At 42.0% G+C, this 144,179-nt stretch overlaps 4 protein-coding genes across 4 annotated transcripts in view; 3 read left to right on the top strand and 1 right to left on the bottom strand.

Annotated features, from left to right (window-relative positions):
• LOC139459877 (protein unc-80 homolog) overlaps window positions 1-11,438 on the bottom strand; it is a 112,246-nt gene extending 100,808 nt beyond the window's left edge. The window contains exons 1-2 of the mRNA XM_071241591.1: window positions 11,176-11,438; window positions 9,350-9,398 (exon numbers count right to left, since the gene is read on the bottom strand). Coding sequence (XP_071097692.1) covers window positions 9,350-9,398; window positions 11,176-11,267 — 141 coding nt within the window. The 5' untranslated portion in view covers window positions 11,268-11,438. The remainder of the gene's footprint in view (window positions 1-9,349; window positions 9,399-11,175) is intronic.
• A 45,859-nt stretch (window positions 11,439-57,297) lies between these two features.
• On the top strand, window positions 57,298-93,692 carry LOC139459876 (uncharacterized). The gene is made up of 8 exons (XM_071241589.1): window positions 57,298-57,380; window positions 59,548-61,928; window positions 79,111-79,279; window positions 82,517-82,650; window positions 84,447-84,621; window positions 85,862-85,907; window positions 86,624-86,743; window positions 89,534-93,692. The coding sequence occupies exons 2-8, from the start codon at window positions 59,645-59,647 to the stop codon at window positions 89,870-89,872; spliced, it is 3,267 nt and encodes a 1,088-aa protein (XP_071097690.1). The 5' UTR covers window positions 57,298-57,380; window positions 59,548-59,644; the 3' UTR covers window positions 89,873-93,692.
• A 5,141-nt stretch (window positions 93,693-98,833) lies between these two features.
• On the top strand, window positions 98,834-100,576 carry LOC139459210 (kelch-like protein 24). Its single transcript, XM_071240664.1, has one exon. The coding sequence runs from the start codon at window positions 98,834-98,836 to the stop codon at window positions 100,574-100,576; it is 1,743 nt and encodes a 580-aa protein (XP_071096765.1).
• A 13,480-nt stretch (window positions 100,577-114,056) lies between these two features.
• Window positions 114,057-126,091, top strand: LOC139459209 (uncharacterized). Its single transcript, XM_071240662.1, has 8 exons — window positions 114,057-114,155; window positions 115,126-115,217; window positions 117,432-117,503; window positions 118,348-118,480; window positions 120,841-120,938; window positions 121,853-121,924; window positions 125,311-125,437; window positions 125,905-126,091. Exons 1-8 carry the CDS (start codon window positions 114,113-114,115, stop codon window positions 125,931-125,933), a joined length of 666 nt encoding a protein of 221 aa, XP_071096763.1. The 5' UTR covers window positions 114,057-114,112; the 3' UTR covers window positions 125,934-126,091.
• Window positions 126,092-144,179: the final 18,088 nt, after the last annotated feature.

The following is a 144,179-nucleotide window of genomic DNA, read 5'->3' as shown; positions in this document are numbered from 1 at the left end:
ATAATCATGATAATGACACGGTTTGGATAAACATTCCTTAAATTATTTTAGATGGGACAGATTCTAATTTTTAAGAAGCAAATCACCAAGAACACATTTGTATTTCATGTAGTCACACCTTTGACATGTCTTTACGTTTACTTTATGAACCGTTACAAAAACGTGTGAGGATCCGGGTTACAAGTGGTCTTCAGCAAACCATGCTTATCTATAAGGCCGACTTTTGGGATCGGGTGGTCAGGCTCACTGACTTGGTTGAAGCAAGTTATCGTATCCCAATTGCGTAGACTGATGCTCATGATGTCAGTCACTGGATTGTCTGGTCCAGACTCTATCATTTACAGACCACTGACATATAGCCATGATAGCTGGAATATTGCTGACACTGGTACAACATGTACAAAATTGATAAACGAGACTTTTCATCGTGATGAGGATGAAGGTGCTGTCAGTGATCTGGTTGGGAAAATTAGGAAATAATGCACTTTTTTATTTAATTAATACATGTTGATGAGGTTCATGATCGTGATGACTATTTTTGTTGTTTTTTAAAATAGATTAGTTTTGAGATAAACATGCTGTTTTTAATGTACAGCTTGGTTACCTGTAAAAATATCCACACTAAATTGGAACTGAAAACAAGCATGCAGTTGTTTCCATTTATTTGTAGATATACTTTGGATTCAAATTTTCCGTATCTACTGATACCATGAAATTTCACCAGGTATTTATATTTTCTTAGATATATTGCACTTTATCTGTGTCATTTGTTTGCAAACAAACACTGTTGTGATGAAAACAATGCCCAGGGCAAGGCAAATTATCTATTCATTGAATCGCAAAATTGAAGAAATTGTCCAGTTAGACTATTCTATCTCAGTATTTTTTTAGTAAATAATAAATAATAAAAAAAACAACAACAAAAAACAACTTTAATGTATTTGACTATACTCTCAGTACAAACACTTCGGAAACATTACCATGGCAACAGGCAATGAACATGTTGAAGTCTTGTGTCAGACTTTTGATGATTTTTAAGCTTACTGCACATAATACTTAATTTTATTATTGGTTTCATGAGTGCAAGGTAATAGTGAAAACATAAATATTTTCATTTGTTGTGCCATACTTGACACTGCCACCTGAAAATCGTCAGTGTGCCAGGTATTTGGCCATCCTGTCTATGAAAAAGATGGCTTACGCACTACAGATACGAGCACATGCATGATACATATCGGATCATGAGTAAGGTATCGTGATACGTATCAGATAGTCGGTGTATCATCCCAGCCCTAACATGAAGTCAACAAAATGTTAACAAACGTGTTGATCCCATATCAAACTAAACAAATACCATATTTGATGACATTATGAACAAATATGGCCGACTATCGGCCATAATAAATATCTAACTCAATATGGCATCTAGTGGCCATATTTCAGAATCAGATTGATCCTCTTGAACAAATTCAGCTTTCATCTTTGGTGGAAACAATGTTGTGAAGTATCAGCCTCATTGGTAAAGTGGTTGCTGAGATAATCATGATACTGTTTACAATGCAAGGAAAAGGAGGACGAGGCTTTCAGCGATAGAAACTAACACGTTTAGTCCACTAGTCCTTGTAAAAATTGGCAAATTTCTACTGGTCCTGATGGGGCAGTTTGGCAGTTTGGCAAGGTGAGGATTATAGGACAAGTGACAATTTCAACCATTTGGCTTTAACAGCGAGAGAAACTAACCTTTTTAGCCAACTAGTCCTTATAATGGTAGTCCTTAGGATACCTTAACTATTGGGCAGTTTGGCAAGGACTATAGGACTAATGCCAATTTCTAACCCTGTTTAATGCTTACTTTAGATTATTGCATTAATTCAATTCTTCAAATAACATAAACAAAAACTACCTATTACAATAAGACTTCTAAAAATCAATATTGAACCTAATAAAAAACATTTGCCTTCAAGACAACTAGTTTGGAATCTTAGACAAATCCCTGATATGCATACAAATTTAGAATTGACTCCAATAATGAAGTGAAATGTATCGCATGTCGTTAGCCTTCGACCCCATATCCACGTCTTGGCTGGAACCCGTGATGATCCAGGGTAGAATAGGTAAAAGGCGACTATGCTTGTTGTAAGATTAAGAGGGATCAGGTGGTCAGGCTGTCTGACTGGGTTGATGCATGTCATCGTATCCCAATTGTGTGGATCGATGCTCATGATGTCAATCACTGGATTGTCTGTTCCAGACTCGAATATTTACAGACCGCCTTCGTATAGCTGGAACATTGCTGAGTGCGGCATCAAACAACAAACAAACAAACAAACAAACGTCTTGGCTGGACCCCCCAGTTATTAATTTGAGTCCCCTGACAAATATTGACGCCCCAGGTAAATCCCTGATTATTGGATAACATTTCAAGGTCACAGGTGAAACGATCCTTCAGTGACCAGAACCATAAATATTATCTGCAGCACGGTGGGAGTGAATACAGGGTGAATCAGGAATCTAATTCCAATATTGCCATTTCTTGGCTCCATAAAGCTCCGACAATGACATATTACAATCGTCCATGGTCTACTCCAGTTCTAGTGACTAGCATCTCTTATCTAATCCACCAGCTAAATAATACTTCCTCTAACACTGGCGTTACTCCGACCGTTACGGCATCCCACCATATTACTGATAGTCTATGAGTCTGTCAGTGTGTAATACTATATGTCCTTGTTTGAGACAGGCCATTCTCCAACATCTAGAAAATCAATAGCAATCCAGTCACGTAGCTGGCGGTTCGCTACCTCGAGTACTGCTCTGTGAATTTACTACTGGACGACAAATAATCGTTTCTGTGGCAACAACTTCTTGGACATGTGCCAATATGCTTTCTTCTTGCAGTAAATCAGCAGTGAAAAGGAATAGATTTTTGCTAATATTGGAATTCTGATTGAATTAGCTAGAGGCACATAAAACAAGCTACATTCCCGGAATAGCCTGCATATATCATTACATTGATATTCTTTAATAAACTTTCTTGAGGCCACCATTTGGGGAGTACCTGGTTTTGTCAAGTTTCTGGTATTGAATGTTTGTAATTTCAAGCAGGGATCCGACACTGGTCTGTGCGCTGGATGTGTCCAATTTTAACTTCAAAATGTCCGATTTGGAATAGTGCAGACCGGATATCTTAAAATTTGCCAACATGACATTTTCAAAAAAGTATAAGCAGGACATTACAACTTGAGACCTGACATCATAACAAAGGATACAAAATAACCAAAATAATAAAACCTACATCCTGATAGGTTGAAATAGTATATATTAGATCTATGTGTTGTTGAATTGTTAATTAATTGTATATATATCATGTTATGACAGTGACACTTGAGTTTATTCTTTTATTGTATATATATTATGTATATATGTTATGACAGTGACGCTTGAGTTTATTCTTTTATTGTATATATATTATATGTATATATGTTATGAGAGTGACACTTTTTTTTTTTTCGTGATTTTGATTGGACTATGCATAGACTCGTTAGTCCAGCCAAAATATAACTCCATAAGTGCCGCCTAGTTCTGCAAGGGTGGAAACTGGACTTTTACAGTGAACTCCCTTGCCTCAAGAAGATGATATACCATATATATCATGGTAATATTCGCTGATGATGAACTGTTATCCAAGTACAACCTCTTTGTTACGGCCAGAGCTCCAAACAACTTTTTGAGCAATTGAGTTTTTACTTGAAGGTTTAACTGTTTAATTCTTCATTGGGTAACCAATATTTTTTCACTCATATATTCATCACTGTATTGGGTTTTTCCCAAAATTAGTGAACATTTTATGATTTAAAAAATATGAAATAATGTTTCAGATGTATATTATGGTCCTAAATATGGGCCTGACTCGGAAAGTAAATTAGCTCCTAATTGTGTTTTGGAAATTAGCTCTGTTGTACGCATGCTGAAAAAGCTTCATTGGGTAATTATGCTTGCCGCTTTCATACATTTCAGTTTTTCATTTAATGCATGCGTTTCTGTACTCAAGACAATTGAAAGTAATCGGGTTTTGAATATTTTGGGGGATATTTTACACAAATACTCTGCTTATCGGTAGCTCTGATTCACTTGCAAATAGATACATTTTACAATGTGATGTTATAGTATAGGACAAAAAGGTTAGTCTGTGGCAGTTTTCATATTATACCCCATATCAACCAGACATATAATTATCTCTAAGTAAACATTGCTGATAAGATGGAGACAGCAATATAGTTAAGGATCTACATGCATTATCCAATACTGTAAACAAGAGTCATCAGAAGACGACAAATCCCCCGGCCCCCACGAATGTGAAAGAACAAATCATCTTACTGTTACTTTAAGTGTCACTTGATGAGAGCATTTCTATCCACCGGTAATCTGTCTGTCCGTATATAAGAGTAGTTTTTGAGCTATCAACACAATAACAGGGAATTAGGATCGGGAATTTTGTATTTCTAGGTCAGGTACACACCACAATGAACAGAGTCAAAGGCAAACTTGTTGCTGTGGAAACAGAAAAAACAAGAGTCATCAGGAGAAGACATATCCCCCCGGTCTGGTGTAATGGGGTTTGGCTACTTATTCCCCACTTTTGGTTCACTGCCATAGGATTCCTTCAGTTCTGTGAAGAAAACAATAATGCTGTTCAGTACTTTTCAAAATCCAAAATCATCCAAAGACACCAGTTCACCACAAGGCTGATCTGTAAAGCAAGCTTCATCCAGAAATATTCGACAGCATTTGTGCTCTGCTTTGGAAATGAACACTACCCTCATTTTCAGTCAAATCCAACTTGTCGTCATGAAAACATAATATCTGTTTGAAGCAAATACAAGTGATACGAGAGGCGGAATCTGATTGGTCTATAAGAGAGGCTTAGAAGGGACATAACTCATAACAGCCACTGGTGGCGCTACGATAGAGCCCAGGAATTCCAGCCTAGTTCGGCAAAGGTGTAAACTGGACTTTTAAAGTCAGTTAACTCTCTTGCCTCGGGAAGATGGTTAGAGATATGATCCGAACTCACACATACCAGTATGAACAGAGTCAAAGTCAAACTTGTTGCCATGGAAATGGAAAAATTATAACTAGCAAAAATCCATAAATAGCAAAAAAGCACCACTCCAGCCCCTGGTTAATACATGTACCAAGCTTGGATGAGAAATCTTTAACGGTTTTCAAGTTATGCTCCTAAAACGAAATACAGACAGACAGACAGACAGACAGACAGACAGACAGACCAGATGACATTCATATCCCCCCTCATCATATGCCCGGCAACATGAACATGTTGAATGCAACGAAGAAACTATGCGGACGGACTGCTACTTATGAAATACTATCTTGTTTCTACTGAACTATATATTTTGAATATACTTCATATTCATGTGGAAACAAATAAAACATTATGAAAAACTAGAGCCACCTGAAACATAAAGAAATAAGGGTGGTCATGTTTAGTTAGATCAGAATTCTGTACACAATCTAAGCATGTTTAGAGGTTGGTTGGTTGGTTGGTTTGTTGTTTAACGCCGCACTCAGCAATATTCCAGCTATATGACGGCGGTCTGTAAATAATTGAGTCTGGACCAGACAATCCAGTGATTGACATCATGAGCATCGATCCACGCAATTGGGATCGATGACATGCATCAATCCAAGTCAGCGAGTCTGACCACCCGATCCCGTTAGTCACCTTTTACGACAAGCATAGTCACTTTTTACGGCAAGCATGGGTTGCTGAAGACCTGTTCTACCCCAGAATCTTCACGGGTCCTGTTTGGAGGCAGCATAGCTGGGACCAATGAAGGCATGTATCTGTACTACATATTATTCTGCATACCCCAACCTTGCTGCATATCAAATTTCTATATCATACTGTATGCAGGAATGAGTAGTGGTAAAAAATGAAATCGATGTTTCAAGTTGGTTCAGAATTCTTTGAGTAGTCCTTAGAGACACTACAGATGGGATTATTTATAGAAAGTTTTAGTTTCACAGGCCTTGTCACGGAAATGTCACAAATGCAAAATTTCAATATGGCCACCAGGAATATTTCAAGTTCGTCAAAACAGTTTCCTACCAACTTAACATTTAAGGGAAATCAAAAATAATACTTTGAATTATAATTTTTATTTTTCCAACACACCCATTTTCATGCTAAAAATCTGTAACCCACCTCCAAAAAGTCTGGTCTGAGCTAGAGAAACACTTGTAATTTACAAATTTGAGGTATTTTCCAGTACTTGATACCGACTAAAATTTGTCAGTGGTCCAACCGACAAGCACCAAAAAAAATATTTTGGTTCTGTTGGATCTCTACCAGACACAATGTGCTTAGAGGGTAGACTTGATCTATCGCTGATTTCAAACATCATACAAACTTTATTCATCCCCATTAACACCACCAGACCAATATAGACTATGAAAATATACTAGACTCTGACCAGTGGACCAGTGTTAGCGTCGAGGATTTTTTTTCTCAAGTATACCATGTATACATACAGAACGTCATTCATTCATTCAAAGTACATCACTGGCTCTATATAATACACAGTCTCACAAGGTATGATGGTATCCTTGTTTGTTGTTTAACGCCATACTCAGCAATATTCCCGCTTTATGACGGCGGTCTGTAAATAATCGACTATGGGCCAGACAATCCAGTGATTGACATCATCAGCATCAATCCACGCAATTGGAACGATGACATGCATCAACCAAGTCAGCAAACCTTACCACCCCATTCAATTAGTCGCCTTTTATGACAAGCATAGTCACCTTTTATGACAAGCATGGGTTGCTGAAGACCTTTTCTCTACCCAGATCTTCACGGGTCCACAAGGTTGAAGTAAATGTGATAGCCAAGCGTTACCCGTAGGCACCAGGAATTTATGTTAACCGTTCCAATTCTAACCACATCTTTGTCGCTCTAGTCAAGTACAAGGCATTTAGAACCCTGGTCATGTCAGCTGCTGTAATCAGATGTCCTGTAATCATTATAACAGGCCTTGAAGCAAGTGTTAAGTTGAAGCAGCAAATGAGATCCTACACTCATATTTTGTTACCATGGTTACATGTGTTTAAACGTAAGGATGACAAACGGATTAAAACAAACATGTTTTGTTTCTTAACAGTTATTATGTTTAAACAGTTAAAAGAACTTAAACAATTTCAAACTATTTGGTTTTGGAATTTATTATATGTATTTGTACACAAACAACTCACACTTAATGGGGAATTTTGATATGATGTGAGTATTTTATGCAAATAAACAGCTGATTTGGAGCTCTGAAGCTCAATGGAATCCACCAAGTCCCTCTGTCAGGGTACAATATCACACAAAGAATCAAGTCACCAAGCCTGACCACTAGGGCTGTTACGATTCATTCGTGTATTCGGTGAATCGAACCGTATTCATTCATGAATTGAATTTGTTATTCGTGGCCACAAGAATCGAATATTTATGAATATGCAAGCATGTGCATTTACATAGAAATACCAATAAGAACATATTATATGCATAAAGACAACACTCTTATACTATTTACTTTGACAGTATTGTGGTAATTGGTCAGTGTCGCATTTAAGCAGATACTAATACCTTGATAAGTGCATTATGTATATGTATAATATATTAATAATTAACAAAATTAATTGTCAAATAATTTATGTTGTTATTGCTTCACCGAACATGCTGAATATAACAAATAATACATCAACTGCTGACTTGTTATTGTATTCGTGAATTAATATTCGTATTCATTACTCTATATTCATGATACAAATCATATTCGCCTCATAGTGTATTCAATGCAGCCCTACTGACCACCCATCCATTCAGTCGCCTTGGTTGCTGGGGACCCTAACAGGAATGTATGGTATCTGATGTGCCCTCTGTGCATACAAAGTTTCATCAATAAATATTGAATTTGAACCAAAGTATAACTCATTATTGCTTTAAAAAAAAATTAAAAACTCCCCAAAAGCAAAAGGCACCAGTTCAGCATTGCCTTATGAGCATAGACAACCAAATATCGTGCCATTAATGAGTTACGCTACAAAGCGAACCCTGTCTTCTACTTCCTGCCTTGAAAGTGGATATTCCTGATTAACAAAACACACAAGTTCTATGCGTGCCTGATGAAGAGCTCCAGAAAAACTTTTTGAGCAATTGAGTTTTTACTCTAGGCTTTCTATTTTAATTGGGTCATTACATTCTTCATTGAGTAAACAATATTTTTTAACTCATCTATTCATCACTCTATCATGTCTATTGGGTTTTTCCCTAATTGAGTGAACATTTTACGATTTTAAAAAAATGAAGTAATGTTTTAGATGTACGTAACTTTTCTAGATATATAGGCTTGACTCAGGAAGTAAATAAGCTTGTAATTGTGTTTCAGAAATTAGCTCTTTCGATGAAAAGGCTTCATTGGGTATTTACGTGTGCCGGTTTTATACATTTGAGTTTTTCATTTAATGCATGCGTTTCTGTACTCAAGTTACTTGATTAATTTGAGTAATTGGGTTTTGACTATTTTAGGGGGGTATTTTACGCAAATACGCAGCTTATCTGTAGCTCTGTTGATGTATATAAAAGTTTCATGAAGATTTTAATGAACGGTTTATGAATACGCTCCAGATACGAGCCCTTCCCTCATTTGAACTGAGAACCAACTTCTTGTTCTAGAAACTCAAAAAATACAACTTCCAAAACTTTCGGAATATCAAAAGGCACCAGTTCAATGTGTGCCTGATGTGTATACATAGTGTGAAGAAGAAATTTTAAATGGTTTATGAGGTATACTCCGTAAACAAAATGTGACAGACGCAGGCCGTTTGTTTATTGCCTGCAAATTTTCTCTGAGGTTTGGGATAGGGCTTGGACGAAACACCAACCCTGTGATCCGATACGTATCATGATACCTTGCTCACTATTCGATACATATCACAATACTTGTATGTGCTCTTATCTGTGGTGCGTGAACCATCTTTTTCATAGACAATAGACAAATCCCAGGCACACTAATGAGTAACAGTTGGCAGTGTCAGGTATGGCGCGATGGATGAAGATGTTTAAGTTTTCACTACTAATTTACACGTGTAACATTTATTAAAGAATAATACATAAAAAGGTAAGAATCGATACTTTTTACTTTGTATGTGACTGTGATCAAAACTTGTATCGAGAAGTAAAAAATCGCGATACCTCGATGCATCGGTGTATCGTACCACTACAAGTAAGGGATCATAATACAGGTAAACTCAATACAGGTAAACTCAATACAGGTAAACTCACCACACAGGCTGCATCGCACATCTTTCCCTGTTTTGGCCGGATGAAGGGGCTGAAAGAACACAACACAGGCTTAATTAGCACACAACAGCCACCATGTCGAAGTACAAATACACATTCTATAGTATGCTTGATTATTGTTGCTATGTTATGTATATACAGCAAAATGTGTCACTCAAAAAAGTTAAGGAATCCTGATTCTGAGGTGAGGGGTTTGACGTCAGGTTCAAGATTATTGCACTCACATAGCGACGTGCAAGCACCTGTGTGTGCGTGGCTGCTTGTACTAGTCCAGACAGATGCTGATTTATAGTGCTAGCCTTCTGAGATACAATGCTGCAGTTTAACATAAAATTCCCACTAAAACACAGCATACAGACTCTGAGAAGACCAGTCTTTGCTTTAGCCCTTTAATACCGAGCACCAGGCAGGGTAACAACAAGTACCATCTTTTATGTCTTTTGGTATGACGGATATATCCACAACAAACATAATGCTGAAGCTTCCTATTTCTGTATTCAGAACTCCTTGATCATATTAGCTTTCAAGAAATAGAAACTAGAATGCTTCACTCACTCATACTGAGAATTTAAAAAGCTGACTTATGAAAGTTCACCTGGCAGGACCTCCTGTTATGATCTTCATGCAGAGAGTGAGTGAGTGAGTTAGATTTAACACATCTTTGAACAGTATTCCAGTTATATCACGACATGTAAGCTTAAAGTGGGAGGCAAGCCTGAAGTGATGCAGGTCATCTTGAACAGGATGTCTTATGCCACCACTTTGGTGAAACCAACGAGCAGGGATATGGTGCTGACAAATCTAGAAACATAATTTGGGTGAACCAGGATTCAAAACCACAATGACAGGTTTCTGACATGCCCAGGGGACACAACTCTGCACATCAAATGGCTGCATGATGACGATTCAGACACCTGTGTCCCAATCACAAAGAGAGGTATGGTATCAGAGTAAATGAGATTGAGTGTTGTTGATAAATTTCAAAATTTCAAAGTAATAATATTTGGGGTACCATCCATGAAAGTGGGAGCTTCAGGTTGAACACTGTGTCTACAGGCTGGCCACAATCAGATCCAGAGGGGGTTACAGGGGATCCATATGTAGGCAGTTAAAGTATCTGAGAGGGGGTTTTGATATTTTACAAATGCTGCCATCTAGTAAGCACTGCCAGGAAAAGCCCTGCCCAAAAAAGTCTTTCTTCACAGGATTAATAGTTCTTGTACACACCATAAGATCATCTGTGTCAGATTCTCAGGGGATCCAAGCCATAGTCACCATGCATGGCATTAAGTCTTCAGGATTTGATCCACCAAAAGATAGGTGACGCATGATACAATATACCTTATCAAGTTTTCTTTTGATAGATTTATAACCAACTAAAAACCTAAAATAATAAAATCTGACTTCATTACCCATTGAGTTTTGACAACAAGTAATGAAAAACTAGAACATATTTTCTACCTGGTCCAAAAGCTAACTGTAATTCTCACTGAAACTAATAGATTTCTATAACAATTGTCTTTAATCTTTCTATAGTAATTATCACCAATTCACTCCATCAGTATGCTGGCGCACCCATAGCGCATAATTCAAACGTCGGTGGAGCATAAAGTACAACCCATTACAATTGGAGGTTATTTCTGTCCAGCACTGTATTGCATACAGACACTTGATGATACGCGAACGAACCCCGCTGTCAAGCCTAATGCTCATCGCTAACATCATCCATATACAAAGCGAGCATATTGACGGCTAACGCTACAGCATACCTAGGTGTTATAATGCATCTAATACTTTCAAATATCTACCTGATCTGACGCCAAAAGAAGGTTTGGATGGGTAAAGGCACCGATTGATCACCATCCAAATCATCACCGCCGACAGTCTTTCGCTTCGTCATTTTGATTCCCCTTAGAACGCAGACGGTAAAATGGACGGACCTGCGACAAAACGCAGATAATCACAGACTGTAGCGCTATTTGTGTTCATGCCGACTGTTCGCTTAATGTTTTCCATCGACAGGTCAGTCGTTGTTTATGTCTCGACATTTTCTGAGATTTTATCCTGCGCATCAATGGCTCTTGGGGCTCATTTGCATAATGGTAATATTACTCCGGGAACGACTACCAACAACATGTTGTGACTGTAGGCTTCTCATAACAGCTGAGAAGCAAAATCGATTATATTAAATACCCTTTTATGCAGCGTTAAGGCCGACAAACATTTACTGCAATCTGATTTTATTTATTACATTTGAAAAATGCAATGCTACACGGTGTAGGAATATGCGGGGATGATATGTTCTGAGGAAAATAGTACATAATTAAAGCCCCTGACCTGGCACCTGTTTACCGGTACTAACATCTATCAATGCTTGCATTATGTAGCGATCTCGTTCGCAAAAAAAATGAGCATGTTCACATATTTGTACGATTTCAGAGTCACGAGAAAGGGATTCGTGTATGTTTAGAATTAGATTGTTTGTTCGGTTTTATTAAAAGAGATTAACGGTGATACATTTAGACCTGGGCAATAGGAGAACGTGTGGCGTGCGTGTATTTTATCATGTAGATATGTCTTGCCAATGCATGCGTCATTTGGCAAGGGAACGAATGTTGTATCAGTAGGCACATACCGCTCATGTCGATATTTTCTAACTAAATTGTTAATCTCCATGAGGGGTTCATGAATATCTGTACTGTCGACCGCAAGTAAAATTTCTCTATATGTATCAAGTCTATAAGTGTTAGGAATGAATTGCAATCGACATTCGTTATTAAGTATGAGAATGTATTATATCATTTATTTGATATCAAATATACATTTATATGATAAATATATGATAAATTCCTCGATTGCAAACACATTTTCGCAAGCTTTACAATTATACAGGCTCGTGGAATCGTACTATTTTAATTTTATTTTTATTATTTTTATAGATAATAATCAATACACAGTCCCTATAAAGTTTGCATCGTAACGATAAGAACCCGGCACATTATGACTGGAACCAAACACGCTAGATCACGTAGATGGTGCCGGGATCCTATCACTGCGATGCAGACTTTATTGGGATTTTGGCTTGTTTGGTATTTGTATGGCTATTTCTATTTAAAGTGTGTACATATTCCATAGTTTGATAGCTCTCTGACGTTTCAGTTTGGTAGGCCTGAACTACTGGATACAACTCTGACCCTCATCGTGGTCTGGTGGATTGATCGTCTGGCCAGAGCGGAAGGTGTGTTGTGAGTTCGATCAACGCGTCATAACATGGCCAGAAGATGTTAAGAGGTGGTAAACTCGGCACTACGGGTTAACAAACACTAGTCAGCTCGAAGTGTATACCATTGTATACTCTCTCTCTCTCTCTCTCTCTCTCTCTCTCTCTCTCTCTCTCTCTCTCTCTCTCTCTCTCTCTCTCTCTCTCTCTCTCTCTCTCTGTGCGAGTGAGTGAGTGGGACATCCATGTGCATACACGTCAATATCCAAGTGAAATAATCTTGACCGCGACGTTAATTAAACCACATTAATTAATGAACTCTCCTCGACACTGGGTGGTTATATTGATCGAAATGGTGTCTTTGGATGAAGGCGACGTTTTAGTTCAAGGTATTCGCGGAAAGGAGAATCGCAGTGCACTTCGAAGTTTCTTGTTATTTTTCTTGATTTCTGAACTTCGTTCACCTAACATAAACCATGAACTTATGTATAGTTCTTATTTGCTGAACTTATGTGCATCACATTCATGATAGCAAACTTGATCTCAAATTTCTGTGTGTGTGTGTGTGTGTGTGTGTGTGTGTGTGTGTGTGTGTGTGTGTGTGTGTGTGTGTGTGTGTATTGATGGTTTCATGTCTAGAAATGACCAGAGAAAAGAAGTTGTTAATTGGAGATGCAGTACTTACAGATGAAGCGCAAGAACCGTCAACGACATCCTAACCTTTTTGAAATGATAACATTTCTGTGTGCTGGACAGAGAGTGAAGGATATACACCCCGTCCAGCACACTGCTGAACAGAGAGCGAAGGATATACTACCCGTCCAGCACACTGCTGAACAGAGAGCGAAGGATATACTACCCGTCCAGCACACTGCTGAACAGAGAGTGAAGGATATACTACCCGTCCAGAACACTGCTGAACAGAGAGTGAAGGATATACACCCCGTCCAGCACACTGCTGAACAGAGAGCGAAGAAGGATATACTACCCGTCCAGCACACTGCTGAACAGAGAGTGAAGGATCTACACCCCGTCCAGCACACTGCTGAACAGAGAGTAAAGGATATACACCCCGTCCAGCACACTGCTGAACAGAGAGAGAAGGATATACACCCCGTCCAGTACACTGCTGAACAGAGAGTGAAGGATATACACCCCGTCCAGCACACTGCTGAACAGATAGCGAAGGATATACACCCCGTCCAGCACACTGCTGAACAGAGAGCGAAGGATATACACCCCGTCCAGCACACTGCTGAACAGAGAGCGAAGGATATACACCCCGTCCAGCACACTGCTGAACAGAGAGCGAAGGATATACACCCCACCCTGCACACTGCTGATATGCGAGGATAGGAAAGACGCGACGATTTGAACAGAAAACATCATGACAACACAAATAGTGTGATGGGATTTGCCTACGGTGCGTTACATTTATTTCGAAATTAGCTAAATGTATCTGCGATAATTACGTGAATATTGGTTTTAAATTGTTTATTTTAATTTTCATATTCATAAAACATATATGTGTAAAAAAATATTTCCATCGAGAGTAGTATATCTTCATTATAACATATCTTGTAAGGAATGAATAAAACAATGCGAAGAAAATATAACCTGGGAAAAATATTTAAAACATAAAACACGTCATTTCGTGACCACTCGTGTCATTCCGGTGCAAGCCCGCTTCGGAAAAGGATGACGAGTGCACCATTCGTCATCACTCGCATGTTTCCGAACACGTATGTAACGGGCTTGTCCCGGAATGGCACGAGTCACGGTGAAGGTGCACATGTATCACAAGGGAGATAACCAGTGAGTGACTATTATCAGCAGCACAATCGATAGTGACACGCCTTCCTTGATGGTATTAATTCGCGAGGACTGGAATAGGTTGGCGCTTAACGTCCAGAAAGGTTACTGTTTCATAAAGATCTAGGAGAATTTGTTTCTGCAGTGATGCTTGAGACTGTAATTCCGTCTACGATACATACAAGGTAAGTGGCTTTGAGTGTCACACATTCTAAAGGGTCAATAAAAACGTTTCTCTGAAGTATTCGTATGGTAATCACATCGACAAGTGTTCGCATTCTCCACTTCTTTAATAGAAGGTTGACACGCGCCCAATAGAAAAAAAATACTGCTTAGTCTACAGATCCAAATTTCTCAAACGTTTGATTAGATTTTAAAAAAATAGAACTTTTTTTCTCATCAATGAAGCCGAGAAAACATTACAGAAACAACAAGCCTTCAGTGTAAGAAAATACTAGTAAATCGTTTACTTGTCAATCGGTGAAAACATGCAAGAAGTGCATATTCATTATATATTTTTTAGATGTAACCTACCGACATTACTTATCAGAGTAATGTTTTTATACTGAGAAAGTTGTTTCAATATTCTATTGCGGTCGCGGCACAACCACCGCCTTTGAAGTATTGATACAAGCGCACATAAAATAACCTACTGTTATCTTAAATTTCTGATCATTGTCTCATAAGGTTTTCTCAGTCGACTTAGATCACGAGCTGAGTATCTTTGTTTGTTTGTTGTTTAACGCCGTACTCAGCAATATTCCAGCTAAATGACCGCGGTCTGTAAATAATCGAGTCTGGACCAGACAACCCAATGGTTGATATCATGAGCATCGATCCACACAATTGGAATACGATGACATGCATCAACCAAGTCAGCGAGCCTGACCACCCGATCCCGTTAATCGCCTCTTAAGACAAACGGGTTGCTAGGGATGAATTTTAACTCGAAATTCCCATGTGTCATACAGTGAACCTCGTTAATCCGAATCTACATATAACTAAGTGAACACTATCCGTACGTATGATTTCACCTTGAAAGCTACTGTCTGGATTAAAGAAGTTCAACTGAATATATACGTAGCTACAATAATATCGGTCGGCGACATTCGTTGAGAAACGGGCCTTAGATGTATTATTTCTTAGTGTGCATGGCGTTATCTATTTACCATTTTATATGTACAGTGAACCCTGGTAGTCTGGTCTGTCGCATTCTCAGTGATATCCTATCCTATGTACAATCTCATTAAAATCAGACCTATATTCTCGCTGCCGCTAAACATAGATCTGAGAACATCCCATTACGGGTCACGTCAGAACGACCTTTTATCCTACCAATCAAAGCGTCGCCTACCACATCATGAAAGTGACAGTCGGAATGTGTTTTCTGATCATGCAACCTCGAAAACGGGGTATTCCGAACTACAGTTACGGCCCGTACGACTGGTTCCGTCAAAATTATCGTCTATCTCTCGCTTCCGTGCAATTATCATTTGAACGGAGGAGGCATTGCACAGTACGTGGGAAGCCTTGCTATACAATCTCAACCATATATTAGACATTCCGGAATGTTCGTTTGTTCTGTTTTCAAAATTGTAATCGAGAACTGTGTCAACTTATTTTTCAAGCGTAGTCTGAATTGGAAGTCGCCAGTTTGAAACGAGTGCCGTAAAGCTCAAGAAAGCTGCTTTTTTAATTGTCTGATGTCGACCTCTTGTTACTCATTTCAGTGGTCGGTCAAAGTTCGCGAAAGGTCGTTCTGACGTGACCCGTAATGGGATGTTCTCAGATCTTTGTTTAGCGGCAGCGAGAACTTAGGTCTGATTTTAATGAGATTGATCCTGTGCACGGTGTACGACCCCTGTGTGTTCATGTAGAATTCCCGAGCAATCGTCCGGATTAACAAGGTTCACGAGAAGTGGATCCTGCGTACAGTGTACGATCCCTGTGTGTTCATGTAGAATCCCCGAGCAATTGTCCGGATTAACAAGGTTCACGAGTAGTGGATCCTGCGTACGGCGTACGATCCCTGTGTTTATGTAGAATCCCCGAGCAATCGTCCGGATTAACAAGGTTCACGAGAAGTGGATCCTGCGTACGGTGTACGACCCCTGTGTGTTCATGTAGAATCCCCGAGCAATTGTCCGGATTAACAAGGTTCACGAGTAGTGGATCCTGCGTACGGCGTACGATCCCTGTGTTTATGTAGAATCCCCGAGCAATCGTCCGGATTAACAAGGTTCACGAGAAGTGGATCCTGCGTACGGTGTACGACCCCTGTGTGTTCATGTAGAATCCCCGAGCAATTGTCCGGATTAACAAGGTTCACGAGTAGTGGATCCTTTGTACGATCCCTGTGTCTTCATGTAGAATCCCCGGGTCCTGAGTAACGTGATTTCATTGGAATATACACAATTGTCTATCTAAAAGTTATAGTCTTGTATCACAGTCCCTAATTCATATTAATTTCCATTCACCCTGCCCATACTGTAATGGTATAGCCCTAAATGAAGCAAGTCTATATTTTGCCCAGGTTCTCAATCCGACTGGGGCTCTTTTCCAATTTAAATGGAGTTGTATATTCCTATAGACATTATATATGCCAACGTCTGATCAAACAAGCCTTGCGGTAGGTTTTTACAGGTCTTAACACGGGATATGCACCACAAATCTCATTTAAATCAGATTCTTTATTCCGATACGATACCTCTCTGGTTGAGGATCTGACGAAACCTCCTAATAAGGTAGTATTAGGTCAGAACGACCTTTCATCCGACCAATCAGAGCTTACGAGATCGCGAAAGTGAAAGTCAGAATGTGCTTTTTCTAATCATGTTACTTCGAAAAGAGCACTCCGAACGACAGTAATGTGCTGTGCGACTGAGTCAACGGGATAAACATTTGAAGCGGAAGAAACTTTCAATAGCCTGTGGGAATAAATGCCATACAATCTCGTCCATGTATTTGACATTCTAGAATTGTATTTTGTTCAGTTTTCAAATTTTGAATCGAGAACTTTGTCAAAATATTTATAGTCTGGATTGGAAGTCGTCATTTGGAAACCAGTGAGGCAAGACTCGCCAAAGCTCATTCGTGACCAACTCCTGTTACTCCAGGTAACGGGGGGCGGTCGGGTAGCCTGGTGGTGAAAGCGTTCACTCGTCACGCCGAAGACCCGGGTTCGATTCCCTTCATGGGTACAACGTGTGAAGCCCATTTCTGGTGTCCCCCTCTGGAATATTGCTAAAAGCCGCGTAAAACCATATTTTTTCCCTCACTACTTACTCCAGGTAACGGAAAGGGGCGAGTGGTGACGAATGGTCAAAGCTGTTTTCTGATTGGCTCATGTCGACTTCCTGTTAGTCATTTCATTGGTCGGTCCAACTTCGCGACAGGTTCTGTTTTGTGGCCTGTAGGGTGATGCCTCCAGGTCTTCGTCTGGCGGGAGCGAGCACTAAGCACTAATTTTAATGAGATTGTACAACGACAAAGATGGTGAAAATGGTGGATAAATGTTAGGATTCGAAATCGGGTCATCTGCGGGACAATTACACGCGCAGACTACTGTGCTTTCAATGTTGCCCACATTCGTTAACATCGGCTACCGAAGCTTTTATGTCTACACCTCAAAGTACAAGCTTCCTGACAGCCAAAACGATGGTTTAGGCGGGTGGGAGTACATTGTATACGTGACACGGGGGCGTGGAGGTGGGCGTGGAGGCGTCGTTCATGACGCAGCTGGCCCGGGGTCGATTTCTTCCTGAAGCAGTTCTGTGTCGCCTCCCGCACTGATTTAGCCGCTAATTGGCATAGATCACACCACTCACTCACTCTCTCTAGAGGTTGATTTTTTCGATCACGACGACCGTAGCGAAGCACTGCAACAACCGTTTTCCTTCTTATTGACCCAATACTTATATTGTTTGGAATACTATGGATTGACCTCAATGGGCTGATGTGGTTGGCCAGGCACTTGTGCTTCTTCAATGGGTGATTCATGGCATCGGCGTGGGCTGGAATTTTATTTTAATAAATTGTTCCCGAAATTTCTTGAAAAAAAATAGTTATGCTACAGACTGTTGACAAACATGGAATATGCCTGCCACAAAAATGACATTGTTGCAAGATGATTTCCTTAAAGAAACATTCAGGCTCATAGTTTTAGATGATTTTTTTTTGTATTTGTAGCTGAAAAATATCGAGTCTCGATACAACACACTGACTTCGAGAACATGAAACTTATTAATGAATCCGAATGAGTGCGTGAGTGAGTGAGGTACTAGTGTGACCTGATGCGGAGTGAGTGAGGTATGACCTGGGGAGAATGACGAAGTGAGTTTGTGAGATGGGTTTAACGCAGTATTTTATGATTTGGACAGGCCGCAGCCTCATCGTCCTCGACTATCCATACTTTACTACCAACCACAAAAATAAAGGAACTAATGATTTGAATGTAGCTATCGTTGAGGTAGCTAAGCCTAATCGTCCTCGACTATCCATACTGTACTACCAACCACAAAAATAAAGGAACTAATGATTTGAATGTAGCTATCGTTGAGGTAGCTAAGCCTAATCGTCCTCAACTATCCATACTTTACTACCAACAACAAAATAAAGGAACTAATGATTTGAATGTAGCTATCGTTGAGGTAGCTAAGCCTAATCGTCCTCAACTATCCATACTCTACTACCATCCACAAAAATAAAGGAACTAATTATTTGAATGTAGCTATCGTTGAGGTAGCTAAGCCTAATCGCCCTCGACTATCCATACTCTACTACCATTCACAAAAATAAAGGAACTAATTATTTGAATGTAGCTATCGTTGAGGTAGCTAAGCCTAATCGTCCTCAACTATCCATACTCTACTACCATCCACAAAAATAAAGGAACTAATTATTTGAATGTAGCTATCGTTGAGGTAGCTAAGCCTAATCGTCCTCGACTATCCATACTCTACTACCATTCACAAAAATAAAGGAACTAATTATTTGAATGTAGCTATCGTTGAGGTAGCTAAGCCTAATCGCCCTCGACTATCCATACTCTACTACCATCCACAAAAATAAAGGAACTAATTATTTGAATGTAGCTATCGTTGAGATGTACATTTATAATACCATGGCGTTGCATCTGAACGCAACATCTAATCACAATGAATTTTCACATCATGCATAACAGCACGTGATGCACGTGCACCCAGAAGCCAAAGCGTGTACGCCTCTAGAGAAACACGCTAGCATTAATGCAACTGACGTAAATACACGCATAAAATGTCAAAATGGCGATGTGGGGGTACGAAAGAGGTGTTAAAGCTACACAAATAACACAATGTGATAATAAAGAATACATTCTAATCAGATAAATAACAAAGTATACAACAGCTAATGCCCCGTCGTTCCGTCCAGCCTCTGTGATGCATCATGCAGTAGGAGGCTGGAGGCGTGACGCGAGAACCTCCGTCTGTGACCAGATGGTGTCGGACAAAAATAACTCCCTCTTACATCCGGGCTGTGACCACAGAAGTACTGGACAATCTAGACAAACGCTTTGTCTCTGTAATATAAGAAACAAACAACTCCATATCAACTGAAAAGGAGCCCCGGTGAGATGGGCGATCAGAACCTGTGGAAAATCTACACTTGTTTCATTTAGGGCCACAGCATTACAGAAAGGGGTGGACGGAAGGGAAAATAATATGGTTCAGGGACTGCGACAGACTATGGACACTCTAATTACAGCCCCACACATGCAGTGCTACGCGAGGTGTACGTATAGGGGGCGTCTGATGTTTAACAACTACGATGTTTCGGTTGATTCCATAAACCTTGTGTAGTATTCACGAACATCCTTATCTTGACCACACAACTTGTTCTGACTTAGAATAGTAGAACCCCAAGAAATTGTTTACATATATAACTTTACTGGTGTCAGTTCATTTAATCAAATGACAAACGCAGAAAAGAAAGAAAATCATGGACATGGGTGCGTTACTTTCAATTCTGCCCGTCAGTCATCTGATTGCCAATAAAAGATTTTTTTCCCATTTTCTCGCGTCAAATGGGGCACACGCTGCTATCCATAAAATAAACTGCTTGGCAACTGACATTGTATTAAAGAGCCGAGTTCAATGTGTGCCCAGTTGTGTTTGTTGGGATTCTTGGTTGGAAAAAGAACGGTCCTCCCGCATCACATGTGTTTTCAATAAAAAAATCCAAAAAAAAATCCCTAGCGTCCTCTTCACTTTCGAGAAAAGTGTGCCCGATAAACATTCTTACACTACCCTGTGCGGAAATCCTGCATGTTAAATATACGGGCTACCCAAAAAACAGTACTATATATATGTCTCAAAACATCTGAAATAATGACACAACGCAAGACCTGCCATTAACCAGTCTTTATCATTGCAGCGCCTCACACATGACACATTTTTTAACAATCTCGTCGCGTGCAGTGACGGGCTTCTGGGAATGAAGGTGTGTGTGTTTAAGATTTAAATTAAACATCCTTGGGGGTCGGACATCCATCATCCTAAGTGTTCATCTTCATGTTACATTGAAAGTATTAGCCATGGGTGTATTCGTATCATAAATATCATTTACTATAATACTTGTATTGTGTGAGGCATAGGCTCTTTTGTAAATATTATATACAAAGCGTTTTATGCGAGCCTTTGGCCATCGTATGCAAATATATTTATTCCTAACATATATTACCATGTCAAAATACACGGGGGTAATATTACCTTGTTATGTCATTCTTAAATTACTCCAATTTAAGACATGGTTTCATTTGCGAAATCAACTTTAAAAAATGCGTAGGAATACATAGTCTGAGTGAACCGCCCTATTTATGATATAGTGCCAGATGATTTGAGGCCATGTTTGTTTCCAGCATTCAAACACCGGGAAACCTCTATCTTAACGTTAGGGGACGTTATACGATAGCTGTGAGGAGGCGGGCATACATGGATGTATAGAGTGTACCGACAGCAGTCTCTGTTGGCATGGCTTGGTGACCTCATTTGCATATTTATCGGATTGTGATACCAAATTCCAATATCGGATTGATTTGCGGCGTCGATATACATCGCACCAATTTAGTATATATTTGTATAAATAGTCTGGACATATTCAAAACCACTTGTACAAACGTCGTTTCGATAGCGTCGTCACTATATCTTTCTCTCTTATCATTAACCTTTCACAAGTTTCCTTCGTCTAATTTGATTAAGCAGATATCTTTTAAGAAACGAAACGAAGCTATGGTCTAAGGTATTTATGAAAGTAGAAATATTGGTATTATTACTCTCGATAATCGATGATTTACAATTTAAATATCGGGTAAGGAATTGTGTAGACAAAATTATATTATACAAAAAATACATGTGCCAAAACGAAAAAAAGAAAATCCAATCTTGATCCATATGAATATGAATTAATGCTATTCATAAGTAAACACAGTCATGCATGAAATATACAATAATTTCGAAATATCAATTACAGATATATAATAGTCGCTGGTTAGACTGTCACTTATGTTTGAAAAATGATACATTCCATGTTTCAAATATATTTTTATCGCCACTGTAATAGCTGCGCTGAAGGGGAAAAAATAGGTATCGTCTTAAAACATATCTTTTGATGTTATCCTGTAATAATTGGACACGTGAAAGACACTATTTTTCTCAATTTTCTAAGAGGTTCATTTTTTCCCTGTACTATGTAATTGTCTCTGTTGGCTACACTTTCTACAGCGTGATTATCCTACTTGGTTGTTCGGGAAATAAATATACCATTTCGCTTGTTCTAATTAGCCCCCTTGGTCGTTCATGTTGGAAAAGATTCTAGCAAATGGGGCAAAATTGTCCCGGGTAAGAACAAAGGATGTTGGGAACTACCACGCATCGCAATCGTAAATATCTCTCAGATAACATTTAGCATTTATCTAAATGCGCCTGTTGCAAAATCGCTAAGCCTATTTCATTAGCGGGCAGCCGATCTCAGACAGAATGGCACGTGCGCCGCACGAGCCCGCTTCGGTGGCGCCGTCTAGTGGAATTTTAACGACTGGTTATGTCACTCGATTTACGTCTGTTAGTGATGAACGACTCTGCGCATGCTCAATGGGAGAAAATAGCGTCGAGGGCAACTGTCAAAAGAAACATGGCGACATTGATGATAAGACATCTCCTGTCTCATTAAAGCTTTTGTAAACCAAAGACACGATGTGAAACATTTATGTGCAAAAAAACTCTCTTGATATTTTTAGTGTAGTTTGGGATTTGTTTGAAGATTGATTATTTTCGGTGACACTTTGATTTTAGGAGTTTGACCAAACTAACAGCCCTTGACTGATTTCAACAATATTAATTTCTAAAGTTGGTAAGATGAAGGATATCAAGGAAGTGGAGATGTCCGAGTAGACACACTTGTCAATCCCGGTGCTACATATAATCGTATTTACCATCTTGGTGACTTAACATTCAATGTTGCCATGGAAGAAAGACTTGTATCATTGCTCGGCATGTGTCATCGGTGTATGTTAAAACGTGCCATGTTCACTCCCATGAATCCTTTTGATGACTAATAAAACCACTATTTCTTTACAGTGAAGCAACGTTTATTCGTTAATTACTCTTACGGAAGGTATTACTTCTCGTATAAATAATCATATACGTATTATATACGTAAATGTATTTCTACAACTTATATTTATCATATTTTTCATTTACTACTTAAAGACACAATAATATAGATACAATACACAATTCGTTTCTGTCCTTTAATTTTATTTTTCCTGAAGTGGAATAGACCTGGCTAGACTTGAATTTTAATATATATGGTTTGTTTTCATAAGCATACATATTCCACAGCAATGGCGCAGGACCATAATAACGCGTACAACTACATTTGCTTTTCCAGAAAACTTTCAAAGAGGAATATCTTCGCTTCGAGAAACAATAAATGGGTTTATACTGATCTGAATGCTGAACTACTGCCTTTATCTGAAACAATCGATATTTGTACAAAATAAAACAACAATAATATGCCGGTACTACTTTCCGTCAACATTCTTTGATGTTTTTCTATTTCTCTTTAAACCAATATCGGTATGGTAATACAAAAAAAACATTTTGCTTTTGATGTCTGTCCACCCGCGAAAATGTCAGATTTTTCGAGTCAATGCGATAAGCATGTTACAGGACCGGATTTGCGAAATGTCAAGAACGATGAGTGTTGAAACACATGTATGATGAAGAACAGGCGCACAATGACAATTCTGGTTGTTTTGTGAGTGGGCGGGCGAGTCTAGAGTAACAGCGATACCCTGCCTATATCAGAGCCATTCGTGACCAACTCGTGTAATTCCGGGACAAGCCGAATAGCGACTCGTGCCCCTCTCATGGCCATTTTTGCGACCGGGTTCCGTCTTAGCGCAAACGGGCATACCTAAAACATGCCGGAACCCGGTCGCAAAAATGGCCATGAGAGGGGCACGAGTCGCTATTCGGCTTGTCCCGGGATAACACGAGTTGGTCACGAATGCCGACCAATAAGGTGTGCAGTTGAAGCGTTGAAAGTTTCTCACGCAATGTCGATATAGATGTAGATAGCCCGCGAGTAGGGAATTCAGAACGCCAAACTGATTTAAGGATTGACTGTATCTGGTTCAGCGAGGTGTCCATACGTGTAGCCATACAGTTTGCACATCGGCGTAACCTCACTGGACCTCAATGAACCGGACAAAATACCCAATCAATTCAATTCACAACGAAACATGTTACAATGGTTTGGGTTTTTTTAAATACAGAAATCAAAGCAGACAAATATGACGATATTGATAAACATTACAGGCGTAGGTATATATGCTGTGGTGACATGATTCGGGTGATTGTTATTTTATGCAGATACTTTGATACGCCCACAAAGTCAGTAGCCAATCAACGGAGAGTAACATCAACCGACGTACATTGGACCTGTCAATCAAGAGATGTGATGCTAGTCTAATGGGGGCCGCCTATGATTACATATTGCTGAGTGCGGCGTTAAACATCAAACAAAACACCAATAGGATACGAAACGTTTGGATATTTGAAGCTGAATAGGTTATCTGCCGAGTTCACCTTAAACCATAAAATTCGGAGTGCTATTTCTTCATCCAGTAGCTAGCTTGAGAAACTTGAAGTGTACACATTCATTCACGTCACATTTCTCGTAACCACATATTTCATACCCGTATTGGTAAAACTAATCTATCGAATGCTGAGAGCAGAAGATCTCCCGGTAGTTTTCAGTTCCTTGCACGGTTTAGTAGTGTAATTAAAGCTTTCAAAGCAAGTTCAGCAATGTGCACAACAATATATAGACGCCCATTTCTATGTTATATGGTTCCTAAGTATGTATGCGTGTCTTCGACCCCTATTTCTGCTTAATGAAATGTATTATTTTCTTATAAGTCGTTGCAGAGTTTGATCAATGTTCACATTAAATTTCCATGTTCGTAATAATTGGCAAAATTATCAATCGTACGTTGTACATTTGCATGAGTTTATGGTAGAAGAACAGCAGCGTCCGTGTACAAGAGAACTCGAAGTTTCTGTTACAATGTTAGGTTATCAGTAATAGTGGGGACATATAGTCACCTCGCCTAACCCCAGACACACATTTGAAGAAGTCTTATTTATCAGTTTTTACCATAACACAGGATTTTATAGCTTTGTAATATTTTGTATCAACGTGAGTATTTTCCCTTTAACACCAGAATTTCTCAATTTCATCCAAAGACCAGCACTCCATACCTTGTCAAATGCTTTCGAGAACTCTATAAAAACACACAAAAAATAAGATTTTGTAGAAAAGACCTTCCTGAAACCAGATTGAATACACCAGTAAACAATTTCCCAAAACAGCTCAATATGGAAATTGGTCGATATGAAGCGGGATCCGTAGGTTAACCTTTTTTTCCTAAAATGGGTTTAATAATACCAGTTAGCCACGATTCGGCTAATATTCCAGTTTCAAATACAGCCTTAAGTAGTCGACGTTAAAATGATATCAATATTGACGAAGAAATACATAAATGTTCATTCAGTACAAGGTCTGGTCTTGGCGTTTTATTTCGTTTTAGTGTCTGTAACGCTACCATGACATCGTTTGGGGTAATGTCAGCATTGAGTATAATGTCTTCGTATTCTAGAATATCTGGGTCAAAATCTGGCTCTGCGTTTTATCCTCAATACTAGTTCGTTGATGTGCTTAAAATCATCATGAAATGCGTAGAGTGGTACAGGGTTGTTAAAGGCGAATCGTTGATGTTTTAGCAATTTCCAATATGCTTTGACGGTACTTTATGAGATTCTGGTAGTTAATATCTAATGTGCTTAGTTTCCTTCCTGATGTATTTATTCATTGTCTTCTTATAATCTTTGCTAGCTTTACGTAAAAGACATTTATTGGCTTCGGTCTTGTTTCTTTGGTAAATGTCTTTTTGTTTTATAGAAGTATTTACGTTTGTTCTTTGATTCATGGCCAAACCAAGGTTTGTGAGTGAGTGAGTGTTTAACGCCGCTTTTAACAGGTCAAATGTTAAGTGAGTTTTACACTACTTTTAGCAACATTCCAGCAATATCAATGCGGGGGACACCAGAAATGGGCTTCACATATTGTGTCCATGTGGGGAACCGAACCCGGGTCTTCGGCGTGACGAAGGAACGCTTGAAGCACTAGGTTACCACATGTAATCTTTACCTTATTCGGAACAGTCCCAAATGTTTCCCGTGAAGATTCAATCAGAACGTGCGTGATCGCCTGGGCCACTTCATTTACAGCAGGGCGGTGGGGAAGCCTAGTGGTTAAAGCGTTCGCTCGTCACGCCGAAGACCCGGGTTCGATTTCCCACATGGGTGCAATGGGTAAAGCCCATTTCTGGTGCCCCTAACCGTGATATTGCTGGAATATTGCGAAAAGTGGCGTAAAACGGCTTCAAAACTCAACTCACTCACCTTGTGCATTGTAAAATATTGTGATACACTTTAAACATGCAATACCCATCCCTAATGATTACTCTTGGACTGGAAATACATGTATATGGCCATTTGCTAATGCTGGAAACTCGATAACGTCTCAATTCGATATTCATGAAAATAAAAGCGACAAAAGAATTTCCATGAAATAACAAATGTTTGACAATGACATAATTTCTTTAAAATCAGATTGCTTACTCCGATAAGAAACGCAGAGAAGTGTCGTATCGGAGTACCAATCTGATTTTAAAGAGATTGACAATGAAACAAATGGCCAAAATAAACCCCGGAACATTGTCTCCAAAATAGTTAAAGTCAACTAGTTGGAAGCCAAGACTGCCTCAAGCCTCGACCCAGAGCTGTGACAATAAAGTGAGTGAGTGAGTGAGTGAGTGAGTGAGGTTTTACGCCGCTTTTAGCAATATTCCAGCAATATCACGGCGGGGGACACCAGAAATGGGCTTCACACATTGTACCAATGTCGGGAATCGAACCCGGGTCTTCAGCGTGACGAGCGAACGCTTTAACCACTAGGCTATCCGACCGACCCTGTGACAATAGAGGTTCAATGGGGAGGAATGAGGATATTGTACAAAAGTCAATTTGTTGATGTTTAAAGCCACATTCACCAATATTCCGGCTATATTATGGTTGATTGTATCGACTTTGGGCCAGACAAACCAGTGATTGTCAGTGACGTCACACGTCATTGTTCTAACCCAGATGCCCACGTATTCATTTCAGCCAGTTTTACTATTCCAAGATGATCCTTTAAATTTTCTTTGGCAAACGTCGTTTCTCATGAATGTTTTATTTATACAGGAGAAAGAAACGTGACGAAGGATTAAGTACAGGGGGTCGCTGCACGACCTTCTGTTTCCCCGGTGATTGGCGTGCAGTTGGCGTGGATATATTGGGACCGACCATGTCATCCACTAGAGGGCTTAGATTTTCATTGATTTTGTGGGTATTCGTTTCTAGTTGTTTCGCCACAGGAGGGGCAGTTTTTCAGAACAGAAAGGGATTGTTCACAATATAGCTTGTATTCATCCAATTGACCTCTGGCAAGGGAACCGGATGTCCCAGTTGTTTAGGTCCGCAGTTGTGTATGCAGAGTTGCGTACCCTAGGCCTGCCAGAACCCTATGATCTTGCATTGAAATCCAACATTCGCCCTGATTCATTCGTCACCACTCGCCCCTTTCCGTAACCTGCAAGAAGACTCGTCCCCCTATCGATGAATGTTATTTGCGAAAATACGACAAACCAATCAGAATGCGTGTATGATTTCAAATTCTTCGTCAAAGAATCCCTCAGAAATAATTTTTGATGTCCTGCATCTAAAAATATACCCAAGACACAGTTAAATCTGCTCTATCATACTGTTTAATTCCGCATGTCCAGATGTGCTTTAAATTGCATCTGAAATATATATAATATATGGGGAAATATATGTGAACCATAACGTAACGAGTTGACGATTGTTTTAGGTATGCCCGTTTGCGCTAAGACGGAACCCGGTCGCAAAAATGGCTAAGAGAAGGGCACGAGTCGCTATTCGGCTTGTCCCGGAATAACACGAGTTGGTCACGAATGGCCCTGATTATGTTTCTAGGTTTGTCAGTTCCACACATTCTGAATGTTAACGTCTGAGCCCTGTATCACTTCGGGCTTTCCTCTCACTTTAAACTGAGAATTCATCATATACCTGAAATACTGTTCAAATCTGCGATAAACCAATTTCACCCACTAACTACTCGTTGAAGTGTAATAGCAGTTAGGCTGACTTTAGACATCTGATTGTTTTTGTAAAATACAACTTTTTCAACCTTCTATGTAATATGTAATCACTTAATATGGAAATCAAATGGCAGATGCTATCTATCATGACTTTGACCTACATGTTTTCTACCGCGAACTTGACCTTGAACTATCAGATTTCCATAAAAATGTCCTTCATCATTGACAAAAACAATGAATATTCCCACGAGACGAAATAATAAGCCATGTAGTGAGTCAGTGCCTTAATATATGCTTATAAAAAACACTACACAATGATTGATTCGATATGACAACAATTCTGTGACGTTCTCCCTTCTTCAGGGTGACCCTTAACCTTCAAATTGACATGGGTCTGCAAAATACATATTTACTCCAAAAATATTCCATTAAATTTAGCATTACCTACACAATGAGAAACATATGACGACAATTTCTGTCGTCCGATTTGAATATCAGCATTCGGAATAAGATCAAGGAGACCTGGTGCCGAGTTAACCTCTCGAGAGTAATTATGTAAATATTCTTAGTTCTACGCAATTTGTTGTGGGACTCTCTCGCATCTCTTCACCTACCTGAGCCACAAAGAAAACTTTAATTTACCAGGAAGGTTCCGATGGCAGGGACCAACGACCTAACCAGCGATCTGGCCAGGCTATCAGTTCCTTCAAGGCGACATCTAGACGAGCGGCGACGATGACTTACAGATATTGGCTATTCAACGACAAAATATTGAAATCAAATTTGACATCTACGCAGACATTCTTACAGGCGACTCAAAGAGCAGGAGTTTTTGAACTGCACCTTGGTCGCAATTCAAAGCGATTAACCGCCACTGCGATCGATCCGGGCGGTGATTCCCGCCGCCGTGACGCCATTTCTCATTACGCTCCGACGTGGTCGGGTCGCTGCACGTAGCCACTCGGAGCAGGTCGGGAGAAAACAGGCAACAGGAGACGGGGAAGCGCCTCGGAGCCTGCTGCAACAGACGGACATTATACCACTGTCGGGGCTTGTCGCCCGGCGTCCAGGACTCGTGTTAATAGCACGGGATGTTACACTGAGGATGCGTGATCTACCGCGACACACAGCTACTTGCGTTGTACCGTTATCGATGAAACTATTGCATTATTATGTCATGGTGTATTGCGCATGGAGGGTGCTTGTCCGACGAGTGGTGGTGGCTAGCTCTTAAACTGCCCGCTATTGAAATGAACATGTTAACTGTTGAGATACGTCTACGGCCATTGATTTGATTGGAAGGAAATGTGATGGAAGAAATGCCATTTGGTATCTACTAAAGCGACTTGTACGAATGTTCATTCCCGGAAAAAGACATTTTTTATATTTACGTGTTTTACATCGCCAAATTGACCATATTTTTATTGCTTATTGGAAATACTAAAACGTCCTTACTTTGCAGGCACTACCCGATTTCTGATGATAATGCTGATTATAAAAATATTTTTCTTCGGACTACTCCCCCCCCCCCCCCCCCCCCCCCCCCTTCCCCCTTCCCCCATTTCAATGCATAAAAAATATTATGTTGTGATGTGTCCGGAACATTTAAGTCGGCGTTCACCTTCATATGTTTGTTGTTTGTTTGTTTAACGCCGCACTCAACAATAGTCCAGCTATATGACGGCGGTCTGTTAATATTCGAATCTGGACCAGATAATCCAGTGATTGATATCATGAGCATCGATCTATGCAACTGGGATACAATGACATGCATCAACCAAGACAGCGAGCCTGACCACCCGATCCCGTTAGTCGCCTCTTACAGCAAGCATTGGTTGCTGAAGACCTATTCTACCCCGGATCTTCACGGGTCGCCTCTTACGGCAAGCATGGGTTGCTGAAGACCTATTGTAATCCGGATCTTCACGGATAAATATCAACTATGTTAATATTGACAGGTGACATATTAAAATATGCTAGTTTTGATTTTAAAGCTTGAATGATATTTTTTTGTTCTTTTGAGTAAACATTTTTTATATATTTTAGTCCTACTTTCAAAAACAACAGGAATGTGATAGTGTGTATTACGGAGGTCGATTAGAGGGATGGGCAAATATACAATGCAGTTGAAAAACATGTTCCCCAATGAACATACAGAAACAAGCCACACGGCAATATTCATATCACTTTTTCTTACTTTATCCTGTGTGAATACAATTTCTGTGTCCCCCGCAAGTTCAACAATCTCACACGCTGAAGACCCGGGTTCGATTCCCCACATGGGTACGATGTGTGAAGCACATTTCTTGTGTCCCCTTGCTGGAATAGTGCTAAAATCGGCGTAAAACCATACTCACCCACTGAACAATCTCTAAAGCGGAACAAAACCATGTTCAATGAATTTATACATTTTCAGTTTCAGTGTTTTGGAAATGAAGAAAGTCTCTTGGCTCCTTTAATTATATTTTGTTGAGATATTTTTAGAATGTGTTTTTGCTGAATAATACTTCAGAGCCTAGCTGATCGTCTAATATTCCTCACAAGCGAGACCGCCACCGTGGTCTAGTGGTAGATCGTCCGCCCGGAGAGCGGAAGGGCCGGGGTTCGATCCCAGGACGCGTGATATCAAAAGACGTTAAAAGATGGTACTTGTTGTTACCCTGTCTGGCGCTAGGCATTAAGGGGCTAAAACAAGGACTGGTCGGCTCGGAGTCAGTATACTGTGTCTGAGTGGGGTATTCATGTCAAACTGCGGCATTGTATCTCAGTGAGCTAGCACTATAAATCGGCATCCGGCTGGACTAGTACAAGCAACCACACACACACGTGCATGCACGTCGCTATACAAGTGCAATAATTTTGGACTCGATTTCACCTCATCTCACCTGTTACGCGAGGTGTAGCGTTGTTGACTGAGACAGAGCGGGGCAACCACAAACCATGCATTCTCACGATACAGCACGCTCTGTTTAATTTAATTCTCAATTGTGGTCACCCACATCGTGGACATAACGCGAGAGTTAATGGAGCGAGGCCGACAGACAGGCACGTGCGACATGTGTCAGCGTAAGTGACAACTCTGACACGTAGCGGCGTGATTGACAGGTCCGCTGGGCTCACATCTGTGACCTGATCGAACAATGCTTCTTGGGACTTGAGATTACCTGATGTTACGACGGTGTAAGACATAGTACAATGGGGAACTCGATGAGGAACATTAGGCCAGTTTGCCAAACACCTCCCAGTGTAGTGAGTGCACGGACCATGAAAAAGAAACACTCAAAAAGCCGCATTCAAGTTTGTAGTTTGTAGTTTGGCAAGTCTATAATTTATTGAAAATGAATTTCTCTGAGGAAGAGAATTGTTTGATGTCAACTTCTTTATTATTAGGAACACAACGTTTCGGAGTATATGCTTACTCCTTCATCACGCGAATGAATGCCAGGGGTAAGCATCAGGTGAATGATTGAAGGAGTAAGCATATACTCCGAAACGTTGTGTTCCTCGTAATAAAGAAGTTGACATCAAACAATTCTCTTCCTTATGTGTATCACTTCTAAATGCATTTCAAAGACCTGAGATTCTCTGGACTCCTGGGTGTTCTATTGTAAAAGACACTCTAAGAAATATTTTCATTTCAGAGATTAAATTTTAGTCTAGAGAGTAGTTTGTGCGAAATGTTATCCAATCAAGAGCTAACCGTGGTCAATGTGAAAGGTAAATATTGCTTGAACATTGTTATTTCCAGGAAAACTAATTTCACCTCCAAATTCTAATTTGTTTGTTTGTTGTTTGACGCCGCACGCAGCAATATCGCAGCTATATGACGTCTGTCTGTAAATAATCGAGTCTTGACCAGATAATCCAGTTATTGATATCATGAGCATCGATCTACGTAAATGGGATACGATGACATGCATCAACCAAGTCAGCGAGCCTGACAACCCGATCCCGATCTCTTACGACAAGCATGGGTTGCTGAAGACCAATTCTCGCCCGGATCTTCACGGGGTATTTAGTAGCAGCAGCAGCAGCAGCAGTAGTAGTAGTCGTAGTAGTAGTAGTTGCATGCATCATGATATGGCAGGTCTTATTTTTAATTTAAATGTTTCCTCAAATCGACTTGAATACCTCTCTGTAACGATCGCACTTGTATACCTGGATAGGCCATGGGCCACCCGTGTTCCCAAACAAAGGAAGCGTATGTCTAACTTGCAATGGCCTTGAAGGCGAATATCATTTCGTGTTTATCTGTCCTGAATATTATGATATTAGAAGTACGCACCTCAGTGGTATTTATCACATATTTGCACTCAGTAATCTGTGCCATTAGTGTCAAACTAGGATGATATATTACAAGGAAAAGAGGCCTTGAGCTGTGGAGTTGTTGCTGCGTAGTGAGCTAATGTTTTGATGTACGTAACGTGATCTAACATCCGCCCCCGCCCTCCCGCCTAGTGTAATGGGCGTTAGTTAGCCTTGGGGTTAAAGCGTTCGCTCGTCATGGCGAAGTCCTGTATTCGATTTCCTCACATGGGTTCAATGTGTGAAGTCCGTTTCTGGTGTCCCTCGGCGTGATATTGCGTAGAACAGCACTCACTCACTCACTCACTCACTCACTCACTCACTCACTCACTCACTCACTCACTCACTCACTCACTCACTCACTCACTCACTCACTCACTCACTCTCTCACTCACTCACTCACACACTCACTCACGTCGTACAAGGGGACCTATAGTATTCGTACAATAAAATATTTAATCATTGACTATTCATTGAATTCAATAAGATGACATCACGTTGGATTAATGAAGTTAATTGGTTGGATTAATAAACAAGTACCATGTCACATTTAGTCACTGACATGTGTTCGTTGACCTTGCTCTAAGATTGGCTATCGAACACCACCGACCTCTACATACGATAGTTCTATGACCACAACCTACCGGGTACCCCGTTCCCATCTTACGACCAAAGAAATTCCTGTTTGGTACCCGTTACTAACCGTGACTACTTCATAGTTTGTATCCGTTACTAACCGTGACTACTTCATACTTTGTATCCGCTACTAACCGTGACTACTTCCTACTGGGTACCCGTTACTAACCGTGATTACTTCTACTTTGTACCCGTTATTTCCGTGATTACTTCCTACTGGGTACCCGTTACTTACCGTAATCACTTCCAACTTGGTACCCGTTACTTACCGTGATTACTTCCTACTTGGTACGCGTTACTTACCGTGATCACTTCCAACTTGGTACGCGTTACTTACCGTGATTACTTCCTACTTGGTACCCGTTACTTACCGTGATTACTTCCTACTTGGTACCCGTTACTAACCGTGATCACTTCCAACTTGGTACGCGTTACTTACCGTGATTACTTCCTACTTGGTACCCGTTACTTACCGTGATTACTTCCTACTTGGTACCCGTTACTAACCGTGATCACTTCCAACTTGGTACGCGTTACTTACCGTGATTACTTCATACTTGGTACGCGTTACTTACCGTGATCACTTCCAACTTGGTACGCGTTACTTACCGTGATAACTTCCTACTTGGTACCCGTTACTAACTGTGATCACTTCCAACTTGGTACGCGTTACTTACCGTGATTACTTCCTACTTGGTACCCGTTACTATTCGCAATCACTTCCAGCTGGTAACCGATTGCGATACTAATTGAACCTCCCACGGGGTACCCGTTTTACTGCTTAGCAGCCAACTTCTATCGGGTACCCTTTTATTGGTTTATTATCTCAACAATGAACCACAGTCTATACAACATGCCAGTGTAAGTTTATATGAGCAGTATACACTCTAAGCAGGGTACCCTGTCTCATTAAACACACTGTAAAAATCTGTCGTTTCAACCTAGTGATTTATTAGTGTTTATTTGTTGTTTAACACCTCATTCAGCAATATCACAGTATATGACGACGGTCTGTAAATAATTGAATCTGTACCAGACAATCCAGTGATTGACGTCATGAGCATCGATCCATGCATTTGGGATATGATGCCATGCATCATCCAAGTAAAGCGAGGCTGGCCCCTCGATCCCGTTGGTAGCCTTTAAGGACAAGCATGTGTTGCTGAAAACCAATTCTAACCCGGATCTTCACGGTACTCCACATAGTGAAAAGGAACATAGCCTTGGTTCAAAGACATACATACTATATTTTTAATAACAGCCTTTCATCGCTTTGTTTGCTGGCTGTTAGATGTTACAACCGGTTTTATTGTTATTTAAATACTCGCACATAAGCGTTGCAGATTAATTCCATCTATAGTTTCCAAACGAACTCAAATGAACTGATTTGTGTAATGAGCATCACGGAGTCATTCAGAACAGTCGTCCTTTCATTTGAGTTCATTGAAAATATATTGGTTTTGAGTACTAACGATAACAGTGATGATTACCATTGACAGACCGTTCAAAGACATATTATTAATACATGTGCACGGACACACAGTTCAGGCATCAGTTAACATTCGTTACACTCGTTACACATCAATGTGCACTTTCCCAAAACAATCAAAGATATGTCCAATAGCTATGTATGACATTATCACGCAATCAATGTAATTAAACAAGCCATTTGCAGAGTGAAAGACAAAATCACATTACCCATCGACTATTTATGTAACGCACAATTAACTACGCAATGCGTGGCGCCATGTCGGACGCCCATTTTCTTCAAAGTTGACGGACCCGCGCGTTAGGGGTAAACACAGGCCGTGTTTACATAATAAACACGGCGTGTTTACATGAGCGTAGCTAAATAAACTCATCTGGACATATCACTTGTATTGATAAACAAACACAAAGGACGACAAAGTAGACACAATTTATAGTTTACAACTTCTATATTTACTGTAAAGGCGACGTTTCGGTATAAATCCTTATACCGTTGTCAAACAAGTATCTAAATTTATACCGAAACAGTAAACAGCCGTTACAGTAAATAAAGAAGTTGTTATCCATACATTGTGCCTACTTTGTAAACTGCCAACTTCTATGTAATGCCTATCAAACTAAACACATAGCGCGTTGGCGCCGATGGTTCGGGTTCGATTCCCACATGGGTACAGTGTGTGAAACCCATTTCTGGTGTCCCCCCCCCCGATATTGCAGGAATATTGCTAATAGCAGCTTAAATAATTATCGACCCGTGAAGATCCGTGTAGAGAAGAGGTCTTCAGCAACCCATACTTGTAGTAATAGGCGACTAACGGGATCGGGTGGTCAGGGTGGCTGACTTGGTTGATGTATGTCATTGTATCCCAATTGCATAGATCGATGCTCATGATCAATCACTGGATTGCCTGGTCCAGACTCGATTATGTACAGACCGCCGTCATATAGCTGGAACATTACTGAGTGTGGCGTAAAACAACAATCAAAGAAAGAAACATAGGACGTCGGGTCTCACGCGCGTTATAGTCCTTACCGCTAGTTTGGTGCTGTTAATATTGTTGTTTTTGTTGTTCTTGTTGCTTCCAACTGTACGTAAACAAATCGGTTGAGTGTAAGATGTTGTCCCTCACCGAACAGTGTGTAAATATATTCTTTTAACACATTTTCAAATAGTTCAACATTTAATTGAAGTATTCGCAGTTACTGTTGACAACCTCGTGGGACTGGGTGCCAAGGTCGCTGAAGGCGCCATAATTCGTTTTACAAGGTCGCGCCCTTTAGCTGGGTTCGAATCCCGGTTCGCCCTGATTCTGATCCTAGGGTTGTCACCATAATATACCCATGCTAGTTGGCTTCATGAACGTTTTAAAATTCAAATGTGGACTTTGCTCCAACAATGAGTGAGTCAGTATGGTTTTACGCCGCTTTTAGCAATATTACAGCAATATCACGACGGGGACACCAGAAATGGGCTTCACACATTGTACCCATGTCGGGAATCGAACCCAGGTCTTCGACGTGACGGGCGAACGCTTTAACCACAAGGCTACCCGACCTCACCGTTCCAACAATCAACAATGAGCAAACACATTGAGAGATATCTCAAATCTCAATGTGTATAGTCTGGAAGGTACCTTAAGGTACCGACGTTTACTACAATATCTGAAAAACTATTGGACCTACTCCAGTCAAAGTTGGTATGAGATTATTAAACAGTCATACATAACTGGATATTACATTTAAAGACAATCGGTGCATGAATACAAAATCTGTCTATTTAGCTATCACTATATTTCATTTGGACGAAGTTGTTGTACCACTTTAAAGAGGGAATATTACTATCTGGATGGCGTTGTTGTACCACCTTAAAGGAGTGAATATTACTATCTGGATGGCGTTGTTGTACCACCTTAAAGAAGAGAATGTTACTATCCAGATGGTGTTGTTGTACCACCTTAAAGAAGGGAATATAACTATCTTGATGGTGTTGATGTACCACCTTAAAGAAGGGAATATTACTATCTTGATGGTGTTGGTGTACCACCTTCAAGAAGAGAACATTACTATCTTGATGGAGTTGTTGTACCACCTTAAAAAGGGAATGTTACTATCCAGATGGTGTTGTTGTACCACCTTTAAGAAGGGAATATTACTATCTTGATAGAGTTGTTGTACCACCTTAAAGAAGGGAATATAACTATCTTGATGGTGTTGTTGTACCACCTTAAAAAGGGAATATAACTATCTTGATGGAACTGTTGTACCACCTTAAAGAAGGGAATATTACTATCCAGATGAAGTTGTTGTACCCCCGCAAAGAAGGGAATATTACTTTCTAGATGGAGTTGCTGTACCACCAAAAAGAAGGGGATATTACTATCTAGATGAAGTTGTACCACTTTAAAGATGGGAATATTACTATCTTGATAGAGTTGTTGTACCACCTTAAAGAAGTGAATATTACTATCTTGATAGAGTTGTTGTACCACTTAAAGAAGTGAATATTACTATCCAGATGAAGTTGTTGTACCACCTTAAAGAAGAGAAAATTATTATCTTGATGGTGTTGTTTTACCACCTTAAAGAAGGGAATGTTACTATCCAGATGTTGTTGTTGTACCACCTTAAAGAAGGGAATATAACTTTCTTGATGGTGTTGATGTACCACCTTAAAGAAGGAAATGTTACTATCCAGATAAAGTTGTTGTACCACCTTAAAGAAGGGAATATTACTATCTGGATGAAGTTGTACCACTTTAAAGAAGGGAATATTACCATCTTGATAGAGTTGTTGTACCACCTTAAAAAAGGGAATATTACTATCTTGATGGTGTTGTTGTACCACCTTCAAGAAGAGAAGATTAGTTTCTTGATGGAGTTGTTGTACCACCTTAAAGAGGGAATGTTACTATCCAGATGGTGTTGTTGTACCACCTTTAAGAAGGGAATATAACTATCTTGATGGTGTTGTTGTACCACCTTAAAGAAGGGAATATTACTATCCAGATGAAGCTGTTGCACCGCCGCAAAGAAGGGAATATTACTTTCTAGATGAAGTTGTTGAACCACCTTAAAGAAGGGGATATTACTATCTAGATGAAGTTGTTGTACCGTCAAAAAGAAGGGGATATTACTATCTAGATGAAGTTGTACCACTTTAAAGAAGGGAATATTACTATCTTGATGGAGTTGTTGTACCACCTTAAAGAAGGGAATATTACTATCCAGATGAAGTTGTTGCACCACCGCAAAGAAGGGAATATTACTCTCTTGATGAAGTTGTTGTGCCACCTTAAAGCAGGGAATATTACTATCTTGATAGAGTTGTTGTACTACCTTAAAGAAGGGAATATTACTATCTTGATGGAGTTGTACCATCTTAAAGAAGGGAATATTACTATCCAAATGAAGCTGTTGCACCGCCGTATATTACTACCGAGATGGTGTTGTTGTACAGCCTTAGAGAGGGAATATTACTATCCAGATGAAGTTGTTGTACCACCGCAAAGAAGGGAATATTACTTTCTAGATGAAGTTGTTGAACCACCTTAAAGAAGGGGATATTACTATCTAGATGAAGTTGTTGTACCGTCAAAAAGAAGGGGATATTACTATCTAGATGAAGTTGTACCACTTTAAAGAAGGGAATATTACTATCTTGATGGAGTTGTACCATCTTAAAGAAGGGAATATTACTATCCAGATGAAGCTGTTGCACCGCCGCAAAGAAGGGAATATTACTTTCTAGATGAAATTGTTGTACCACCTTAAAGAAGGGGATATTACTATCTAGATGAAGTTGTACCACTTTAAAGAAGGGAATATTACTATCTTGATGGAGTTGTTGTACCACCTTAAAGAAGGGAATATTACTATCCAGATGAAGTTGTTGCACCACCGCAAAGAAGGGAATATTACTCTCTTGATGAAGTTGTTGTGCCACCTTAAAGCAGGGAATATTACTATCTTGATAGAGTTGTTGTACTACCTTAAAGAAGGGAATATTACTATCTTGATGGAGTTGTTGTACCACCTTAAAGAATATCCAGACACCGATTTAATCACCAACTATCATTTGACCGAACGACAGCAAGCAGACATCGATGAAGCTACTGGCATTTAGCCAAACAACATCAAGCAGACATCGATCAATCTACAGGCATGTGACCAAACGAACGCAAGAAGACATCGATGAAGATACTGTCATTTAGCCAAACAACAGCAAGCAGACATCGATCAAGCTACGGGCATTTAGCCAAACAGCAGCAATTAGACACCGATCAAGTTACAGTCATTTAGCCAAACAACAGCAAGTAGACACCAATCAATCTACAGGCATTTGACAAAACGACAGCAAGCAGACATCGATCAAGCTACTGACATTTAGCCAACAACAGCAATTAGACACCGATCAAGTTACAGTCATTTAGCCAAACAACAGCAAGTAGACACCGATCAATCTACAGGCATTTGACAAAACGACAGCAAGCAGACATCGATCAAGCTACTGACATTTAGCCAAACAACAGCAAGCAGACATCGATCAAGTTACTGACATTTTAGCCAAACAACAGCAAGTAGACATCGATCAATTTACCATCATTTGACCAAACAACAGCAAGCAGACATCGATCAATCTACCATCATTTGACCAAACGACAGCAAGCAGACATCGATCAATCTACCATCATTTGACCAAACGACAGCAAGCAGACATCGATCAATCTACCATCATTTGACCAAACGACAGCAAGCAGACATCGATCAATCTACCATCATTTGACCAAACGACAGCAAGCAGACATCGATCAATCTACCATCATTTGACCAAACGACAGCAAGCAGACATCGATGGAGATACCATCTTTTGGTCAAACAACAGCAATCATGCTCCTGTCATTTGACCAAATAATAACAATCAGACATCGATCAAGCGAATATCATTTGGTGTCTAGGACTGGTGTCAGGGACGTCAATGTTATGCGTGTAGTTCCTGGGAGTTGTATATGTAATATATATATCACTAAACTAACAGCTAAATTAAGTGAGAATCTTGTTCGCTGAAGACTCTCTTCCATCCTAACTTATAATTACCGTAAAAATGTTCATCTTATACATTTCCCAATACTTCAACATACACTCTGAACTATTTATCTATATGCGCAGCTTATCATCACTCACTATGACGTTCTATAGCCAAGTCAATCAGGAAACAATGTAATCACGTACGTATGTTTTTGACACAGCGGAGTCGGGTTGATTAATTCCGCTGTCGCCACAAGTCTGGGCTCTTCTTGCAAATGATTTTGGTATTTTTTGTTAATTGCTTTGATTGGAAAGATGAACTGAATTGATTGTGTGTGTGTGTGGGGGGGGGGGGGGGGGGGGGGGGGGGGTGTTGTATGAGCACAACTTTGTGGAGAGCCTCGCGGGAAGGCGCGAACACATTAACACTTAAAAAAGCAAAGGCTGTTCCGAATGAAAGTCCGCGGGTGGGTGGTAATTCTCTCCTTGAAATAGGCAAGTCTAGACATGTGGACAGTGCAGGGACACCAGTCTCTTACAGGGACAACTTTTTCTTATTGTTTAATCTAGAAATAATGATTAGTAACTAATAAGTATTACCTTAGAGACTTATGCAAGTCTAACCCGAAGCATCTGAGCACTGCCAGGTGGAACCGATGCCGTTATCCACATGGAGCGATTCCTCTTTTGTGGTGTGTGAAGCATGCACAACATCACGTTTTGACTCATGACATTTTCATGGTCCCAAGCAGTCCAGTCAACCCTGTTCAACCGGATGGTACTTCTGGATTAACGGGTCGTGGTCACTTGGTAAAGTCCTTGGTATATATGTTTTCATTGTTTGTTGTTTAACGCCGCAATCAGTAATATTCCAGCTATATGGCAGCGATGTGGAAATAATTGAGTCTGGACCAGACAATCCAGAGATTGATGTCACGAGCATCGATCTACACAATTGGGACATGACGTCATGCATCAGCGAGTCTCAACACCTGATTCCGTTAGTCGCCTCTTTCGACAAGCATGAGTTCGTTAAGACCAATTCTAACGTGATGAGACAATATATGAAATGGAAAACACGGGCCTGATCCAGCCACATCATGACCGACCCTCGGTGTCGTGCGACAGTTCTGGTCCACGCAGGTACACCGTACCTGACTCTGGTGGTTACACTGCCTGATGTCACCTGGCTGATTGTTTGTTGGTCACACTATAGATCACTGGGTGTCGTTGTACAAAGCGTTAGCAATAAGGTGATCATAACTCCCATACCTTAACATAGAGTGAGTAAGTGAGTGAGTGAGTGAGTGAGTGAGTGAGTGAGTGAGTGAGTGAGTGAGTGAGTGAGTGAGTGAGTATGGTTTTACGCCGCTTTGAGCAATATTCCAGCAATATCACGGGACACCTGAAATGTTCTTCACACATTGTACCCATGTCGGGAATCGACCCCGGGTCTTCGGCGTGACGAGCGAACACTTTAACCACTAGGCTACCCGATCGCCCCCCCTTAACATAGACTTACGACAGTCGTGCTAAGGTTCTTTGTATAACGACGCCTTGCTCTGTTTTGACATAAAGGGAACATTTGCGTAAATCAACATTCATTCACTCACCCAAATCGTCGCAACCTCTCACTCTCTCAGGTATCGCTATTGCAACTAAACGCGTTATCACACCTCACTCAGCCAAGTGTTCTGCAGTGCTGCTTAAAAACATCGTACTTCACTCAAATGTTGTTGTAGTGTCATTTAAATCCTCGTCCTACCTCACTCAAGTGTTGCTGCAGTGCTGCTTAAAACGTCGTCACACCTCACTCACTCAAGTGTTGCTGCAGCGCTGCTTAAAACGACATAACACCTCACTCACTCGAGTGTTGCTGCAGCGCTGCTTAAAACGACATCACACCTCACTCACTCAAGTGTTGCTGCAGCGCTGCTTAAAACGTCGTCACACCTCACTCACTCAATTGTTCCTGCAGCGCTGCTTAAAACGACATAACACCTCACTCACTCAAGTGTTGCTGCAGCGCTGCTTAAAACGTCGTCACACCTCACTCACTCAAGTGTTGCTGCAGCGCTGCTTAAAACGTCGTCACACCTCACTTCACTCACTCAGGTGTTGCTGCAGCGCTGCTTAAAACGTCGTCACACCTCACTCACTCAAGTGTTGCTGCAGCGCTGCTTAAAACGTCGTCACACCTCACTTACTCAAGTGTTCCTGCAGTGCTGCTTAAAACGTCGTCACATCTCACTCACTCAAGTGTTGCTGCAGCGCTGCTTAAAACGTCATAACACCTCACTCACTCAAGTGTTCCTGCAGTGCTGCTAAAAACGACGTCGCACCTCACTCAAGTGTTGCTGGAGCGCTGCTTAAAACAACATAACACTTCACTCACTCAAGTGTTGTTGCAGCGCTGCTTAAAACGACATAACACCTCACTCACTCAAGTGTTGTTGCAGCGCTGCTTAAAACGACATAACACCTCACTCACTCAAGTGTTGTTGCAGCGCTGCTTAAAACGACATAACACCTCACTCACTCAAGTGTTGCTGCAGCGCTGCTTAAAACGACATAACACCTCACTCACTCAAGTGTTGTTGCAGCGCTGCTTAAAACGACATAACACCTCACTCACTCAAGTGTTGTTGCAGCGCTGCTTAAAACGACATAACACCTCACTCACTCAAGTGTTGTTGCAGCGCTGCTTAAAACGACATCACACCTCACTCACTCAAGTGTTGCTGCAGTGCTGCTTAAAACGACATCACACCTCACTCACTCAAGTGTTGCTGCAGTGCTGCTTAAAACGTCGTCACACCTCACTCACTCAAGTGTTGCTGCAGCGCTGCTTAAAACGACATAACACCTCACTCACTCAAGTGTTGCTGCAGCGCTGCTTAAAACGTCGTCACACCTCACTCACTCAATTGTTCCTGCAGCGCTGCTTAAAACGACATAACACCTCACTCACTCAAGTGTTGCTGCAGCGCTGCTTAAAACGTCGTCACACCTCACTCACTCAAGTGTTGCTGCAGCGCTGCTTAAAACGTCGTCACACCTCACTCACTCAAGTGTTGCTGCAGCGCTGCTTAAAACGTCGTCACACCTCACTCACTCAAGTGTTGCTGCAGCGCTGCTTAAAACGTCGTCACACCTCACTTACTCAAGTGTTCTTGCAGTGCTGCTTAAAACGTCGTCACATCTCACTCACTCAAGTGTTGCTGCAGCGCTGCTTAAAACGTCATAACACCTCACTCACTCAAGTGTTCCTGCAGTGCTGCTGAAACGACGTCGCACCTCACTCACTCAAGTGTTGCTGCAGCGCTGCTTAAAACGACATAACACCTCACTCACTCAAGTGTTGTTGCAGCGCTGCTTAAAACGACATAACACCTCACTCACTCAAGTGTTCCTGCAGTGCTGCTAAAAACGACGTCGCACCTCACTCACTCAAGTGCTGCTGCAGCGCTGCTTAAAACGACGTCAAACCTCACTCACTCAAGTGTTGTTGCAGCGCTGCTTAAAACGACGTCGCACCTCACTCAATTGTTACTGCAGCGCTGCTTAAAACGACGTCAAACCTCACTCACTCAATTGTTCCTGCAGCGCTGCTTAAAACGACGTCAAACCTCACTCACTCAAGTGTTGCTGCAGCGCTGCTTAAAACGACGTCACACCTCACTCACTCAAGTGTTGCTGCAGCGCTGCTTAAAACGACATAACACCTCACTCACTCAATTGTTACTGCAGCGCTGCTTAAAACGTCGTCTCACCTCACTCACTCAAGTGTTACTGCAGCGCTGCTTAAAACGTCGTCACACCTCACTCACTCAAGTGTTCCTGCAGCGCTGCTAAAAACGTCGTCTCACCTCACTTACTCAAGTGTTGCTGCAGCGCTGCTAAAAACGTCGTCACACCTCACTCAAGTGTTCCTGCAGCACTGCTTAAAACGTCGTAACATCTCACTCACTCAAGTGTTGCTGCAGCACTGCTTAAAACGACATAACACCTCACTCACTCAAGTGTTCCTGCAGCGCTCCTTAAAACGACGTAACATCTCACTCACTCAAGTGTTCCTGCAGCGCTGCTTAAAACGTCGTCACACCTCACTCACTCAAGTGTTACTGCAGCGCTGCTTAAAACGTCGTCACACCTCACTCACTCAAGTGTTCCTGCAGCGCTGCTAAAAACGTCGTCTCACCTCACTTACTCAAGTGTTGCTGCAGCGCTGCTAAAAACGTCATCACACCTCACTCAAGTGTTCCTGCAGCACTGCTTAAAACGTCGTAACATCTCACTCACTCAAGTGTTCCTGCAGCACTGCTTAAAACGACATAACACCTCACTCACTCAAGTGTTCCTGCAGCGCTCCTTAAAACGACGTAACATCTCACTCACTCAAGTGTTCCTGCAGCGCTGCTAAAAACGACATCACACCTCACTTACTCAAGTGTTGCTGCAGCGCTGCTTAAAACGACATCACACCTCACTTACTCAAGTGTTGCTGCAGCGCTGCTTAAAACGACGTCTCACCTCACTCACTCAATTGTTCCTGCAGTGCTGCTTAAAACGACGTCACACCTCACTCACTCAAGTGTTGCTGCAGCGCTGCTTAAAACGACGTGACACTTCACTCACTCAAGTGTTGCTGCAGCGCTGCTTAAAACGACGTCTCACCTCACTCACTCAATTGTTCCTGCAGCGCTGCTTAAAACGACGTCACACCTCACTCACTCAAGTGTTGCTGCAGCGCTGCTAAAAACGACGTCACACCTCAATCACTCAATTGTTCCTGCAGTGCTGCTTAAAACGACGTCACACCTCACTCACTCAAGTGTTGCTGCAGCGCTGCTAAAAACGACGTCGCACCTCACTCAATTGTTCCTGCAGCGCTGCTTAAAACAACGTCACACCTCACTCACTCAAGTGTTGCTGCAGCGCTGCTAAAAACGTCGTCACACCTCACTCACTTACTCACTCACTCACGTCGGCACCATGTATCAAAATGATGTTGCGTATCATGTACGTTGTTCGGCGTATCACAGTGAAATTTTTACGAAGACTTTGAACCAAGTTTCATTACTGCATGTTCATCGCGTACACTCAGAAGATGTGTGTGTTCCATATACTGGACCCGAACATCAGTCACATCAAGACGTTCACACAAACACACTTCAGCTGCGTTTCGCGGCCATCATTTTGCTTCTGGCACTTCGTCCTTGATTCGTTTCCACCTCACACTTGCTGGCACTCGACAAGCATTAACCAAGATGAACTTACGCTTTTTCTGACTTTTTCCGAACGCCGAGGAAACGTTTGTGACATCAAATCTCAAGTGACAAATATTAAGTTTTTGTGAGCGTCAACTCCGTCTAGTCCAGTTTGATCTGGGGCTGAGGCAGAACACAGCTGAGTGATGTGAGATCCAAGGTTTGTAGGTAGGTCGTGCCTGATTTTTCCACCTACAAGTTGTGTCCACCACGGCAGATAGGCTTTGTTTCAATTTTAAGTGGGCAGGCGGTGATTTATTGTGATGTGCGGTGGGGTGTATGGGTGGAGTTGGGGTTGAGTGCGGTGTGTGTGTAGTGGGATGTGGTGGGGTGAGGTGGGTGGGGGGGGGGGGGGGGAGATTGATGAGGGTGTGTACAGGCCCTCCAATCCCATCAAACACCACCCCTTTTAATTCATACGTCGCTGCAATTTATCAGTAAATTAGGACATTTTTTCAGTTTTAGTTTTATTAACGTGTCATGCTTTGTATGCAAAAAAATGCTTCGTAGCTCGGGTAGATGTGTACAGTGCCCGGCAGTATGACCTATGAGACACTAAAGTCACTAAAATGCGTAAAACATTTATAGATTAAAAGAAAACACTACAAGTGAGTAAAAAATGAAACAAAAATCCCGTCGGTTTGTGAACAATCGATTCCTGGTCAGGAAAACGAGTGATCGACAGCATGGACAACGAACAATGAGGACAACACTCTAACACTCCGATCCTCGTCGATCAGCTCTTCCGCCTCTGGAAATTGAGGTCCTATCCTGCAAAGACTACCCACTGAAGAATATTTTTATCAAAAGGGATTCTTTGGTGGTGAGTCGGTTGGGTAGCCTACTGGTTAAAGCGTTCGCTCGTCATGCCGCAGACCCGGGTTCGATTCCCAACATGGGTACAATGTGTGAAGCCCATTTCTGATATCCCCCGCCGTGTTATTGTTGGAATATTGCTAAAAGAGGCGTAAAACCATACTCACTCACTCACCTATCCTGCAACGACATCCCCACAGAAGATGTTTATTTTTATCAAAAGGGGGATTCTTGGAGGTGAGTCGGTGGGGTAGCCTAGTGGTTAAAGCGTTCGCTCGTCACGCCGAAGACCCGGGTTCGATTTCCATCATGAGTGCATATTAGTCGTCATGTTTTATAGAAACACAAGTGCAGCATATAGCCCTCTATATCAGTCACAGATGTTGACTAAATCTTTACACACGTTTCCGTCGTCATGTTTTATAGGAAAAACAAGTGCGGAATATAACCCTCTATATCAGTCACAGCGATTACAGTCAGGCGGGCTGCACGAGAACTAACTATATTCAGTCCGTCCAATCACCGGCTTCCTATTGAAACTGTCAGGTGGTACAATGTTGTGAAGGGACAAACCAAGTGTACATATATACTAAATTTACAACAAGCACAACAAACGTCCTAACTTTAACAACCTGCACCAATGCTATGACAACGCTACATATTCACTACATCGTCAAATTGCGGGGGGAACCGCCAACATGTGACTACACGGACTGAGAAAAAGAGATGGGATAACAGGCTTTAATCCAAAGGATTATGATCTTGGCGAATCTGGAATTCGAACTTATGACCAACCGTTCCTGCACAGCTGAAGAACGCAGCTCTCACTGCGAGTGTTTCTGACTTTGGCATCTCCATTGATGCTATAACATTTGAAATTAAATAATCTAAATTAAGTATCTCTCAGACAACTGGTTTGGCGCATCAGTGACCAAAGTTATGTCCGATGCTATTCCCTATTTAACTTGTACTACATGTTCCCTTTGTTTTTTAGACGAAAACTTGACTTGTCTACGCGTGTGTTTGTGACAGGTGCCGCCGGTGGGCAGGATACGCTGACCATTTCGATAACACTGGTATCATCACTGTTTTATACTGATTCATAAACACATCTCATGATGTAGTCAGAATCGTACAATAGACTCTACTTTCAGAGAGATTTCTTCTCATTATGGAAATGTGTCGCTTTTAGTCACCTACACGTGTTACACACCTTGCAATAGTTAACACTTCCTAGTTACTGCAAAATGCAAACACGTCTATTCTGTTACGACTATTGAAGACCAGCTGCTGCATCAGGAATCAAGAACCATATATAACCGTAAACGTGTCAAATATATATTATACATGTCTCCCGTCAGTATATAACCTGGTATATGTTACATCAAGGATACAACATCCAATTTCTCATTTTTCACATATTTTCGGCGAAAGATGTCCACAAAAAGGTGAAACGCGGATCAGATGGTCAACATGGCATTCTGGTATGAAAATCACTTGTGAACATTACATGAAAGGCACCCGGTAGGTTTAAACAGCGTGGCGTCATTCTCGAGGCTTGGGTCGAATCTCCTACTGATGGTGTCTCCCATCCAAACAAGTCTCACGCAGGTGTCATTTAGTAGATTTATTGACTGAATATGGCGTCCAAATATATAATCCTAGATAAGTACGGATTATTTTGTTTAATCCACCCTCTTACAACTGACCGACTGGCATGACACTTGAGATGGCGCGCACCGAAAAGTGGCCCCTTCACTAAGCGCTTCAGGCGACAAGACACGCCCTAAGAGGACAAGGGTCTCAGTTGAGCTCTTCCAGTCAATGGCGCAGATGTGTGCATTTAGAAAGAACTTTTAGGTTTATAAAAGTCTGCGAGAACAATCAGACTAACTATGTGTGTAACATATTCGTCTCACCAGTAAACTAAGAAACACAGAGTCAAGGGAAACTAACATGGCGCTGACCAGTACGTGGAATGAACATGTCGCCATTTTGAAGTTTCTTTTGCTTTCTCAGTGTGCGAGATCTTGCGAGATTCTGCGTTGTTTCGCTTTCTGGTCTAAAAAGTGCTTGTAACGAATGGCTGTCTCTACATTTCTTGATAATATATGTTTCGTGGGAATAAAATAAAGTAACAGACGAGAAAAGAGGTTTACCTCCTCAGTCAATAACAGATGTTTGAAATGTATTGAGTGAAATGTTGCACTTTGGGGAACAACGGACGGACACAACAACGTGTCAAATATACTTCCTTTACTGTATGTTCCCTTTTTTCTTTCCCTCAGTATTTACTACTCAAACGAATTTTTAAAAAACAACTATAGATAATCTATCATGACGAGACAGATTTGCTTAAGTCATATGAAAACATCAGGATTTCTTCAACTTGTTTTGAGTAATATATATATATGAGCATATTCTAGTAGTATGACCATGCAACACAAGGACTTACTTAACACAACTTGAGAAACATTCCACAGAACTTAACAGTCGGTAGTACACAAAGCTTACTTAACTTAACACAACTTGAGAAACATCCCACAGAACTTAACAGTCGGTAGTACACAAAGACATACTTAACACAACTTGAGAAACATCCCACAAAACTTAACAGTCGGTAGTTCACAAAGACATACTTAACACAACTTGAGAAACATCCCACAGAACTTAACAGTCGGTAGTACACAAAGACATACTTAACACAACTTGAGAAACATCCCACAGAACTTAACAGTCGGTAGTACAGAAAGACATACTTAACACAACTTGAGAAACATCCCACAAAACTTAACAGTCGGTAGTACACAAAGACATACTTAACACAACTTGAGAAACATCCCACAGAACTTAACAGTCGGTAGTACACAAAGCTTACTTAACTTAACACAACTTGAGAAACATCCCACAGAACTTAATAGTCGGTAGTAAACAAAGCTTACTTAACTTAACACAACTTGAGAAACATCCCACAGAACTTAATAGTCGGTAGTACACAAAGACATACTTAACACAACTTGAGAAACATCCCACAGAACTTAACAGACGGTATTACACAAAGCTTGCTTAACTTAACACAACTTGAGAAACATCCCACAGAACTTAACAGACGGTAGTTCACAAGGACTTACTTAACTTAACACAACTTGAGAAACATCCCACAGAACTTAACAGTCGGTATTACACAAGGACATACTTAACACAACTTGAGAAACATCCCACAGAACTTAACAGTCGGTAGTTCACAAGGACATACTTAACACAACTTGAGAAACATCCCACAGAACTTAACTGTCGGTATTACACAAGGACATACTAAACACAACTTGAGAAACGTCCCACAGAACTTAACTGTCGGTATTACACAAGGACTTACTTAACACAACTTGAGAAACATCAAATCAAAACAACCAAAAATCCCCCAAACAGTCGGTTGAAGGTCAAACCCTATTGTATGAAGGGGATCGAGACAGATTAGCGCGGTGTCATCAAACACCTGTCCACTTGACCCGAGGCGACTTATGGCCGTCAAATTGTTGGCGACACGCGTCCTCAGGTGTTCCAGCTGGCGACGCGGAGACATTTGGCGGTCTGCACCCTCAGATAAATACATAGATAATTGCAATCATTGTCATCTGTTATGCGGGCTTAACACATGTTGCGTTTGAAACTGGGCCGCTCATTGATTAACTACCGACGCTGTTGAATTTCGTAATTTCCACGCCGTACAGCTAACAGGCGGTGGATGAAACAAGTCTGTTTCATCAGCATAGAAACGGACAAGGCATCTTTTGTAAAGTAATGCCGACTTACATTTGTATTTCTTGAGATATCTAATTCGTGGGCGTTGCGATCACATGCTTTCCTTGCTATTTCATCAACTTTAGAATTTTCATATATAATCAAAAGAAAAATATATACGAAAATTCAGACAAATAATATATAGCGTCTACACCAGAGGATAATCAGTGTGGATTATCTGCCGAGGCGGATTTCATTGGGCGTAAAAGGCAAAGTAAGAGTGAACATTATATGAATGGATCACAGTGATGACGCCAGGTGTTCGCGAAAAGGGGTACATTAAGTCAAGGGAAATATGAAGGCGGGCCATGCCATATCGTTCATGTGAGGCTTCATGTCTGCAATGTAGCCAGAATGAATGAGGTCTTTGTGTCGGATATTGGCGTGGAGGTTTCGAGTGATATACTTTACCGTCGTTCAACATGTCCATGGTAAAAAGATGGCAATAAAAAGTAGACTTGCACGCGTATTTAAGGCAATAATTATTAGTTTAAATCATAATTTCTAGATTATATAAATAATTGTATATGTCCAAATAAAAGGCTGACGTCCTTGTACTTTATCTAGACTAGAATAAGGAAGGAGTGAGTGAGTGAGTTTGGTTTTACGCCGCTTTTAGTAATATTCCAGCAACATCACGGCGGGGGACACCAGAAATGGGTTCACACAGTGTACCCATGTCGGGAATCGAACCCGGGTCTTCGGCGTGACGAGCGAACGCTTTAACCACTAGGCTACCCGACCGTCCCTTATAAGGATGAAATTAAATCTTTCAGTTCAGTCTTGGGACAAGGGTAAATAAAAGTTTGTAGACGTTTCAAGATTGTGAGGGGTCGACGTGTGGGTGGAGTTAAAAGATGAGGCATTAGGTTGGGGGATGTATGTTAGGGGTGGGGGTGTCAGATAGGGCCGAGGTCAGATCTGGTGCAGGGGCGATTGGAGTGAGTTGGGTTTAACGCCGCTTTTAACAGTATTCCAGTTATATCGCGGCGTGTCAGCTTAATGTGGGGGGAAAGCCCGAAGTGATGCAGGTCTCAGACGTTTACCTCTTCTTTGAAACCCACTAGCACGGGTATGGTGCTGACAAACTTAGAAACATAATTGGGGCGCACGGGGATTCGAAGGGGCGATTGGAAGAAAAGTTACAAGAAAAAAGTTGCAGAAAATAATCAGAGATATGGGTAGGAAAATAAGTTACAGGAAAATAAGTTACAGGAAAAAGGTTACAAACTCAAATTATTTAAGGTATTGATACACATTGTTTTATTTACATACCACCGTAGAGCCTTCCAAGCAAAGTTTGGCACCGGCCCTGTTGGTAGTAAGGATCGCCGTGATTACTATGACTTCCATTTTTACTGAAAACATATATAGAAAAGCGGATTCATTGCAGAAACTACCCAAATATATGAATTAGGTGAGAGGGTTGTCTCCGGCGACCATACTGTCCCTTAAAGTCACAGATCCCCTGAATTGATTAGTTGAGTAAACGACTTTCTTATCATGTAATCATAAACTATCAAAATACATTAACTGGGTGCGAGGCTTCCCTTGTTATTTATTTCATACATTTATCAATACAATTATTATTTTCTATTACCTTTTTTCCTGTGTCGGCGCAGGCGTCAGATGGGACGAATGCGTTGGTGAGTTCGTTGGGTCAGGTGAAGATGAAGATGTTTGTTGTTTAACGCCGCACTCAGCAATACTCCAGCTATATGACGGCGTTCTGTAAATAGATCACACAACCCAGTGATTAATATCATGAACATCGGTCTACACAATTGGGATACGGTGATATGCATCAACCAAGTCAGCGAGCCTGACCACCCGATCCCGTTTAGTCGCCTCTTCCGACATGCATAGTTGCCTTTTACGGTAAGTATGGTTTGCTGAAGACCTGTTCTACCCCGGATATTCACGGGTCAAAACCGGCAGTAGTTCGGTCTGGTAGACAAGACCACGCCCCAGCCGGGGTTCGGTTTAAACAAGAATTGCAGTTAGATTCGCTATCTATCGTAGATCGCCTAAAGCCAAGAGATGCAATAGTGAAGGCCAAACCTACTCTATTTCTGAGCGATGGACAGATACTCGAACGTATATAAACAGAGCAGCCAAAATATAATATGAAATCATATCAATATATAAAAACAGAAATTTTATCAAAGCTCACAATAAGACAGAAGGCGACCTATTAAACTCTTAAACTGTAAAGCAACAACACGACTGGTACAAGCAGCCACACACGCGCACACACGTGCATGCACGTCGCTTTATAAGTGCAAAAAACCTGAACGCGACGTTAAACCCCATTTCTCCTCAGCTCACAAAAGAACATTATGGAATTTAGAAATTTAAATGGTGCCATTCGTTCAAAACTATATCAGTGAAAACAAGAGACACTTCAGTAAATAATGGAATTTATTTTCTCGCCCAGACTATTTACATGCAAAGCTGAACCGATGTTCAGTATCCTCAAATTGCAAACGCCAGTGCACTTAGACCACGCGAGATCTCGATGTCCTTAAGGTGTAATAATCTACCCATAATGTTGGCGTGTGTATATTAACACCGTTACCGTACAGCCTTGCGTACACAATATACAAGCCACAACGCTCTCATCTCAAGGCGCCAGGGTTATACACGTCGGTTTGTCGGGGCATAAATCTAGCACTAACCCCCCGACAGCTAGGCGAGTAATCTTATAATTTATAGGCTCTTGGTTAAAGTTAAAAACTTTAAAAAGGGTAAAATAATATTCAAAATCCGCAAGGCGCCAGCTAATCCTAGTTTTCGACTGTTGATGGCTTTCTGGGATCTTCAAAACGAGAACTCTAATTAACAGCGAAAAGAATAAATCGGTATAGAGGAGACGGATTAAGACCTATTGTTTTTGGTTAATTATTTTCATTGCTAATTAACCTCCTGTCTCGAGCATAGGTCAAACAGAACCTGAAGAGACGAGCATGGAAACTTGTCTGCTGCGTGGAGACTTTTGTCTGGAACGTTTATTTAGCTAACATTTGTGGAGTCGGAAACCGATCGCTGTTAATCATGAAAGTAATAATTTTCTGCGCAATGGATTATTAAAAAAATGGAAGGAAGTATCATTTCAAATCATTCGGAAAACACACATTGGAATTACAGACCGCCTATTAATTTGGGAGATATAAATTACTAGCATGGAGCTAGAATATGGAGAGTATCAATAACAGAAACAATAGCATCAATACAGGTTGACATGTTAGCAACTCGCCGGTTTTTGAGTTACATTAGGATGCATGGTACTGACAAAGCTAGAAACATTATCAGGGGAAATCGGTATTCGAACCCATGATCACAGGATTCCCCTCACGTAGAAGCGGTAGACGTGGTTGTACTGGCACTTGTAGTTGTCCATTTAGAAGTCGTGTTTGTTGGGTTTTTGTTTAAAGCCGCCAGCTATATTCGAGTTATGACCAGAAAATCCGGTGATCGATATTGTGAGCATCGATCCACGTAGGGGTAGGATGCATAGGTTGCAGGAAAACTATTACATGAGGGATCCCCACGTGTAATTCGTACGATGGTTACATAGACCTAGCAAGGCAATAATCTGGTTTAGATAATGGTCAATTCGATCTTGATACAGTAAGTAGGGGATTGTCATGGGATCTACACCACTTTTAGAGTTCAAGAAGAAGAAGAAGACGATGATGATGATGATGATGATGATGATGATGATGATGATGATGATGATGATGACGACGACGACGACGACGAGGATTGGCGTAGGCCATACTCTTGATTACTGTATATTAATCTTTTGGGGATGTTATTTTTGCCCTGGCAGATATATGTATTTTGGGCCAAAGTCTTTTTACTGAGTGAATTGTCTGTCTGTCAATACGACATAAAAAGAACTGATGGAATAACATTACAAAACTTATGCTAACAATGTGAGAAAGCGGATTGACCAGCAGTCCCGGCCTTTATGAATACCTCTTCACGTGTTAAGATGTTACTTTAACAAAATAATTCTTTACCTTTCGTTACACGTGTGGAAAAGAGTTAATTAAGGCCATAATCAATATTCCAACTATATGCAATGGCCTGTAAGTAATCGTGTCTGACCAGACAAACCAGTGACTGACAGCATGAACAACGATCAACGCCCTCGGTATACACTGACAGATCCGAGCAAGGGCCACGCCCTTCTGTCCCCAATAGAGCACACACACACACACACACACACACACACACACACACACACACACACACACACACACACACACACGCACACACACACACACACACACACACACGACAAGCATGAGATACTGGGGACCACTTCTGACCCGAATTTTATATTGAGATTAGATATTGTTCAGCTACAGCTACAAAACCACATGTTTTATTTAAAACTAAGAGCCTGAATTTTTCAAAGATTAACACCAGCAATGAAATTTTTATGGCATGCATTTTTTCTTCAACAGTCCGAACCGTTATTATTTTGGGGAACAATTTATTTTATACATGAAAAAGTGCAACTTAGGAATGGAAATAACACTTAAAGTGCGGGAAAAGACCAAAATTTAGCATGCCAAACTATAAACAAATTCGACAGAGACATGTCCTTATTCATAAGAAATCTCTGCCAAATTGTGTTTATGATGTAACATATACCAGGTTATATACTGACGGGAGACATGTATAATATATATTTGACACGTTTACGGTTATATATGGTTCTTGATTCCTGATACAGCAGCTGGTCTTCAATAGTCGTAACAGAATAGACGTGTTTGCATTTTGCAGTAACTAGGAAGTGTTAACTATTGCAAGGTGTGTAACACGTGTAGGTGACTAAAAGCGACACAACCATTTCCATAATGTGAAGAAATCTCTCTGAAAGTAGAGTCTATTGTACGATTCTGACTACATCATGAGATGTGTTTATGAATCACTATAAAACAGTGATGATACCAGTGTTATCGAAATGGTGAGCGTATCCCGTCCATCGGCGGCACCAGTCACAAACACACGCGTAGACAGGTCAATTATTCACCTGAAAACACAGGAATATATAGTATAAGTCAAAATAGGGAATTGACATAATTTTGGTCACTGTTGGGTCATATTTGGAAATGTCCTCTACGTGTCTACTATAAAAAACCCTTTGAAGCTTTACTGAGGCCTTGAATGTTGTAACCTTGATCTGCTTGTCGTAAGAGGCGACTAACGGGATCGGGTGGTCAGGCTCGCTGACTTGGTCATCGTAACCCAGTTGCGTGGATCAGTGCTAATGATATCACTCACTGGATTGTCTGTTCCAGACTTGATTATGTACAGACCGCCGTCATATAGCTGGAATATTGCTGACTGCGGCGTTAAACAACAAACACACGATATAATCTTAATCAAACATCTTTTGAGCAAGAGTTGTATGTCGCTCTTGCAAATATTGATACAGAGAGCATGCTCGTCTGCACCTCAAACGTAGACACCGAGACTGGAGGTGCAGGAATATTGCTCGACGTGAAGGGAAAGTTGGCAATTGGAAGTCATCCCTCCTGTCATAGAGTCTTGTGGAGAGTGTTATGTCACTCTGAATCTTTATTCATACATCCAAACATGAAACAGATGAAACAGCCTCACGTGTCTCCTTCACTAGCCAATGTTGTGCAATTCAACCCTTATAATCGGCATCTTCCTTCACACTCGTTACGATCAACTGAGGGGAACTATACAATTTATCAACCTTTACATAACTTAATTCAGTTAACTCATAATAGTTATTCTTCCTTAAGCATATGAAGGCTTCGTACGTCATTTTCTATGTCAATATATTTTAACGTATGTTTTGCTAAAGGGCGCTGCAATTGTTTACATATCTACACGAATGCAGCCACAACAGTATGGTTATATTCAATAAATATACGAATAATGCAATAGAGTAAATTAGTAAAATCGAAGTTGAAGTATTTCCTTGAGTTATCAGATGATAACAGATGGCTATAAGTTCCAAGCGCACGAATTAAAAAAAATGTTCATCGCAATCGTTCATTATAACTCGTTTGAAACACAATTTATTTTCTTTAAAGTATCTGTTTTTAAATGTAAACACATTTAGAAAGAAAACTACGCGTCTTGTTATAATGGCGCCGTCTTGACCTGGGATCACGTCGTAAAAAGTTAGACAAAACATTAGCTCTCCTTTAAACAGCAGGTACGCAAACAAGCAAGCACCGTCCTCCCAGCACCTAAGTAGGTTAATGAACACAACAACACGATAAAGGTAATTGATAAACACACTAATTAAAAAGTCGATCAAGTGATCTTTCGTCAGTGAAACTTTCTGTCTATACTGTCTCGCTCACTGAGATCACAACAGCTTTGTCTAGCCATGCGTTTAAGTAATAATTAGTATACTGTGAAGGATCATTTAACAATTAACCCGAAGGAATGAACTCGAGGGGGCCTCACTGTTACGGCGACTTGTGCAAGCTTGAAAGAGAACAAACAATCAGATTAACAGTAAAAACAACGAATGATAGCAACACATTTGACAAACATTAAAAGAACCCACTAACGTAAATTTCCCCTTCGTAATCAAATAAAATAATAAAACGAAGTTTTAACTAATTTTTTTTTTTCTAATTTAATTATGAAAACCGCCATTATCAATTAAGACGGAATAGAAAAATATGATGATATCATCGTATATTACGCGATAGCAACTGCGACATTTATTCACCCTTTTTTCACCGGTGGTGTCACATGAGCAATACAATTAATTCACAATTATTTATCAAACATATGACACTGCAAGATGACAAATCTATGAACACTATGGATCTATCTTCAACAAAAATGAGTATTCAGGAATACGATGAACGATAGTGTCTCGATGACGGATATATGTTTGGTGTTCAATAGTTTTGTAAACTTAAACAATGTTTGTCCAATTGCAAGTTTTAAAAAAATTGCTCGTTTTATTGGATATAATGTTATTACATGTCAAACATTTATGTAAAGTCAAACAGTCAGAGAAAGACGCTGAAATCATAATGTTCTGCTATAGAGCAAAATTGCGTGAAGGCAAAACTCATTATTCGTATGTTCCGCTAATGAAAACAGGGACAGTTGAAAGTGACACCAGAATGGCGATCACTTCAGACAAAAAGTCACCTATTGATCACCTAACCGTTAATCAAGTTCTATCATCTACACGCGGTACTATTATCTTTTCAAGCCTGCCTTTCTGGTCCTATCTCGGACACAATGGAACAAAGGCAAGCCATGGCCGATATGCATCTACCAACATCACCGCAACCACTAACATTACATGTGTTCCTAGAGAAGGATAACTTCGCTTATCTAAACATCTTTTTTTAATAAAACCGGTCTGGGATTTAACCGTCGTCTGTATGTCGCTTGAAGTCATTCATTTCCCTCTCACAATAACAGGCGCGAGACACAGGCCGCATCTGACAGCTCGTTTGAGTGTCTGGCTCGCTGATTGTCAGACAACTTGGCGCCGAATCGGCCGTCTGGCTGTCTGGCGCGCCGGCGACCACGAGCAGCGCTCGCCTATTTATCTAACCCGAATGGCGCCGCATGCAGAGTCGAGCCCAACTCACTTCGATTTTCGGCTTGAAGCATATCAGATAAACGCTTCGAGGTCGGCAATAGTTGACAAGGGTCTGGAGAAAGGAATAAAATTTCATTCAGACGGGACTTGGATCACATCTAAACAAGTTGCCAGCGACAGTGTGCTGTGCAGCGATCTATATATATTCAGTGTCGCTACCAAGTCCATATCGCTCCAGTCACTACAGGAGATACTCTAGGATATACACTTGTGTCACTTCACCAGAGGATATTCATATACTGGTAAGTACAGCCACGAAGAAAATCTCCAATCTTTCGCTTCATCTTATCTCAATCACCAGGTTGCTGTCTGTTCAGCAAGACAACGTTCTCTTATGTCTTGCATTGATATATGACATCTTTATTGAATTCCTTTCAAACATGTATTGATATATGTTGAAATAGGTTAATAGTGAAAGAATAACTCAGATATATATTGTGTACTTACATTTATTCTTAATTCACGTCAATCGGGATGGTGTATTCACTTGACGATTGATATATCGGACTCATAAAGTGAGCGTTACCGTATATTCCTGAGATAATATTTGAGCTGACTTGTTGCATTCAAACAATCTGGCCTCGTGTTGCATCACTGTTGCAAATTGATCGATGCAACGAGCGCCAACATTTTATCGGTTTTACCACGCTTGTTCGCTTCCTACTTTTTTACCACTTTAACTGAAAAAGCAACTGGAATTTATTTATATTCATCAGTTTTCCCGGATTGAATTTCATTTACTTGATCGACAAGCGTGCTGTCGAAGCGAATTGTATGTTTGTATGCGGAAAGAGTTCAGATAATATTCACGATTTGTCAGTTTCGTGAGTATATTGTGGAAGCATGTTATCAGCTTGAAGAAAACAAAATCATCTACGGAAACATCGTGGTGTTGGAAATATATCGCTCTGTATTGTAATGAAAGACGAAATATATTTTTACTATCAAGTAACCACGTTAATTCACCCCGGATATTTAACAGTTTGATTCCGGTTGATAGGTTGGGTATATTTCGTTTATGAAAAATGAAAAATATTTCAACATGTCATAAATTGGACACAAATGTACATCCGATAGATCTAGTTCAATGCAATTAGACTGCTTCTTAAATTAAATATGGGATGACATATATCAATATAGGTAGGTATACATGTCTTGGTCGCATGGAGCATCGCATCAGACATACAGTTCTAATTTGTTCTCAGCAGCTCTTCTCACAAAAGCTCAAGGCCCGTCTATCAAATGTCTATTTCTACTCGGAGTTACTTCCGCACGCTCGAGACACCTGCTTCGGATAACAAAGAAAACCCCTAGGGACAATCGCCAGCAGGGTAGCGGGTCAACAAATGGGGGTACGGGACAGACGCTTATAGCGGGGGATAATACACACCCACAGCGTGGGGGCATATCAAAGGAGAGGACAGCGGTCTGAGAAAATTGGATCTGTGATTTATTTTTATGTTCACCGAATTCATTCAATAGTTATATTTGGTATCGTAAATAGGTGTTCCGTGTATCTAACTCAATATTCGTTGATATAAGTTGTAATATAAGTTTCGTGTATCTAACCCAATATTCGTTGATATAAGTTATAATATAAGTTTCGTGTATCTAACCCAATATTCGTTGATGTAAGTTATAATATATAAGTTTCGTGTATCTAACCCAATATTCGTTGATATAAGTTATAATATAAGTTTCGTGTATGTAACCCAATATTCTTTGATATAAGTTATAATATAAGTTTCGTGTATCTAACCCAATATTCGTTGATATAAGTTATAATATATAAGTTTCGTGTATCTGACCCAATATTCGTTGATATGAGTTATAATATAAGTTTCGTGTATCAAACCCAATACTGGTTGATAAGTTTCATGTTTTTCATCCAATACTGGTTGATACGTTTCAAGCGTTCAACCAAACACTAGTTGATCTGATTGACAGTTTTATATATTTGCTAATATATCTGTAAACAAAGCGAGTGTCCCATGGTTACGCTTATGGTATTGATCGAAACAGGTGCCTCGGGTCAGTGTAGCCTCTTCTGCTCATACTGCAGGTGCCATTAAATGTATGTAAAAGAGGACACACCAACAAAGGGACTTAACCCATTCCTTTGCTTTCCACCAGTGCCCTGTTTCAGCTGATCTCCATACAATGAATGTGTATGAATGTAACTCACATTGACCCCACTGCTCGCTGCTTATAACGTCGACGTAAAGAATAATAACTACATTACTCCTCCGATATTACCAAGACGCAACGAAACACATAGATTCGTCTTTGCAGGATATGTTTTATATAACCTCATTTATACCGCACAACATGATATTTTTGTTATGAAAACAATGAATACACTTGTATAACTACATCAGCTCTTAATATTATTTTTCTTTCAATTCGCAGACTGACTGTCACCAGGCGAGACTAAACCGTTGCCTGAAATCTATTAAAGGTGTTCGGTGCTATGTGGGATATTTAGTGGAATCTTCACATTATTGAGATGATGTCAGACGCGATGGCCGGCATGTGCCAGACAGTCTGCAACTCCAGCCCGACGGACGTGGCTTACCCTGGCGCCAATACTCAAGCGAACCACGAACAGCGCTCCCCGAGCTCTAGCCAGGAACTATCGTGGAAGACGACGCCCATGAGGTCCGGGGCTGAGGAATCTGATAGTAGCGGTGAATCAAAAACATCAGATCTGTTTCCTGACGAGAGTATACTCGGAAACGACTTTAGGAGTTGTGAGGAAAATCTCATGCGGTTTGCCGAGATTCTGTACAAGTGTGCCCTGTGTACTAGCTTGCCTTCAATATTGACTTCAAAAGGCAGTTTCCTCGCTCATGTCACCAGTCAACATCTGACGAAACAGGCAAGCTTTCAAGATTGTAGCCAGTGTGACTTGAAATTCGGTACTGATGAAGATCTACGGTCTCACATTGATTGCGCTCACGCTAAGCTCTGTGGGGAGAGGGTAGAGGCAGACAAACTCTCCGACACGGAGTCTGTGGACGAGGCTGCAACGCCGTCTTCAGGCATGGAGGAGCGTCTGTCAACCCCCAAGCCGCCGTTGTATGTTGCAAACTCCGGCAACAAACCCAGACTGGAGTCCCCGAACCAAAGCAAGAAAGACTTTCCTTGCAACAAGTATCAGCTTGTGAAACAGACAGCTCCCGTGGTTAAGGTGAATGACCTTCCAAAAAGTGAAAACATTTCCAAAATCCAGAAACTCACAGACCAGATCGTTCAAGCTCAAACGCCGGGAAGTCAAGCCAATTTGTTGCAATCTTGGTCTTCGATGTCCAGTTTTACTCCCGAGTTTGGACGATATACAAAGCTTGTGAGAGAAGGTGGGAACATTGTGTATTTCTGTCAGGTTTGTAATTGGAAATGTCAAGTCAAAGCTGCATTCCAAGCTCACTGCAATGGTCCCCATCACAACAACAAGGTCCGAATAGCGGATCAGAATAATCCACATCGCAAGAGAGGGGGTTCATCTAATGTGCCCGCGTCTACCTCCCCTGGTCTAGCTGGTGGATCACCAAGTAATTGTAGATCTCCCACAGGGCTGCTGACATTCGTCAACAAGCCAGAGGTCGAAGCGTTTAGAACAGACACTCCTTGTGATAGCCAGAATGGCGGTACTATGGACATGAAAAGGTCAGATGGCGTGCCAATGCCAGGCAATGGAGTACACATGGGGCAAGGCATGTCTGACATGCCATTCCTACAGGGCCTCTTGTCGAGTCACAGAACTGACGAGAAGAGGGAGTCCGGCTCTAACTTTGTGTTCCAGAAGCGATGGGAGAATGATTCCACTCATGAAAACAATCATCAAGATTCGCAGTTTGAGAGGACAACCAGAACTGGTTCACCTAGTTTTATGAACCCCGGCAGCGGAGAACATTCCCCAGCAGAGAAAGACCCCAATTCCACACCAAGAAACAAGAGGAAGAGACCAGCTCCCGTGTGTCTCCGTAATCAGATTGGATCTGGGAACAGCTGGTCTGATTCCGATTCCGATGAATGTGCAGACAGGGAGAAGAATTGTGAATCTAGTTCCGATTCTGACCAACCAGACGCAAAGAAGCAAAAGCATGCCGAGTCCTCACCGGTCCTTAGGGATGACTTTCACAGCCGGCTGATGAAGAAAGCTTTGTCTGGCCATGCAAACGTAGAAAAAACATTGGTTAACTCTCACCCTCTTGGTCCAGCAGAACATACGACGCCGTATTTTCAAAATTCTTTCAGGAATAGATTATTCGCGAGTGCTTTTGGTGCTAGCTTTGGACCGATGTATGGGTGGTTTGGACAACCCAATCCTTTGTTTCAGTCCCCAGTGTGTTCAAATGATGAAAACGTTTCGAGGGAGAAAGGACCCATTGACCCTTATGACAATCTCGTTCACTACGGATCCAAATTATTCCAAAACTGTTTCACCCCGTTCAACTACACTGGCAAACATCGTCAGGTGAGCGAGGCTCTTGCTTCTCGAAATGACACTCGCCCTCAAAGTGACACTTCCGATAAGGGGGACAACTCCCCAAAATCGGACGACGCATCTTGTGACAACAGGACGGTGTTTAAGCAGGAACCGATTGATGGAGATGAGGCAGTGTTTCGTTGTTCAATGTGCGAGTTCACGTGTCAAGACATTGTTGACTATCGCCATCATTTCATGGCGGAACATGGTGTAGACGGGGCAGACAGTCTACTAGGAGAGAGTCAGTTTAGTACTATGAATGAGGGCTGGAAGATGTCCAAGATCAGGGACACTTTGCCAGGTGAGCTTTCCATCCAAATCCCCGGTAGCAACACATTTCACTACCGAGCGTACCAGTGCTTCTAACATTAAAACATCCAGGTGGGTTTACCCATGGACAATAGACATTACTAGTCGAAAATATTCCCAAAATGTAGTACATTACAAGTATTAATGGTTTCTCAGAGGGATATTTTGACCGGGTGCTACTTCGACATAGAAAGGTCGAGTAAACGATATTTTTTTTATATTTTCGTGTCTTTCACGATTTCCCGGTTGTAAATAATGTCCTGGAAGCTCTGGTATTTCGGAGTTCTTAGAATGAAATGTGATATATGTGTGTGTACATGCTTAATGTGTTGTCTACGCTTAGAAACTATCATCCCAACAACGTTTGAACTCTGTCTCCCGCGATCTCATGTATAATTGTTTTGTATATAGAGCTATGGATACGTCCATGTGAGTCCGCATGTATTGTGCTGTGTTTACTCAAAACATTGTCCAAGATTATTATTTATTTCTTGTAACCAAAGCGACCATTATTACCGAGTGCTTGTCACCTCAATGTATGTTATGAAATATTCGTATCTCAGACGTTACCAATATGCATATGTTCTACACACAACCCATAATAATTTCCTATCAGTTTGTATTATTTTATTGCTATTTATTTTTATCATTTGTCATTTTGCCATTTATGATACTCACGAATAAACTATTTAAATCTAACATTCTTTTATAATTTGTATAAAATTTATTCGTAAATGAGAATTCTTCTTGTCTTTTTGTTCTGAGTTTCGGCCTGGGACATGAACAATAACAGACAGGGCATATGGTTAGACTTTGTCGATGGGGAGGGGGTGGTAGGGGATGGGGGAAGGTGTGCATTCAATAAAGGGTTAGTTTGTGTGGAATAGTCGTAACTATACTGGTCGTATTATAGAGTATCCGATTTCTCAGTCATTTTAAATTGGAACATATTCTGGCTGAGAATAGAGAGAGAATGCATTGTTCGACGACACAGTTATATCTGATAACGTTATACTATGTGACCCTCGATGAAACAGTATATTCACCATGTCGAACTGAATGATGTGACAAAAGGTCATCCATTATTTGTTCTAACTGAATTCTGATTAAAAAAAGTGTTCATAATGTTCATAATTTAGACATAACCAGATGGTATGAATCACCAACTTCTATATTGCAATTGTAGAAACGTTTCGGTGTAGATTGTAATGGCCTGGTCACACTACAACGTATAGCAGTAACGTATGGCGACGTATGAGACTTTTGCCAAAACGCCGACAACGCTGAAATACGCAATGGATAAGTTAGGTGTAAGTTGTATACGTTAAAAGCACGCTGGTATACGTTGTAGTACGCCGGGGCTTAAAAACATGTTTGTGCATGCACAACATTTTCGGAGTATGGGAACGTAAGAACTATTTACATATCTAGACTGCTCTCGCTTTTGGTGGTAATTTGATGAATGGGTGTACACTACCAGTTACTCGTATACTACCACAGGGCCCGTGTTGGCACCTTTCCCCTACGCTGAGCGCGCTAGTCATATGTATAAGTCAGTGATACGCTTCTAATACTTTAGACATGCGTTACATATACGATGAACTCGTTATCTATATGCTATGAATACACCCAAATCATGTTTTTTTTCGATGAAAGCTCGACGTATGACAGCATACTAACTGTCTTTCACACGCTAGGTGCAAGTTACTCTAAAACGTGGTGTGACAGGGCCATAACGCCGTTATCAACCAAGCGCTGCTATACATGTAGTGTACATACGCCTCAATCGTGTCATGGGTTCTGTATCCATCCTGTCAGTGCCACTAAACGATCTGGGACCATTATTTTAGCCAATTTAATATTGTCGACAGGAATATCCGCGTGTCATGTGATCAATATCTGCCAACTCCACCAGTGTTTTCCGAAATCATTCAAATCATGATAATAATGTGCGACAGGAAATCAACGGACTATGATCACGAGTATTACGCGAAGGTGCTTGTAGTTTAGCTTTACATGTGCATGGGTGCTGACGTGGGGAGTTGGCAATTAACAACTGTTGCGAGTCATTTAGTCGCGGGCGTTAAGTGGGTGTCGTATGTGCCCGCGCGTGCGTGCGTGCGTGCGGGTGTTTGTGTGAGAGAGAGAGAGGAAACCTGGTATATCACACTGTAACACGGCCTCACACACCTCCACACACTAGTGTACTCAACGCCACATACTTGTGCACACACTGATGCACGCACTGCAACACACTATTGCACATACAGCCACAAACTATTGCACACACTGGCACACACTATTGCGCCCACTGCCACACACTATTGCACACACTGCCACACACTATTGCACACACTGCCACACACTATTGCACGTACTGCCACGCACTATTGCACGCACTGCAACACACTATTGCACCCACTGCCACACACTATTGCACCCACTGCCACACACTATTGCACGCACTGCCACACACTATTGCACACACTGCCACACACTATTGCACACACTGGCACACACTATTGTACACACAGCCACACACTATTGCAAGCACTGCCACACACTTTTGCCCACACTATTGTACGCACTGTCACACACTATTGCACACACTGCAGCACACTATTCCACACACTGCAACACACTATTCCACGCACTGCAACACACTATTGCACACACTGGCCACACACTATTGCACGCACTGCCACACACTATTGCACGCACTGCCACACACTATTGCACACACTGCCACACACTATTGCACGCACTGCCACACACAATTGCACACACTGGCACACACTATTGTACACACAGCCACACATTATTGAACGCACTGCCACACATTATTGCACACACTAGCACACCCTATTGCACTCACTGGCACTAACTATTGCACGCCCTGCCATACACTATAGCACGCACTGCCATACACTATAGCACGCACTGCCATACACTATAGCACGCACTGCCATACACTATAGCACGCACTGCCATGCACTTGTGTTAATTGTATCACGCACCCCAAAGCAGTGGGGTATTGGGGTAGCCTTGTGGTTACAGTGTTCGCTTGTCGTTCGGAAGGCCAGGGTTCGCTTCCCCACATAAGAATATGTGAAGCCCATGATGGTGTCAAGCGTCGTGTTATTGCTGGAAGACACTCCAATGAAAGACCCAGTGTCAGTCATTATGACGTACACCGCACACGATGACGTACACCATACACAGTGATGTACACCACATAAGATGACGTACACCTCACACAATGACGTACACCATAGCCAATGACGTACACCACACATGATGACATACACCATTCACAATGACGCAAACCACATACGATGACGTACACCACACACAATGACGTACATCATACACAATGACGTACACCACACACAATGACGTACACCATACACAATGACGTACGTCACACATGATGACGTACACCACACACGACGATGTACACCACACACAATAACCTATACAACCTGACCAAACCAAACACAACGACCTACACCACATACATCAATCTATAGCAACAAACGATGATGTATACAAACAACCACTTACCTGGTCCTTATCTATCTGTGCAACACAATGATGGTGGGTGAGTATGATTTTAGGTCGCTTTTAGCAATATTCCACCAGAAATGGGCTTCACACATTGTACCCATGTCGGGAATCGAACCCGGGTCTTCGGCGTCACAAGCGAACGCTTTAACCACTAGGCTACCCGACCGCCCCTAACACAATGAAGTATTCCAACACACAATGACGAATTCCAACACACAATGACGTATTCCAACACTCAATGACGTATTCCAACACACAATGACGTATTCCAACACACAATGACGTATTCCGACACACAATGACGTATTCCAACACACAACGTATTCCAACACACAATGACGTATTCCGATACACAATGACGTATTCCGACACACAGTGACGTATTCCAACACACAATGACGTATTCCGACACACAATGACGTATTCCAACATACAATGACGTATTCCAACACACAATGGCGCATTCCAACACACAATTACGTATTCCAACACACAATGACGTATTCCGACACACAATGACGTATTCCAACACACAATGACGTATTCCAACACACAATGGCGTATTCCAACACACAATTACGTATTCCAACACACAATGACGTATTCCGACACACAGTGACGTATTCCAGCACACAATGACGTATTCCAACACACAATGGCGTATGCTAACACACAATGACGTATTCCGACACACAGTGACGTATTCCAACACACAGTGACGTATTCCGACACACAATGACGTATTCCAATACACAATGGCGTATTCCAACACACAATGGCGTATGCTAACACACACTTATTCCATCACACAATAAACTATTCCAACACACAATGATGTATCCCAACACACAATGCCCTTTAAGAAGACACAACGCAATGAGATACTATCGCAAACACTGATCTATGACTTACATATTTATTTGCGCTCACTGACCTATATCAGAATATACAGCATGACCTGTACTGAAAATGAGGAAGACCTGAATACATGCACACAAATACCTTTAATGGCGCACCCAGTGGCATACATACACCTTTACAGTAACCCACATTAACACATCATACAATGTCACGTGTAATACACAATGTCAAACGCCACCACACACAATGCCATACACTTTCAGAGAATTACACAATGTAATACAACGTCACAAACACTGCCATACGCCATCACACACAATGCAATACACTTTCAGAGAATAACACAATGTAATACAATGTCACAAACACTGCCATACGCCACCACACACAATGCCATACACTTTCACGGAATAACACAATGTAATACAATGTCACAAACACTGTCAAACGCCATCACACACAATGCCATGCACTTTCACGGAATTACACAATGTAACACAATGTAACAAACACTGCCATGCGCCACCACACACAATGCCATGCACTTTCACGGAATTACACAATGTAACACAATGTCACAAACACTGCCATGCGCCACCACACACAATGCCATGCACTTTCACGGAATTACACAATGTAACACAATGTCACAAACACTGCCATGCGCCACCACACACAATGCCATGCACTTTCACGGAATTACACAATGTAACACAATGTCACAAACACTGCCATACGCTATCACACAACGGTATTATGTAGTGTCTTGGTGTGCACAATGTCAAACACTATAACCAAACATACACAAACATACACAGCTACACTCATTCACTGTCACACAGTCATTCACTGTCACACAATGCCATACACTGTCACATAGTCATTCACTGTCACACAGTTATTCTCTGTCACACAAAGCCATACACTGTCACAATGCCACCCACTGTCACACAGTCATTCACTGTCACACAGTCATTCAATGTCACACAGTCATTCGCTGTCACACAATGCAATCCATTGTCACACAAAGTCATACACTGTCACACAGTCATTCACTGTCACACAGTCATTCTCTGTCACACAGCCATCCGCCGTCACACAGTCATTCACTGTCACAAATGCCATCCACTGTCACACAATCATTCACTTTCACACAGTCATTCACTGTCACACAATGCCATCCACTGTCACACAGTCATTCACTGTCACACAACCATCCACTGTCACACAATTATTCACTGTCACACAGCCATTCACTGTCACACAGTCATTCACTGTCACACAACCATCCACTGTCACACAATCATTCACTGTCACACAGCCATTCACTGTCACACAGTCATTCACTGTCACAATGCTATCCACTGTCACACAGTCATTCACTGTCACACAAAGCCATCCACTGTCACACAGTCATTCTCTGTCACACAATGCCATCCACTGTCACACAAAGGCATACACTGTCACATAGTCATTCGCTGTCACACAGCCATTCACTGTCACACAAAGCCATCCATTGTCGCACAGTCATTCACTGTCACACAGCCATTCACTGTCACACAGTCATTCACTGTCACACAAAGGCATCCACTGTCACACAGTCATTCACTGTCACACAATGCCATCCACTGTCACACAAAGGCATACACTGTCACATAGTCATTCGCCTTGACACAGCCATTCACTGTCACACAGCCATTCACTGTCACACAGTCATTCACTGTCACACAATGCCATCCACTGTTACACAAAGGCATACACTGTCACATAGTCATTCGCTGTCACACAGCCATTCACCGTCACACAGTCATTCACTGTCACACAGCCATCCACTGTCACACAGTCTTTCACTGTCACATAGTCATTCACTGTCACATAGTCATTCACTGTGACACAATGCCATACACTGTCACACAGTCACTACTGTCACACAGCCATCCACTGTCACACAATCATTCACTGTCACACAGCCATTCACTGTCACACAGTCATTCACTGTCACACAGTCATTCACTGTCACACAACGCCATCCACTGTCACACAGTCATTCACTGTCACACAGTCATTCACTGTCAGACAGCCATTCACAGTCAAACAGTCATTCACTGTCACACAGCCATCCACTGTCACACAATCATTCACTGTCACACAGCCATTCACTGTCACACAGTCATTCACTGTCACAATGCCATCCACTGTCACACAGTCATTCACTGTCACACAAAGCCATCCACTGTCACACAGTCATTCTCTGTCACACAATGCCATCCACTGTCACACAAAGGCATACACTGTCACATAGTCATTCGCTGTCACACAGCCATTCACTGTCACACAAAGACATTCATTGTCACACAGTCATTCACTGTCACACAGCCATCCACTGTCACACAGTCATTCACTGTCACACAAAGGCATCCACTGTCACACAGTCATTCACTGTCACACAATGCCATCCACTGTCACACAAAGGCATACACTGTCACATAGTCATTCGCTGTCACACAGCCATTCACTGTCACACAGTTATTCACTGTCACACAGTCATTCACTGTCACACAAAGGCATCCACTGCCACACAGTCATTCACTGTCACACAATGCAATCCACTGTCACACAAAGGCATACACTGTCACATAGTCATTCGCTGTCACACAGTCATTCACTGTCACAGAATGCCATCCACTGTTACACAAAGGCATACACTGTCACATAGTCATTCGCTGTCACACAGCCATTCACTGTCACACAGCCATCCACTGTCACACAGCCATCCACTGTCACACAGTCTTTCACTGTCACATAGTCATTCACTGTCACATAGTCATTCACTGTGACACAATGCCATACACTGTCACACAGTCACTACTGTCACACAGCCATCCACTGTCACACAATCATTCACTGTCACACAGCCATTCACTGTCACACAGTCATTCACTGTCACACAGTTATTCTTTGTCACACAATGCCATCCACCGTCACACAACCATCCACTGTCACATAGTCATTCACTGTCACACAGTCATTCTCTGTCACACAATGCCATACACTGTCACACAGTCACTACTGTCACACAATCATTCACTGTCACACAATGTCATCCACTGTCACACAGTCGTTCACTGTCACACAGTCATTCACTGTCTCACAGCCATTCACTGTCACACAGTCATTCACTGTCACACAGTTATTCTCTGTCACACAATGCCATACACTGTCACACAGTCACTACTGTCACACAGTTATTCTCTGTCACACAATGCCATCCACTGTCACACAGTCATTCACTGTCACACAGCCATTCACTGTCACAATGCCACTCACTGTCACACAGTCATTCACAGTCACATAATGCCATTCACTGTCACACAAAGCCATACACTGTCGCACAAAGCCATACACTGTCACACAAAGCCATACAATCAATCACTGACTCACAACTACTCAATGCAAAGCAGTGTCACATAAATTCCCTATACCATCACACACAATGTCACACAAGGCCACTCACTGCCACGCATAATACAATATTACACAATATTTCCCACAAGGGTAGAGAGGTCAGCGTAATTGCCTTCCGATATTTGCACATGCCTTCTAGCGATTTTAGCTGATGTGTTTCATTGTTGAGACCAATACGATATGACTTCATCAATTTTACGCGACGACACAAATTAATGATACTACGCCCCTCAAACAATTGAAGATGCTCTGCAGCGTTGTAATGTCGTACAGTTTGGTTCATCGTCTTCCTTACATTGGTATACACGTATTGATGTAGATTACTTCAATATAAGTATTCTCACTACTGTCAACAACAAAATAATGTTGTATATCTCTCCAGTATTTATGTTTCTGGCGATGGTTTCCGGGTGATGGTGTGTACACTTTTTTAACCTTTTTAACAAATCAGAAAGAAGAAAAGAATGGTATTTAGAACACAGCGTCGCGAAGCTGAAGAATGTACGCACTCCCTGAGTTGCAGTCCAATGCTCTGCTTACATAGGCAGCACATATATACATACCATTGAAGCTCAACGCTCTGCTTACATAGGCAGCACATATATACATACCATTAAAGCTCAACGCTCTGCTTCCATAGGCAGCACATATATACATACCATTGAAGGTCAACGCTCTGCTTACATAGGGAGCAGATATATACATACCATTGAAGCTCAACGCTCTGCTTCCATAGGCAGCACATATATACATACCATTGAAGGTCAACGCTCTTCTTACATAGGGAGCAGATATATACATACCATTGAAGCTCAACGCTCTGCTTACATAGGCAGCAGATATATACATAGCATTGAATCTCAACGCTCTGCTTCCATAGGCAGCATATATATACATACCATTGAAGCTCAACGCTCTGCTTACATACGCAGCAGATATATACATACCATTGAAGCTCATCGCTCTGCTTCCAGAGGCAGAACATAAATACATACCATTGAAGCTCATCGCTCTGCTTACATACGCAGCAGATATATACATACCACTGAAACTCAACGCTCTGCTTACACAGGCAGCACTTATATACATACCATTGAAGCTCGACGCTCTGCTTCCATAGGCAGCACATATATACATACCATTGAAGCTCATCGCTCTGCTTACAAAGGCAGCAGATATATACATACCATTGTAGCTCAACGCTCTTCTTACATAGGCAGCACATATATACATATCAATGAAGCTCAACGCTCTGCTTACATAGGCAGCAGATATATACATACCATTGAAGCACACTCAACGCCCTGCTTACAAAGGCAGCAGATATATACATACCACTGAAGCTCAACGCTCTTCTTACATAGACAGCAGATATATACATACCATTGAAGCTCAACGCTCTGCTTACATAGGCAGCGCATATGTACATAGCATTGAAGCTCAATGCTCTGCTTACATAGGCAGCAGATATATACATACCATTGAAGCACACTCAACGCCCTGCTTACATAGGCAGCACATATATACATAGCATTGAAGCTCAACGCTCTGCTTACATATGCAGCACATATGTACATAGCATTGAAGCTCAAAGCTCTGCTTACATAGGCAGCACATACTGTAAGGAATGGCATATCAGCTCAACGTTCTGTTTACATAGGCAGCACATGCAATGAGGAATGACAAGGCAGCTCAACGCTCTGTTTACATAGGTAGCACATACTATAAGGAATGACATAGCAGCACAACGCCCTGCACATGCTATAAGGAATGACACAGCAGCCCAACGCTCTGCACATGCTATAAGGAATGACATAGCAGCTCAACGCTCTGTTTACCTAGGTAGCAAATACTATAAGGAATGACATAGCAGCACAACGCTGTTTACATAGGTAGCACATACTATAAGGAATGACATAGCAACTCAACGCTCTGCACATGCTATAAGGAATGACATAGCAGCTCAACGCTCTGTTTACATAGGTAGCACATACTATAAGGAATGACACAGCAGCTCAACGCTCCGCTAACGTAGGAGGCACATACTATAAGGAATGACACAGCAACTCAACGCTCTGTTTACATAGGTAGCACATACTATAAAGAAGGACATAGCAGAATGAGCGAGTATGGTTTTACGCCTCTTTTAGCAAAGAGATTGGCTTAACTCTTTGTACCCATGAGGGGGTCGAACCCGGGTCTTCGGCGTAACATGAGAACGCTTTAATCACTTGGCTACTCTATGGCCCATATATGACAAGAAGTAACATGGCCCACGCCGCTCTGCTTACAACGCCAGAGAATAATTTGTCTACATTATCCGCCGATTATCCATTCGGCATAAAAGGCAGAATCGCACTGAAACTGTTATGAATGGAACACTAAAATTAGTGAGGTGAGGTGAGGTGAAATGGGCTGAACGTCGCGTCCAAGATTATTGCACTTTTGTAGTGAAGTGCATGCACGTGTGCGTTTGGCTGCTTGTACTAGTCCAGACTAATGCCGATTTTATAGTGCTAGCACACTGATATACCATGCCGCATTTTAACATGAATATCCCACTCAGACACAGTACACTGACCCCGAGCCGACCATTCCTTGTTTAAGTCCCTTAATGCCGAGCGCCAGGCAGGGTAACAACAAGTTCCATATTTTAACGTCTTTTGGTATGACCATTCTCCGGGCGGACGCTCTACCATTAGACCACGAAGGCGGTGAAAATAAATGATAACACCAGGTGTTGCAAGGGAAAGCATGTCCTGCCCTACCGGTAGCACCCGCCACTCACATAATTTGCATAAAAAACGAGTGTTTGTTGCCTGACCCCGCACAACAACACTTCTCAATTTATTGAGCCAGCGCCACCATAGCGCATTTACTGAAATTGTTGAAACTAAACACGAGATTGTTTTGAACATTCGGTGAGAATGAACCCTCTTTACATAAGGGAGAGTCTCGTCCAATATACACCCGCATGACTGTGACATCCATTTATGTAATCTGAAACCTGTGTGAAATGTCAGGCACTTTTTAAAGTATTTGATGTGCGGTTCCGCCGATCCAAATTTTCACAAATGTTGAATTAAATTAAAATTGTGAGCATTTTTGTTCTCTTCATGGCAAATCTGTTAACTAATTTCCTGAAAATAAAAGCGACAAATCTCTTTCGACATTCATGAAAAAAAACAAACTTTTAAAGGTCATGCAGGTAAAAAGGGAAGCGAAAGTAACAATTTGATTTGTCATTGTTTTCCATTATTTTTCCTTTTATTTTTATTTTATTTATTTTTTCATTTCGCCTGATCGACAATTATTATCTTGTTTTGAAAAACATTTTAAAGTATATTATATTTTTCCAACGACCATCGACATTTCGGTTTAAAAGATTTTCCATTAACACGAGAACAAAGACCTGTGATGACAATGTACACATGTGCAGACAGCCAGCCTGAGAGCTATCTAGTTGGACTTGCTGACCACAGCATCACCAAGTGCACATTGCAGCATCCCACTTGGAACGTTATGTCTGTGGTGGATGGTATTGTGCACTAATTGTAGTCAGAGAATCTGCAATGAAGCAGGTGATTGAAGTATTTTGAAGTTCCACTCATTGTAAGAGTTAGATGTGATGGATACATGTGTGTTACATTCCATTCTAATCCAACTTTTGACCTCACGCTCGGTTCACAGTCCTTCAAACGTGTACGTACATCATTGATTGTACATAATGTGATACTCACTCACTCACTCACTAACTCACTCACTCACTCACTCACAGAACCCACCCACCCACCCACTCACTCACTCACTCACTCACTCACTCACAGAACCCACCCACCCACCCACCCACTCACTCACTCACTCACCCACTCACTCACTCACTCACTCACTCACTCACTCACTCACTCACTCACACACCCACTCACTCACTCACTCACTCACGACAAAGGGGTTCTCGCTGTCAGTACTGGGAAGACAAGGGGACATTGAGGATCAGTGCCCACATAGGGACGCTACACAACGAGGATGTCATCGTATCCCAATTGCTAGGATCGATGCTCATGATATCAATCACTGGATCCCCTGTCCTATCCTATTTACAGACGCCGTCACATAGCTGCAATATTGCTGAGTGCGGCATCAAACAAACAACTAAGCGGATAAAACAAAAAGTAAGGACACGAACTACCCAGACACCTGTCTTGGGGGGGGAGGGGGGGGGGGACTCTTGGAGATAATGGCCATTTGTACCGGGAGAGATGGCAGACACATGTGACCGGGGAGGCAGCGGTGTAGATGCTGATGCACACCATCTTGTTAGACGGATCACCACGGGTAACTTGAGTTGTACCTGCGGGTCGAAATCGCTCCAACTCTTGTCAGTGATTACCAAGAATTTGCACGTTGAATTCAGGTCTAGACACTGTCTAGACGGCGTGCGGCGCGGAACAGACACAATTCTCCCGACACAAATGAAGTGAGTTCGCGATCAGTTCAATGTCGACCGTAAACCAAACTCTATCACGTATATCCCCTGGTCCTTGCACATTCTACAGAATATTGTTAACTGCATTTGAAACGGCGTCAGCTAAACGGTGAGTCGCCCACTCCTGCATTTATGACATGACCTGCGCAGAGCGAGAGTGTCAGCCATTGTGTGGAATTGTCCCTTGGGATACACGACTTGCCGTAGAAACCAGACTGGCGTCATTTAAGATATACATTGTGCTGAAGTAAATTGTATTCGTGTGGGTATTACTCGTGCAAATCGTCACTCTACAATCTCACATTCACCCACGCGGAGCGGTTGTCGTTATTCGGAAACACACGGAAATATCTCCGCATTACATAACAAAGCTAATCTTTCCATGTTAAATCTGTTGTGCTGTCGCCGCGCCACGTCACGTGACTGATCGTAGCTAAGGAGACATGTGTTCTTGTGACGTCATAGAGGAAGTGCAGCGGCGTGTGCCGAAAAAATCACTCTTCGCTTTTGTGTCGGAGAATAACATTGTTCGGATTTGGATTTGTATGTTAAACTGTTGAACATTGTCATGAATGAGCAGACCACACTTTTGTTTCTGTGGCTGCCACTGCCACAACTACAGATAATAATAATAATAATAATAATAATAATAATAATTATAATAATTATAATAATAATAATAATAATGTTGCTGCTGCTACCACAACTACAGTTTATAATTATAATAATAGTATTGCTGCTACTACAACTACAGCTTATAATAAAAAAGTATTTCTGCTACTACCACTACTACAGCTTATAATAATAATAGTATTATTGCTACTACCAGCTATCGGACATACGAACTACTTTTATAACTACCATGTCAATACACTGTGTCACAAACGCCCAGCTATCGGACGTAAGAACTACTTTTATAACTACCATGACAATACACTGTGTCACGAACACCCAACTATCGGACTTAAGAACTACTTTTCGTCCTTCTTACCCCATGTCAAAACACTGTGTCACGAACACCCAACTATCGGACGTAAGAACTACTTTTCGTCCTTCTTACCCCATGTCAAAACACTGTGTCACAAACACCCAACTATCGGACGTAAGAACTACTTTTCGTCCTTCTTACCCCATGTCAAAACACTGTGTCACGAACACCCAACTATCGGACGTAAGAACTACTTTTCGTCCTTCTTACCCCATGTCAAAACACTGTGTCACAAACACCCAACTATCGGACTTAAGAACTACTTTTCGTCCTTCTTACCCCATGTCAAAACACTGTGTCACAAACACCCAACTATCGGACGTAAGAACTACTTTTCGTCCTTCTTACCCCATGTCAAAACACTGTGTCACAAACACCCAACTATCGGACGTAAGAACTACTTTTCGTCCTTCTTACCCCATGTCAAAACACTGTGTCACAAACACCCAACTATCGGACGTAAGAACTACTTTTCGTCCTTCTTACCCCATGTCAAAACACTGTGTCACAAACACCCAACTATCGGACGTAAGAACTACTTTTCGTCCTAACCCCTAGTTAAGTACAAGGAAGCACAAACACCTAACTTTCGGACATAAGAACTATTTTTTGTCCTATTAACCTCATATCAGAACAGTGTGGCAAACACCCAACTATCGGACATTGGAACTGCTTTTCGTCCTCCACTAACCTCCAAACGTCCTACGAAGCACCACTTCACAGCTACCAGTGTGCACGAGCGACAAAGACACGTGACCGTTCATCCTCACATGACTTTCCTCAATAACCTTTCTTCATCGGTTTTAAAAGATTAAAGAGCTCGTGACCGAACAAAATGAATCGTGGTACCTACAAATATTTGATTTGTCGTGATCTTAATGTTTTCAACGAGATTAAGTTCCTGTAATCGGGACGCTTGTCATGATGTATTGGCTCTGCTTGGCGGTGAATTCCAGCAATTAAAACTGTATTTGACATGACAAGATGCACCGTGGTTTAAACCAATAGGCCATGTCGATTAGTTCAACGGGCAGATGAACTACCGTTCCTATCTTCACGTACGAGATCATATTGCATACTTTAGTTCTTATCTACACAATATTAATCACAATATTAATGTGAAAAAACAGGGAGAGGGAAGAAATGAGATATGATATAATGATGCAAAATTTGGAAAAACACAATGCAACCATTTAAAAAAACAGAAACTGTCTCTTTCCTGTCTGGTATTTTCAGCCCCCGACTTCGTTTTGTCTATAATAAAGCTTATCTGAATTATATGCTCAGTCAATGAATTGTCTGTCGTCCTCCGTTGTCTGATTTGCCACAATGGTACTTTGTTGTATCCTGGTTAGCCTTTGCAAGGAGGACGGGCGGGGAGGGGGGGGGGGGATGTGGTAGGGGAGGGGACGTGGGACGGGGAGGAGGGAAGGCCCCTTGATAACGACCAACGGACAGACTCGCAATTTCCGACAGTTTGTGAAGATAATGATGGTTCAAGAGACGAGATTATATATATTCTCTTTCATCCGCATGCCAATGTCAGACTGACATAGATCGAACTATCATGAGAATGCGGAGTTTAGGTTTTATTGAAGAGCTGTAGGACGTATTGCGTGGATAAAACAGCAGTATTGGATAAGATATGCAAGATACCAGTTTAATGGCTTAACTGCAATTGTATGGAAATTCAGCGGTTGCTATTTACTTTACGTGCGCGTTTTGTTTTCATTTAAGCGCTTCCAGAATGGATTTATAACACTAAGCAGATAAGATATTCTATTAATCAGTTGGAACAGCCTGGGTTCTCAACCAGACCGACAAATAAAAACATTTACGAGAAGGACAGATGAGGAGAATGGTTAAATGTACACACGAAAGCAAATTCTTGTCCAGGGGCTTCATGTGTGGTTCACCATATAGACATCACAGTTTGAAACACATCATGGGCGCATCCAGAGGGGGGTCCAGTGGGGTCGGGGCCCCTTTTGAAAACCAAATGTAGCATGTTGTAGGCAGTAAAATTAGATGAGAGAGGATTTTGATATTCTTTACCCTCCCTTTTCAAAATTCTGGATCCTCCCTTGCACATTATGTGATCCATATGACATACAATGTACTTCCTTAAACTGGAAACTCGTTAATACGGACTGTTTCTTAGAAAACAGAACATTCTTCATCAAAGTGATTTTCAACCGATGGGGGTGACTGAGTACCCTGTTTGTGTTGCTACCCAACGTGGGTACAATGCGTGAAGCCCGTTCTTGGTGGCCTCGCACTTTTATGGCTGAATACTCGTAATCGTGGCGCGTACCATTTTAATTAAATCCAGCATCAATGTCAGGCCATCAGGCAACGAACCATCGTCGGCTATCCAGGATAAACTCCATTCTCTCACTGACATTAGGTAATCGAGAATGTCCGTGGTCTAAATGGACAAAGAGATAATGACATTCCGTTTGACCGGAACCCGTTAGTCCTCAAAGGAGGAGGCAAATAACGGTTCTTTTTGCCTCACTGGAAAGGTCAAATAACAAGTTGCAAAAAACTATTGGTATGAAAAATATCATGTTCATGACTGACAACTAGCCTTTGTTCTTTCCTACACGGGGCGGTCTGGTAGACAAGTGGTTAAAGCGTTGGCTCGTCACGCCGAAGACCCGGGTTCGATTCCCGACATGGGTACAATGTGTGAAGCCCATTTCTGATGTCCCCCGCCGTGATATAGCTGGAATATTGCTAAAAGCGGCGTAAAATCAAACTCACTCACTCACTCTTTCTTACACGGTCAAATGAGTAAAAATCAGCGATAAACGTCTAAGTATGAACATGATCGTGACCCAAGATGTTTTATTGTGTTTTATGTTTATATTTTTTTATCTACAATGCCCAAGGAAATCAGCAAGAGTGGCATATTTCTTCCTTAGCTATTCATATAGTGCTGTCTTAGATCCCAAACATTCATTTGTTGAAATCATCTATCCCAATTGCGCGGATCAATGCTCATGATGTCAATCACTGGATTGTCTGGTCCCGACTCGATTATTTACAGACCACCGTCATATAGCTGGAATAATGCTGAGTGCGGCGTTAAACAACAAACATTTGTTGAAATGAAAAAAAGGCTCGTTCTCATTCATATGAACATATCTGATGACTTTCATAACAACGTCTAATAGTTTTGCTCAATTCTTAAACTATGCTTATTTTGTGTTTAAAAATGGTCTTTATCCTACTTTGTTCTTTCGTCTCGAACGGGATGAAATATTCTTGGGAATAAGGAAATTAGTTTTTCTTTTAGCGTACATGGAGCATGGCTTAAGAAGCTTGGATACCTTCGATACATCATCGGCTTACACACTTTGCGAACATGGTCAAAACACAAGGCAGGCCGCACGCATAGATATGTAGACCTTCACGACAGAAGTCCTGCCACACATACTGACTGGGAAACTGGTTGATGATGTGCACGTGTTGCACATGCGTCACATGTATCACGTGTGCATAATGTTGAATGTGTAATGTTCATTGGGCGACGTGTTTGTCACCCGGATGTCCGATTTGGGAGGTGATGATATATGTAGCAGTTTACAATTTTTTAAGAATTTAATGTTTTCTATACACAATGGTGTGTTTTGCAGATTTTGGAAAAAGAAGCTATTCCGGGAACAATTGAAGAATATGTTGTAATATTGCCCACATATATACTGAATGGGGTCAATATGTCAGGATTAGTTTCAAAATTAGAATCGTTTTTAGCGAGAGCTGTTGAGATGACGTAATGTATTGTATCATTTTTTGTTCCAGATCTGTTGGTCGAGTGCAGCAAGGGAAACGTGTCACGTGACCTGTTGTTACAAAAGATCAGCCTGCTTCTGGGCCTTCCCGAGGTCATTCACTGGGGCCCAGCATGTAACAAGGCTGTGAGAGAGGTGTTTCAGAACAGTCTGGCCCAGAGAAAAGGCAAATATAAGAAATATCCTTTTTGCGGTATATACATTCTATAAACAGTTATGTGTTTCTAGGTTTGTCAGCACCATACCCGTGCTCGTGGGTTTCTCCGAAGTGGTAAACGTCTGGGACCTGCATCACTTCGGGCTTTCCTCCCACATTAAGCTGACATGCCGTGATATAACTGTAATACTGTTAAAAGCGGCGTTAAACCAAACTCACTCACTCGCTCACTATAAACAGTTATGAGTTACTTGGGCGCCAGAAACCGATGATTGTGGGTTCGAATCCCGGTTCACCCCGAAATGTTTCAAAGTTTGTCAGCACCATACCATGCTCTTGGGTTTCACCAAAGTGGTTAACGTCTAAGACCTGCATCACTTCGGGGTTTTTTCCACATCAAGCTGACACACCATGATGCAACTGTACTTTTGTCTAAAGCGGCATTAAATCCAACTCGTTAAGAGCGGCATTGTTGTTAAGTGATCCTTGTTACGCCGAAGTCCTGGGTTCGATTCCCAAAATGGGTACAATGTATGAAGCCCATTTCTGGGCCCCGCCGTGATATTACTGGAATATTGCTAAAAGCAACCCATGCTTGCCGTAAAAGGCGACTATATGCCGTCGAAAGAGGCGACTAACGGGATCAGGTGGCCAGGCTCGCCGAGTTGGTTGATGCATGTCATCGTATCCCAATTGCGTGGTTCGATGCTCATGATGTCAATCGCTGGATTGTCTGGTCCAGATTCGATTATTCACAGACCGCCGTCATGTAACTGAAATATTGCTTAGTGCGGCCTTAAACAACAAACCAACAGGTCAGAACATTTCCCAGGTTCCACATGCCTGTCGTTAGATCCCACTAAACGTGATGAGGTTGTCAGACTTTTTGACTTGGCTGTTTACCTGACCGCAGAGTTAAACAATATTCACTCACTCGCTCACTCACCCATCCACTCATTTACCCCTTCACTCACTCACTCAAACATCCACCCATCCACTCATTTACCCCTTCACTCACTCACTCAAATGTGATATTGCCTCTATAGTACTGTAGACAACATACTCGACCCGAAAGCACCCATTCGCTTCAAGGTCGTTATTAGCTTTCTCAATTATGATGAACCATGTACTGAGCTTCTAGCGAGGATTAGAGGGATTTGTAAGATCAATCGGCAGTCCTCGCATGTTTGATTCAATTCATTAAACACTATCTTAGTCGATGTTGTGATCTTTATCAGTTAATGATAACCCTTATTACATAAACCAATGTCTCGGTTGCACATGTGGGACTAATTTCAGCGCCTAGACATAAATAGAAATTCGGCGTCAGACTGCGGAGCATTGTCTCTCCTAAGGCCACATTTTAACAAATAATTGGTTTTCAAAATTGAAATGTGAAAAAAAGGAATAAGCAAAGTGTTGAAGAAACACTCATCTGCTGTCGCTTTCGATTTAAATAAATGATTAAAATACTATAATTAAAACCTCTTGCAAAATTGTCTTTAAACAATCAAAATACAACGAATTATGACACATCGACAGAGGAAACTGGATTTATATCTTTTCAACAATACCGTCCTGAATGTTTTGGTCAAAAGTCCGTAAACAAAAACAAAGTGTAGTCTAAATACTACTATCTGACACAGGAACCATCCGCCAGCCTAAATTGTACTGTCTGAGACATAGAAACCCAAAGCACCTTTTCTTCTACACCGAGTGAAGATCTGAGTGAGAATTGGTCTTCAGCAACCCATGTCGTGAGAGTCGACTGACGGGTTCGGGTGGTCAGGCTCGCTAACTTGGTTGATGCATGTCATCCTTTTCCTATTGCGTGGATCGATGCTCATGATGTCAGTCACGGGATTGTCTGGTCCAGACTCATTTATTTACAGACCACCGTCATAGAGCTGGAACATTGCTGAGTGCGTCGTTAAACAACAAACAAACCAAACCATTCTTCTTCACATGCCGAGCGTTGTCACAGGACATTATTATTTTGAACTATTTGGCTTAAGGATCCACCAACACAAAAAAAACAACATTTTTTTCTCAGCCTGAATGATTGAGTGAGTTGGGTTTAACGCCGCTTTTAACAGTATTCCAGTTATATCATGGCGTGTCAGCTTAATGTAGGAGGAAAGCCCGAAGTGATGAAGGTCTCAGACGTTTACCACTTCGGTGAAACCCACGAGCACGAGTATGGTGCTGACAAACCTAGAAACATAATCGGGGCGAACCGGGATTCGAACCCACAATCATAGGTTTCTGGCGTGCCCAAGGGACGCAACTCTGCACAGCGAATCGCGGCGCCTTAGAGGACTGGGCCACCCGTGCCCCCAGCCTGAATAAGACAAGGGATAATTCCGGGTTAGAATAGGCCCCCAGCAACCTATGCTTGCCGTGAGAGGCGACTTAGTGGTTCCGGTGGTGAGGCTCGGTGGCCTGGTTGGTTTGTATGTCATTGTATCTTAATTCACCCACGACAGGCACGTCAGCCATAACGCCAAGGTCGCTTTATGAAAGTGGCCACCAGGGTCATATCTAAAACGATTGTTTATAGTCTGAAAGGGTGCTTCGTTCAGACATTCTCCTCTATATATGCTCGTGTGCAAACAGTAAATGTACATTTCACATTGCAGGGTGTCACGTGACGTCATGACATCACATTTCCTCCTGTCGTTGTGACAAGTCGCGTTGTAACCCTCTTGACAGTGGTAGCGCGAAAGCGATTGAACATACAGATAGCTTACATGCACAGACGTTTCACGTGATCAGTAATTAAATATATATATTTGTAAAGGTATATATTAGACCCATGCAAGGTTTGAAGAGTGTGTATGAATAATAAGTACCACAAACTAATTTACCTGTTATGACCCGTGAAGAGCTTCGTAGATGCGTGTCATCGTGTCTCAACCGCGTAGATCGATGCTCATGATGTCAATCACTGGATGGTCTGGTCCAGATTATTTACAGACCATCGTCATGTAGATGGTATATTGCTGAGTGCGGCGTTAAAAAACAACAAACATAGTAAGTATTATGGGGGCGGTGGGGTAGGCTAGTGGTTAAAGCGTCGGCTCGTCAGGCAGAAGGCCCAGGTTCGATTCCCGACTTGGGTACAATATGTGAAGCCCATTTTCCGATGTCCTCCGCCGTGATATTGCTAGACGCGGCGTTAAACCATACTCACTCACTACTAGTATGTATTAGGATGAATCTTGAGTGTAAAGCCTCCATTGTGCCTTAACTCCATCACGACCTACTTCTTCGGCGTGGCCCTGATCGAGCAGCTTCAGGAACAGGAGGAGCTGAGTGACTCGGAGAATGTCACGTACCAACCACTGCGTGACATGTCTCAGGACCTGGAGCGGATACTCGAGCACCTGCCGGGTAGGTGGGTGTGCTGGGTAGATAGGGGCACTCATGTCGGGTAGGTGGTGTGTTGTGTAGAGATGGTACTCATTCCGGATAGGGTATGCGTTGGGTAGATAGGTCACTTATTCCGGTTAGGTGGTGTGTTCGGTAGATAGGGCACTCATTCCGGGTAGGTGGTGCGTTGGGTAGACATGGAACTCATTCCGGGTAGGTGGTGCGTTGGGGAGACATGGAACTCATTCCGGATAGGGAGTGTGTTGGGTAGACAGGGCACTCATTCCGGGTAGGTGGTGTGTTGGGTAGATAGGGCACTCATTCCGTGTAGGTGGTGTGTTGGGTAGATAGGGCATTCATTCCGGATAGGGAGTGTGTTGGGTAGATAGGGCACTCATGTCGGGTAGGTGGTGTGTTGGGTAGATAGGGCATTCATTCCGGATAGGGAGTGTGTTGGGTAGATAGGGCACTCATTCCGGGTAGGTGGTGTGTTGGGTAGATAGGGCACTCATGTCGGGTAGGTGGTGTGTTGGGTAGATAGGGGCACTCATTCCGGGTAGGTGGTGTGTTGGGAAGATAGGGCACTCATTCCGGGTAGGTGGTGTGTTGGGTAGATAGGGCACTCATTCCGGGTAGGTGGTGTGTTGGGTAGATAGGGCACTCATTCCGGGTAGGTGGTGTGTTGGGTAGATAGGGCACTCATTACGGGTAGGTGGTGTGTTGGGTAGATAGGGCACTCATTCCGGGTAGGTGGTGTGTTGGGTAGATAGGGCACTCATTCCGGGTAGGTGGTGTGTTGGGTAGATAGGGGCGCTCATTACGGGTAGGTGGTGTGTTGGGTAGATAGGGGCACTCATTCCGGGTAGGTGGTGTGTTGGGTAGATAGGGGCACTCATTCCGGGTAGGTGGTGTGTTGGGAAGATAGGGCACTCATTCCGGATAGGGTATGTGTTCGGTAGATAGGGCACTTATTCCGGTTAGATGTTGTGTTGGGTAGATAGGGCACTCATTCCGGGTAGGTGGTGTGTTGGGTAGACATGGAACTCATTCCGGATAGGGAGTGTGTTGGGTAGATAGGGCACTCATTACGGGTAGGTGGTGTGTTGGGTAGATAGGGCACTCATTCCGGGTAGGTGGTGTGTTGGGTAGACAGGGCATTCATTCCGGGTAGGTGGTGTGTTGGGTAGATAGGGCACTCATGTCGGGTAGGTGGTGTGTTGGGTAGACAGGGCATTCATTCCGGGTAGGTGGTGTGTTGGGTAGATAGGGGCACTCATTCCGGGTAGGTGGTGTGTTGGGAAGATAGGGCACTCATTCCGGATAGGGTATGTGCTCGGTAGATAGGGCACTTATTCCGGTTAGATGTTGTGTTGGGTAGATAGGGCACTCATTCCGGGTAGGTGGTGTGTTGGGTAGATAGGGCACTCATTACGGGTAGGTGGTGTGTTGGGTAGATAGGGCACTCATTCCGGGTAGGTGGTGTGTTGGGTAGACAGGGCATTCATTCCGGGTAGGTGGTGTGTTGGGTAGATAGGGCACTCATGTCGGGTAGGTGGTGTGTTGGGTAGACAGGGCATTCATTCCGGGTAGGTGGTGTGTTGGGTAGATAGGGGCACTCATTCCGGGTAGGTGGTGTGTTGGGAAGATAGGGCACTCATTCCGGATAGGGTATGTGCTCGGTAGATAGGGCACTTATTCCGGTTAGATGTTGTGTTGGGTAGATAGGGCACTCATTCCGGGTAGGTGGTGTGTTGGGTAGATAGGGCACTCATTCCGGGTAGGTGGTGTGTTGTGACACGGGTGTATCTGTGTTACAGACCTTGTGTACTGGACGGGGGAGTGTGACACGGGGGTGTCACGGGACGAGCTGCTGGAACTGCTGGCCGAGAAGATCGAGGAAAAGGATGTCCAGCACTGGGGGGTCCAATGTAACAGAGCGATGAGGATGTTGTTTCCGGAAGTACAGATGAAGCGGAAGGGAAAATACAAAACATATCCTTTGCCAAATTTAGAACACATCCTTCAGGCTTAGAATCTGATGGGTCAGTCGCACGTCAGTAAACACCCTTACAAGTATAACCGACAAGTAAGATCATGACGTCATAACGTTTGACGTGACGTCTCTTGTTTGTCACGTCACAATTGACCCTGTTACCATTCTGACAATCCAATGGCGGCCAGGCATGATTGTCACACACTAATACTGCACCGAAAAAGTCTTTGTAACATGTCACTAAAAATGCATACATTACATGTGTCAGTAACTAGAATACTAACAGACCTTGAAACAAATATATCCAATACAAACCTTTCAAGTCTATAATAGTTAGCAAGTCTAGATTACAGCAGTTTCTGGGCTCCCTTCTTCTCTTTTTTTAATTTAGTTATTTTAACTGTTTCTTCTGTAAAATATTTTTATTTAAGCGACTAGATGTTAGTACACCTCGCTACCGACATATGCAAGGCACTATCTCGCCCCTGGTCAGCTATGACAGAGAGGCTTGACCACTTTATACCGACCGTAAAGGAAGAACTGTGAGAAGTAATTTGGACGACCTGTTGCCTGTCTAGACTAGTAACTTATATACCTCTGAGTGTGAATGTGGCGACTTTGTGTTATTAATAAGGCCGGCGGATATTTTTGTACACAAACTAAAATAGAAAAATTTCGTTGACTAGAACAATATTATGTGAGTAAACTGCCCGACTAAAGAAAGTATACATCTATGTTTCATGGTGGCTAACATGAAACAAACAAGAAATGGTTATTTATTGATGACACATTTGATACGGGTATTATGGTGGTGTTTTGGGCCTTAAGTTTGCCGGTGACTTTTTTCAGGGTAGTAATGTTTTGATAACGTTTGTAATGAATTGGTCAAGCCCAATTTTCAAGTGTATGCAGTTTTTTAACGGCAATAGTGCAGTATAAACTGTTTGTAACTTCAATTATGTTGTTGTCAGTATAGCAACTATATATATTTGTATCGTCATTTATTCTGGACCATGAATGAACTTGCGTCCCTTAGGCATCCCAGGATCCGATGACCGTGAGTTGGAATCCAATATGATTTTGATCATTGATGTGTCTGCACTATTCGTTGCTTGTGGGTTTAACCAAAAACCAAAAATACCTGCAACACTTCGGGCTTTCCCCTACATTAATCTGATGTATAATGCTACATATATAAAGCAGTACTTGTATGGAACTAGACTTCCTTAATTCTCACACTACAGTATTCTTTGGTGTTGATTACTCCAAGAATCTTCAGAAACAGGTAAGAATTCCAGATCTTTTAGTTATCAAATTTTATTATTTTCAAAAACAGTGCTTGTGTGTACACTTACCACGCCCACGTTCAATGCTTGGTGTATTAAATGTTTCTGGAATATTGTTAAAATCATATTCACTAATAAAGTGCGAGACCCGCAACAGTGTCACCAAATTATCATTTACAACCTCTGTAATTGGTTGGTTCATTTCCCATATTCAAATTTGTAAATGTGTCCGTACAGTGTTGTCACTACCCCTAGTGTACAGTACATACATCCTGTGCACTTAAAAGAACCCACCCATCCGACGGTAGATGACTACATGGTGGAAACCCGAATACGTACATACACCCGAAACACAAGTGTAAACACGTGCGGTGTCACCCTGGGCAAGTGACTTAATTCAAACGTGCCTCTGTTCACCCAGTGGGCAATGGGTACCCGATATGTGAGGTGGATGTAAAAAACCTTCTAGCGCCCCTGTGAAGGTTAGGTTGTATACTCCCCAGGGAGTTGAGAATGATAGCTGGAATGCAAACGGATCCACTGGTCGGGAATCAAATAAAACCGCATTTGAGCAGATACTAGTACCTGGATACGTACGATATATAAATGTATAGTTTAAAAAATAAAAAACGCTTGTGTTGACAAGTACCTCCAATGGCGCTCGAATCCATTTTGAAATCTCAAACATATATTTCCATCCTTATTTTCCTTCCAGAGTTTCATCCCCACCAAGCGAGGTCGGCCCCGCAAGCTGAACGACGACGAGGACGACCAACCCTACTCCGCCGTATCCAATTCCCCCTTCGACAAGAGTATGTTGGCCTGGAGAGCGCAGGTACCCATTTCCGACCCCCGTCAGATTCCCGGTCAGAATAGAGAGATTTTGACCGCCTCCGTGGTCTAGCGGTAGAGCGTCGGCCCGGAGAGCGGAAGGTCCAGGGTTCGATCCCGGGCCGCGTCATACCAAAAAGACGTTAAAAGATGGTACTTGTTGTTACCCTGTCTGGCGCTCGGCATTTAGGGGCTAAAACGAGGACTGGCCGGCTTGGAGTCAGTATACTGTGTCTGAGTGGGGTATTCATGTTAAACTGCGGCATGGTATCTCAGTGAGCTAGCACTGTAAATCGGCATCAGTCCGGACTAGTACAAGCAGCCACACAAATACACACACGTACATGCATGTCGCTATATAAGTGCAATAATCTTAGACGCGATGTTAAACCTAATTTAACTCAAATCTTTCTTGATTTCGACTTTGGATCCATTCCGCTGTTGCGGTATGGCTGTTTAAAGAGAATGTAGACGACACAGTCTGGTGCACGTTTTCTGATTAGATCTAGACGCTTTAATTAATGCCCTGCGTGAAACCGAGCCATCGTCCCTATATAAGTAGGGCTATCGGTGAATGTTAATTGAACTAAGTCATAAAACTTGAGATTGTAGCCAAGTACAGTGTTTAAGGAGGCATTCGTTGAACATAATATCAAACTAAAAAATAGCAGTTTTCATTCAGTGTAACCTAGAGAGGGGTAGGATTTTGTTGTTTGTTTGTTGTTTAACGCCGCACTCAGCAATGTTCCAGCTATATGGCCGACGAAGGGGGTATATACACAATCAGCTTGGCAACGCTGTTTATTTATCACCTGTTTTGTTTGTTTGTTGTTTAACGCCGCACTCAGCAATATTCCAGCTATATGACGGCGGTCTGTAAATAATCGAGTCTGGACCAGCCAATCCAATGAATGACATCATGAGCATCGACCCACGCACTTGGGATCGTCGACATGCATCAACCAAGTCAGCGAGCCTGACCACCCGATCCCGTTAGTCGCCTCTTACGTAGAAACGAAACCGGACTTGTGTGGGGTACCGAAACTTGTGTCCGGTTTATACAGAGATCCGGATTAGTGAGATAACTGCAGTAATTTGCTGATGCACTAATAACACGCAAGAACGAGAGAGTTTGGTTTAACGCCGCTATGAACAGTATTTCAGTTATATCATGTGTCGTGTCAAAACAGCCCGAGTTAGACATTTAGCTTTGGTGAAACCCACAGGACGGTTTTGGTGCTGTCACATCTGGAGACATTGTCCGGGATTCGAACCCAAGATCAAAGGTTCGGTCACGCACAGCGGCACCTTTCGCCACTGGGCCATCATGACCAGCGAAGTCAATGAGTCGTCATGGACATGCGCACTAAACACTAATTACCCCACCGCATCCTCCTGATGTTATACAGGCCGTGTGAAAAGAGAAATATTTCATGGAAATGGGATTACCCTCCTCAGATGTATACTTTTTTTCTATTTTGTGTATGCCCCTTCTAAAGTCGCTAAATTGCCTAAGCTGGTTCTTATAAACAAGGCATCAATAATATCAATATTAAGCAGTAAAGTTAGACGAGGCTTCGTGGTCTGGCGCCAGTTTTCTCGATCTAGATATGTGAATGACGCTTGGGTTGACTGAGACTGTGTATGTATATTAGTAAGATTAAGATAATATGTAATAACGTGCCATTCCCCTAAACTTGTAATATTCTCTCTCTCTCTCTCTCTCTCTCTCTCTCTCTCTCTCTCTCTCTCTCTCTCTCTCTCTCTCTCTCTCTGACTGTCTCCTTCCCTCTATTCCTTTCAATCTCTGCGACTGCTCTCTCCTTCCCCTCTCTCTCCCATTCCAGTTCTCTCCCCTCTATCTCCGCGACTGTCCAACTCCACCCCACCCCACCTCTCTCTCTCTCTCTCTCTCTCTCTCTCTCTCTCTCTCTCTCTCTCTCTCTGACTGTCTGTCTCCCTCCCTCTATTCCTTTCAATCTCTGCGACTGCTCTCTCCTTCACCTCTCTCTCCCATTCCAGTTCTCTCCCCTCTATCTCCGCGACTGTCCAACTCCACCCCACCCCACCCCACCCCACCCCACCCCACCTCTCTCTCTCTCTCTCTCTCTCTCTCTCTCTCTCTCTCTGACTGTCTGTCTCCCTCCCTCCATTCCTTTCAATCTCTGCGACTGCTCTCTCCCTCCCCTCTCTCTCCAAATTCCAGTTCTCTCCCCTCTATCTCCGCGACTGTCCAACTCCACCCCTCATCCCACTCTCTCTCTCTCTCTCTCTCTCTCTCTCTCTCTCTCTCTCTCTCTCTCTCTCTGACTGTCTGTCTCCCTCCCTCTATTCCTTTCAATCTCTGCGACTGCTCTCTCCTTCACCTCTCTCTCCCATTCCAGTTCTCTCCCCTCTATCTCCGCGACTGTCCAACTCCACCCCACCCCACCCCACCCCACCCCACCCCACCCCACCCCACCTCTCTCTCTCTCTCTCTCTCTCTCTCTCTCTCTCTCTCTCTCTCTCTCTCTCTCTGACTGTCTGTCTCCCTCCCTCCATTCCTTTCAATCTCTGCGACTGCTCTCTCCCTCCCCTCTCTCTCCAAATTCCAGTTCTCTCCCCTCTATCTCCGCGACTGTCCAACTCCACCCCTCATCCCACTCTCTCTCTCTCTCTCTCTCTCTCTCTCTCTCTCTCTCTCTGTGTGTGTGTGTGTCTGGGACTGCGTCTGCGTCTGCGTCTGTGTCTGTTTCTCGTTTGTTCTCTCCTACTGAATAACAAACAAACCGTTTAATAACCCCCTCCATTTCAGATGCAGCACATGAAATACCTCTCCCAGCCTCGTTTCCAGCACCACTGGAAGGGAGAGGACGGCACCCCCCTCCTGCCCCAGCTACCCCCTAGGGAGGGTGCAACTGAGATATCTAAGGACTATAACTTCCTAGCAGCGGAACTCAGAGGTTCTTACACGAACTACCACCCGCCAACCTTCGGGTATAACCACGGGTACTCTGCCACTGTGCAGCACAAACCGCCGGAAACAGAGCTTGAAACGGACGCCAGTGCACCCAGCATTATAGACGATACTGATCCACGAGGGGACAAGAATGAACGCGAATCTCCCAAAGAGGAGGAAAGTGTTGGGAAGTAACCGTGCGTTCCACTAAGGGATATATATTCAACGTGTGTTCTCTGTGAAATCGATTCGGTTAAGGAGGTGGTGAAAACGTCAAGAATGATTGCGTTGGGTGGAGAGTGTGGCCTAATAACCGAGTTGGAGAAGGTTTGCTGCAGGCTTTTAAACATCTTGATGGAAGTTTTCTGAGAGATATATATGAAGAGTTACGCGGGCACTGACAGCTGAAGGGCATGTCGGTCAGGACATGCAGTAAGGATGTGTGTGATTGACGATGAGTCTAATACTGTCGCGCCACCACTGATTATCTAACTCCTGACGAACACAAGGAAAACTATATAGCCATGTTTCTTTCTGGCAATCCATTCAGAAAGCAGATCATATACGATATGAAACGTGTACATCTGTGTAAAAGTGGCACCTCGTTAATCAAGATTCTTCCGTTTCCGGAAAAATCGTCAGGACTGGTACATGGAGTGATCTCCCTTTATATATGACATGCACCTATAGTCTGTAGATACCGTTCCTGACTGAGAAGGTCTGGTGAACGGGGTTTCCGGAGTAAACAGGTTCTGTATAATGCACTCGTTACCAATGCCAGAATATTGTCGTCATGGAGTCTTTAGAAGACTGGTAGTGTTGCCATGGTTACAGAAGCTGCTGATATTTGCAGCGAGAGCTCTTACCTATTCCCTGCAGGCATGTAACGTGTATTTTACCATTTAAACACAGAACTAGTTTCGGGGGAATAGTATTCACGTGTGGTTCATTCATATCCACTTTCAGTGTGGTGATACTGTAGCGCAGCATACCCAGGGAACCAGGCTGGTCCAATCGTGTCATTCCGGGACAAGCGGAATGGCGACATTCGTGACCAACTCGTGTTATTCCGGGACAAGCAGGTTACGGAAAGGGGCGAGTGGTGACGAATGAAATAGCGAATTTACGGAAAGTGCCGAATGGTGAAGAATGCACACCTCGTCAACTTGAAATCTTGAGGACCATTGAAATAAGAGTTATCCGCTGTTCGAGACAAACGAATGCCATTATTGGCTCATCCGAGCGATAAGTGTTCTACCTGGACCATAAGCATCGCCTTAAACGATGCATCATGTTACTGGATATCACGTTAACTAAGGTTTACTGTAAATCAATATCACACGAGACAGCATATCACTTATTGACCGTTTATCTAATGAATGAAAAATGTATTGTTTTACATTGTTTTCCGAAATCCTGTTTAATATTTTAGCCTTCATTTGCATTTTATCAATTTCTTTGTTAGAACTGCAATACTCATCAATCAAGTTATTTTAAATGTTCCCAGCTCTTTATGAAGAATTTGTGGGCAATATTTATGTTTATGTTGTGTTGGGGATATTACAAAACTGGACCAACGTTTCATATTCGTCAAACACCAGTGGTGCTTACTGCAATAGCGTAATGACGTGCAATGCAACTATCCTCCTGATCATCTTGGCACTGTGGCAAGTGTGGTCTAAGGGAGACAATTCATAGGGCAAAATGGACGTCTCTATAACACACCCACTACTACCAGCATTTTGTATTTTGCCCAAGATTGTTATTTAATTCTGGAAAACCATTTGTCCAGAAAATGTCCGCGCTGTGGCCAGTCTCGGTCAAGTGTATTCACAAAAATCACCTTTTGTTTTCAGGGGTATATTCTAAGAAAGGAAAAACGATCCTTTTAATCCATGTTGCCCATGGCCAAGCATATTCTCCTTTGTTCCAAACTTATATTTTTTTGCACTGTAAAAACACAAAGTTATATGCAGAAGTATCATGACACATTATTAAACGAAGCTGTAACGTAATATACCCACATTTTGCCAATGGGCCACCAAGTTTCTTTTGCTCAAAACTCATTATTTTTAGTTCAGCAAAATCACAAATTTGTTACGAGTATTATCGTATTAACTAATTTATAACATTAATGTCTGAACCAATGTTTAGCCTTATTAAAGGGGTCACGGGTCGTCTAAGGCGCCGCGATTCGCTGTGCAGAGTTACGTCCCCTGGACACGCCAGAAACCTATGGTCGTGGGTTCGAATCCCGGTTCACCCCAATTATGTTTCTAGGTTTGTCAGCACCATACCCGTGCTCGTGGGTTTCACCGAAGTGGTAATCGTCTAAGACCTGCATCACTTCTGGCTTTCCTCCCACATTAAGCTGACACGCCGTTACATAACTGGAATAAAGTTAAAAGCGGCGTTAAACCCAACTCACTCACCCACCCACCTGATTAAAACATTTGGCCCATTAGAGAAAACGTTTATATAAGTTTTAATTATAGGTCGAATCTGCGGCTCTAGTTCAAAACACGCAATAAAATAAACCCAAGCATTAAATATGGGTTGCACGTGCAATATCTTCCGGGTCAACGCATTGTGACGTGAAAGAGAGTAAGACGAAAAAGGTATATGATCTGAATGCTTGTATCAATTCTGTGCAATATTTGTGATATAGGCTTCCCCCATATTGCGGTAAAACTAGTTCTTTTCAACTTTTGAGCGTTAACTTTGCTACGCGTGACAAGTCTGCTCAAACAGCTCTTTCGTATATTGACGTTTACTGGAGGTGGAGGCGATATCTTTTGAAGCGTCAGTACAATCCTTAACTTGTCACAGTTCGGTGGTTGTATGTATCTTACAATAATTACCCTAGTTTTTAAAAAAAGAGTATTATTCAAGACTACACATTGAGAATTCAAGGGCTTAGATATTTTGGTCCTTATACGACAATAAGGTCTTGAAAATGGAGGCTTTGATTACGACGAACACGATCAGTTTATTTTGGCCTTATGATTCCGTTTTGGCATAGTTCAAACAAAATAGCCTTAAGCGAACCACTTTATCTTAGAAATATACTTGTTTTCAATTTATTTTCCTCTGGTCACAGTCAGTCAGCACACACCGTACATTGGTGTATTCGTGACCACATGGCTGTGGACAGGCATTCGGGAATGCTCGATCTGTTCCGGTATAAAAGGCGAAGTGCCGATAACGGAAATAGGCGAGTGGTTGCGAATGAGGGCGAGATATGATATAACGGAAGACGCATTTTGTAACGGTGAAATGACAACCATTATTGTGCGATTGTTTCAATGGTTGTAAATATATTATTATATATTGTTTTTGTGCAATACTGATCTCACGTGTCTTGGACACATTGCATAATGTATTTATTTACAGTTTATATATGTGCGGTATATCACAAAGTTCTTGTTATATACATTTAACTGACCGCGGAGCAAGGTATGTTATACTTATACCATTTATATCATCATTGCAGGATATAAACACAAATTGCAAGATTTTACGAATTCATGATTTGAAAAGAAAGTTGAAGACACTTTTAATTGACATATGGCAACTAAAAGGCAATTTTTTCTTTTTCATTTTTTTGTGCTGAAATATTAATTGAAGGATTTTTACCATATATATTACGTGTATGGCCTGCTTTTGTAGAAAAAAGGTTTCTACATACGAATATTTAAGATGTGACAATATCATTATGGCGCATGACATATTAATATTAGATTTTTCAACTGGCAATTTTCTCTTTTCCCACGATAACCGTGAACCGAAAATGGCAGTTGTTACCCTGGAATAATTCAAACACAAACCGAAAAAATGTGTTCGGTCTTTACAGGTGGGAAATAAGGGAATTTAATATATATGTTACATGGTTTATTATTGAAGTAACGTATCGGATATAGACTGTATTGTTCTCATGTGTTATACATATTGTTTTCGAGTTGAATATGACGCTTTATCAGGTTGCATTTCTGTGATTTTGACGATTCGATATAAACCTGGGAGAAATGAATTAAAAGTGATTCTTTGAACTACACATCTCATTGTTATTTGCCTTCTCGCCATCTCGCTTGGTCTGTTCCGCTGCAAAGTTGCGTCCCTTTGTTGTGCCAGGATCTGTGGAAAACGTTTTGGCCCTACGACATTTAGCGTCCCATAAAACAGCTACAAGGCAGCAACATATTCAACAGACAATAAACTGGAAGGGGAGACGCCTATGATTTTTGTTTTGTTTTCAGTCACTTCATCAAGTCATTGAAATATATCCCCTGAAAAAAAAAGATCCAAAGAATTATTTGCTTTATCTATGTTCATTAATTTATGGAACAAAGAAAGTGCCATTTGATATGCGGCAGAATGACGTTTTTTATCCCCCGCCGGGCTAGAATGGCCGAAGGGGGATTATGTCGTGGCGCAGTCCGTCCGTCCGTCCGTCCCACAGAGGGTACGAAGCTTGTGAAATCAACTCCTCCTACAGTTTCCAGAGAATATCCCTGAAACTCTACACACAAGATGTGAACATGTTGATGATACGCATATCGCAGTCCCGTTTCATTTCGACTAATTTTGACAGAGTTACTGCCCCTGTTTTTACGGAGCTTCATTTGCCTAATTGTGAGAGAGGGTACTAAGCTTGTGAAATCAACTCCTCCTCCAGTTTCCAGAGTATATCACAATATCTAACTATAACTATAACTATAGTTAGTTTCCTTGTTTAAGGCTTTTGTGGGTGAGCTACATCCTTATGGCATTAGCATTCAGACTGGATTACTCCCAACAAAATGTTCTGCACAATTTGTTTCAAATGCAGTGCCATCTACTGTTGTTATTATTTTCATAAAATACAAAGAAATATGAACTCGATAAAAAGATTCATGCGGGGGATGTTGTGCTCCTCAGAGCACTCTTGTTTCGGGTGAATGCATTTATACAAATACAAATGAATTGTGGTCCAAGTGTCTGTCGTTTGCATGCGGCGCCTCTGAAATGAAGCGTACGTAAAATCAATTCACCCCTTCCTCCAAGGCTGACATTAACCAACATACCATCACTTGTAAGTGTGTGAGTGAGTGAGTGGGTATCGTTTTACGCCGCTTTTAGCAATATACAAGCAATATCACGGCGGGGGACACCAGAAATGGGCTTCACACATTGTACCCATGTCGGGAATCGAACCCGTGTCTTCGGCGTGACGAGCTAACGCTTTAACCACTAGGCTACCCGACCGTCCCTCATCACTTGTGACCGTCAGTGTGCATAACGAGCATCAGTCAAACAATGATACCCAGTGAAATCCGAACCCCGGAAGATCAGAAACTTCGCTTCGCGACGAGGACTTTTAGGAATGTCTACGTTTCTACGTAAGAGGCGACTAACGGGATCGGGTGGTCAGGCTCACTGACTTGGTTGATGAATGTCATCCTACCCCTATTGCGCGGATCGATGCTCATGATGTCAATCACTGGATTGTCTGGTCCAGACTCGATTATTTACAGACCGCCGTCAAATATGTGGAATATTGCTGAGTGCGGCGTTAAACAACAAACAATAATCTGGACACTTGATAATCCGGATAGTGTACAGATACACACATCTAAAAGTCATAGCCCCGTGATGAAAGCGTTCGCTCACCAAGCATCAAGATCTAGGTTAGGGTACACGGGGTAGGATTGGTCTTCAGCAACCCATGCTTGCCGTAGCAGGCGACTATGCTTGTAGTAAGAAGGGACTAACGGGATCGGGTGGTCAGGCTCGCTGACTTGATTGAAACATGTCATCGATCCCAATTGCGTGGATCAATGCTCATGATATCAATCACTGGATTGTCTGGCCCAGAATCGTTTATTTTACAGACCGCCGTCATATAGCTGGAATATTGCTGAGTGCGGCGTTAAACAACAAACCGACCAACCAACCCAAAGGGTTCAATGTGTAAAGACTTTTCTTTGCACTCTGATCGTGTTACTGGGTTATTGATAACCTCGGCGTAGATTTCATGAAAACATGAAATCTATTTCTAAATTTACATATACCAGGATAAACAAGAGAGGATACATATTTTTGGAAAAGGGTGGTGCGTTTTACGATTTGTCAATTCTTGTTGAGTTAACGTGTAATTTTATGGACAATCAATCTGTTTAATGTTTACGTTTAGTTTACCTGATAATATTTCCGAATGTATACATGTTAAAGTTCTCCACACTCACGCACGCACACGCACACACACACACACACACACACACACACACACACACACACACACACACACACACACACACTCACACTCACACACACACGCAGAAACACACACACGCACACACACGCGCGCGCACACGAACGCACACGCACACTCACTACACACCACCCATCTGGAGTGAGTGAGTATGGTATTACGCCGCTTTTAGCAATATTCCAGCAGTATCACGAAATGGTTTTCACACATTGTACCCATGTCGGGATTCGAACCCGGGTATTCCGCGTGACGAGCGAACGCTTTAACCACTGGGCTAACCGACCGCCCCCATCCCATGTGGATGCACGTATTGTAAAGTTTGAATTGTTCCGGCACTTTCCACTATTCTGCAGTTATCGAAATATATCAAAGCAGACAAACAAACATATTTTCCTTAATATGAAAAATACAATCAAGTAGCAGTAGTACTGCCGGTAGGCTGGTTCCGTTAAGCGCCCTCCAAACCCGTTCAGACGCTACCGTTTCTGTGTTGAAGTATTCAAGTGATTAAAATTAACTCCCTTTTTTCATTTTGACTTAAACCTAATCTGATTATGTAAATCACAGCGCTACTGACAACTAAAGCCGTAGTGATTGATGTATACACGAAACATAGACACCATTCGTATATGTTTGGGCTAAATCCGGATTATCAACAAATCGGCGGATTAATTACCTCATTAGCGTTAATCCTTTATCCCTGGCAACCGTGACGACATACAGCACTGTCGACACAGGGAATGGTCAGTCAGTTCTGTCCATCGCTCTACACTGGTCAGCACCTTCTGGACAGGTAGGTCATTGCGGTTTCGCGTGGATATTTCCCATTTCGATTCGTCCTGATTATCAAGTCTTTGAAAGGCATTTAGAATTGATATACACATGAGGAAGAGAATTTATGGATGTCAACTTCTTTATTATGAGGAACACAACGTTTCGGAATATGTACTTTCTCCTCCCTCAGGTGAATAAATGCTATGAGGCAGAGAACATATTCGTTGTTCTTACAGGCACATATATATGTTCTCTGTCTTATAGCATTTATTCACCCGAGGGAGGGAGTAAGTAAATATTCTATTCTCTTCCTCGCCCTGATTATGTTTCTTGTTTCTAAGGCGCCGCGATTGGCTGTGCAGAGTTGGCTCCCTTGAGCACGCCAGAAACCTATGTTTGTGGGTTCGAATCCCGGTTCGCCCCGATTATGTTTCTTGGTTTGTCAGCATCATACACGTGCTCGAGGGTTTCACCAAGGTGGAAAACATCTAACACCTGCATCACTTCGCGCGTTCCCCAACATCAAGCTGGCATGCCGTTATATGAATGAAATAGTGTTCAAAGTGGAGTTAAAACCCGTATCACCTATATTAATGGATGGTGTTTACAATATGACAATGGGAAACATTTGTAACCCAATATCAATATTTTACAATTAAAATTTGTACTTAATCACTGGTATGTCTTTCATGATTAGCTAATAAACTTTAATATATCTATGCCATGGAGGCATTACAGATGCAGGTTGTCGATAAGATGCGATGTTGCCTAGGGATTGCTCACTCGATCTGAAACTAGGTTGGGACTTATCGCCTTAGTGATCAAAGGGAGGTAACTCAATAACACTACAGAGATTAGCACCATTCGTGACCAACTCGTGTTATTCCGGGACAAGCCGGAAAGGGGCGAGTGGTGACGAATGAGATTAGCACATACAGTTCGTCCGCTGCTACAACACACACCGAGCGATCGAGAGATGTTTGTGTTACAGCCAATGTATGAAATGATTTAAATTTTCAGTGATGCAATTTAAGAAAATGCCAAAATATTTCAGTCATTTTACCAAAAAAATCCATGTATAATATTATGATAAATTATGGGGAAATCTTATTCTCATTTCATCACCGAGTGACTAAAAATGATAGGTTTAAAAGAAAACGTCCATGTATATATTTATATTATTTGGCTTCTAATCCAATCATAATTAGTATATGGTGATGTTTTTAAGCCCTTTTGAACTTCTTACTAACGTCAGTCAATATGACGAAATAATAATTGTAAAATGATTGAATTGAAACTGAGATAGAAACCCGGTCCTCGGCGGGACGAGCCAACGCTTAAACTAAACCTCTTGGCTACGTTGCTGCTCCCTTTGTTATTAGGAAAGCAACTTATAAGATCCATGCCTTTAATAATATCACATAACGAAGCTGCAGGCGTAATATTTGTTTCAATCTTGTTTATTCTTCAAACAAACGAAGTATGACCTATTTGAAGTCGGCGAAGAAAATGAAGCTAATTTGGTGCCGTTATGGCCAGTAGATAATGAGTGAGTGAGTTGGGTTTAACACCGCTTTTAACAATATTCCAGTTATATCACGGCGTGTCAGCTTAGTGTGGGAAGCGAAGTGATGCAGGTCTCGGACGTTTACAACTTCGGTGAAACCCACGAGCACGGGTATGGTGCTGACAAATCTAGAAACATAATCGGGGCGAACCGGGATTCGAACCCACTATCATATGTTTCTGGAGTGCTCAAGGGACGCAACTCTGCACAGCGAATCGCGGCGCCTTAGACGACTGGGCCATCCGTGCCAGAGCACGAACTTCAAATTAGCTCTGATTATGGCCATTGAATTGTCAACGCCAAAAACGTGTTCCTGGGTTTAAAAGGGTAAATGCCCACTGTGAATTACACTACTACAACTGGTAAAAGACACTATAGCTGGTAAATGATAAAACAGTTGCAAATGATACGACTGCAGCTGGTGAATGACACACACACTCGTACACACACACACACACACACACACACACACACACACACACACACTAAGTGTTAAGTTAAGACTAACGAGTGTTTTCCTCTGTTGCAGGTATCTAGTGGTATAGTGTGTCCTCTTAGCTACACAATGGACGGGGGCTGGCATCAGAAGTACCTGGAGACCCTGTCGGAAGGAATCAAGTACCTATGGACAAGCGGTCACTTCAGCGACGCCAGTATTGTGGTGCAGAACAAACGCTTCCGATGTCACCGAGCGGTCCTGTCCGCCATGTCACCTCATTTCGACGCAACCTTCTCATCGGGCATGCGCGATAACCCCGACGGAACCTTGACCTTGCTGAACATCGACGTCACGACCTTCGACAGCGTCTTGATCTTCATGTACACCGGTCGTGATGTAGTATGCCAGGAAAACGCCGAGAGTTTGCTTCGTGCTGCGACGACGCTCCAAGTCAAAGGTTTGATTGACAGGTGCGAGGAGTTCCTGTGTGAGAACCTCACCAAGGAGAACTCCATACGCATGTGGCGGTTAGGTCGCACCCATAACTGCCAGGACCTGGAGGAAACAGCATGGCCATTGATTCTGGACAATTTCCTAGACTTGACAAAGACGGAAGACTTCAACGATCTATCGGTCGACGAACTGGCAGCAATAATCAAAGATGACGACTTGGTGGTCTCAAATGAGGAAATGGTATGCGAGGCTGTTTTCAAGTGGATCGCAGTGGACTCAGACAACAGGAATATGCATTTAGCTTCTATCATCGAACATCTCCGTCTTCCCCTGGTCAGTCCTGAGTATCTTCTCAACATCAGCACCTCCCAGGGCCTGCTTCGTGACGACATGGTGTGCCGTGTGATGTTGGAGGAGGCAAAGAGGTACCACATGCTGCCCGCACGTCGTCAGGAGTTTACGTCCAAGAGGGCTGTCTTCAGGAACAGCTTTGATCCGGAAGAGGTTCTAGTTGTCCTTACTGGAGGCTCCACACAGACAAAGCCTACTGACGTCCTCTGCTACAGCTTCAAACAGTTCAAGTGGTTCTTCCTTGCTCCACTACCGTACGACCCAGGTGTAGAATTTGCAGCATGCACTTACGCCAGTAATATTTACATTTCCGGAGGGAGCCGGAAATGGCCGAAGTTGTTCAAGTATAATAGCGAGAGTAACGACTGGCGGGAGTGTGAGCAGATGGCGCAAGGTCGGTCCCGACACGGGATGGTGGCGGTTCGGGACTGTCTGTATGTTATCGGTGGATACAATAGGAACCTCCCCGCCGGAAACAAGGTCATTTCTTCCATCGAGAAGTACAGCATTAACACAGGGAAATGGTCCAGTGCCGGCGAACTGCCCGTTCCGGTTGAGATGGTATCAGCTTCTGTGATTGGTGAAAAGATCTTTTGCTTCGGAGGCGCTCAGAGGAACAACCGGAACACACCAGCGATACAGTGTTTCGACACTCGGATAGGCCAGTCCTCCCATTTCGCTGATCTTCCATTTGCTTGTCGTCTGACTCGTACAGTTGTCTGTGACGACTGTCTCTTCATCATCACCACCGACGGCGACGTCATAGAGTTCTCAGAAGACAGCGGGTGTCGTACGATTGGGAAGATTGAAAACTTCGGCCGAGTTCACTTCGGAGGAATTCAGTACCGAGGTAATGTCATCCTTCTCGGAGGTAAAAGAAGAAACGACAAAGCTTGCGATACCATGCTGAGCTTTGACCCGCTTAAAGCTGGTGCGGAAACCCTCCCAGATAAACTTCCGTTTCCGAATGTCATCGACGCATGCGTGAAGTCTATCATCAATGGCCACCATCTGAGACAAGAGTACATCCCGCGCACCAAGTCTCAGCTAAACAGTGTCAGCTAATTCAGTATTGACATTTCACAGCATCGTTTTGTAAAGATGGAAGATACAGAATCAGATTCATCACTGCATGCTTCAGCAAAAACGTTGTCATTGTCCGAATATGACCGGTAAAAGAAGGCCTTTGTCAGGCAATTTCCCCATATCGGCTACCTAAACTGTTATGATGATTATTGAAAATAAATACCATAGCATGTCTTCAATAGCATGTGATGCCCAAATGCTCTCTTTGTCGTTACCACTAACTATATCACAATATTTATCACAGGACTGGTCTCCTGAATTTAGTTGAATGTTAATATGCTATTCACATGGGGCCCCATGCGAGAATTGAAACGTGTTTACCATTATTTATTTCTAATTTATTTATTTGTATATAGAAGTATGTGAGTGAAAAGAAGTGTGACAGTTAAAACCTAGTATCTGAACTCTGTACATAATATAAATCTTGATAAATAAAATTACTCATTAAGTAAAGCAAAGTCACCTGTTGTTTATACCCTGGCCACAAGACCCGTGAGGATCCGGTTTAGAATTGGTGTTCAGCAGTCCATTCTTGCCTTTAGAGGCGAATGTGCTTGTCGTAAGAGTCGAAACCATGACTACCGTATCAAATACATCACCATCACAAAACCTTTTCTTGTTTGTTTCATTTTTAGCCACCATCAAACTTTGGGGTATACTTTCCTTTTCCTGGTAGCTTAGTATGTAGGTGTGTCGCTGATTTCAGTGTATGAATACACAATGCCATTTAGAAAGTGGTCAAATGTAACTAATGTTATATTTGGGATAACGCTTCCTTAGTAAAGTACAGATTCTAGTACTTTTTGGGGTTAAGTCCCGGCCATGGCAGCCGTGCCAATTTACACATTTCAGAGGGGTACTCAAAGTACGTGACCTAGACTACCAGTTGTCGGACTTTCATTTTTGTGGAAGCCTCGGTGGCTGAGTGGGTTAGATCGCTGACTTTGTGTGCTGGCGATTAGGTGCCTCACCCTGGCAGGTGTGGGTTTCGAATCCCGGACGGGACTCAACCCCAAAAAGTACTAGAATCTGTACTTTACTAAGGAAGAGTTATCCCAAATATAACATTAGTTAGATTTCAGTGTACACACTCATGTATAAAATGGATTGGATTGGTTCACTGGGTTTCGTGGGGTGATTGCAGCGGGTAAAACATTGCCCCGGTCACACTCAGCAATATGCCAGCTACATGACGGTGGCCTGTGTATATTTTGAGTTTGGACCAGACAAACTAGTGATTGATATCATGAGCAAAGTCACACGCCGTCGGGATAGGATGGAGTGCAACCAACAACGCCGTACCTGACCTCCCGCCCCACGACATCCCCTCTTAGGACAATCATACCACGAAAACAAATAATATCGCTTGATCTCACCCATGCGATGCTTCCCGTGAGAGCCATTTTTGGATGATAAACAAATGTCAACAATTTCTATATGAACTGCAACCAACTATATGAACTGCAATAAAATCGTTAAAACATCTAATAAAACACATATTCAAAATTGATGATACAGACCAGTTTCTCTAAGATATCGGAAAATCAGAGTAAAAAAAAAGTGGTAAAACAATTTCAAAAACCTACATTAACAAACAATTGTGCAGCTCCAGCGAGGGCGACAGGTGTTCGCAAATCTGGCTTGCATGACTTCAACTAAAGGCAGACAGACATATTGTTTATTTAACTCTAACCTTAGCTACAGTCAGGATGGTAGACATAATGTGGAAAACAGACGGGCCGCTCCATACAGGGTTATAGGAGACTGAGAAAAGTAAACTATATATGTTTAAAGTAAGACGAGTTCTATGAATGACCAACTTCTTTATAACAATTAGTGCGACGTTTCGGTGTTAGGTGTTAGGATCTACACCGAAACGTCGCACTAATTGTAATACAGAAGTTGTGCATCCATAGAACTCGTCTTACTTCATCACACCAACTTCTAAATGCCACTGGACCAGAAAATTCAGTGATTGATATCATGAGCATCGGTCCATGGAATTAGGATACGATGGCATGCATCAACCAAGTAAGCGAGCCTGACCACCCGATCCCGTTAGTCGCCTCTTAAGACAAGTATATTCGTCTTTTACATGGGTTTCAGAAGATCTATTCTACCCCGGATCTACACGGGTAATGAGGTTTTAATAGGAGGTCGTTGGAAATTATTGACGTCTGAAGAAGACTGTGAGAATCTAACGTCTGAGTTCCCCTGTGTCATAGTAATCCCAGGTCTTAGTCACGTCACGTCTATCATTCGTATGCACTTTGCACCAGGGACAAGAATAATTGCCAGTAGCGCCACCTAGCGCCACATAGGCCACCTCCACATTGTTGAAATCATTTTCATGTCTGATGGAAAAAGAATGTCAATGCCAGTACCCCTGCAACCCACTTGGATATGACCCACAGTTACAATATCATTGATGTCATTAAACATAGGATAAAGACAGGATTTTAAACTAACTATGGTAATCTTCTTTACATTGTACAATGGCAAGGGTATTTAAATTTAAAGATGATAGTGTCTTGCCAGGCTCGATAATGTGGAATGTAAAGATGATAAAATTAGAAATCCTACTAACTTTGGTGCCATCCCCGCCAATATTAACACACACCTTATCTACGTCAGGATTATGTTTGATATGCTGTGCTACCTTCTTCCTCAGGTCATCCTTAAAGCTAAGCATTGCTCCCGGCACATTACCTGGCACACGTTGAATGACTACAGAAGACGACGATCTCATTACGTGCCCCTACCACTGTGTGAGTTCTTGGTAATTCTCTTTGAATTTGGGAAATGTCGTGATATGCTGAGTTTTTACGCCAAAACAATCCAAAACATTGACAAGAGAGCGCAGCTTTAGATTTTCAGATTCTGGCAAGTTGGAATAATGTTTTGGAGTTGACACCGGTAAACTGACTAAACTGTTTTGTGAACCGCTGGTGGTTGTTGTAGGTGTTAAACCGAATTCCTGAAGAAACGACAGAGTTTTATCAGACTTAGCTGCGTGAAGAGGTGTAGGCCCTTGACCAGAGAGCGTGTGCCAAACTTCTTGGCAGTGTGATTCCTGCTCTTCTCTATCGCCTAAAATCTCAGTAACTGTAGCGTTACCATCCCCTTGAACACACAGTAGCTCACTTGAAAATACAGAAAACAGTGTTTTTCACCCATAAAAAGTTCCCTTTTTCTGCCAGATTTATATTCACTTTTCACTTTGGAGGACACTGAGCCACAAACACGTCCAGTGTGTGTTTCCATCATGTCTGTCTGACGTAACTGCATGTGCTTTAGTTGAGTATTTACAATGGCCATGTATGGCAGATTACCATAGCGACATTTTGCAGTATGGAGCTGTTTCAGAAATTTATGAGTAACAAACAAAAATATAGCAATTTTGTCAGCCCGTTCTAAATGTTTCTTATTCAGAAACGGACTGACCTCCCAAGCCCAAGACTGAAAGTGTGGTGTTTTAAATCCCGTATTATCAAGTTTCACTGCCCCTATCAAACAATATAAATTACGTAAACGCGACCCCATCTGGCGATATCCCCAAGGCGTGATATAAATGTATACAGTCCAGTCGTAATACATCTTTTGTTCGGTATGATGAGGTTGTTTTTATTTATTTCTTCTTGATAAGGTTGGGGATGGTCTTACTTATATTACATCTACATATTGCTTACAGTTGTCAGAGGAAAATGATAAAGAGTCCTTGAACTTCAAGTTCTGTGCATACGTAAGGTTGTCAGACATTTTGTACAAACAATTTAAGGTTATATACACTGTGGAAAAACTATATACACTAAAAACAAAAGCCATGAGTTATTATGAGTTCATTTTCACTTTGCAAACTGTACTGTCTCGACGGGGGTCTTCACGAGATGCACACGACCATCACGGACCACCCAGGTGGAAGTCATACTCACACGTGGCCAGGCCCTCACAGGGAAGTCCACACACGTTCCCTCTCTGTGGAGGTTGACATGATACCACCAGCGGTCGGATAGAAAATTCTTGGTAAAATCAGCTTGCTGGAGATGCACCTCGCCATCAGAATGATACACAGACCTAAACACGTCCAAAGGACACGGTACAGAATACCTGACTTCCCAGGTTTTCAGGCGTGCCTGGAATCCTCTCTCTACATCTTGAAAAATGCAGATATCAGCTGTGGACAGGCATCTGGTTGGTGGAAAGACTGAATCAAATGACTCGGCAGATGATGTTCAGGCTCCCAGGGGCAGTCCTCTATTGAGTACCCCTGCCATTGCACAAGCTAGAGTACACAATGAAAACAAAATATGAACTATTGAACATGTCAATGACTTACATTGATGTTAGCCAATACCATTTCATTTGCAAATACATATTTGTTTAGATCATATCAGTTCCGTACAACGTCTAAAACTATATTTGGTTGTATTGCAAACCTTATGATCCTAGCCTGAATATAAAGCCTTAAAAGTGACTGCTGTATCCATAAAAAACGTTTCATCAGTAACATATTTCACAACTAGTATTGTTTTCGTTGATGATGGGAAAGAAATTGTTGCTTTACTCAACCATCAACAATCTTGCAGTCATATTCGCGTCGAAACTGAGTCTAGAGGATAATTAATGAGGCAATAAAACCGTGACGCTCTGAAAGCATTCAGTCAAATGCCACACAAAGACCGCCTTCATTACTTATTTCCTTTTTGTATACATTATAGTTATACTAGGGCGACAGGTGTTCGCAAATCTGGCTTGCATGACTTCAACTAAAGGCAGACAGACAGATTGTTTAATTTACTCTAATCTTAGCTACAGTCAGGATGGTAGACATAATGTGGAAAACAGACGGGCCGCTCGAATATCACAGAGATCATCGCAATTATTAATTACCTAGTGGCATTTTTTAATCAGAGTGGCATCGTCACTACTTCCCGGGTTTGTGTATATCGCTCTCCTTCATCACCCGTGAGGTGGCCCAGTCGTCTAAGGCGCCGCGATTATGTGTTGCAGAGTTGCGTCCCTTGGACACGCCAGAAACCTTTGATTGTGGGTTCGAATCCCGGTTCGCCCCGATTATGTTTCTAGGTTTGTCAGCACAATGCCAGTGCTCGTGGGTTTCACCGAAGTGGTATACGTCTGAGACCTGCATCACTTCGGGCTTTCCTCCCACATTAAGCTGATACGCCGTGATATAACTGGAATACTGTTAGCAGCGGCGTTAAACCCAACTCACTCACTCACTCATCACCCGTGAATACCTATAGCAGAGACGCGTGTCTATCAAGTGAGGTTATGATTTGTTTGTTTGCTGTTTTACGCCGCACTCATCAATATTCCAGCTATATGACGGCTGCCTGAAAATAATCGAGTCTGGACCAGAAAATCCAGTGATTGATATCATGAGCATCGGTCCACGGAATTAGGATACGATGGCATGCATCAACCAAGTCAGCGAGCCTGACCACCCGATCCCGTTAGTCGCCTCTTAAGACAAGTATATTCGTCTTTTACATGGGTTGCAGAAGATCTATTCTACCCCGGATGTACATGGGTAGTGAGGTTATTAAAGGAGGCCGTTGGAAATTATTGACGTCTGAAGAACACTGTGAGAACCTAACAATTGTCTGACAGTAGGGCTGTTGACCACGAAAGTGTAATTAAGTCTACTATTTTCCACGTTTTCACTAAACCAAATGGTTCCTCTATTGTTTAATATCTAATAGTATTGGTAATTGTACCTTTCAAAAGAGCTTTTCATTTGATAGCAAGGTTACATATAATAGTAAAATCTTAACACCATTCCTGAACTGATGAAGGGTACTGAGCTTGATCAGTCTCATAAAAGTCAGATCTTAGTTCTCTCCACCGCTACACAAAGAACCGAGGACATCCCATTTCAGGTCACGCTAGAACGACCTTTCATCCGACCAATCAGAGCGTTGCTTACAAGATCGCAAAAGTGAAAGTCCGAACGTGTTTTCTAATCAGGAAACCTGTGTTCATCACTTCCAGTTTGAGTCTTAACACCAATCGAGACAGTGGAAGCATTTGACATCACCACCATCAGAGAAGGCAAGAACAGTCTCATCAGCTGGAAAGGTTACGACCTGCGTGTTCTGGGATGCCAAGGGCGTCATCAAGACGTTAGATCTTCCCCAAAACCTTAAAATAAACGGGACATATTATGCTGCACATTTGAGGCGATTACGGGATGAAAGTAACGATACCTGATGTAGGAAGCTGAGAAAAGGTGTGCTCTTCCACGAGGACATTGCATCAGTGCACAAATCAGTGATTGTCATCGCTACAAGCCACGAATGTGGTATTGAACTGCTTTAGAACCCGTCTTATTCTACTGTTCTGGCTCCGTCAGACTTCCATCTGTTTCCGAATCTCTAGCCAGAACCCATTTCGATTTGAACGATGACGTCGTGACAGCTGTGGAGAACTTTTTGGACAGCGAAGAAGAAAGAAGAGAAGGACTTCGGTGAAACAGAAATACCTGTTACTAACCATGTAACCATGTGCATCTTATGTGTGAACAACACCAAAGCAGTGCCGCGACATAGCGACCCATGCACTGACTCACGGTTTAAAGTCCAATCAAGATGTTAGTCATGTTTACAATCCCTTAAACACCTCTGTTTAAAAGAAAAGCCTTGGAGAACAAATCATACCCACCCAGCAAGGACACGTTTGCTGAACCTTGGAAGATGGTTGACATCGATTACTCGAAATCTATCCTGGACATATATTCCGGTTTACCCGAAGAGGAGGAAGCACAATACAGAAAGAGACGAAATGGCAAGGTAACCCCACCGGAATATGTAGAGTATGTCTCACATAGCCTTCCTCGCAATGCACAACTTCTGGGTCTTATGTCCACATGCCATCGGGATGTTGTGACGAGAGATCAGATGAAACCTAAAAATCTGGACCGTCAAGAATACACAGGACATTTCACTGAAGGAAAGGCTAGTGGTATCAGTAGGAAATCGGACATCTTGAGGCATGGAATCAAGAAGACAAGGAGAAGCCTTGAAGGAAAGGTAAGGAAGAGAAGTTCGACTTCAAATATTCAAGATGCTGTCCCCACAAAGATGTCCGGGATGGAGACGACCCAACAAAGATGAAGCGAAACAGACATTCGTGTCCACGTGAGGTGGAAGCGAATACATCCAGTGTGTACGGCAAGATGGCTACGCCCTTTGTACACGAGATGACAACGGGGACAATAGCCGTTTCCCCAAAACTATGACGACAGCATAGAAAAGAGTAAATCCGCATTAAGAAACTTGTGACTATACCACAAGACTGAATTTATGACTACAAGCATTGTTTAATGGCTACATCTGCATGTATTTTGACATTGTCCAGCTATCATGTGCATCGGCTTAAAGTTTGTGTAACTCAGCACTCAGCGATAATGTGACTGCGTGATGTATGTATTCTAACGAGCTTTGAATCTATGTGTGTTTGTAACTATATGCTACTGTTTGGATCTTCATAGGCTTGTGTGTATCACTTCTAAATGCCTTCACATGCTTGCTCTTTGACAATGCCATTCATATTTAACTAAGTTATGTTATGTGAATAAAATCCAGAATATGAGCAGAATCGTGTTTGTTGAGTTCTAGTCAGACTTGGAAGACAAGTAGAGAATGAGTGAGATAATTTGCATGCTTTAATCTGCAATATAGATGTTATAGTGGTCTGTGCATGATTGAGTGTTGACCAGAAACAAACAGTGACTGGAAACAAGTAACGATCCACTACAGGGCAATGATGACGCCAGCTAATTCTAATTTTGACCCTAACGGGGTATACGGGAGGGCCTGAGATTTTAACCCTTAAAAAAGTGTCCCAGAAAATTCGGAAAAATAATAATTATGCTTCAGACTTTTGAAAAAAAAACATTGCCTGGAACAAAAATACATTGTTGTAAGATGGGTTTTAAAAAAACAGATTTAGACTCATGTATTTAGACTCATGTATTTAGGCTCATGATTTAAACATATCTAGTTTTGCAGCTGCAGCTGAAATATTATCCAGTCTCCATACAGAATCCCAGCCCAGAATATCAAATCGTCGGTCCCTTAACACATATTGCACCCTGAACTTGAAAACAATATTGTCGACGGGATAGCTTAATGTATGACGCGTGTGTTGCAGTTAAAAAACGAAGAAATGGCAACCGTAATTTAAGCTTCACAAACTATGGAATAGGAAGCTGAAAGTTATCAGCAAATTCACGGTGCTACACGCTGCCTCCTATGTTACATAGGGTAATCTAGTATAGCCACACATAAGGTAAACGACGGCTACATCTGGTATAGCTACACATAAGGTAAACGACGGCTACATCTAGATAGCTACACATAAGGTAAACAACGGCTACATCTGGTATAGCTACACATAAGGTAAACGACGGCTACATCTAGATAGCTACACATAAGGTAAACGACGGCTACATCTGGTATAGCCACACATAAGGTAAACGATGGCTACATCTAGTATAGCTACACGTAAGGTAAACGACGGCTACATCTAGTATAGTTACACGTAAGGTAAACGACGGCTACATCTAGTATAGCTACACATAAGGTAAACAACGGCTACATCTAGTATAGCTACACGTAAGGTAAACGACGGCTACATCTAGTATAGCTACACATAAGGTAAACGACGGCTACATCTAGTATAACTACACATAAGGTAAACGACGGCTACATCTGGTATAGCTACACGTAAGGTAAACGACGGCTACATATAGTAACGTTACGAATGACAAACGACGTCATGCATAGAGTAAATGATCATTACATCCAGTGTATTTGCATGAAATGAATTACAGCGACAGACAGTACAGAATTGCATGACTCTAGCGACCAATAAGTCCAGTATAGTGAGGCATGAAGCAAGACACGGGAAGCTGTGCATGAAGTAAATGACCGCTATATTCGCTGTAGTTACATATGAACTTCATCATTGCGTGAACCCATTCCGTCCATAATAGTTACCCTTAAACGTCATAAACACAACACCCCCGTAGTTACACATGGACGTTACAACAGTACACCCTCTGTAGTTACACATGGACTTTACACCACTACACCCTCTGTAGTTACACATGGACTTTATAACACTACACCCTCTGTAGTTACACATGGACTTTACAACACTACACCCTCTGTAGTTACACATGGACTTTACAACACTACACCCTCTGTAGTTACACATGGACTTTAAAACACTACACCCTCTGTAGTTACACATGGACTTTACAACCACTACACCCTCTGTAGTTACACATGGACGTTACAACCACTCCATCCTCTGTAGTTACACATGGACTTTACACCACTACATCCTCTGTAGTTACACATGGTCTTTACAACACTACATCCTCTGTAGTTAAACATGAACTTTACAACCACGACACCCTCTGTAGTAACACATGGACTTTACAACACTGCACCCTCTGTAGTTACACATGGACTTTACAACACTACACCCTCTGTAGTTACGCATGGTCTTTACAACACTACATCCTCTGTAGTTAAACATGAACTTTACAACCACGACACCCTCTGTAGTAACACATGGACTTGACAACACTACACCCTCTGTAGTTACACATGGACTTTACAACACTACACCCTCTGTAGTTACACATGGACTTTACACCACTACACCCTCTGTAGTTACACATGGACTTTACAACCACTACATCCTCTGTAGTTACACATGGACTTTACAACCACGACACCCTCTGTAGTTACACATGGACTTTACACCACTACATCCTCTGTAGTAACACATGGACTTTACAACCACTACACCCTCTGTAGTTACACATGGACTTTACAACCACGACACCCTCTGTAGTTACACATGGACTTTACACCACTACATCCTCTGTAGTTACACATGGTCTTTACAACACTACATCCTCTGTAGTTACACATGAACTTTACAACCACGACACCCTCTGTAGTTACCACATGGACTTTACAACCACTACATCCTCTGTAGTAACACATGGACTTTACAACCACTACACTCTCTGTAGTTACACATGAACTTTACAACACTACACCCCCGTAGTTACACATGGACTTTACACCACTACACCCTCTGTAGTTACACATGGACTTTACAACACTACACCCTCTGTAGTTACACATGGACTTTACAACACTACACCCTCTTTAGTTACACATGGACTTTACAACACTACACCCTCTGTAGTTACACGTGGACTATACAACCACTACACCCTCTGTAGTTACACATGAACTTTACAACACTACACCCTCTGTAGTTACACATGGACTTTATAACACTACACCCTCTGTAGTTACACATGGACTTTACAACCACGACACCCTCTGTAGTTACACATGAACTTTACAACCACTACACCCTCTGTAGTTACACGTGGACTTTACAACCACTACACCCTCTGTAGTTACACGTGGACTTTACAACACTACACCCTCTGTAGTAACACATGGACTTGACAACACTACACCCTCTGTAGTTACACATGGACTTTACAACACTACACCCTCTGTAGTTACACATGGACTTTACACCACTACACCCTCTGTAGTTACACATGGACTTTACAACCACTACATCCTCTGTAGTTACACATGGACTTTACAACCACGACACCCTCTGTAGTTACACATGGACTTTACACCACTACATCCTCTGTAGTAACACATGGACTTTACAACCACTACACCCTCTGTAGTTACACATGGACTTTACAACCACGACACCCTCTGTAGTTACACATGGACTTTACACCACTACATCCTCTGTAGTTACACATGGTCTTTACAACACTACATCCTCTGTAGTTACACATGAACTTTACAACCACGACACCCTCTGTAGTTACCACATGGACTTTACAACCACTACATCCTCTGTAGTAACACATGGACTTTACAACCACTACACTCTCTGTAGTTACACATGAACTTTACAACACTACACCCCCGTAGTTACACATGGACTTTACACCACTACACCCTCTGTAGTTACACATGGACTTTACAACACTACACCCTCTGTAGTTACACATGGACTTTACAACACTACACCCTCTGTAGTTACACATGGACTTTACAACACTACACCCTCTGTAGTTACACGTGGACTTTACAACCACTACACCCTCTGTAGTTACACATGAACTTTACAACACTACACCCTCTGTAGTTACACATGGACTTTATAACACTACACCCTCTGTAGTTACACATGGACTTTACAACCACTACACCCTCTGTAGTTACACATGAACTTTACAACCACTACACCCTCTGTAGTTACACGTGGACTTTACAACCACTACACCCTCTGTAGTTACACGTGGACTTTACAACACTACACCCTCTGTAGTAACACATGGACTTTACAACACTACACCCTCTGTAGTTACACATGAACTTTACAACCACTACACCCTCTGTAGTTACACATGAACTTTACAACCACTACACCCTCTGTAGTTACACGTGGACTTTACAACACTACACCCTCTGTAGTTACACGTGGACTTTATAACACTACACCCTCTGTAGTTACACATGGACTTTACAACACTACACCCTCTGTAGTTACACATGGACTTTATAACACTACACCCTCTGTAGTTACACATGGACTTTACAACCACGACACCCTCTGTAGTTACACATGAACTTTACAACCACTACACCCTCTGTAGTTACACATGGACTTTATAACACTACACCCTCTGTAGTTACACATGGACTTTACAACACTACACCCTCTGTAGTTACACATGGACTTTACAACCACGACACCCTCTGTAGTTACACATGAACTTTACAACCACTACACCCTCTGTAGTTACACATGGACTTTACAACACTACACCCTCTGTAGTTACACATGGACTTTACAACACTACACCCTCTGTAGTTACACATGAACTTTACAACCACTACACCCTCTGTAGTTACACATGGACTTTATAACACTACACCCTCTGTAGTTACACATGGACTTTACAACACTACACCCTCTGTAGTTACACATGAACTTTACAACCACTACACCCTCTGTAGTTACACGTGGACTTTACAACACTACACCCTCTGTAGTTACACATGGACTTTATAACACTACACCCTCTGTAGTTACACATGGACTTTACAACCACGACACCCTCTGTAGTTACACATGAACTTTACAACCACTACACCCTCTGTAGTAACACATGGACTTTACAACACTACACCCTCTGTAGTTACACATGGACTTTACAACACTACATCCTCTGTAGTTACACATGGACTTTACAACACTACATCCTCTGTAGTTACACATGGACTTTACACCACTACACCCTCTGTAGTTACACATGAACTTTACAACCACTACACCCTCTGTAGTTACACATGGACTTTACACCACTACACCCTCTGTAGTTACACATGGACTTTACAACACTACACTCTCTGTAGTTACACATGGACTTTACAACACTACACCCTCTGTAGTTACACATGGACTTTATAACCACTACACCCTCTGTAGTAACACGTGGACTTTACAACACTACACCCTCTGTAGTTACACATGGACTTTACACCACTACATCCTCTGTAGCTACACATGAACTTTACAATCGCAACACCCTCAGTAGTTACAATTTATGTATACAATGAGCGGAAATAAGCTGCCTCGTGATATAAAGATGTATTTCTCACTGCAGTCTTTCATATCACAGCTGAAGATATATCCATTCAGAGTAGGCAACTCTGGATAGCTCCTCCAAACTTGCACGTGCGCCACGTGCAGGATAATGAAAAGTGTACAGCATTACTATTATTTTTTATTAAATTACTGTTTTTATAAGCGACGACTTGGAGACAGCCAAAACGCCGAGACACAAGTATTCATTGCTTGGAAGTTGGTGGTGTGCGTTGTATACGTGTGTGTGTCCTCCACGCTTAATAGGAATATATTTAAATTAAAAACAACGACCATTTGAAACGTTTGTTAAGGAGTACAGGTGAGTCCCAAATACAGCGCCTTCAGACATGACTGTAGCTCTTTGAAGTCATTATTCACCCCCTTCCCAGGATTGCTTGTTGCAGTGTCTTGTCATCAAAGTTGCTAACCTTTATAATTATCTAAGATATGTGTATATATAATGGGGGATGCTGTAATATATTATAACGAAAATGATTATCCTTATCAACTTCGATTTTATCATCCCGTATGAAATAGTGTCTTTTGAATGTTTTGTCACTCTACCAATTTTATTTATGGTACTTTTACAACACTGAGACTACGGTATCACCTGGCCGTTTTCAGCCAAACAGAAATGTATTATTTAATCTCTTATCTCGTTCCAGCATATTTAGGGAAGATTTTTCTAAAATTAAACATGTCCTATCTATGGCCGCACCTCCACCATTCCATACAACTGGCTGACATACTCATCTCAACACAGGATCAGCCAACATGCTTCGTCTCGTAGCTTTCATTGTCATTTCCATACTAACGAGTAAGTATTAGAGAGATGACAAATCGCTGTTCCTAAGGTCTCCAAAATTTAGGAATCGCATTAATATACATAGGTCTTCTATTACATTTCTACCCTAAACAAGAAATGTTCACAGTAAGATTCTCAAATGTTTTGACATGCTAATAATGTGAAAAGTGTGCTTATCGTCCAAGTGGACGATTAGTCTTGACCCCGCTGGTTCTGGACTAGAAGGGGTCCCTAGTAACTTTCTTTCTTTGTGTGTTTGTTTGTTGTTTAATGCCGCACTCAGCAATATTTCATCTGTATGACGGCGGTCTGTAAATACTCGAGTCTGGACCAGACAATCCAGTACTTGACATCACAAGCATCGGCCTACGCAATTAGGATACGATGACAAGCATCAACCACGTCAACAAGACTGACCACCCGATCCCGTTAGTTGCATAGTTGCCTTTTACGGCAAGCGTGCGTTGCTGAAGACCTATTCTACCCCGGATCTTCACAGGTCTTGCATCGGGTGATCAGGTTCGGTGTTGAAGTGCGTGTATCGGAGCACGGAATGAGCTGTCATATAGCTGTAATATTGCTGACTGCAGTTTGAAGTGGTAACGTCTCCGACGTGCACCATATATGGCTTTCTCCTCTCATTGGGCCGGCACGCCAATGTAAAACTGAAATATTGTTTCTGGTCACTGGTTCGTCAAGCTCAAGGTGACGTTATCGTAGCGATGCAAGTGACAAAACAAGTATTTTACAGTCATCACACTTTTCACTTCTTTAAAAACAATGAATTTATCTGGTAAACGAGATATAAACCAATCGACGTCTTCTCACGTCTACGACAGTTCACATAGAGATAAGTGTTAATGAAACGTGACAAAACATGTATTTCACAGTTTACATTCTCTTCGTCCAACAAAATGATCGCATCTGATTTCGGCGTAAACAAGAAACAAACAAATTTACGTCTTTCTCGCATCTACGTCAGTTCACGCCAATGGGCAACGTCACTGCTACAGCTGTAACGAACGTGAACGTCCTGAGGACTGCGAGAACGTGGCCACATGCAGCGCTGGAGAGGTCAGTTCGTTAAGGTCTTTGACCATGAGATAAAGCTGTTAGTGTTAGTCGCACGTTCATTAATTGCCTTGTGTTTTCAGAAGTTCATAATAAAATAAATATGGTTTTTTTCTATCATTCAGATCATGGTAAATGTTCATATACTCTCCTTGAACCATTTTTCCAATGGAAGAAACGTATACAATTGGTTGTGTACCAATCGCCTTTAACATGCTATTTACCGCACTAAAGCCGTTATGAATGGGGTTAATACTGCACTGATAATAGCTGTCTCTGTGTCGTGAAACGTGTTGTGTTAGGTATCTGATGACATTTTATGAACCTCCTCTCTCCTTTTTTCTCGTTCCCTCGCTCGCTCTTAGCCTTTACTCTGTCTACCCTCTCTATTTCCCCCTCTCTCTATCTATCTCGCTCTCTCTCTGTCAGCCTGTACTCTGTCTACCCTCTCTATTTCCCCCTCTCTCTATCTATCTCGTTCTCTCTCTGTCAGCCTGTACTCTGTCTACCCTCTCTACCTCCCCCTCTTTCTATCCATCTCGCTCTCTCTCTGTCAGCCTGTACTCTGTCTACCTCTCTCTACCCCCCCCCCCCTCTCTCTATCTATCTCGTTCTCTCTCTGTCAGCCTTTACTCTGTCTACCCTCTCTACCTCCCCCCTCTCTCTATCTATCTCGTTCTCTCTCTGTCAGCCTTTACTCTGTCTACCTCTCTCTACCCCCCCCACTCTCTCTATCTATCTCGCTCTCTCTCTGTCAGCCTTTACTCTGTCTACCTCTCTCTACCCCCCCCCCCCCCCCTCTCTGTGTCTATGTCGCTCTCTGCCAGGCTTTACTCTGTCTACCCTCTCTATTTCCCCCTCTCTCTATCTATCCCGCTCTCTCTCTCTATCAGCCTTTACTCTATCTACCCTCTCTATTTCCCCCTCTCTCTATCTATCCCGCTCTCTCTCTGTCAGCCTTTACTCTATCTACCTTCTCTATTTCCCCCTCTCTCTATCTATCTCGCTCTCTCTCTGTCAGCCTTTACTCTGTCTACCTCTCTCTACCCCCCCCCCCCCCCCCTCTCTCTCTCTGTGTCTATTTCGCTCTCTGCCAGGCTTTACTCTGTCTACCCTCTCTATTTCCCCCTCTCTCTATCTATCTCGCTCTCTCTCTGTCAGCCTTTACTCTGTCTACCTCTCTCTACCCCTCCCCCCCCCTCTCTCTCTATCTACCTCGCTCTCTCTCTCTGTCAGCCTTTACTCTGTCTACCCTCTGTACCTCCCCCCTCTCTCTGTCTATCTCGCTCTCTGTCAGCCTTTACACTGTCTACTTCTCTCTACCTCCCCCCTCTCTCTATCTATCTCGCTCTCTCTCGTTCTCTCTCCTTTTTCCTCCCCCTCGCTCGCCCTTAGACTTTCTGTCTCCTTCTCTCTGTACCCCCTCTCTCTCTTTCTAGCTCTCTCTCAGCCTTTCTTCTGTCTACCCTCTCTATTTCCCCCTCTCTCTATCTACCTCTCTCTACCTCCCCATCTCTCTATCTATCTCGGTCTCTCTTGTTCTCTCTCCTTTTTCCTCCCTCTCGCTCGCCCTATTTCCCCCTCTCTCTATCTATCTCGCTCTCTCTCTCTAGTTCTCTCTCCCGCTCACTCTCTCTCTCTCTCTCTCTCTCTACTTTTTTCTCTCTGTCGCTCTGCCTCAGTCTTTCTCTGTCTCCCTCTTTCTGTATCTCCCCTCCAATCTCTCTAACTCTTTTGTTCTCTATCTCGCTCCCTTTCTCCATCTCTCTCTTTCTCCCTCTCTCTCTCTCTCTCTCCCTCTCTCTCTCTCTCTCTCTCTCTCTCTCTCTCTGTTTCTCTCTCTCCTGCTGTGAGACAGACATGAGCTTACCCCGACACGTGATCATGTCACCCTATAATGTGGGGACCGTAATGATAACATGGGTAACGCCACATGCTACTGTGACAAGTGAACTAGCCTTGGTTAGCACAGTGTGGAAAAACATTTCAATAAATTTCCAGTTACTTTGGAATTTGAGTACGTGTCAAAACAGCAGATGTGTATTTGAGAAGATAAGGAAATAAGTGCCACGACATGTTTTTTAGAAAAAAATGATTCGAAATGAATACATTTGTGTAAGAGCTCGCAGGAAGAAATAAAAAGAAATATGTCTTATCATTTTCTTGTAACATTTTTTAATAACTATCATGAAGAGCGAATATTGTTTTATATTCCAGCAATGTATAAGTGACAAATACATCAGCGAGGAAGGGCATACGTTCTTTAACCTTGGGTGCCGACCTGGAAGGGTGAGGATTACCATATGCAATGTCAATTATGTAACAGTAGTCGCGTGACAGCTGTACCTTTATGTACCCAGAATTAAAGCGACAATTGTTTTAATAATAATAATAATAATAATAATAATAATATGATGATGATGATGATGATGATGATGATGATGATGATGAGTGAGTGAGTTGGGTTTAAAGCCGCTTTTAACAGTATTCCCGTTATATCACGTCGTGTCAGCTTAATGTGGGAGGAAAGCCCGAAGGGATGCAGGTCTCAGACGTTTACCACTTCGGTGAAACCCACGATCAGGGTATGGTGCTGACAAACCTAGAAACATAATCAGGGCGAACCGGGATTCGAACCCACAATCATAGGTTTCTGGCGTGTCCAGGGGATGATGATGATGATGATGATGATGATGACGATGTCCATCTGTTTGGCGCATGTATCCAGGCATAGTGCACGCTCAAAGCGCGAACAATAAGAAGCAATTTGTTGACAGTAAGTCTAAAATAGGTTTTGAGTTGTTAGCGGAAAGTAGACAGTTCACCCTTTCTCTAATCATATGAAATATCGAAGGAGTCCATTGTGCGACCCCGATGTGTGTTTACAGATAGTGAAATGAAGATGTTCTTGTATTCAACTGAAGTTTCCATGTGTGTGATGTAAAATACGATGGTAACGTGAAACAGCATTAGTGAGTGAATGAATGTTGTTTACTCCGCACTGAGCACTATTCCATCACGTCGGCCGTTACAAAGTCCCCATCTTGTCAGATATGTACATACTTCGCGTTACTTGTCTGGTGGGATCTGGGAATATCTTTATTATTGTTTACGAGCTGTTTTTCTTTCAAAGGTGTGCCAAATTCTGAATCAATTCGGAAAACGCGCTCTCCCAAGAGAGATAACCCGAGACAAACGGCGCCTGATCCACCTCTGTACCAAGTGTTGTGATGCGGACTACTGCAACAAGGACCTCTGTGCTGATGGTAGGCCACACATTGTGCTGGGTTGCCACTGCTTCTAACCGTCCATCTAACACTTCGCGAGTATTACTTACATGTCATGGGGCGGTCGGGTAGCCTAGTGGTTAAAGCGTTCGCTCGTCACGCCGAAGACCCGGGTTCGATTCCCGACATGGGTACAATGTGTGAAGCCCATTTCTGGTGTCCCCCGTCGTGATATTGCTGGAATATTGCTAAAAGCGGCGTAAAACCATACTCAACTCACTCACTCACACTTACATGTCATAATCTTCATTGAGTGAGTGAGTTTGAATTTACGCCGCGTTCAGCAATATTCCAATATATCACGACGGGGAACTTTAAAAATGGGCTCCACACATTGTAACCTATATTGGGAATCGAACGCGGGCCTTCGGTGTTACGAGCGTGCGCTTTAACCACGAGGCTACCTCACCGCCCTTTATCTTCTTGAATAAGAAGAGTGTCAGAAAGGAAGGAACAAACTTGAAACGGGGGGCAACTTGAGTATTTAGAAGTACAGTAAACTGCGTTTATAACGAACACGCTTATAACGAACAGTTTTTGGGGTCCCGGCCATTTGCTGTAAATGTGCTGTATATATGCTTATAATGAACTATGGTTATAACGAATTAAGACTTGTGGTCCCTTTGAGTTCGTTATAACCGTAGTTTACTGTAGGTGTTATCAAAAGATAAAGTTCTGAAAGTGGGTTAAACGTCCAAAGGAGCAGTATTTTTAAATGATCATTTTCGAGGCAAAGGGAGACGTTCTTGCGTCACCCGTGAATACACAAGTCAGCATTGCGGTGAATAGTGACGTATGTTTATTTTTAGTCAGTTAATGAAGTGAGGCCGTGTGTAACTCATTCAAATGAGCCCAACTCCCTGCATGAACTTTATGCGAACCCTACCGCTGGCTGACATTGAAGCAATGCGTGAAGGAGTGAGTGAGTGAGTTTGGTTTTACGCTGCCTTTTAGCAATATTCCAGCAAAATCACGGCAGGGGACACCAGAAATGGGCTTCACACATTGTACCCATGTCGGGATTCGAACCCGGGTCTTTCGCGTGACGAGCGAACGCTTTAACCACAAGGCTACCCGACCGCCCCTCGTAAGGAGTGAGTGCAAGGTGTTACACGAGAAATATTGCCGATATAATCTGTACTCTCCTTGGTCTGAGCACTGGCGTGTCTCACTCTCGCTCTGTCGTGTCTTAATTCGTTGCTCCTTGTTCTACGAAGATATCAAAGTGCGTCATACGACTGTTGCTTAAACTTTGATCAGGGTTACAACATTCAAAGCCAACTTTTTAAATGTTTTATGATAGATATGTGGAGGACATTTCCAAATTTGACGCATCAGTAACAAAAGTGATATCCGATGTAATTTCCTATTTTGACCTATTTTACAGGTGCACACATCACGTGCCATCACTAGTATTTAACAAAAGTGATTCCTAAACAGATGTTTTTTTATAAACAGGCGTAATCGTACCATCGACCCTGATTTAGATTTCCCATGATTCCCACTCGATTTTCGCTTGTATATTTAATTAACCTGAAAGTTGCCTGCTCCGGGATGTGTCCATTTTTACGGGTAATGGATGAACCTAGTGTATACAATCTAGTGAATTATCGACGATGAGGTACAACTCAGTGATTTTACAGTTTACGCCGCTTTTAGCAATTTTCCAGCCTGACAAGAAGGGGTTTCATACATTTTACTGACATAGGAAATTAAACCCTGGTCTTCGGCGTGACGAGAGAACGCTTTACCCACTGGCCCACCCCACCGAATATTAATCAGTGACTTTATAGGGGAAATAAAGAACGGCAGAGACACTTGCAGACTCATATAATATACGGCACAAAACAAGGGACCTGGGCCCACTTGCACAAAACGTAACTCCCATACTTTAACATAAGCTTACAATAGTCTTAGCGCTAAGATCGCTTTGTGCAAGTGGCCCCTGATGAAACAAATGTGAAGGTGTAGTGATCAATGTCCGTAAAATAATTTTCCGGCGTATAGATCAATATCTTGTGAGTGAATCATGTTAGGCGATACATGCAAGAACACCTTGAAGGAATATTGTATTAACTTGCGTATTGTTGTCTTGGTATCGCCCGTCATTCCGCCTGAAGAGCTACCCCAAGCTGGGAATTTACACTTACTGATCAGGGCCCCGTTCCACAAAGCGATCTAAGCGCTATGATTGTCGTAAGTCAGTGATAAAGAATGGGAGTTACGATCGACTTAGCGCTAAGATCGCTTTGAGGCACGGGGCCCAGGCAAACATTCGGGCAACGTATTGACGTAAGTGGTTCCCTTACTCTTTTCAGTGAGTATTTATCATGTTTCAGCTACTCCCCCGCCTTCAACACAAAAACAGTGCTACAAGTGTAATGACTTGACGAAACCCACACAGTGTGAGTTCCTGGAAACCTGTGAACCTGACCAGGTATGGTGCAAATATGTGACCCACAGGGTGAAAAGTGACCTTACGGGTGCTAGGATACAGTTAAGCGATGGCGTCATGAAGACGTTTGACGCAAACATATTCAGTGAAGATCGCCAAAAATATCTAATTTCTGTCTCGTACATTCGTAATGTAGTAACAAAAACTTCTTTATTATGAGAAACATAACCTTTCGGAGTATGTGCTTACTTACTTCATCAGGTGAATGTATGCCATGAGGCAGAGAGCATATTTATGTACATGTAAGGACAACAAAATAATAAGTTACAAAAGGTGGAAAATAAATAAAGGGTAGAAAGGTACTGAATTCGATGGTACTGATAGTATGGAAGCCAGTATCATAGATAAGTAATAGGTAATGGACACTGGACAAACGGGAGGCCGGGGTAATTCACCTGATGAATGAGTAAGCATATACAGTCAAGTCTCGTTAATCCGACACTCGTTAATCCGACACTCGGCTTTATCCGACAGAAATGATGGGAACCTATTGATTCAGCGCTATTTAGTCCCGTTAATCCGACATTGTACTCCGAAACGTTGTGTTCCTCATACTCTCTTCCTTATGTGAATTGAAGCAGGCGAATCGAATTTTGTGTTCTGAAGATAACGAACGGAAAAAAAACAAATGGAGGGTTACTGGCGCCACATCCCTTAAACATTGATCCCGAGATTTAACTCGAATAGTGTGCAAAGTGGCGTTTATATCAACACATACTCCAACATTTGGCCGTCATTATTATTTTTTAAATGATAAATGATTTTCGGACGGAAAGCTCAGAACGCCCGTGATGTGTGTGACCATTTCGTAAAATCATTTACTCTCATTTACAACAAACAGCAATTGCTTTGAACGCCAATGAATGTAAATTACATGAAGATGTGTTCATTTTCAGGTCTGTTTTAGTGAGGAGTACTTGAACGATAATGGCGAATTCCGTATAAATCTTGGGTGTCAGCGAAAAGTGGTAAGTGTCGACGCCATAAAGGCCATGTTGAAGGACTGAGGACATTTCTTGATTTACAACTGTGTAACAACAATGATCTGGTTGTTTACAACTGATTCACAAAGGACATTTACTCCAGACTCAATTATTTACAGACGGCCGCCTACAGCTGGAACATTGCTGAGTGTGGTGCTAAGCAACAAACAAAAACATGAATGTCCCAGAGTGTATGACCTAACTCTGATTATTAAGTGTATGGATGACCCAATATTCATGTTCCGACATCTGCGTAGAAAGGTCCACTCCGTGACCACTGCACTAAGTACCGCATATATGGTGTATATCAATTTTGATACATGTACACAATATATGCCAGAAGAAGTCATTATTAACATACCACTGAGACCTAGCAGTGTTTGCTTATAGCCGATAAAGATCATTACTCCACCACACACAACATTATTACAGGTTTCAAATGTACACTTAATACGTACCAAGTTTTGCTGTTCGATTGGTATAGGCAGGAATGTTGCACAAATAATAGACAATAAAAAGATAATGAAATATAGGAACATTTGGGTAAATAACGTGCGCAGGGCCGTAAATGAAATACACAACGGTGTATAACAATTAAACGTGCCCGTGAAATATGAGTAACAGGGACCGCCTAAAAGTCGGGCCAAGAAAAGTCGGGTCGGGCCGGGCCAGCGGGTAATACTAAAAATGGATTGCAGAATAATAAAACGAAACATGCATATCTAGACAGATCTCAATTGTCCAGAAACGTATAGTTTTGCTCATTTAATTGAGTTTGAATCAAAATGCATCTTCAGCAATGTAATAAACTGATAATTATAGCTACATACCGAGAGTCCATCCCGAAAAGTCAGTGTCTTGATTGTGTCTTTACTTTGATGAGAAGGTTTCTCACCGACCTTAGCGTGCAGGGGCGTGATATCCTGGGCAGGAATTCGAAATGACAGTGTTTTGACTACTCTTCTTTCATTAATTAACGTGTTTGGCATCCCTAATTAACCTTTACTACTTCATGTTAAACCAACACAGGATGTATTCTGCAAGTGGATATTCGCGAATGTCATAGGACTGACACGACACGTGTTAATAACTGTCAAATCGCTTCTAAAATGACATCACATACTTTACATCTATAGACTAATATTATACCTACCTAAATAACACTTTGGTGTTTCATATTGCAGTAGCAAACACGGTGCTCAAAAGTGGAGCCCTTTTCCCTCTACAGTCTCTCTATCAGAATTGTTTGGCTTGTGTTGGGTCCCACTTGGCCCGGGCGGTCAAAATCAACTTTAAACACACAGATTTATCTTCAAATGTGTTTACATCTATAGATTAGTGTTCTATCTACCTATACACCACTTTATAATGTCCAGGTGTATCGCATTTAAAGAAATCTGCGCCGTTACAGTGAGGCATTTTTACTTATTTTCTTAAGAAAATCCAAGTCAGAAATGTTCGGTCCGACTTGGCCCGGGCTGTCAAAATCAACTTAAACCTCACAGATGTATCATCAAATGGATTCACGTCTATAGATTAGTATTATATCTACCTAAATACCACTTTATAATGTCACAGATGGCTGTAATTAAAGAAAACAAGGTGCTCAAAGTGAAGCCCTTTTCCCTCTACATTCTCAACATAGTCTCTATCAGAAGTGTTTGGCTTGTGTTGGGTCCCACTTGGCCCGGGCGGTCAAAATCAACTTTAAACACACAGATGTATCTTCAAATGTGGTTACATCTATTGATTAGTATTATATCTACGTATACACCACTTTATAATGTCACGGTACATCGTATTTAAAGAAAACAAGGGGCTCAAAGTGAAGCATTTTTACTGTATTTTCTTAAGAAAATCCAAGTCAGAAGTGTTCGGTCCGACTTGGCCCGGGCTGTCAAAATCAACTTAAACCTTACAGAAGTATCATCAAATGGATTCACATCTACAGATTAGTGTTATATCTACCTAAATACCACTTTATAATGTCACAGATGGCTGTAATTAAATAAAACAAGGTGCTCAACATGCATAACAATCAAATGAGAAACGAGGAGGCATAAAAACTGAAATATCTATTCCATAATTGTTTGGTTCAGTGACCTCTAATGAAACATTAGCTTTTACCCCTAGTATCCGACTGTCCTACTCATCCCTTTAAGCTCATGATTTTGATGTTGGCATAACAAAATAGTCTCTTGTAATACTCTACCATTTTAAAACATATATCAGTCTACGGGTTGTGTCATTCGCATGAGCCTCTTACAATCCACGCTTTGGTGTTTTAGAGCGCCATCTTTGACTCAAGTATTGCATGACGTCCAAATATAGTACATTCATATTTCGGAGAAATGTAAAGTGTAATCTGTTTTTCGTCCCTCCTACTAGTGGTAAAACATAACCATCGAACATGGACTTCCCCATGACGTAGGCCTAGTTTGAGTTAAATAGAACCATGACATTTTCCCCTGAAGGTACGTTTGTGTCCCGATAATGAAAAGGGACAAAATCATTTCCATATTGATAAGAGTGAGTGAGTATGCTTTTACGCCGCTTTTAGCAATATTCCAATAATATCACGGCGAGGGACGCCAGAAATGGGTTTCACACATTGTACCCATGTCGGGAATAGAACCCGGGTCTTCGGCGTGGCGAGCTAACGCTTCAATCACTAGGCTACCCGACCGCCCCCATATTGATAAGAAATTCGTCTCCAACTATATCATGCACATGTGTTTATGAATAACTATCAATTAGTGACGATACCAGAAAGATGGGTGTATTCTGCCCTCGCGGTAAGTAATGGCACACGTTCTCTATTTTCCTCAGTGCACAGGCAAATACTCAAGTTCCATCAACTATACACTACAGATCGCACTCACACAACCATTCGCATGCAAATAATCGGACCCGTGAAGACCCGGGATAAAATAGGTCTTCAGCAACCCATGATTGCCGTAAAAAGCGACTATGCTTGTCGTAGGAGGCGACTAACGGGATCGGATGGTCAGGCTCGCTGATTTGGTTGATGCATGTCATCGCATCCCAATTGGGTGAATCGATGCTCATGATATCAATCACTGGATTGTCTGGTCCAGATTCGATTATTTACAAACCGCCGTCAATTAGCTGGAATATAGCTGAGTGTGGCGTTAAACAACACCAAAACAAACAATGTAAATAATCGAGTCTGGGCCAGAAAATCAAGTGATTGTGTAGCTCGTATACAAGTTTGACGCCTCTGTAAACGGTATAGTTTACAGTACTTCATCAGCAAACTCCACCTGACCAAATAGTGACACTCACTGGACGAGGTATCTGCCCCTGCTCCAACTTGATAGATGGTTTGAGTGTTATTTGTTGTTCAACAGGTCTGTGACGCCTTGAGCTCTGCAATGAAAAACAACCAACAGGCAGGACGAGACACCGGCGTCAACCACTTATGTAACGCCTGCTGCGACACCGACCACTGCAACCTTACCCCCTGTCAAAATATCAGTGAGTATTCTCTGTTTGACCTCGTTGCACGTGTTCATGCTTTCAACCTCTAGTTCAAATCAAGGCTCTGTTCTTGCCGTTTGTTGAGGTGTAGATGTGACAGAGCTGAATTATATGTGACTGTGGTGTGAAACAATAACATCCCCTCACTCATTCACTGGGGTAGCCTTGTGGTAAAAGCGTTGGCTCGTCACGCCGAGGACCCGGGTTCGATTCCCCATATGGGCACAATTTGTAAAGCCCATTTCTGGTGTTCCCCGCCGTGATGTTACTGGAAAATTACTACCAGCGGCGTAAAACCATACTCACTCACTAACTGGCACTAAAACGTTTGCATTCATTTAAACGTTCCATCCTACCGGGTACCCATTTCATTATTAAAACATATATCAGATATACTTCTAGATACGATTTCATTACATTTAATGTCATCTTGGTGAGTGGCTTATGAAGTTGTTTATTTTCAGCAAATGCATTTGTGGCTGGAAGACGATAGCTGGCTGTAGATAGAGGTCACTTCACCCGTAGGATGTCGTCTCTGGAAATGTGTTCAATAAACATTATCCGTGGTCTACTGTTGTGCAACACTTTACGCCGGATCTCCAGCAACATATTCCTGTAGTAAAAGACGATTAAATGACCTGATGGCCAGTCTCTGTGATGTCTTTAGTTGTGTAAAAGTGTCATCGAACGTTGCTCATCAGGTGTTTGCCTGTGTGTTGCTCTAAACCACACTCTGCAATATTCTCACTATATGACGACGGTCTGCAAATAATCAAGTCTGGATGAGACAATCCAATGATTGACATCATGAGCATCGATCCACGCAAATGGGATACGATGACAAGCAATCAACCGAGTCACCCAACCTATTTAAATCTCTCTTACGAACAACATAGGTTGTTGGGAAACAATATTTTTACGCGGAATCCTCATGCTTACAATGTCAATCACAATACATCGACAGCAACAGCAGTTATGTCACCATACTTAGGACCACGGGGACGTATAGCAAATGGTAGGTTGTTAGGACCAATCTTCAAATGAGGGTTTGGTCCTGTTCATGACCATAACTTATAAACCAATCATGAATATTTCTTATAACGCTTTGTAGAGCCATATGACCGAGACCTGTAAATAATCGGACCCGTGAAGACCCGGGTTAGAATAGGTCTTCAGCAACCCATGCTGGCCGTTAAAAGCGACTATGCTTGTCGTAAGAGGCGACTAACGGGATGGGGTGGTCAGGCTCGCTGACTTGTTTGATGCATGTCTTAGCATCCCAATTGTTTGGAACGATGCTCATGATATCAATCACTGGATTGTTTAGTCCAGATTCGATTATTTAGCTGGAATATTGCTGAGTGTGGCGTTAAACAACAACAACAAAAAACAAACAAACAAACAATGTAAATAATCGAGTTTGGACCATACAATCCAGTGATTGATATTATGAGCAACGATCCACGCCGTCGGGAACGATGAGGGGCAATCAATCAAGCCACCAGATGTATCGACTCTCGGTACAGTTTGCTGGGTACTAGTTGTAACCCGGAATTCCCACAGGGTGTCATATTCAACTGCAGTATTTGAAAGAGATGCTAAATTGATACATGTTTTCTCTCGCGACACAAGTTCAATCATCAGGGAAACTATTATTGGGATAGAAACCGCCCGTGAATATAGATTCATAAATCACATGAAAGACCAAACTTGATATGATCATCTCTAGGGTTCGGTCTACATCTAAAAACAACTTGGCCGACTCCCGACAAATGTCCCAGCTATCATATGTCCCATGTGCCGTGTGTTGTTACTTGTGTAAATGACATGGCGAGATGTCGTGATATTAATAGACATGATTGAATGCTTCCTTTGTCTCTGTGGTAGAGACAATGGACGTTTCGTCTTGAACTGTCACATTGTATCGAGTGAGTGAGTTATTATTATCATTGTGTCGGGCATATCACAGTTATATATGTGTTTCTAAGTACGATGACACTTTATCAAACAAATCACGGAGACTTATCACATTATGCATCGCCTCTTAGACAGTTTGTTGGGGAATCTTTCTAACCAGGAATTCCCATGGGGTGTCAAATTGAAATATAGCATTTTAAAGACAGGCTAAATGCGATACGTGTTAGTCCAATTAGACGATTAGCCAATTAATGAGACCTATGCTAACACGGGGGCATTTTGTGTTGCAATCAAATATTCATGATCCAATTATCCTGCCAATATCTTGTATGTCCAACGGGCATTAATCATCTTCACAAAGAGAGTCATTTATCAAAGAACTTCCAGTATTGTCCCATGGCGAACGCGCTTGTCAATTTCAGTCGGAATAAAGACATTTAGAGGATGGGCAGATGCTACTTGAACTCAGGAGCAGAATGATCGCAACTTATGTCTGGCTGGTTGCTCTTGTGGAAGCTTCCATTTACCCATCTGATGCTCTAGAGAACAACAGAGATGTACGAAGTCCGTTTGGTCCGAAAATGTGTATTGAACTGTGTTGGCAAACTGTAAGATGTTTGTCACCCGTATACGATGTCCATCATGTGTCTTGTAATATTGGAAATGTCAATGGCCATCTGCACAGTGATTCTACAGGCATTACCAAGCCCAACATGCCCAAGGTAAATGCGACTTGAGGGCAGAATCCCATGTAAAGGGACTAACTCTTCAATTTTCGCGGCCAGGTATTGTTTTGGTCGACGCTTCCAAACATGCAGTTGCTACAGAATAATGACAGAAATAGTGTCTTTAAACACTACTCACAGAATTCCAGTCCGAATTAAAACACGAATGCCATATTGAAACACACACTGGCTGGCTCTCAGCTTGAAACTGCTCCATTCTTTAAATATTAAGGTGTTCTAATACTAAGATCCGTATCATGGTATTAACACGTTGGTAACACTGCTATACAAGTGAAGAAGATTATTTCTGGTGCATTCAAATAGTTTTACATGCTTAAGCCACTCCCATATGATCTACGTTTTAAAAAATATGGCAAAATTAGTCCTGAAGTAAGACGAGTTCTATGGATGAACAACGTCTTTATTACAATTAGTGCGACGTTTCGGTTTAGATCCTAACACCTTTATCACTTGCTTGATAAAGGTGTTAGGATCACCACTTTCTTGATAAAGGTGTTAGGATCTACACCGAAACGTCGCACTAATTGTAATAAAGAAGTTGTTCATCCATAGAACTCTTCTTACTTCATCACACCAACTTCTAAATGCCACTGAAAGAAGAAAATTAGTCCTGTTTAACTTTATGATTCAGAAATATATTGGGACTGTATATTCATAAAGAAATTGAAACAATTCAAATGAAGCACACAATCATATAAGATAGCTACACTTCCAGTATACTGGTTACGAATTTGTCTTGCACAATCGGGATCTATTACCGCATCTTACTCCAGTGAGATATTGTCAATGGGATAGCTAGTTTCTGTGTTATCAGTGGCTTTGATTACTCTGTTGGTTACCCAATGCATCAGCGATAGCCTTATCCTCTGTGGTTGTTTGAGAACCTACACGCAGCCTCGTTGGATTCTGATAAGAGCTAGTGTCAATACCTTCATAATGTAAGTTTTCCCCTTCTTTCGCTGTTCTCCAGATATCAATATAACAGAAGAATGCATAACTGTCTTCAATATTCAATACCTCATTACCACTAACTTTAATCATGATTTTCTCTTTACAATTGTAGAGCTTATGTTCTGAACAATCTCCGTGTTATCATCAGTAGAAGTCAAACTAACAAATGGACAGTCTATTGGACTTCTTCATGCTGTAAATACCTCAATGGAACAATTTGAAGTTGCTCCCTGTGATATAGCATATTACACCAGTGGACCAATGTAAGTGTTGTGCAATGTAATGATAAGTTATTAACAGGTAAAGAACACCTGGCGGATATTATGGTACAGACTCCATTTTTTAAGCCTTATGGGGCTAGTATCACACTAAATGAGTCAAATGAGACACTGATTTTATTTTAAACAGTGGGGAAAAAAATAAAAAACTTAGGGACTAAGCAAATACACAGTGACGCCAAACACAACAGCGAGTGGACCTAAGTTACCCAATAAAGTTCTCCATTAAGAGCTGTGCATCCATCTTGATTAGTACAGCAGATAATATTCAATGTGAAAATCCCTCAACTCTATTAAGGACTATTCCAGTTAAAGATGAAAAATACAGTAGTGGTAGAACAGATCATCAATACAGTATATTAGGTTAAGACAGGATATTATTACAGAACTCAAAGTTTCTGTATTATATATAAAACATCGACCTGTGTACAGGGTATTTGATTGTGTCGATTCTGTTGATACTTTGGGTCCTGGAACGTATCACTTTAGACACTGTAATACATTTGCACTTTCTGATCTTGTAGACATAGAAGGACTTGATAAACCACATGTGATGACGTACGGTACACCATTTAACTAAGATAATGAATGGTGATATTATACTTATCAAAACGAAACTGTGTGTCGTATGTTAATGAGTCGTCCAGCTTTCAAAGATATTAGCTTAAATTTGGTTATTGAATTCAATGATGTATTAAATAACTTGAAGACTATACCTCGAGGCTCTACACTTTAGTTTGAAGTCTTGCTTGGGGATGCTCCAGAAGATTAACTACCACTTCAGTGGTTTAAAACCATCGTAGTATTGTTGTACAACTAGGAGGAGAGATCTTTGCAAGCCTTGAGGTGGTCGTGGTTTTGATTAACTAAGTGGTAATTTCACTCACTAAGATAGTTATGCCCTATTATATGCAGCTAATATGATTGTTGTATAGTCTCAAGACATTGCCAGTGACCCATTTAAAGACTAAATAATTATATTATGGGGTTCTACCCTGCACTTGACAAAGTATACAGTTGGATACTGTTGACGGTTTTTGATTTCATCAAATAAGCAAATTAAAACAACAACTAAAGAAGGAGCGCAATTCTTGTATTCAATTATATGAGTGAGTGAGTGAGTGAGTATGGTTTTACGCCGCTTTTAGCAAAATTCCAGCAATATCACGGCGGGGGACACCAGAAATGGGCTTCACATATTGTACCCATGTCGGGAATCGAACCCGGGTCTTCGGCGTGACGAGCGAACGCTTTAACCACTAGGCTACCCGACCGCCCCTCAATTATATGAAGGGCATTGCAGGTCAGTGAATGCTCCTGATAGAGTCGAGGCCCGTGAAGACGCTTGGGTAGAATAGGTCTTCAGCAACCCATACTTGCCGTAAGACTTGCCGTTGAAATGGCTGCCTTGGTTTTCATATTCAAAATCAGATTCGAACCTTATCCGGTTTTATTATGTGTGGAAACAAGCTTGTAAAGTTCCAGCATCATTGGTCCAGTGGTGTCTGAGTAGATGATGTCTACAGTGAGAGGACATGCTTTTGAGAGCCTTTAAGTGCATGGTCCATGTGCAAAGGTCAAATAAAGGTCAAATAAAAGATATCGCGAAAAACGGAATATTATTGTTGATCCCTACATGCACTGACACACTGGGATGTTATCATTCGTGGTAATAGACATATGTAATGGCCGTCTCACTGCTCCTGTGGTTTCAGAGGCGAAAATGTTTAAAGTCAACCAGTCATAATTCTTTTGTTAATACTACCGGTTTTACCCGGTTTCTGTATATTACAGGCTCCTCCCACAAGACATTTTTGGCCTTCGTACATCTCTGTTGTTCTCTTCTACAGCATCAGATGGATTGGTTTGTTTGTTTGATGGTTAACGCCACACTCAGCAATATTCCAGCTATATGACGGCGGTCTGTAAATGATCGAGTCTGGACCAGACAATCCAGTGATTGATATCATGAGCATCTATCCACGCAATTGGTCGGTTGGTTGGTTTGTTGTTTTACGCCGTACTTAGCAATATTCCAGCTATATGACGGCGGTCTGTAAATAATCGAGTCTGCTGAAGACCTATTCTAACCCGGATCTTCACGGGTCTTTGGATTTATGAAGATAGTTTGTGAAACTGAATGTAGTTGGTTGGTTGGTTGGTTTAATGTTTAACGCCGCACTCGCCAATATTCCAGCTATATGACGGCAGTCTGTAAATAATCTAGCCTGGACCAGACAATCCAGTGATTGATATCATGAGCATCGATCCACGCAATTGGGATCGATGACATGGGTCAACCAAGTCAGCTAGCCTGACCACCCGATCCCGTTAGTCGCCTTTTAAGAATGTGAGTAAGGATAAGATATATGAATGAACAACTTCTTTATTACAATTAGGAGCGACGTTTCGGTGTTGGGTCTAAGCAAGTGATGTGCAGAGTATGGTTGACAAGTATATATACAGGTAGGAGGCAGTGTTGATACAGTTGAGTAGGTTAAAGATGCATTTACACTGAAGTGGAGAAGCCTCTTTGTACACAGAAGGGTAAAAACATATTGGCCGGTGAAGCCTGTAATTTAAACATGTTTATCCATATATCTTAACCTTACTGAGTATTCCAACTTCTAAATGCCTCTCAAACTGTTATACGAAACTGAATGTACGAAACGAACAAAAGCTTGGGAAATACATGAAATTCGTGTCCTGAACCAGTAAAATATACACACGAATGTGTTACTAATTATTTATCCAACTTTTTTTCTAATCAACTGAAGTGAAAATGAAGTGACCTAAAAATATCCTGTCCAGAACAGAAAATCCCTTCACGGCAATATTAAAAGGTCGGTAACTAAGCTTGTCTCGAGATATCTATTTAGGGCGGTGGTGTAGCCAACATTCGTCCCAACTCGCCTTTTTCCGTAAGCTATTCGGCCTGTCCCGGAATAACACGAGTCGGTCACGAATGGGGCAGCCTATTGGTAAATATGTTCGGATGTCGAAGACGATCCGTTCAACGTGGGTGCAATGATACATGTTGTGTCCCCGCCCTCATAAAGAGGCGGGAAACCGTATTCATTCAAGTGCCGACCCTCCAAGAACCGGGTTTAAATTGGTCTTCAGCAACCCATGTTTGTCCTAAGAGGCGACTAACGAGATCGGGTGGTCATGCTCGCTGACCTTGTTGATGCATGTCATCGCATCCCAGCTGATTAGATCGATGCTCATGATGGCAATTACTGGATTGTCTGATCCATAATAATATTTACAGACCGCTGGACTATTGTTGAGAGCGTGGTTTAACACCAAACAAACCAACAAACAAACAAACCTTTAAAAGTCAGTACGTTTTAGTATCCCAATAACACTTTGAATGACTTAAACGATGCTTTTACTTTCAGATTTGGTAAACAGTAGAAGATTGCCGGCTATGGTTGTGTATGACGGCATCGACCTTTATCAATAATACCAGGAGGAAAAGTTTTGGCTTACAAAACCATGTGGGGAATTTTTTTTTCACCTAACGTCCTACGCAACATCCAACCGGACTTACTGTCTGTTTTCATGGCGCTTGCATACCAGGATCGGATATTTTGAGTTAAACAATTTAAAAGTAGAAACTGTTCTCTTGCGAAGAAACGATCAAGGTACTTAATTAATTATAAACTTACCTGACTAGTGAGCTTCAGATGAGCTTATGTCATACACACCTTGCTCGAGCTCCGTCAGTCTTCGTCGGTTGTAAACATCTTTTTGCTCAAAAACCAATGAAGCTGAAACTTTTGTCCCCTTGAATGATGTCCCCTACTTTAAATTGGTAAACAGTTCAAGCATGTTATATGTAGTGTCTCATTAGGCAAATCCCTTTGTGCGATATTTGCCTCTGTACGTAAGCAGTAAATGGGTACCTGGTAGAATGAGAGGGTAGGGATCTGAGAATGAAATTTGAGTGCACACTGATTCATTGACCGGGGAATGATGTTGTCTTGGTATAAGCATGCCGGTAGGCGTGCAATTTGTAGACCAGTGAAGATCCGAGGTAGAATAGGTCTTCAGCAACCCATGCTTGCCATAACAGGTTACGGGATCGGGTGGTCAGGTCTAATTGGTTGATGCATGTCATCCATCCCAATTGCGTGGATCGATGCTCATGTTGTCAATCACTGGATTGTCTGGTCCAACAGCCGTCGTATAGCTGGAATATTGCTGAATGCGGCGTTAAACAACAAACCAACCAACCAACCATCTGGACCAGACAATCTAGTGATTGACATCATGAGCAGCGATCTACGCAATTAGGATATGACGACAACCCAGGCAGCGAGCCCCACCACCTGTTCCCTTGAGTCGCCTCTTACGGCAAGCATGGCTTGCTGAAGACCAATTCTACCCCGGATCTTCACAGGTCTGTATGTATAAGCATATGAAATATGAGATGATCCACATAATCATCATTGTTTTATTGTCTCGTGCAGGTTTAGGAACTCCAACGATCGCTGTTGAAGCGGCCGGTTTGATATTTTACTTGAGCAACAAGCTGATTAAAGGGGAGGAAAAATGTGCCCTGGTTGTGTACAAAGACGCTGAGGTTATTCTCGATGTTATCATGAACATCAAGATGTATGAACATGTTGCTATCAACAGGAAAGACGAGTACGTATTTTTGATGTCATTAGGTATAAAAATCCGCGTTGGTTGGTTTGTTGTTTAACGCCGCACTCAGCAATATTCCAGGTATATGACGGCGGTCAGTAGATAATCGAGTCTGGACCAGACAATCCAGTGATTAATATCATGAGCATCGATCCACGCAATTGGGATCGATGACATGCATCAACCAAGTCAGCGAGCCTGACCACCCGATCCCGTTAGTCGCCTTTTACGACAAGCATAGTCGCCTTTTACGGCAAGAATGGGTTGCTGAAGATCTATTCTACCCCGGATCTTCATGGGTCTATGAACGTTTATTAGCCAGCACTATAGCCATATGTAACAGATCAATATGCCAAAAGACCGTGAAGATCCGGCCTAGAACAGGTCTTCAGCAACCCATTCTTGCCGTAAAAGGCGACTATGCTTGTCGGCTTATAGCTGGATTATTGCGGTGTTTAACAACAAACAAACAAACAAACATGTGCCAAAATGAATGCCATGGGTTATATAGGATACATGGCATGACATTCCTGAGCATTATTGTTTTGAACTACCAGTTGAGGCAGTTGTAAGATGCACTATATACGACTACAGGGGTATGTCTTTCACAAAACGCCGCCTTTAGCAATATTCCAGCATTATCACGGCGGGGGACACCAGAAATGGGATTCACACATTGTACCCATGTCGGGAATCGAACCCGGGTCTTCGGCGTGACGAGCGAACGCTTTAACCACTGGGCTACCCGACCGCCCCTATCCATACATAGGCATCCATCAAATGGACAATTCTGATTACAGCAAAATCAAATATAGCAATGCGTATGGGCCAGTACAAGGATCCATCAAATCAAACATTTGTGAATGTATTTCTTGTTTTGCCTTCCTTAATGAAGTTAACATTTCATTTTGAAACAAACAAAGGTTTCACAGGATCGTCGGTGCCTGATACTTTGGAATATAAAGAAACAAATTCAACATCTCGAAAATTTGTAAAAACGTTGTTTGATATTTTTTGCTTATGCTCTTATAATTACAGGGTGTATTTCATTATAAAAAAATATCATTGTTAAGAAAACAAAGAGGGGCGGTCGGGTATCCCAGTGGTTAAAGCGTTCGCTCGTCATGCCGAAGACCCGGGTTCGATTCCCCAACATGGATACAATGTGTGAAGCCCATTTCTGGTGTCCCCCGCCGTGATATTGCTGGAATACTGTTAAAAGGGGCGTAAAACCATACTCACTGACTCACTCACTCACGAAGAAAACAAAGGATATACCATGTGGAAACAAGCAGTGATAACCTTATTTTCTTATGGTCATCACGTTTAAGACTTTTTGAAACCAAATAATTGTTACTTTTTGTGCCAAGAATTTTTCAACCAGATAAAATGTTTTTTTCTTAATTTTGATGAAAGCGATAAGTGTTGGTTTTACCTCCTTAATATTGGAAGTATAGATATATCTTTCACTTGCAATAATAATATGATTAATTAATTTTGAGTTTTTGTCATCCATAGCCAATAGTAAAGGTAAACTATTGTTAACATAGTTCTCTAGCTGTGTGTAATAGTATTTTACATCGTGGCATTCTACATAAACATGTATCAAATATTTTGGTTCCTTCTCACAAGAGGAACAAATATTATCATCAACAATATTCATCGTACAAATTCTGTTTTTGGTATAAATAATTCTATATATTCATCTACGATTAAGTCTGACGGTTTAATGTCTTTTGTGCATCTTTTGTATTGTAAAAATATTTCCTTCCAAGAAATGCCCAAAGTGATAATTTGTTGCCATTGGTTACACATATTTGGATCAATGTGGGGAAAACTAAGTTTTTCAGAAAAAAAGTTTTGAGCTTTTTTGTGGTTTTATCATTTCATATATTTCAGAATTTAGTCCCAGATTACAATTAGTATCTTGTAATGAGTCAGTTCTGTTATAATCTTACCTCATTAGGCATCTGTAACTTACAGAAAAAAGGGTCTAAATATGGCTGTCATTATAGCAAATTGTTATTTGTTGCCGCTTTCAGATGACGTAGTTTTCGTGTTAGCTGGAGCGTTAACTTACGTTGTGTACCGTATCAACTTTAAAACAGGGTTAAGAGAAGAGGAGAAATTCTCAATTCCAATCACCCCCGATGTCATATTGGTCACGTGCAACACATTCGTTCTGCTTGCAAGAGATAGGTAAGACTGTAAGTTGTTGTCCAGTCGACTTTAAGTTGTTGCAGAGTCGACTTTAAGTTGTTGTCCAGTCGACTTTAAGTTGGTGTCAAGTCGACTTTAAGTTGGTGTCAAGTCGACTTTAAGTTAGTGTCAAGTCAACTTTAAGTTGTTGTCCAGTCGACTTTAAGGTGTTGTCCAGTCGACTTTAAGTTGTTGCAGAGTCGACTTTAAATTGTTGCCAAGTCAACTTTAAGTTGTTGTCCAGTCGACTTTAAGTTGTTGCACAGTCGACTTTAAGTTGTTGCGAAGTCAACTTTAAGTTGTTGTCCAGTCGACTTTAAGTTGGTGTCAAGTCGACTTTAACTTGGTGCCAAGTCGACTTTAAGTTGTTGTCCAGTCGACTTTAAGTTGTTGTCCAGTCGACTTTAAGTTGGTGTCAAGTCGACTTTAAGTTGGTGCCAAGTCGACTTTATGCCGACTCTCGGACGTCTAATCTATTTTGTGTGCTGCTCATCTTCACGTGACCTGAATATTTAAAAAATAAAATCCAACAAAATAAAACAAATAAAAACATTTCGCCACCCTCAATATATATACTGTCCATAAAAACAGATGATGACAGAAATACAAGACGTCTCGAGCTATGGTAATGGATGGACAAGAAAACGGTGGGGCTATGTGTAACATGACAATAAGCAGAACATGTTAGCGGTGAATGTAAGGGTGCAAACAACCACGAAATACGACAGAGGTGTGAAGTCACAATATGGATGTTAAGTGGTGTTCTAGAAGTCATAGTAATCCAGCCCCATATCATTACAGACGACCCCTCAAATCTGTCCTACCCGTGAAGATTCCGGGGTAAAATAGGTCTCCAGCAACCCATGCTTGCCGTAAAAGGCGACTAACGGGATCGGGTGGTCAGGCTCGCTGACTTGGTTGATGCACGTCATCGATCCCAATTGCGTGGATCGATGCTCATGATGTCAATCACTGGATTGTCTGGTCCAGACTCGATTACTTACAGACCGCCGTCATATAGCTGGAATATTGCTGAGTCAAATACCCATTGCGTCGATCGATGTTCAAACTGTCAATCACTTGCTTGTCTGGTCCAGATGTCATTATTTACAGGCCGACGTCATATAGCTGGAATATTGCTGAGTGCGGCGTTAAACAACATACCAAGTGTCGGTCAACCGATCCTTTTCGGATGTTTATAGACACAAGCGTCAACAACAGATTTACCCTTTAAAAGCACAGGCGAATTGTAAGAGATTTGATAATGGTTCCAACGCCTCTGCTTTGAAGAAAACGTGTGCATGTGTTCACCATACAGTAGCCTAACCATCATCTTATACACGATGTACTGTATGCAGCGAAGAAAAACTAATTGTTTTGTCAAATTCAATGAAACGTCGTAAAATCTACATTTCTGTCGAAAACGAGAAAGGATCATTATCGGATTCAAACCAATGACCAAGCTTCATCGGAGCCTGACACGGTGGCACCTCCTGCGTCTATATGTTGCTGCGTCTAAGACAGCTAGGCCATATCTGCAGCACATAACATACAATGCAAACTTTGTAACTTATAAAAGGGAACTTGGGCAAAATGTGAATAACGCTTTCATGGATGTAACGTCATTTCTACTAAATACGTTCTGAATTTTCTGTAACGAAATGAATTTGCGTGAAATGAGTATATTTTATTGGGTATTTACAATCGACATTGCTGAATTCGTCCTCGAACGAATTTGGTGAGTTGACCTCGTTACATCCCCTTCCTTTTATATAGTACTGACACTAGTTGTGACCATATCTCTTGTAGATGACCACGTCTCTGCTATTTTGTTCTGTTACAAGCCGCTATGTCCAAAAGCTCAGTCCGCATCCTTGCTCCACGAAAAACAAATATGGTGGAATCAGCACCTGAAGCACCAACAACGAATGGGGGACCCTGAGACTGAATCAGCACCTGAAGCACCAGCATCGAATGGGGGACCCTGAGACTGAGTCAGCGCCTGAAGCACCAACAACGAATGGAGGACCCTGAGACTGAGTCAGCGCCTGAAGCACCAGCAACGAATGGAGGACCCTGAGACTGAATCAGCACCTGAAGCACCAGCATCGAATGGGGGACCCTGAGACTGAGTCAGCGCCTGAAGCACCAGCAACGAATGGAGGACCCTGAGACTGAGTCAGCGCCTGAAGCACCAGCAACGAATGGAGGACCCTGAGACTGAATCAGCACCTGAAGCACCAGCATCGAATGGGGGACCCTGAGACTGAGTCAGCGCCTGAAGCACCAGCAACGAATGGAGGACCCTGAGACTGAGTCAGCGCCTGAAGCACCAGCAACGAATGGAGGACCCTGAGAATGACTGAATCAGTACCTAAAGCTCTATCAACGATTTGGAGGACTGTCTTAATCAGTAATATTAGAGATGAGTTTTGGTTTTGATTTCGAGTTGTACTTGGTCAGGATTCTATCCAGTTCACTTCGCTGAAGTAGTTGTTGGCGCATTCCTCAGATTTCGCCTTGGCCCTAAATTCTGTAAAAGATTTGACCTTCATGGCAGGCCAACGGTCAAGAAAACCATACAACTAAAGGACAGATAGTGACTGTTCTTTGTCCTTCTTGTCAAGATGAATATATAGCATACTCAGATGCCAAATGAATAACCTCTGCTGTGGTGAACCCGTATCCAATGGCTGCCATCTCCACTGTGTGAGTGACAAGTCGGTTTTCCTCCTCCTGTAGAAAATAGGCGATGTGCCTGACTTAACATAATGTGTGCCAATTTACTCGGTCCCTGGGTTTTTGTTCTGGCACAGCGTCTGAAGCACCAACATTACATACTGATAATTTACATACTGAATTACATACTGATAATTTATTGTCAACTGCGTCCACGAAAGCATCTGTCAGCATAGCAGGTAAATAATACCGACACTTCCGTCGAGAATATCAAATGGTCGGTCCGTCCCTCTTTCAAACACCTGTCGCCACCTGTTCGGGTGAGGTGAGGTGAAATTGGGTTTAACGTCGCGTCCAAGATTATTGCACTTATATAGCGACGTGCATGCACGTGTATGTGTGTGTGGCAGCTTGCACTAGTCCGGACTGATGCCGATTTATAGTGCTAGCTCACTGAGATACCATGCTGCAGTTTAACATGAATATCCCACTAAGAAACAGTATACTGACTACAAGCCGACCAGTCCTTGTTTTAGCCCCTTAATGCCGAGCGCCAGACATGGTAACAACAAGTACCATATTTTAACGTCTTTTTGTATGACGCGGGCGGGGAACGCCACCTGTTCGACGAACAAATGTTTGATCTGTTTCGGCCCTCCTATAGCATTATCAGTTCGTTTCCTATTCCACTCAGTCTAGGTTTTCTAGATAGTGAAGCACAACATACCTCGCACTGTACAGAGAACAAGTCATCTCGTTAAACTTTCCCATTTCGTGTCAGAAACAATCAGAACAAATGATTCGTGTTATAACGTGATAAACAACCATGTTGTTTATTTTCACCAGGTGAGAGATGGTTGGTCCATTAAGCGTTCAGTGATGCTGAACGCCAAATAACCAGTACTCGCCACCGTATTTGTTCCCCCGAAGGCATGGATCGTTGTTCACAAGATCAATTACTGGATTTTCTGCTCATTTCATTGATCCTGTATAAAGGACGTGCTAAATGACAAAATGGCTACTGTCCAATTCATAGTCGAGTGACGTAGATACGGTATAGTTACGGTAACGTCTACAGAAGTAAACGAAGTCTGAACCCATCGATCATATGCTGGTAACTTACAGAGTGAAGCTGGATGCTGGATGTTTTAAGCGTCTCCTGGCAACAGTTAATATATTAGAACACCCTCCATACACTGAAAGCGGCGTAAAACCACACTCACTCATTCACTCACTCGTTAATCCGGACGAATTTACTGAGAACACTACCGTCCGGATTATAGGGTTTCAGTGTCCTTCTCTGACACATCTCGCTATGGTTGTTTGCCTACGCTCCTTGTACTCGCCGTACCTAGATAGGGACACGGATGGCCGAGTGGACAAGGCACCAATGGAGACAGTTCTTCAAGGTCTAAGATTGAAACTGTGAGACAGAGGTCCAAGCCGCCCTGCACAGAGTGTTATACGCAGACAGGCTGATACCGTTTATTTAAGTGCAACAAGGTAAACCACACATAGATAAAAGCATTTAAAGTCATAAAGCTATGTCTTGAGACGCTGAAACATTTTATCTTTAATACATACACTCATGACATGAAACCATACAGAGTAAGACAATAAGTCTGAAGACTCACAGCATAAAGTTAGTGACAAATGTTGCCTAGTGAGAGTTACAAAGAGTTTACAATTCTTCATGTATTTTAAGTTGAATAGCAAACCTGAATTAGAGATAGAACAAATAGATCTAATGCTGTGGTGCATGTTGTCTTTTCTTGTTGGGAGTAACATGTCCCTTATGCTGTCATATAAAACACATTTGTACAAAATGTGTTTTTCATTTTCGGGCAGAATGCATTATGATTATTTAACTGACATAGTCCTTTACGAGTGAGTGAGTATGGTTTTACGCCGTTTTTAGCAATATTCCAGCAATATCACGGCGGGGGACACCAGAAATGGGCTTCACACATTATACCCATGTCGGGAATCGAACCCGGGTCTTCGGCGTGACGTGCGAACGCTTTAACCACTAGGCTACACGAACGCCCTTAGTCTTTTACGAACTTTCTGGATGACTAAGCTATAGCACACACTTCTAAATGTGATTAATACCCTCCTCCAAGAACAGAAACCGAGTTTATAACTGCACACTGGGCATGACCTTAACATGTTCACGGTCCTTGTGGACTCCCAGACATGTACAGGTGCGTACTGCTCTTGAAACACAATTATTCGTTTTGTTGATTTTAAACGCCACTCAGTATTGTTCCAACCATATGATGGCAGTCTGTAAATAATCGTGTCTGGACCAGACAATCCAGTGACTGACATCATGAGCATCGTTTTACGCTATTGGAATACAATGACATGTATCAAGTCAGCGGGCCTGATCACCCGAATCCGTTAGTCGCCTCTTACGACAAGCACGGGTTGCTGAAGATTAATTCTACCCCGGATCTTCACGGGTCGGAATCCACAATGGGGCACGGGCGGTCGGGTAGCCTAGTGGTTAAAGCGTTCGCTCGTCACGCCGAAGACCCGGGTTCGATTCCTGACATGGGTACAATGTGTGAAGCCCATTATTGGTGTCCCCCGCCGTGATATTGCTGGAATATTGCTAAATGCGGCGTAAAACCATACTCACTCACTCACTCACTCACAATGGGGCACAACAAGATGTACAGTATATGTACAACATGTGTGTTTCAAAGATGACGTGTACAAAGACCATCAGCTAGTTCATGTAGTGTCCACGTGCACAAAGATCATCTTCTTTTTCATGTAGTGTCCACGTGCAGAAAGTTCATCTTCTTGTTCGTGTAGTGTTCCCTTGCATAAAGATCACTTTCTTGTTCATGTAGTGTCACCAAGCACAAAGATCATCAGCTAGTTCATGTAGGGTCCACGTGCACAAATATCATCAGCTAGTTCATGTAGTGTCCACGTGCACAAAGATCATCTTCTTGTTCATGTAGTGTCCACGTGCACAAAGATCATCTTCTTGTTCGTGAAGTGTCCACGAGCACAAAGATCATCTTCTTGTTCATGTAGTGTCCACGTGCACAAAGATCATCTTCTTGTTCATGTAGTGTCCACGTGCACAAAGATCATCTTCTTGTTCATGTAGTGTCCACGTGCACAAAGATCATCTTCTTGCTCATGTAGTGTCCACGTGCACAAAGATCATCTTCTTGTTCATGTAGTGTCCACGTTCTTGTTCGTGTAGTGTTCCCGTGCATAAAGATCATCTTCTTGTTCGTGTAGTGTCCACGTGCACAAAGATCATCTTCTTGTTCGTGTAGTGTTCCCGTGCATAAAGATCATCTTCTTGTTCGTGTAGTGTCCACGTGCACAAAGATCATCTTCTTGTTCGTGTAGTGTCCACGTGCACAAAGATCATCTTCTTGTTCATGTAGTGTCCACGTGCACAAAGATCGTCTTCTTGCTCATGTAGTGTCCACGTGCACAAAGATCATCTTCTTGTTCATGTAGTGTCCACGTGCACAAAGATCATCTCCTTGTTCATGTAGTGTCCACCCTCTTGTTCGTGTAGTGTTCCCGTGCATAAAGATCATCTTCTTGTTCGTGTAGTGTCCACGTGCACAAAGATCATCTTCTTGTTCGTGTAGTGTCCACGTGCACAAAGATCATCTTCTTGTTCATGTAGTGTCCACGTGCACAAAGATCATCTTCTTGTTCGTGTAGTGTCCACGTGCACAAAGATCATCTCCTTGTTCATGTAGTGTCCACGTGCACAAAGATCATCTTCTTGTTCATGTAGTGTCCACGTGCACAAAGATCATCTTCTTGTTCATGTAGTGTCCACGTTCTTGTTCGTGTAGTGTTCCCGTGCATAAAGATCATCTTCTTGTTCGTGTAGTGTCCACGTGCACAAAGATCATCTTCTTGTTCGTGTACTGTTCCCGTGCATAAAGATCATCTTCTTGTTCGTGTAGTGTTCCCGTGCACAAAGATCATCTTCTTGTTCGTGTAGTGTCCACGTGCACAAAGATCATCTTCTTGTTCATGTAGTGTCCACGTGCACAAAGATCATCTTCTTGTTCGTGTAGTGTCCACGTGCACAAAGATCATCTCCTTGTTCATGTAGTGTCCACGTGCACAAAGATCATCTTCTTGTTCATGTAGTGTCCACGTGCACAAAGATCATCTTCTTGTTCATGTAGTGTCCACGTGCACAAAGATCATCTTCTTGTTCATGTAGTGTCCACGTGCACAAAGATCATCTTCTTGTTCATGTAGTGTCCACGTGCACAAAGATCATCTTCTTGTTCATGTAGTGTCCACGTGCACAAAGATCATCTTCTTGTTCATGTAGTGTCCACGTGCACAAAGATCATCTTCTTGTTCATGTAGTGTCCACGTGCACAAAGATCATCTTCTTGTTCATGTAGTGTCCACGTGCACAAAGATCATCTTCTTGTTCATGTAGTGTCCACGTGCACAAAGATCATCTTCTTGTTCGTGTAGTGTTCCCGTGCATAAAGATCATCTTCTTGTTCATGTAGTGTCCACGTGCACAAAGATCATCTTCTTGTTCGTGTAGTGTTCCCGTGCATAAAGATCATCTTCTTGTTCATGTAGTGTCCACGTGCACAAAGATCATCCTTTTGTTCGTGTAGTGTTCCCGTGCATAAAGATCATCTTCTTGTTCGTGTAGTGTCCACGTACACAAAGATCATCTCCTTGTTCGTGTAGTGTTCCCGTGCATAAAGATCATCTTCTTGTTCGTGTAGTGTCCACGTACACAAAGATCATCTCCTTGTTCGTGTAGTGTTCCCGTGCACAAAGATCATCTTCTTGTTCATGTAGTGTCCACGTGCACAAAGATCATCCTCTTGTTCGTGAAGTGTCCACGTGCACAAAGATCATCTCCTTGTTCATGTAGTGTCCACGTGCACAAAGATCATCTTCTTGTTCGTGAAGTGTCCACGTGCACAAAGATCATCTTCTTGTTCATGTAGTGTCCACGTGCACAAAGATCATCTCCTTGTTCATGTAGTGTCCACGTGCACAAAGATCATCTTCTTGTTCGTGTAGTGTCCACGTGCACAAAGATCATCTTCTTGTTCGTGTAGTGTCCACGTGCACAAAGATCATCTTCTTGTTCGTGTAGTGTCCACGTGCACAAAGATCATCTTCTTGTTCATGTAGTGTCCACGTGCACAAAGATCATCTTCTTGTTCGTGAAGTGTCCACGTGCACAAAGATCATCTCCTTGTTCATGTAGTGTCCACGTGCACAAAGATCATCTTCTTGTTCGTGTAGTGTTCCGGTGCATAAAGATCATCTTCTTGT

This window comes from Haliotis cracherodii, unplaced genomic scaffold (genome assembly GCF_022045235.1).
Source record: "Haliotis cracherodii isolate W230 unplaced genomic scaffold, xgHalCrac1.p SCAF_13, whole genome shotgun sequence".
Lineage (NCBI taxonomy): Eukaryota > Metazoa > Mollusca > Gastropoda > Lepetellida > Haliotidae > Haliotis > Haliotis cracherodii.
The sequence above is the reverse complement of the archived record's forward strand: the minus strand, read 5'-3'. Positions and strand labels throughout refer to the sequence as shown.

What these genes read in the sequence shown, in the direction of transcription:
- LOC139459876 (XM_071241589.1), top strand. Translation starts at nt 59,645, where the DNA reads ATGATGTCAGACGCGATGGCCGGCATGTGCCAGACAGTCTGCAACTCC. An exon ending in GATACTCGAGCACCTGCCGG is followed by an intron (nt 82,651 to 84,446) that starts GTAGGTGGGTGT and finishes TCTGTGTTACAG; the next exon opens with ACCTTGTGTACTGGACGGGG. An exon ending in CCAAGAATCTTCAGAAACAG is followed by an intron (nt 85,908 to 86,623) that starts GTAAGAATTCCA and finishes TTTTCCTTCCAG; the next exon opens with AGTTTCATCCCCACCAAGCG.
- LOC139459210 (XM_071240664.1), top strand. Translation starts at nt 98,834, where the DNA reads ATGGACGGGGGCTGGCATCAGAAGTACCTGGAGACCCTGTCGGAAGGA.
- LOC139459209 (XM_071240662.1), top strand. Translation starts at nt 114,113, where the DNA reads ATGCTTCGTCTCGTAGCTTTCATTGTCATTTCCATACTAACGA. An exon ending in CCACATGCAGCGCTGGAGAG is followed by an intron (nt 115,218 to 117,431) that starts GTCAGTTCGTTA and finishes TTTATATTCCAG; the next exon opens with CAATGTATAAGTGACAAATA. An exon ending in CAAGGACCTCTGTGCTGATG is followed by an intron (nt 118,481 to 120,840) that starts GTAGGCCACACA and finishes ATCATGTTTCAG; the next exon opens with CTACTCCCCCGCCTTCAACA.